This window comes from Leopardus geoffroyi, chromosome E1 (genome assembly GCF_018350155.1).
Source record: "Leopardus geoffroyi isolate Oge1 chromosome E1, O.geoffroyi_Oge1_pat1.0, whole genome shotgun sequence".
Lineage (NCBI taxonomy): Eukaryota > Metazoa > Chordata > Mammalia > Carnivora > Felidae > Leopardus > Leopardus geoffroyi.
In genome coordinates this window covers 43386667-43508562 of record NC_059330.1, presented here as the reverse complement: position 1 = coordinate 43508562, position 121896 = coordinate 43386667, and the positions used below count along the sequence as shown (strand labels likewise).

Genomic DNA, 121896 nt, shown 5'->3' with positions numbered 1-121896 from the left:
AAATGTGGTTCATAAAGTGAAGCTTAGAAAATGTTGTTTCTATAACACTGCCTCAAATTTGCACAATACTTATTAGTCTCAAATGCTACCCTGCCATATTTCTTTTAATTTTTTTAATGTTTATTTTTGAGAGAAAGAGAGAGAGAGCATGTGGGCAGAGAGAGAGGGAGACACAGAATGTGAAGCAGGCTCCAGGCTCTGAGCTGTCAGCACAGAGCCCGATGCGGGGCTCGAACCCATGAACCACGAGATTATGACCCTCTCCGCCACTCCTCCACTCGCACTCTATGTCTCTGTCTCTTTCTCTCTCCAAAATAAACATTTAAAAAAATTTTTTTAAAACAACAATAAGCATTTATTCCTCAAAAAACATCTTTTTTAATGTTTATTTTGAAGAGAGAACAAGAGAGAGAGTTCAAGCAGGGGAGGGGCAGAGAGGGAGACATAGGATCTGAAGCAGGCTCCAGGCTCTGAGCTGTCAGCACAGAGCCCAATGCGGGGCCCGAAGCCATGAATGGTGAGACCATGACCTGAGCCAAAGTCAGACGCTCAACCAACTGAGCCACCCAGGCGCCCCATTCCTCAAAAGTTTTGAGTCAAAATTTCGGGAATAGCTTGGGCACTTCTGCCCCTGGGTCTTTTGTGAGATTCTCAAGATACCACAGGGCTGCAGTCATCTGAAGGCTTGACTGAGTCGGAAGGGTCCACTTCCAAGGTGGTTCACTCACTTAACATGGCTGTCAAGGGGGTTGGAGGGAGGCCTCAGATCCTTGCCATATGAGCCTGCCCACATGCTGTTTGACTGAATGTCCTCACAGCATGATGGCTGGGTACCTCCAGAGTGAGTGATCTGAGAAAGAGAGACAGAAATGACAGAAGGTATCCTTCCTATGACCTCACCTCAGACGGCACAGAGCAGCATTTAGCAGTGACTTAGTCACTAAATCCAGTTCACATTCAAGGGGTGGGAATTTAGACCCCACCTTTTAAAGAGAGAAGAGTCGGGGTGCCTGGGTGGCTCAGTTGGTTAAGCGTCTGGCTTCAACTCAGGTCACGATCTCGCGGTCCATGAGTTCGAGCCCTGCATCAGGCTCTGGGCTGATGGCTCAGAGCCTGGAGCCTGCTTCGGATTCTGTGTCTCCCTCTCTCTCTGCCCCTCCCCCGTTCATGCTCTGTCTCTGTCTCAAAAATAAATAAACGTTAAAAATAAAAATAAAAATAAAAATAGAGGAGTCAAAGAATTTGTGAACATATTTTATTTTATTTTTTATTTTTTTCCAGCACTCATTCAGTAGATCTTTATTTTTTTCAATACATGAAATTTATTGTCAAATTGGTTTCCATACAACACCCAGTGCTCATCCCAAAAGGTGCCCTCCTCAATACCCATCACCCACCCTCCCACCCCCCATCAACCCTCAGTTTTGTGAACATATTTTAAAACTACCATAGCCAGGAAAACAAACCATTCTAGATATTTCAAACACACACACACACACACACACACACACACACACACACAAAGGTCATACAAGCAATTGGTGCTCACCACTGGTGGGGCTCGCGGTGGTGAAGGTCAGGGCCAGGGGGGAATCGCACCACTAGCTCTCAGGTTACTTTACCACCGTTGCTTTCCATAGATTCAAAGTTGCTGCTGCCACTCAGTCAGGAAACTTCGGGAAGCCACTGCTGGGGTCACTACAGCCCCATGGCCCCAAGCCTGACTGGTGGGGAGTATGGACTCCAACATTCAGCCTGCATGTCTGCTGCTACAGAGGAGAAAAGCATGGCTTCCACCTCCTTCCCGCCTTCCAAATTTCACACAGGTACGCTTTATTGGCAGAATTCTGCTGTCGAGGGAATCTGTGAACTATGGTTCGTGGGTTTCCAGGACCTGCAAAGAAGGGGCTAGAAATGGGTGTCAAGAGCCAACCAACATTATCCAGCAAACCCCTCCTGATGGGTGGGTGTTCAAAGGCTTTGTAAAAGGGGGGTGGTGTCCACATGGAGTAACCTGGTGGTCGTGTTTCTAAGTCAGAAACCCTGAAAGGTGTCATTCTAGCTGGGCAGCAGGTGAGGCGCTGGATGCTGACGACATACACTCATCCCCAGAGGTGACTGGAGAAGCGCCTGGAGTTGATTCTTAGTTTCATCTCTGGAACGTTCTCACTGGAATTAAAGCTGGATGGACTATTGGCAATGCAGTATCTGAGAAAACATAGCCCCCATTCAAAAGGGCTGCCAGAGAAAAGATCTCCACAGGGAAACATGATTTCTCAAAATATAGCCTTTGGACCTCTATACGCAAACATCCCTGGGATGCTTACTTAAAAAGCTGATCCTGAAAATAATTTAATTTCAAAGGCTGTTGGGGCACCTGGCTGGTTCAGTCAGTTGAGCGACCGACTTCGGCTCAGGTCATGATCTCACGGTTCTTGGGTTTGAGCCCCACGTCGGGCTCTGTGCTGACAGCTCGGAGCCTGGAGCCCGCTTTGGAGTCTGTGTCTTCCTCGCTCTCTGCCCCTCCCCCACCCCCCTGCTTGCACCCTGCCTCTCTCTCAAAAATAAATATTAAAAAAAAAAATTAAAAGGCTGATCCTGCACACCTCCCCTGATGAAAATAAACAAAAGCAGACACTACTTAAAGTAATCCAGACAGATTTCAGTCAGTAACATAGTATTGCAGTGCCGTAGGGGAAAGGGTTCATTGTGAGCAGGCACCCAACTGGGATTATTACAGAGGTGATGGGGTATTTCACAGGGAGAATGAGGGACCAGGGAAGGGAATGAGTGGGGGCTCTATAATCAGAAGTGAAAGATGACAAAAAGCAGGAAGGGACGCTGGCCCATATGAGACCCATCTGGCTTTGCTGACACTTCTCAAAGTTAAGCTCCCGCCCTCTCACAGAAGCTGGGAGACAGGGGCCCGATCTTCAGGCGTTGGCTGGACGAAGCAGCCAATCCTTTAGAGAGCCGGGAGTTTTGCAGGCAGGCACTTTAAGGGAGGCTAGAGTCCTACTAGGGATGCGGCCACGAGCCGCCAGCAACCATGTCCGTGTCTGTTCAAGTCTTCACAGGCCAAGCAAGGTTGAATCAAGAAGAGGGCTCGGAGGAGCCTGGCGAGCATTTGGAGAAAGAATCTGTCACCCTCCGAACCCACATGCCCACCCCTCCTGAGCCCATCCCCCAAACAGAGGGACCACTTTGACAGGCCTTTTTATGCTCACCAAACTACTGAAGTAGGACAAGGCGGACGGGGAGGTGGGGGAAGCAGAGGTTCTCCGGCTTCTTCAGGGCTGGAGGTCAGCAGGGATCTGCGGGTGGGAGACGAAGGGCAGAGCAGATTGAGGATGACCAGGAGGCTCAACTGGATTCTTAACCTGGGAGTCCCGACTGGTCATGCTGGCCGGCTCCTGCCCCCACGGAGGTCAGGGCCTCTCAGTCCTGAGGAGCACCAGGCACGACCAGCTCTGGCTCCTGTGGTCCTGGTGGGGGTATGTTGTTGAGACCTGGGGGATGGCGTGGAGCACCAGCTGGGGGGCGGGAGCACACTCGTTCAAGAAGAAGAAAAGTCCCGAGGCCCGAAGCAGAGGCAGGAATGGTGCTTAGGCTGCGTGTGTTCCAGGGCAGCGGCAGAGAGCGGTCTGGCGCCACACTGTGGAGGAAATGAAGATTTCAACAGTGCAAAGGCCTCATCTGGATGAGGGCTACACCCCAGGGTGGTAGAGCAGGAAAACAGAAGGAGCCTGGCTCCCTGACATAAGAGCCACCGAGCCAGCCCCAGATCCAGTACTTAACCGGATTATCATATGACAGATCAAGAAGCTGCTTCTTAAAAAAAATTTCTTTTCAACGTTGACTTATTTTTGAGAGACAGAGACAGAGCATGAGCAGGGGAGGGGCAGAGAGAGAGGGAGACACAGAATGGGAAGCAGGCTCCAGGCTCTGAGCCGTCCGCACACAGCCGGACACAGGGCTCGAACCCATGAACGGCAAGATCATGACCTGAGCCAAAGTCAGACACCTGACCGACTGAGCCACCCGGGTGCCCCCAAGAAGCTGTTTTTTAATTTAACCCACTGTTGGGGTGCCTGGATGGCTCAGTCGGTTAGGTGTCCGACTTCAGCTCAGGTCAGGATCTCACCGTTTGTGGGTTCAAGCCCCACATCGGACTCTGTGCTGACGGCTCAGAGCCTGGAGCCCGCTTCGGACTCTGTGTCTCCCTCTCTCTCTGCCCTTCCCCCACTCAATCTCTGTCTCTGTCTCAAAAAGAAATAAACATTTAAAACCAAAAAGAATTAAAGGGCGCCTGGGTGGCTCAGTCGGTTAAGCATCCAACTTCAGCTCGGGTCATGATCTCGCGGTTCGTGAGTTTGAGTCCCACATCGGGTTCTGTGCTGTCAGCCTGTCAGCGCAGAGCCTGCTTTGGATCCTCTGCCCCACTCTCTCTGCCCCTCCCCCGCTTGCACTCCCCCCCCCCCCGAAAAAAAGGATTAAAAAAAAAAGAATTAAAAAAAAATCACTTAACCCACTGTTGTGTTGGGTCTCTACTGCAGCAGCTGAACCTGTACGTAACCTGAAAACGGAGGGAGTCCATGTATCTGTTATCTTTTGCCACAACAGTGCTAACTAATAAACCATCCTCAAAACTCAGGAGGCTGGGAAACGGATTCTCACAGGTTGGCCGTTACCGCTGTACTTTAATGCCCTGCTGGCTGGATCGGCGCGGCTTCTCACTGCTGGTCTCGTCTCCCTGTGTTGCTGCCGGGACCCAGGCTGAAGAGGCAGCGGCTACCCAAGAGAAGCGTAAGAGAGCAAGCACTCTTGCTCTCTTCGAGCCTAGGCACGGAGCCTCTTCGAGCCTCTTCGAGCCTAAGCACGGAACCAGCCCCAAGCCCCAAGCCCCAAGCCCCAAGCCAGGGGATGGGAAAGTACACTGTGGCCACGAGGAGACACAGCAGGAGCGGGGATGCGGGGAGGGCCCATAATTCTCTCTCCCAGAATGTGACAGAGTCCTGGGTTAGAGGCTACGACACGGTGGCCCTGCTCTTCTAGGCGTCACCTACGAATGGCGCAGAGTGAAAGATAGCGTCCGTCCATGTGAAGACTCAACCGCAGTTCTCTATTAGGTCAGGAGCCCTGACAAGACAAGAATCACATCTCCTTCCTCTTCCCAACACCTAGTGCCAGACCCTGCCCTCAGGGCTGACTCAGGGATATTACTGGGTGAATCTGAGACCATTTCTTCACTCTCTGCGTAGGATTCCTTATGTAATACAGACAGACCTCCTAAAGGTCAGCACACAGTGCTATGTGTTTGCCCCCAAAGCTGCAAAGGGACCGTGCCATTGGGAACTGAGATGTGTACCTAGGTCTGTCTACACCGCATCCTGGATCCACTGCCTCCCAGAGGGACCTCCAGAAGAAAGGACTTCTACAAGTTAAATATCGCAGACTTCACACTCCAAAGGAGAACCGCTTGAAGAGAGCCATGGTTGACGCTAAGGAATGCCACCATCACCACAGAATTCCAGGCACCGGGCATGTGGGTAGAAAGTATATTTTAGGGCAGTGACTCATGGTAAGTCGTTTCCTCCAGACCCTAAAACGGACTATTCAATGTCAAGCTGTCTCAGGCTCAGGCTGAGAACAGGGCAGCCATAGGGGACCTAATGGGAGCTGCGTTGTCACGATCCAAGTCTGTACACACCGCTTGTATAACCTGCCCAAGTTCACAAAGACAATATATCAGTCGCCGCTCTTTATGCTCCAAGTGAAAGAAATCCAACTAAAATATGCTTAAACCACAAATGTCATACAGTGTATCGGCTCACATAACCGGGAAGCCTAAGATCTTAAAGCTGGCCGCATCTAGCGCTCAAACGTCATTCTCTCCCCAACTGTCCCTCAGTTGTGCTTTCCTCCACGATGGCTTCAGGCTTCAGGATGCATGCCCCAAGACTGCAAAGATAGTCGTTAGTAACTCCAACTCTCCACTGAGGTTGAGCAAGCCTCATAAAGGAAAGCCAGTCTTCAAAAAGCCTCTGATTGGTCTGCTTGGACCCTGTATCTGGTAGGAGGAGACCCTGATTGGCCAGCCATGGTCACGTGCACCTGCAAGGTGGGCCTTAAACCAGTACTTAAGTCTCTGCTAGGGCACAGGAACTGAATAGAAAGTCAAGAGAGGGGTTGTCTCACGGCAAGTTGAGGGGGTGAGGTGACAAATGGAAGACCAGACACTGAGGCTAGATTGAACTAACCCTAAGCCTAAACTTTGAACAGGCTTTCACACGTTCATAGATGCTATTGTGAGTAAAACACAAATTCACTTAAGAGCAGGAGTGCCTTCATAGTAACTTTTGGTCTTTCTGTATTTTTTGTCCCAATTGATATCGAAAGGATACCTACGATCACGAGCAGGTCCAAAGACCATTCTATTTTTTAATATGAGAAAGGGATTCTTAACTGCAGATTAAGAGAGAGAGTAAAGAAAGCAAGAAGAGAAGGGAGCCAGGAAAAGCCCAGCCCAGGAAGCAGCGAAGGAAGGTTCCAGGACAGCAGCGTATGACAGGTCAAGGAGGTAGCCGAGGGAAATGGCACTAACTGTCATGCCAGAGCACTGGAGCGGAGTGGAGGAGTGATCGTGGCGGGCAGCACAGAAAGAGAAGGAGAAGAAATTAAACCCCGGGGGGTCAGGGGACAGAAACGAGTGCCATCGGACTACATGAGTAAGCTCTGCGGTGAACAATACTTACCTAGTCACAATTCTGCAACCACTATCAATCGTGGGGCAAGAGTGACAAAAATAACCCCAAGAATGGAATGGGTGGGGGGTGTTAAAGACCTAACTCCTTGCCTGTGTTGCCAGGAAGTCCACAGACAGTGTCTAAAATGGATGAATCAGAGCACCTGGGTGGCTCAGTCGGTTGAGCGTCTGACGTCAGCTCAGGTCACGATTTCACGGTTCGTGGGTTCGAGCCCCGCATCAGGCTTTGTGTTGACAGTGCAGAGCCTGCTTGGGATTCTCTCTCTCCTTCTCTCTCTTTCAAAAAAAAAAAAAATTAAAAAAAATCTTTTAAATGGAAGAATTATGAGCTAGAAACACAAGATAGGTGGAGATAAGCACCCGAAGATCCAGCGAGAGGTAAGGAGGACCGAGGACTGGTGAGCTGGCCCAGGAGGGTGGGGATGGTCGAGGCAAGAAGCTGCTGCGGGTCATTCTGTTTCCTCACCATTTCATTTCGTACTATTTGAACTGTAAACTATGTGTGATAACATTTGGGAGGCTTAAAGAGTCCATTCTTTTGTCAACTGCACCTCAAAGCTGTATTTGTGTCCAACTTTGAGATAGAATTGACAAATCATTTTTACGAACCCTTTAAATCCATTTTTTCAAAGAGAGTGGGAAGAACCAGCTTCCTGCAACAGAAGACATGAGAACATTACCTATTCCGGTTTCAAAAGAAATGGTGGCATTAGTCCTACTTAGATGATTTCGGTCAGAGACCAAGTAAGGATACATCTGGGGTTCAAACAAGAGAGGCTCTCACTCCAGTGCTCAAAGACCAGTTAGAAAACGGAGATCTGACTGGACTGGGTAGGTACAAATTAGCCAAAACTGTAATAATAATAATAATAATAATAATAATAATAATAATAATATAGCTAGTTATCCTCAAGTGCTTACTTCAGGCCAGAAACCGTCCTGAGGATATTATCTTACTTAAACCTCATGGCAACTGATATTTTCCCCAATTTACAGATGAGGAACTGAGGCTCAGATAGTTTGGGGAACTTCCCGGAAGTCACACACTCTGGCCCCTCTGCCTGAGGCGAAGGGGCCTCAGAGTGTTGTGATTTACTTCTCTTTTCTAACCACCAATCAAACTTAGAAGTTTCTATCTCTGGTGCCACCTCGAGGGGCCTATGAAAACCACTGACTGTGGCAGTGGTCTCAGGCCCACACTTGCTGGATTGTGCTGGGCCCTGCGCTGTCTTAGGGAAGGCCTAGAAAACGGTATGGGGTAGAGCCGGTATTCAAACCTAAGCATTCCTGGCTCCAAAGCCCACTTGCTCGGCCACTGAATTATGCTAGTTCTCCAGCTAGAATCAGAGCTGGGTGAGGATCCCAGTAATTATGAGTTGTATGGCCTTGGGCCCCCAAGTTCCTTAACCTCTCTTAAGCCTGTTTTATCATCTATGCCATGGGGATAACAATGGTGCTTACCTTCAGGGTGGTTGCTAAGGATAAATCAAAATTCCTATCTGGCAAATAGGAGCCTCTATTTTCCACACCTGTTAAACCCCTTGCCCTTCAGCTCCTAGGTTAAAGAGAGATTCTCACATTTTCTCACCCTTCAGATCCACGGGTGGTAGGGCAAGAGACAGAAAAGGTTTGGGTCAAGGCTAAATTCGTGGGCCTCATCCCAGAGTGACTCTCCAGGGCAGGGGCGGGGTTCAGGCATCTACACCTTAGACCCCCGAGAAATTCAGATGCCTGCAGTTCTCCTGCCTGGCTTTGAATGACTATGCGTAGTGCTTGAAATCGGACAGACCAGTGCCTTTGTGAGCGTCTGAGCCCTTCCTGCACTGGCCTCCAGCTGTGTCTGTGCCTCCTCCCTTTCCCCATTGCCCAATGTGTCCTTATCTCCCCCTTCCATTCTAAGCCCCCTCCCCTTACTCTGGCCTTACTTCCTAGCTTCCTCTCCACCTCTCCGTGCACCCTCCCCTGAGCTCAGTCTGCATTCCTACCCACCAGCCGTTTCTCTACCAGTCTCTTGGCCGGCATCGCCCTTTCCTGTGTCCACCCGGAAGGCTCAGATAAAAGTTGCTTCCGCCAGGATAACCTTCCAGGCCTCTTCTCTGGCACCATGGCACTTTGCATGTACCTTTATTATTGCTCAAATAACAGGGTAACGGGAGATTTTTTTTTTTCCGGCCTCAGACTACCTGGTGGACTCGTGGCCCATGAATGGTGGAAACGTGCGCCAGAGTAAGATGGAGAGAGGAAGACAAGCCCGTAGACTTTGCAGAGGGGCCGAGAGGCCTGAGAAGTAAGAGAAGACCAGGAGACGGGGGCTTCTGAAAAGATAGACAAGAGATTACCATGCGGGGTTCCCACAGCTTTTGCAGACAGCGGCTGTGCAAAAATTCATTGGAAGAACTGAGGAATGTTGCTGGCTCCATCTGGGGGAGGGCATGCTTGTATCAAGACACTGATGCTCTTGATGTGCTATAATTATAACCAGAAACACTATCCTTTTGCCCAGGAAACTGGATTTCCTAGTAAATTCCTTACTTTCCAAGTTGTTTAATGCTAAGATAATGCTTTGCTTCTGTGTCCTTATTTATTTATTTTTAATGTTTATTTACTTTTGAGAGGGAGAGCACAAGCGAGGGAGGGGCAGAGAGAGAGAGAGAGAGAGAGAGAGAGAGAGAGAGAGAGAGAGAATCCCAAGCAGGCTCTGCACGGTCAGCGCAGAGCCCAATGCAGGGCTGGAACTCACAACTGTGAGATTGTGACCTGAGCCGAAGTCAGACACTTAACCGACCGAGCCACCCAGGCATCCCTCCGTGTCCTTATTTCTAACTTTCTGTTCAACTGTTAACCATACTAAATGTACTCAGATTCATCTAGTCTAAAATCGAGGAGAGGTGGTTCTCGCTCCTAGAGAGAGAATTATTGAAGAGGCAGCCCACACACACTCAGGTGCCACATCTCCAACAGCTGGTTTTATAAATGGAAACAGGCACTGGGACCCCTTCTTCTCCCCTTCCCAGAAAGGCTGATGGAGAGCCTGGCCCAGATCAGTGGAGCTTTCTTCCAAGAACTGTCCCGTTCCCAGACCAGCCCTGTAGACACCCCCAAAGTCCCCCTGGACCTGCAGGTAGCAGTAGCTCTCCACCCCAGTACTCACCCCACACTCAGGCCCTAAGATCCCATTTGACCTAAGCCTGCAGGTATGAAGCGTCCAAAGCACAAGACATCTCTCCCCACACTCTTGACACACACTCTTGACCTTTTGTTCTGAGTCCATGTGAAAGAGAAATATCAACTCTACCAAGTAAAGGAAACAAACAACTTCCTGGCTAGATGAGAATAACCAGAACCTTAAGCTTCATGCCTGGGGGCTGACGGGTACCTAAAGGTGCTCCCTTGGTGATAGCGGTGATCAAAACCTGTATGCTTTTCCTGAGAACCACCAGGCGGGAAGCACCTACTGCACTGATGCCCTCAGGGAGGCAAAACTAGGGTAGACGTTATTGGTCCGATTTTACAAGTGGGAACCTTCCGGGCAGGAGGCCAACAGACAGCCTCAAAGGTAGATAGTGCTGTGCCCAGGCAAGGTCATGAACCCAGAAGGCGGCCGGGATCTAGTGAGACGCAGACACTGCTGGGGGCGGGCAGTAGGACACGTTCCGCCCGACACTGGTGGGCTAGCCTGGTGGCCTCGCCTCTTCCTGCGCATCTCGGGTCGCAGAGTCCCCAGCCTCCCAGATCACTCACCTGCTCTGGGGCTGGTCACTTGGGTTTTCCTGAGCGCTGGCCCCGCCCCGAGGCTCCGCCGGCCCTGCGATTGGCTCCGCGGCCCGGGGGCGGGGCCGGACGCCGAACCAACGTGATGGCGTCAGGCGCCGCGAGCGCCGTTTCCTGTTGTCGCTGGCCGGGAGGCCGCAGCGCCTGGTCTGAGGCTTAGGGGCTGCAGTGGCCAGGAGTGCCCCGCGCCCCCTCCCCGCTCCCTCTGGTGAGTTAGGGGTCAGAGGGCGAGGAGGGTGAGAAGGGACGGCGGGGCCGAGACGAGAACGGGCGATGGGTCACCAGCCCTGTCCGTGATCGCAAACCCTTGGTTGCTTTGAAACTGTCCTGCTTCAGAGCCTTTTCCCTTCCCCGCCTGAGCCCCGCACCCTACCCCACTCGGACCCGAGCCTTCAGCCCAAACAGCCAGTGCTGACCCGTCCCCTTCCTCTTCTTCACCCGTGACCCGAGCCCAGCCCTTACCCTCACCCCTTCACCACTGGTCTTGCGTAAGTGCAGCCACACTCGACCCCACGGTAGCCCACTTCCAACCCCTAGGACAGCCACTTCCCTCCGCCTCCCTCTAACGCATCTCATTCTCACCCCTCAACCCCTTTGGCGATCCCAGTGCTCCACGCAAACCTCCTCGAACCCCCCCCCTCCCCGTCTTTCTGGCTTACCCCTTTTCAGGCTCAGCTTTCTTATCCCAGCCCCCCTGCTCAGCCCCCCAAGGTCTGCTCAGCCAAAACACCCACCTCCCCCCACTCATTTAATACCTACCACCGCAGTAGATGCCCTATTGCGCTTACCCCCCCCCTTCTTGATAACTCTGATCTCAGCCCTATCTCAAGTCTTGTATGTATCTTCTTGTCCTCACCCACTCAACCCCTAACTTCCAAGCCCACCACATACTTTCTTTCCATCCCCAGCCAGCCTGAGGACACTTCATTCCTGAGTCTTTGCTAAACCACCCCCCAACTCTTGCTGCCCTGGTTCCCACCACCCCTACCCAATCTTGTTAGAGTGACGTCTTCCTATCCCCATTTCAACTCTTCATCCCAACTCTGTGCCCATTCTTCCCTTGATGTGGTCCCCGTTTGATCTGAGAACCTAGTGCAGTCCCCTGCCAACCCCACCTGCTTTCTCAGAGCCAGGCACTTGCCGAACACCTCAACTGATGCAGGGCCTCAGATGGTAAGTAAGTGTGGAGGAGTAGAGATCCTTCTCCCGTGGGTCAAGTGCTTTTCCTGGATGTCAGGTCCCCTGTAGCTGTCCTTAAGGATTGTGTTCCTGGCATCCGTATTACATTACTCGCGTTGGCTGCTGGAGTGGTAGGTATCATCCAAATACCTGGAAGGTGAGGGATAGCTACTCATTCAGCTGGGGCAGTGGAAGCTTATCACTTCCTCTTGGGTGATGATCTGGAGAAACTCAAGGGGTTCCACTGTGTGGGGTTGGCTGTGGTCACAGAATCATGTCCATGTGTATTGCCCTGCCGCTTAGAAAGGACCCTCACCCAGTGCTCCTCCTGGCCAGAACGGGTTGTAGATTAGTCCCACTACCGAATGTGCCAGAGGTGACGTTACATGTTGTGAAGAGTAGAGATGAGTGGATCCTGGGGACGCCGAGGCCTCCGTGGAGGCTGTTGAATTGCTTCCTCTTTTTGCAGGTGCTGGGTCATTGAGTTTTGACCATTTTGATTACCCATGAACACAGAGAGTCAAGTTATCTCAGAGTAGCTAGACATTCTCGAGGCACCCAGGCTCCGTTGTTAACATTTATAATCTCCTGGGATTTGGGGGTGCACCTCCCCTCTAAGTTCTGGTGACCAAACTCCAAAGGATTGGCCATTTGACAGCCATTGTAAAGGACCCCAAAGAAGACCCATTGTCTTTGCTTGCATTTATAGTCTCACGCCTTTGAGAATTGGATGTCCTTTTACCTTCAATATCCCCTTCCGTTAAGGTGTGATCTCTGAAGGGTTTCAGCCTGTTGGCAGCTTGGTGTAATGGAAGGAGTTCCACAGTGACCCCACCACTGAAAAGTTGTATACCTCAACCTCTTACAGTCTGAAACGGTCTGAGCCTTTTTATTTTACTCATCTGTTCATTCAGCAAGTATTTTTTGAGCACCACTGTGTGCCGTGCACTGTTTGAAGCATTAGAAATACAATGGTGAATGAGTCAGGCAAAGGTCCTGCTTTCATTCACTCAGAGTTTGGTCCTTGCCAGAATCTTAAGGGATCTGGGACAAGAATATGGGAGAGATGGGTGTTGTTGGATGGAAGGAGGGAGGGAGGAAAGAAAGATACCCAGTGTTCCTAGACTTCACATTTCTGGCCTCACCCACTAGCCTTTGGACTGGGAATCACGAGCTAGAAGTTGCTTGCCCTCCAGCTGATATTCAGTTGCTTTGTTGCCCTACCCCCCCCCCCCCCCCACACACCCATCCCACCCCCCACAGGGCTCTTGTCTAGAAATCCAACTTTCTTCAGGTAGAAGGAGGTGCTGTTTACTCAGCACTCACATGTCTGAAGTATCAGCTGTCTTTCTGAATCAGAAGATAACTTTGTCATTTGTTTCCAACTGAAAACCCTGACTCATCACCTGATACAGCAGCTGGAGGGCTTAAACACTGGCCTGTTGTCGTGCATAGCCAGGTGCAGGATCGGAGTCAGGCCGTAGAGACGAGGCTGTCGCGGATGGCGGGGAAGTCTCTACTCTAAGAAGAAGAGGTTGCTGTTCACTGATGAACGGAGTGTTTCGAAAGTGGTGAAGCCAGGTTATCCATTTCTTCTTTTAATGTAAGTCTCATCTGAGTCCTTCTCCTCTTTTCGTTCTTCCTTAGTCTCTGGAGGAAGTGAATTTGGATGTTTATAGAAGGCCAGGCAGTATCACGAAGAGAATCAACCACAACGATTCCTTCCTGTGTGTTGGAACATTTGAGGAGGGACAGCTCGGAAACCTGGCTGCCATGGAAAGGACCTGTGGTCAGCTAGTTGGGGCCACAGATCTGATGGGCAAGATTGTTTCTTGTCAGTGTTAGGCCTTCTCTGATAAGGTGGAGCTTCTGAAGAGTCTGTGAATAATAAGTTTGCCTGAAACTCTTTGAACCAAGGACCTGGCACAGTATGAACTGGCGAAAGGCACAGAGCTTGGAATGAGAAAATGCTGTCCCTCACCTGAGGCGTGTTTCTACTGAGCCTCAGTTTTCTCTTCTGTGAATGAGGGATAATCATCCTTCTCTCACAGGATTGTTTTAAGAATTAAATGAGGATAGAGAATGAGATCCTGGGCCAGAGTGAACCGATACAGAGGGGCAGAGGTAGACGAAGGGTGGCGTAAGAGTTTCCTAAAGGCACTCACCTTTTCTGCTCAACTGTATCAGGGATGTTTGAACTCTCTACTTGCTGTCTTTATTCTGGGTCTCCTGAAGACCCACCCTCTTTCGTTTGCTTCTTGGTGTCAGTGAAGACAGTTCTGAGGATAGAAAGTGAAACCAGTCCCATAGCATGGTAGATGGGGGTCTGGCCCCCCCAGGGAGCCTGCTGGAGTGCTGACCTAGCAGTCAGGAGACCCAGAGCCCAGAGATCTCACATCGTAGATGGTCGTGGTCCTGCCTCTGAGCCATTGCCTGCCTTCCTGAGGCGTTCTAGAACCGACGGGCCTACGTAGGGAGCTTTGGCTTCCTGCAAAGAAAGATGTGCCCGGAACTTTGGCCTGACCCCCACGTCTCAGTTCTGTTTTCTGAATTGTCAAGTGGCAATTCTTCTAGGTTTCTCTGCACTGTTGTCCTTTTGTGACGTTCCTGACACTGTTTTAGGTCCCAGTTGTCTCTTGTCTGGCCCTGCTCTGACCTCAGTGTCAGTTTACTTTGTTTTTTCAGCAGACCCTGATTTGGCCAGAGCACCCACTTAATGATAAGCCTCCTCTCCCTCCAGTGAATATTATATTCAGTTAATTAGTTGATGAGGCCTCAATGGTCCTCTTCTTCAGATTGCTGAGGCCCAAGCCTTGAGGCCGGCTGAGGGAAGGGCAGTTTTAGGGCTTGAGGCTCTGTCTAGAAGGGCAGGCCCCCGGAATTGTCAAAGGGGATTGGATGCCAGGGTCTCAAAGCCAGAGAGCCTGAACTTGGCCTGCAGGGCTGCGTAGGGTAGCCTTGAAGAAACCCAACCTCTAGGATCAGGCACGGTTTCAGGACCGACTCTGTAGTACGTCCCCTTCTCCCGGTGCCCTGGTGGCCAGAGCATGGAGCTGGTCTCCAGCAAAGGGTCCTGAGGATTCCCAGTGGGTAGGAGCTGGGAAAGTGGTGGAGGGAGAGACAGTCTGATGGGCTGTGGCCAGGGGCTAGTATTCCTCCTGTCAGTCTGTTGTGCGCTGACCAGAGCTGGTTTCGTGGGGGCCGTCCTCCACACACCTATCTCCCTTTGCGTGTCCTTACTTAGGAAGGTCGGCGCTGGGTCCTGTTCACCCTCTGCCGGATCCAGAGGCCAGGGCTTGAATCAGAGCGTCTTTCATCATTTAGGGCCACCCTGCCGTTCTCCATGCCTCGCTGTTCGCCTGTAAACCTTTCCTGCCAGACTCAACCCCAGTGCTCCCTTGCATCCCACCACCTGGGCCCCCAGCCGAAGAGCCCTCCTCCCAAGACTTCCCTGCCCCCTCCCCAGCCACCCCTTAGCCCTAGCTCACACCTGCCTCTTCCAGAAGGGTGGATGTCATCCTGGCCGAAGGTGGTAGAGCCCGCCACTGATCAGCCCTGGGATCTTGGGAAGTTCCTTGACCTGGGTCAGCTTTGATTTCATATCTGTTAGATCTGGATAATAAAAGAGCTCGCCTAGGGTGGTTACAAGGAATGAATGAAGCAATGTGTGTAAACAGTACAAAATCCATTCAGCATGCCTCCATTTGATAACTTCTTTGGGCCATAGGTTTTTGAGAACAGAGACAGCGATGACCTATTTTTTGGTGTCCCTCCATGCTCGGCAGTGTGGTCACTAGAGATCTGTTTAGATGGGAATGTGCCTGCCCAATCCTGGTCCGTCCAAGTGGCTGGGGCGGTCCAGGCGAGCCAACAGCCCCCCCCAGGCTCAGGTTGAGGCCCCCCCCCCCCGCCGACCTAAGCCACCCCCGGGGGTTGGGGGGAGCCAGTGCCCTGAGGGATTTACCTGTGTACTGACTTCAGGTAGTTGAGCGGACTCATTCAGACAGTGGCCTTTGCCTATAAGGCTTGGCCACATCCAACCGGGGTAATAGATACCATTTATCCTTAGTACCGTCAGGCCCTGTGCTGGGCGTTTTCCACATTCATAACCTCCATTTGAGACGTCTGCCGTGGTGCCCCACCTAGCATGCCTAAGTGGTTAGTGGCAAATCGAGATTCGAACCCGTGTTGTTTCCCTTAGGCGTGTCCCTGTGCTGCTCCAGCTGGACCCTCGTGCCTGGAGGGGAAGCGGCTATGTAGCAAGAGGCCCTCCCTTTGGAAACTTCCTTCAGTTGTGCTTGTCCCTGCCGAGCTGGCAGACATCGGGCTGGCACAGGAGTCAGAGGCTCCGAATGTGAATCGTGAGCCCCTGCTTCCTGGTCCGTGTGGGCTCTTGGCACCTCCAGCGGCAGCATCCCCCTCGCACCCTTAGTTCTGTATCCAAATCAGCCCTTCATTCCCTGCTTTTTTGTGCCAGCGTTTGGTGTGGCATACAGAGGCCTTTCCATGCCCTGATTAGGGTGGACCCACCCATGGCACATAGGATTCCCCACCTCCTGAGATCCGAGCCCTCAGATTTCTTCTCTTCCCTTGTTTCCTTCCTTAAAATCCACTCTTGGCTTTTACTTTTGAATTCAGAGGCCTTTGCATTGCAGTTTGAGGAAGATGGGCTGACCCGCTGCCTGCTGGGGGAGGGGGAGAATTGGCTGGGGGTGGTGAGCTGGAACCTGCTCATCTGGCCGCCGCCATCTGTCTCTGCAGGTGTCATGTGATTCTCCGAGGGAGCTGCAGTGTGAGCGGAAATGCTCTCGGTGGTGGAGAATGGACTGGACCCCCGGGCTGCCATCCCGGTAGGCAGTCGGAGAGGCTCAAGGGTGGGGAAGGGGGCACGGGACAGCCATGTCATTGGTTTTCCTCACTTTGAAATGAATGAGTACTGTCTGGAAAGCGAGGCCTCGGGTTGAGAAAGAGTTATAGCAGAAGCAGGCTCTGAGGAGATCCTGCCCTTTCTAGAACATCTTATTGGTGATGGAATGGGAATTGATAAAAAACGACAGATTTTAATACGGGCTGCCTAAAGACCAAGGATTTCTCAAAGGAAGTCATACATATGGGGCGCCTGGGTGGCTCACACGGTTAAGCGTCATGATCGTAAGTGGCTCGTGGTCTTGCAGTTTGTGAGATCAAACCCTGCATTGGGCGCTCTGCTGTCAGAGCAGAGCCTGCTTTGGATCCTCGGTCCGCTCTGTCTCTGCCCCCTCCCCCACAGGCACATACACGTATGCACATTCTCTCTCTCTCTCTCTCTCTCAAAAATAAGTAAACATTAAAAGAAGGGGCAGCTGGGTGGCTCAGTCGGTTGAGCATCCGACTTCAGCTCAGGTCATGATCTCACGGCTCATGGGTTGGAGCCCCGCATCGGGCTCTGTGCTGCCAGCTCAGTGCCTGGAGGCTGCTTCATATTCTGGGTCTCCCTCTCTCTCTCTCTGCCCTCTCCGTCTCATGCTGTCTCTCTCTGTCTCTCAAAAATAAATAAACATTAAAAAAAAAGAAAAAAGAAAAGAAGGCATTAGGGTGGCCTGGGTGGCTCAGATGGTTGAGCGTCCATTTGGCTCGGGTCATGATCTCACGATTTGGGAGTTTGCTGCTGTCACTCCCTAGCCCACTTTGAATCCTCTGTCCCCCTCTCTCTTTGCCTCTCTCTCTCTCTCTCTCTCAAGTCAAATAAGCAAACAATAAAAGAAGTATATGACCCATAAGTCATATGAAAAGGTGTCTAACATCAAAAGACTGCATACTGTATGACTTCATTTACACAAAATGTCCAGAATTGGCAAATCCATAAAGACAGAAAGTAGATTAGTAGTTGCTAGGGGTTGAGGGAGAGGGGACTAGAGAGGAGTGGCTGCTCATGGGCACAGTGTTCCTTTTTGAGACAATGAAAATGTCCTAAAATTAGGTAGTGGCTGTAGTTTCACTATTCTGCGAATATACCAAAAATCACTGAACTGTATAGTTTAAATGAGTGAATTTTATGCAATGTAAATTGTGTCTCATTAAAGCTGTTATAAAGAAAAAAAGAACAGGGGCGCCTGGGTGGCGCAGTCGGTTGAGCGTCCGACTTCGGCTCAGGTCATGATCTCACGGTCCATGAGTTCGAGCCCCGCGTCAGGCTCTGTGCTGACAGCTCAGAGCCTGGAGCCTGCTTCGGGTTCTGTGTCTCCCTCTCTCTCTGACCCTCCCCCGTTCATGCTCTGTCTCTCTCTGTCTCAAAAATACATAAACATTAAAAAAAAAAATTTTTTTTTAAAGAAAAAAAGAACATTCAACTTTTCTAAGAACATTAACATGAACTGTTTGGCCTAAGATAAAAATAAAACAGTAAAATATTTATCCATAATCCTATCAGCTAACAGTTCAAACCAGGTTTTCTGTATTCCCTCCCAATCCTTTTCCAAAACACATAGGTAATTTTGACATGCTTATATTATGACAGAACTGTCTTTATCTTTCCAAAGGATTTTACATATATGTATTTTATAATTGATTTATGTAACAGACTTTAACGGAATACTTACATGTGTCAGGAACCAGGCCAAGTGTTGAGGATGCAGGAATGAAAAAAAAAAGCAAGTCCTGCCCTCAGAGTAATCCCCCCACCCCCCAACTCCTGTGCTGTAGGTCAGGAAGTATTCGTTCCGTTTAACAGATGAGGAAATTAAGCTCAGTGAGGTTAAGTGAAATGTCTGTCTGCAGTGACCCAGCTGTTGACCAACAGAGCTGAGACTAACATCTGCCTCTGACTGCCAGGTCAAGGATCTTTCCTTTTTTCTTTCTTTCTTTTTAAAGTTTATTTATTTATTTTAGGGGCGCCCGGGTGGCTCCGTCAGTTAAGCGTCCTATTTCAGCTCAGGTCATGATCTCACGGCTCGTGGGTTCGAGCCCCGCATCAGGCTCTGTGCTGACAGCTCAGAGCCTGGAGCCTGCTTCGGATTCTGTGTCTTCCTCTCTCTCTGCCCCTCCCCCTCTCATACTTTGTCTCTCTCTCTCTCTCTCTCTCTCAAAAATAAACATTAAAAAGATATTTTTAAATAAATAACGTTTATTTTATTTATTTTGAAAGGGAGAGTGAGCATGAGCAGAGGAGGGGCAGAGAGAGGGAGAGAGAGAGAGAGAGAGAGAGAGAGAGAGAGAGAATCTCAAGCAGGCTCCACACTGTCAGCACAGAGCCAGATACGGAGCTCAAACTCAAAAACCGTGAGATCATGACCTGAGCTGAAATCAAGAGTCAGATGCTTAACTGACTGAGCCACCCAGGTGCCCCTAGGATCTTTCTTAATGTGGACCATGCTCCTGTTTTCTTGGTGTTTTTATGGTTCTAAAGTGGCACCTGTTGCCTCTTCATGGAATCGTAGACCCCTAAACAAGGTGGAAAGCTTCACCCCTGCCCTAGATGGATCACCCAGGCTCCCACACCTGTAACTATGATGGAACCGGTATTTCAACACAAGATTTCTATGGCTATCAAATCACTGAAGTTCGGTTTAAAAAGCAAAACAAAAGAAAAATATACAAATATCTTTGCAAAAAAATAACTATCTCTGGGTGGTATAAGTACGTAATTTTCCTTTTCTCCTCTATGCTTTGTCTCTGTTTTCTTTCTTTCTTTTTTTAAAATTTTTTTCCAACGTTTATTTATTTTTGAGAGAGAGAGAGAGAGAGCATGCGTGTGCAAGTGGGGGAGGGGCAGAGAGAGAGGGAGACACAGAATCCAAAGCAGGCTCCAGGCTCTGAGCTGTCAGCACAGAGCCTGACGTGGGGCTCGAACCCATGAACCGTGAGATCACGACCTGAGCCGAAGTCGGACGCTCAACTAACTGAGCCACCTAGGCGCCCATCTTTGTTTTCTATGATTAGCTTGTGCTAGTTTTGCTGTATACACACCCACAGGTAGACGTGAGCACGTGTGTGGGTGTGCGTGTATTTGGTGATAAGCACTTACCTTCAAGGGGTCAACGCAGGATCTTCTAAAGGCCTGTGTTATGTCTGACACTGACTAGGTCATCAAGAAGAAGCTAGTGGGATCTGTGAAGGCGTTGCAGAAGCAGTACGTGTCCTCGGACACAGTGGTCACTAGCGAAGACGGAGATGCCAACACCATGTGCGGTGCCCTGGAGGCTGTATTTATCCACGGCCTGCATGCCAAGCACATCCGAGCCGAGGCCGGAGGGAAAAGGAAGAAGAGCGCCCACCAGAAGCCTCTGCCTCAGCCTGTCTTCTGGCCCCTCCTGAAAGCTGTCACCCACAAGTGAGATCAGCAGGGGAGGCTTTGCTTTGGGGAGGAGCTTCAGTGTGGGTGACCCTGGGCTCTCTCTCTACAGCTCTATGGGAAAGCAGCAGAGATGCTCTGTGTTCTAGAATGGAGATGGGTGAGATAGGGGTTATTGTTAGACCAAGCCTCAAGAGCCCCTCAGCGCACAGGCAATGGCCTGGGGCTGCTCAGGCCCCTGGCTGGTCGGTCGCCTTTAGCAGGAGCCGCTTTTTTGCCACACCGTGGCAAAGTTAGGTAGTTGGAACAGAGAATGTGTGGCCTGCAAAGCCTAAAATCTTTCCTAAGTGGCCCTTAACAGAAGAGGTTTGCTGACCCTGCCTTGGAATGTTTGAACATCTCTATGGTAAGTATTATATCCTAACAGGCTGTGGCATTTTTTAAAGCAGTGGAATCCTTGGGGCGCCTGGGTGGCGCAGTCGGTTAAGCGTCCGACTTCAGCCAGGTCACGATCTCGCAGTCTGTGAGTTCGAGCCCCGCGTCGGGCTCTGGGCTGATGGCTCGGAGCCTGGAGCCTGTTTCCGATTCTGTGTCCCCCTCTCTCTCTGCCCCTGCCCCGTTCATGCTCTGTCTCTGTCCCAAAAATAAATAAACGTTGAAAAAAAAAAAAATTTAAAAAAAAAAAGCAGTGGAATCCAGATCATCTGAATATCCACCCTGGGACGTTTGCCTCTGCGGCCCTGGCCCTAACTGCCTGGGCTTTGGAGCGAGCAGCTGCTGGCACGTTGCCTCTAAGGGCTATTAAATGCCACCTTCAGCCTGAAGGTGCCTTGTCGGTCTGTATCTTCCTTTTCATGCTGACTGCCACCGCCCTATCTCAGGTTCTTACCTCACTCCCAGGTGGCAGTGGCTTTCTAATTGTCCCCCTTATCTCATTCTGTCTGTCCTTAGGTCAGGCAGCTGGTCAACATTTATTGAGCTTAAGCTAACCCGAGCGCTCATTCCCTGAGCCCTGTGGAGCACGCACTCCTATGGGCGAGACATGCTCAGGGCACTGTGATGGTCAGAGGAAGGGCATTTACATCAGACCAAGGGTTCGGGAACTGAGTTTGGTACATGATCTTATCCTGAGCAGCCCACCCAGAAGTCTGCGTGACTGCGGTCGAGTCATTTCCCGGTGTAAAAACTCTCAGGCTCCCCAGTGCTAGCCTGGAGTCCCATTCACTTCGTTGGGGCCCCAGAATCTGTATCCTGACCAGGTTCCCAGGTGATTCTGACGCACAGCCAGGTGTGGGGACCCTTGCCCCACTTTGCCTCACCGGTTGGATGCTCGAGACCCTGCATCACCTGACTTTGCAACCCAATCAGCCGCTCCTCCTCCTCCCTGTGCTGTAACGGGAGTGCTCACCACTCCTGTTACACAGCTGCTGCTTCCCTACCGTTGGTGCCTTTTTTCTGTCAGTCCTTGGTGCCTAAGGTTCCCCTTCCATCTTTGCCGCTTGAAATCCCTCAAGGCCCAGCTCAATGCCTTGCCTATCCCTAATCCCTATGCCTAATCCCTCAATGCCTTGCCTAAGGCATTGTTCTTACTGCAACCTGGAAGTGATTGCCTTCCCCCCACCCCAGCTCTACTGACAACAGGGTTCACCTCCGTGTGCCCTTGAAAGGTAGTAACCTGGACTGAGGGCAGGACCATGTCTGTATCCTGTATCTTCACGGCTCCAAAGACCTGGCACTTAGGGGCTCATCAGATGTATGCCGGATGAGCAGGTGATGTCAAGGGCGCCTGGGGAGTTGTAACAAAAATGGCAATTATCCTGCATGACAGTAACCTCGAAAAAGTGGGGAGTTGTAGCTAAATATTTCTCAATTCCCTGTAGAACACTGCTATCTGAGATTTTTTCCCAAGCCTATATATACTTGCAGTCGTTATTACTGGCTCCTGCTCACCAGTGGATAAAACAATCCTCCGTGATCTGAAATCATTTCTTGAAACAAGCCTGTCCTCTCCACCCCCAGACACATCGTCTCAGAATTGGAGCACCTGATCTTTGTCAGCACGGACGTGGGCCGCTGCCGGGCCTGGCTGAGGCTGGCCCTCAATGACGGCCTGATGGAGTGCTACCTGAAGCTGCTCCTCCAGGAGCCCGCCCGCCTGTGCGAGTACTATCAGCCCACAGCCCTGCTTCGAGACGCCGAGGAGGGCGAGTTCCTCCTCAGCTTCCTGCAGGGACTGACGTCCTTATCCTTCGAGCTCTCCTACAAGTCCGCCATCTTAAACGAGTGGACGCTTACCCCACTGGCTCTCTCTGGGCTTTGCCCGCTCTCTGAGCTCGACCCCCTCACCACCTCTGGGACAGAACTACAGCGGAAAGAGTCTCTGGATTCAATTTCCCATTCCTCAGGCTCGGAGGACATCGAAGTCCAGCACTCAGGCCATAAGATCCGACGGAACCGGAAGCTCACGGCCTCCTCCCTCAGCCTGGACACCGCCAGTTCATCCCAGCTGTCTTGCAGCCTAAACTCTGATAGCTGCCTACTCCAAGAGAATGGCTCCAAGAGTCCAGACCGTTCCGAGGAGCCCATGTCCTACGACTCCGACCTGGGGACAGCAAATGCCGATGATTCAGACCCGCCTCTGCAAGAGTGAGTGTCCTTCCCCCACTCCTTCTCCTCCCCCTCCCTTCCTTCCTTCTCCTCTTCCTCTTTCTCTCCCTTCCTATAGCATGTGATTGCCTGTCCCTGAGCATCGACCTCTCTAAGGGCATAAAGGAAAAGAGGACCGTGGCTCTTCCTCAGGGACTGGAGTTGCCGGGACTTATAACTGGAGGCAACATGGGGCAGTGAGGAGAATGGATTCGGGGAGGGCTCGGAGCTGAATCAGGCTCCAGCTCTGCCCCTGGCTGATCTTCGACAAGTTACCTAATTTCTCTGAGGCTTCGTGTAAAATATTATTGCCTCTAGGGCGGAAACTAACGGTTCGGAGTTAGATATACGACTTCCAAAAGACGCAGTGAAGCCCAGCGCGTCAGGGTGCTCCGCTGCGACCTCCCAGTAGGCCTCTGAAGGACACAGACCCTGAAGGAGGCCTGGAGGAGGTGGTGCACAAAAGGGGCCAAGCAAGTGAGTGGAGGAAGAGCACAGGGAGCAATGAACTTGACTAGAGAAGGGACCCTGGGCAGAGCTATCTCTTTAAAAGAACTTTTTTCTATTTGAGTATTGTTGACACACGGTGTCATATTAGTCTCAGGTGTACAACGTAGTGAGTCACCATCTCTCCATGTTAACCATGCTCACCACAGCAGAGCCTTCTTCGTTCAGGCCCTTTTGAAACATTCATTTCTTTTTTTTTTTTTTATTTTTTTATTTTTATTTTTTTTTCAACGTTTTTATTTATTTTTGGGACAGAGAGAGACAGAGCATGAACGGGGGAGGGGCAGAGAGAGAGGGAGACACAGAATCGGAAACAGGCTCCAGGCTCCGAGCCATCAGCCCAGAGCCCGACGCGGGGCTCGAACTCACGGACCGCAAGATCGTGACCTGGCTGAAGTCGGACGCTTAACCGACTGCGCCACCCAGGCGCCCCTGAAACATTCATTTCTTAATAGATTTATTTTTATGGTAAGAAAAAAAAGTCTACCTACAGTGAAACGTCTTTTCCACCTTTGTAACCATAATTATTAATTCCTTACATCTTTCTTTTTCTTTTTTTTAAAGTTTATTTATTTTTGAGAGAGAGAATGAGCAGGGGAGGGGCAGTGAGAAAGGGGGACGGAGGATCTGAAGCAGATTCTGTGCTGACAGCAGAGAGCCCAACGTGGGGCTCGAACTCACGACCGTGAGATCATGCGCTAGGCTGAAGTCAGACATTTAACTGACCGAGCCACCCAGGCACCCCCTTTACATGTCTTTTTCTGGTGTTTCTAAATGCATCTAACAGATATGAATAGATAGACTTTTTAAATGTCTTTTATATTTCTTATCTCTGCCCCATCCCCACAAAGCTATTATAAATATACTGCTTGATACCTTGTCTTAGAAGAGATCAGAATTTTTGTTTTGGAGCTTCATATCAGTTTCTTCAGTTTTTTTTTTCCCCCTGTGGCATGTGTTTCCATTGTATGAATGTACCTTAGTTTATTTGACCAGCCCTGTATTTACTGGACACTGGAGTTCACTCTTTCTATAAATAACCGTGTGTATGTGATCTTTTAATTCTATGCAACTATCTCTGTTCAGTAAAGTCCCAGAAACAGAATTGCTGAGGCAAAGGATAAATGAGTCTACAATTTTCATAGATAATCGCCTGTTTACACTCTGTCAGGAATGTACCTGTGCCCCCTCGGCCTTGTAGGCAGAAGGTATTGTCAAACTTTTGGATATTTGCTCATCTAATAGGTAGAACATGATAAACTTTTTTTTCAAGTTTATTTATTTGTTTTGAGAGAGAGAGAGAGAGCAAGCGAGCATGAGTTGGGGAAGGGCAGAGAGAGAGAGTGGGGGGGAGAGAGAGAATCCCAAGCAGGCCCCTCGCTGTCAGTGCAGAGTGTGATGCAGAGCTTGATCCCAGGAACTGTGAGATCATGACCCGAGCCAAAATCAAGAGTCGGACGCTTAACTGACTGAGCCACCCAGGCGCCCCGAAAATGGTAAATTTTTATTAAGCGCTTCCTTCAGCCAGACCCATGTTCCCTCAGCCAGTGTCTAGGATCTTCTTTCTACTCCTGTGTGCCCCTACCTTCTTGGTTCATTCAAGTCTTTACAGGTTTCCCAGCTGCTGTGGGAAGAACACTACCAGATTGGGTGCCGGTACGGACTGGCTTGTAGCAGGATCCGGCCTCAAGCCCTGTTCTACCAGTCACAAGTCCAGTAACGGCAGGCCAAGCGTTGGCTCTGTGAGGTTGTTTCTTCATCTGTAAAGTGGAGGCTCCCTCATAGAGCTGGCTGAGAATCAGATCAGATGCCTGGGGGCGAATTACGGCTGAAGCAGCTTCTGAGCAACAGAGCACATTAGCTAGAACTTTCAAACATCAAACAAGAATTTAGGTAGAACATCCTGGAAGGGAGCAATCCCCGCTCTATCGGCTGGGCCGATGGCGTGACTTAAGTTCATTCACCTGTCTGAACCCTTCCTTGTGTCTCCTCCTTCCACAGGCCAGCCCGCCGGCCCTCTGTTTGTCATGTGCCCTGCTTTTATCTTTCGTGAGTCTTGTGATTGGAAAATTCCAGCTTAAGGCCGTTGAATCAGTGACCGTCCACCCTGTGTGGGAAGCGTCATCCTGGGCATTGTGGGAGAAGTCAAGGGAAGAGGGTCAGGATGTACAGACCAGCGCGGGGCAGTGGCGTGCGGAACCAGCAAACACAGAGCACACAGATGCACAAACACACATCCAGCACCATCACTCTGAGTGCTGGGCTTGAAGTTATCTTCGCACGTCCACACACCCCAGCTCTTAGAGGGTGTGTCTGAGGGTGAAGAGTCACATCAGCAGTTAAGAGTTCGCTTATTTTTGTCATATTACTTAAATGTTTGTTTACGTGGATTTTTTAAAGTTTATTTATTTTGAGAGAGAGAGAACAGGCGTTCTATCAAAATAAATGTTAAAAAAAGTTTTTTAAAATCATCTACAAGTTAAACATAAAGTACAAAAGATGTAACATTCCAATGAAATGTATTAACTTAATGTTTTCTGGAAACCAAACTGCAGTTTGCTTTGTGAATAGAGGATTGATGGCCTGAATAGCTTCTTTTGTGTTGGTTGGGTCTGAATTACAGTGATCGCTGAGAAGCACAGCTAGGGGCCGGTGGTTAGGAGTGTGGACTCAGGAGCCAGACTGCTGGAGTCTTCCATTAACCAGCTTTGCGACCCCGGGCAAGATACTCAACCTTTCTGACCTTGATGTCCTCATCTGCAAGATGGGGATAAGAATGCTAGGAAGTGAGTTAAGGTAATGCAAAGCGCTTAGAGCAGTGCCAATCACAGGGTGAGTGCTCCATAGGTGGTGTCATTATCATTTTACTACCGGGGGTCCCCGTGATGTCAGTTCTCGCGCTACTTGTCTGTGTATACACAGCTGCAGATCTGTGCTTGATGAGATTTGTCAGAGGTCGTTATCATGAGGCCTTCTCTTGGGGGAAATGATTCTTCGCACATGCAGCCCCCTCCTGTACTTTCATGAGCACCCCTGACCGCCAGGTGGTGCCGTGGACCCCAACACGCTAGTCCACGTGCTCAGGAAAAGCGCAGGCTCAGAATCGCTTGGCGGGGGGCACTTTATGGGGTGGTCATGCTGATTCTCCAGTCCATGCTTTTATTCCACACCTACGCCTCTGTGTACGCGCAATATACGTATGTATATAATACGTATATGTTTTCAGACTGTCTTCTAAATGAAAGCACAAACTTCTAGGATTTTTGAACAGGCAGTTTTTGAAAAACGCTGCCCTGAGCTGGACAGAAGTGGAAGGACCGGAGCGTTTCAGCCCTATGTTGCATTTTCTTCAAAAGTTTTGAAAATTCTCTTTCTTTCACTTTTCCTTCAAAATCTCATCTCTAGCACTTTTTCCCACTTGATGTGCATGTCTTTTATTCTCTCTGGGTCCTCCCGACCAGCTCTGATCCTGGTGAGACTCTTGTGAACTTGATTTCATCCTGACCGTGGTGTTGATTTGGTGGAAACTCTAATTTATCACACAAGCTTCTTGCTGTCGGGTGGTGTTTCTTTATTCCCACACCCAGTCCACTCCATCATTAAAATGTGTCTTACAGATGAGGGTTCATTTATAATTGATAACCATTTCGGTAATGCTAGTGAATATTTCCATAATTCTCTTTCCTTACATTTTTTTTTTTTAATTTTTTTTTTCAACGTTTTTATTTATTTTTTTGGGGACAGAGAGAGACAGAGCATGAACGGGGGAGGGGCAGAGAGAGAGGGAGACACAGAATCGGAAACAGGCTCCAGGCTCTGAGCCATCAGCCCAGTGCCTGACGCGGGGCTCGAACTTACGGACCGCAAGATCGTGACCTGGCTGAAGTCGGATGCTAAACCGACTGCGCCACCCAGGCGCCCCTTTCCTTACATTTTTATAGCCATGTGTGTAGAGGCTAAGCAGCCTTGCCAGTGGCGATAAGAACAACCAATGACAAATTGAGGTTAATGTTTATTGAGTACTTACTTTGTGCCAGACACTCTATAAGCATTTTACCTATATGATCTCATTCAGCCTTGAACACAGTCATAGGTGGGTGCTGTTACCGTGCCGGTTTTACGGGTAAAGGAATGAAGTCCGTGAGCTTTAGGAACCTATTGTGGGGCCACAGCAGTGTGCCAACCAAAGCCAACCAACATCACCCTTTAAGGAAACCCCTTACCCACTAGCTATGGATTTACCTATTCTGGACATTTAATACCAATGGAATCATACACTATGTGGCTTTTTGTGACCTCCTTCCTTCACTTAGTAGGTTTTCAAGGTTCATCCGTGTTGTAGCATGGGTCATGGCTGAATAATATTCCATTGTGTGAATACACCACAATTTGTTTTATCTTTTCAGTTAGTGGACGTTTGTTCTATTCCTACTTTTTGGCTACTGTGAATAATATTGCTGTGAACACTCATGTACAGGTTTTTGTGCAGACATTGTCTTTTAATTCTCTTGGGTATATACCCATGAGTTGAATTGCTGACTCATATGGTAACTCTATGTTTAACTTTTTTTTTTTTTTTTTCAACGTTTACTTATTTTTGGGACAGAGTGAGACAGAGCATGAACGGGGGAGGGGCAGAGAGAGAGGGAGACACAGAATCGGAAACAGGCTGCAGGCTCTGAGCCATCAGCCCAGAGCCCCACGCGGGGCTCGAACTCCCGGACGGCGAGATCGTGACCTGGCTGAAGTCGGACGCTTAACCGACTGCGCCACCCAGGCGCCCCTCTATGTTTAACTTTTTTTTTTTTTTTTTTTTTTTTTAATTTTTTTTTCAACGTTTATTTATTTTTTGGGACAGAGAGAGACAGAGCATGAATGGGGGAGGGTCAGAGAGAGAGGGAGACACAGAATCGGAAACAGGCTCCAGGCTCTGAGCCATCAGCCCAGAGCCCGACGCGGGGCTCGAACTCATGGACCGCGAGATCGTGACCTGGCTGAAGTCGGACGCTTAACCGACTGCGCCACCCAGGCACCCCAATATGTTTAACTTTTAAGGAACTACCAAACTGTTCTCCACAGAGGCTGCACCATTTCACATTTCCACCAGCAGCGTGTAGGAGTTCCATTTTCTCTACACCTTTGCCAACACTTGTTATTCTCTGTCTTTTTAATTTTTTAAAAATTTTTAATGTTTCTTATTTTAGAGAGAGACAGAGAGAGAGAGAGACAGAGCATGAGTTGGGGAGAGGCAGAAAGAGAGGGAGACACAGAATCTGAAGCAGTCTCCAGGCTACAAGCTGTCGGCACAGAGCCCGACACAGGGCTCGAACCCACGAACCGTGAGATCAGGACCTGAGCCGAAGTCGGATGCTTAACTGATTGAACCACCCAGGTGCCCCTCTCTCTTTTTTATTATAGGCATCTTGGTAGGCATAAAGTAGTATCTTATTACGGTTTTGATTTGTATTTCACTACCGTCTAATGATATTGAGCATCTTTTCATGTACTTTCCATTTGTATACCTTTAGAGAAATGTCTCTGTAAACCTTTGCCCATTTTTCAGTCAATTTGTTCTAATATTATTGAATTGTAAGAGCTCTCTGTATTCTGGATACTAGACCCTTATCAGATATATGATAATACTTGGATATAAGATATGCAGATTTCTTTCCTGTTCTATGGGTTATCTTTTTACTTTCTTGATAGTATCCTTTTGAAGCACAAAAGCTTTTAGTGTTGATAAAGTCCAGCGTACCTATTTTTTATTGTTTACTTATTTGTTGGCTGTCATATAAGAAACCATTGCCTGACCCAAAGATTTATACCTGTTTCCTTCTAAGAGTTTTATAGTTTTAGCTCTTACTTTTAGGTCTTTGATCCATTTTGAGTTCATTTTTTATATGGTGTGAGGTAGGGGTCCAACTTTCTTCTTTTGCATGGGACTGTTCGCTTATCCCAGCACCATTTGTTGAAAAGACTATTCTTTCCCCACTGAAATGTCTTGGGCTGCAAATCAGTTGCCCATAAATGTATGGCTTGTTCATCAATGTTTGACTAGCATGTCTTGAAATGTTGTTTGGGGTTATGATGTAGATAAGAGCACACAGCTCAGCCAGAAGACATTAAGGTAAAAACTTGAGTTCTAAAATCCTTATGGAAATGAGCCCACATTAAGGGGAGTTGGGCACGTCTTCTGACCCAGTCTAAACCATTAGGGCAGATATGTGCAATCTCTTGGGCCCCGGGTAGCTTTGTTGTTGTATGAATCTGTATTCGCCCGTGACACACTCTATTGGTTCATAAACAAAGGAGGAGACAGCAAATAGTTCTAGTTCAGAAACAGAATGTGGATTCTCAGAAGCCTCAGGAGAAGGGGAGCAACCACTAGCCAGTGCACATTTTAGAAGGCCCAGAGTAGTTTTCATGTGCGTGCGTGTGTGTGTGTACATAAAGACAGTAACACTGGCTCCCCGTAGTCCCTGAAGCACCACTGAAGGGCAGGAAGAGCCAGTACCATTGGAAGAGTGAGCAGGTGCACACCCCATGTATACTTGCGTGCACACTCCTGCACCCCGTGTACACTGATCTCCGGCAGCAGGTCCTGGGAACAGGAGGCATCTGGGACCCCACATACGGCCCAGCTCTGGTGGACCAGCGCTTGCACCGGAGATCCCGGGCCCCGCAGTTCCCTTGGCCGCCCACTCTGCCTCAGTCCCAGCTGGGGAGAAACTTTGTGAGGAGTGTCAGAGGAAGGCTTGTGTGTAAGCAGAGGAGCACGGTGGGTGGATGACGAGGATGTTTTGTTTTTGAAATCCCCAGACAGCAGTTTTGCCTTCTTACCGCCGTCCCAATAGCCTTGGGCATTCTAGCTGACAGCTTGTCACACAGGTTTCTCTGTTTAAAAACTTCCAGGGTATTGTCGGAATTCAGCAAAGCCCAGGTAAACTCTGTGCCAACCAACGGACTGAGCGGACTGAGTGGAGAAATGGAGATTCCCACGGGGCGGGCCTCACTCCCCCTCCCCGGCCTGGAGGCCAGCATCCCTTTTGATGTGCCCGCAGAGCCCCTCCCGCCCCAAGCGTCCTCTGGGACTCAAGATGGGGACCGCAAGCAGGAGCCGCCTCCCCAGGCACCTGGCACCCTGGGCTTGCTGCAGTTGGGCACTGCCAAAGCTGTCCTCTCGGTGAGCATTTTAGACCAGAGGCCTTCCAGTCCCGTGAGAGAGGCGGCGGCCAGAGCAGTCAGCCCGGGGAGTGGCCGGCAGAAGTCTCTGGAGGATGACGGAGCTGCATGGAGCCTTGGGGTGTCCTCACCCACCAGCCCGGTGAGTGATACAAGCTTTTCGGGGAGAGGTCTTGGGGAAATGTCTCAGAGCTGGTGCAGGGTCTCCCCAGCTAGCCACCCCGAGTGGTCTCTGCCTTGTCTCCATTAGCCCCTCATATCTGTCACGGCGGACGTGAGCCAGGCACGGTGCCAGTCCCTTCCCATGGGTCTCTCTTGTCCTCTCACATTGACCCCGTAGAGAAGATAATTCTCATCTGATCATAGACCCTGCGCATAACCACTGCCACCTATCAGCTCAAGGCCTTGGGCAAGGCACTTTGCCTCACTGAGCCTTGGTTTCCTCCTCAGCTCTCGTTATTAATAAATTCAGATTTTCTAAAATACCAGACTTTGAGAATACTCATCTTGCAATATGAGCCAGGTTAGAACTACACCATCCCATATGGTAACCACTAGCCACACGTGGCTGTTGAATGAGCGTTTAAAATGCGGTTAGTCCAAACTGAGATAAGCTATGTGAAATAAACACTGGATCTTGAAGGCTTAGTCTGAAAAAAAAAGAAGGTGAACTATCTCAATCATTTATCGATTATGTGTTACAATGAAAATATGTTTGATATTGGGTTAAATATAAAAGTTAATTACACGTGTTTTTTTTTACATTTTAAAAACGTGGCTAGTAGAACATTTAAAATGATACATGTGGCTGGAATTCTGTTTCTGTTGGGCAGTGCAGCTCTAGAATGGGCCGGTCTCCTTTGTTGATAACCCCGAGGGAAGCCAGCCCTGGGAATCTCCTGCACAGAGCCATGGGTCAGAGGCTTGAGAACTATCGGCCCAGTGAAGCGGTTGTCAAAGCTGTGGACCTGAGCTCTTTGCCATTGCACATTTGTCCTTGAGGATGAATAGCCAGGGTAGGAAGTTGTATGCACATGTGCACGTGGACACACAGAACCCCAGGTTTATCCCAGCTGCTGTCTGGGGTCACGTTAGGACATAGTCTTGCTTTTTCAGCTCCATCCGTGCGTATCTCTCATCCGGTAGCTTCCAGATCCTGTAACTCAGGATGGGGCCAAGGCCGTGAAATAGACTAGGACACGCGCGCACGCGCACGCGCGCGCACACACACACACACACACACACTTTTAAATAGCTTTATTGAGATATAACTCATATACCATACAATTCACCTAATTAAAGTGTATAATTCCATTTTTTTCGTATATTCACAAGGTTGTGCAGCCATCACTACAATCGAATTTGAAAATATTTTCATCCCCCATAAAAGAAATCCCTTGGGACTCCTGGGTGGCTCAGCCGTTTGAGTGTCTGACTTCAGCTCAGGTCATGATCCGTGGTTCACAAGTTCGAGCCCCATGTCGGGCTCTGTGCTGACAGCTCAGAGCCTGGAGCATGCTTCAGACTCCCTCTCTCTCTGCTCCTCCCCTGCTGATGCTCTGTCTCTATCTCTCTCTCAAAAAATAAATAAAAACATTTTAAAAAGAAAAGAAAAGAAATCCCTTACCATTAGCAGTGATGCCCCATCCTCCTCCTCCGGCCTCACTCCTCTCATCCCCTGGCAACTACTTATTTCCTTTGTCTATAGATTTGCCATTCTGCACATTTCACATAAATGGAATCCTGTAATATGCAGCCTTTGGTGACTGGCTTCTTCCAATTAACATACTGTTTTCGGGATTCATCGTTGTTGGAGCCTGATCTGTGCTTCAGGGAGTAATAATTCATTGTAGATTCCTTTGTATGAATCTGTCACATTTTATTTTGTCCTTCATCAGTTGATAGACTTTTGTTTTTTTTCCCCCATTTTTTTTGGCTAATATAAATAACACAGCAATGAACATTCATGTACAAGTTTTTGTGTGGGTATATTTTTGATTGTCTTGGATGTATACCCAGCAGCAAAATCTCTGGGTCACATGGTAACTCTATATTTAACCTTCTGAGGAACTACCAAACTGTTTTCCTAAGCAGCGGCCCCATTTTATATTCCCACCAGCAATGTATTCCATCCTCACCAACAGTTCTTACTGTCTTTTTAAAAATTGTCATTATAGCTAGCCGAGGGCACGAGCAGTATCTACTTACGGTTTTGATTTGCGTTTCTTTAATGACTGATGATGTCAAGCATCATCTTTTTTGTGTGACTTTTGGCCATTTGTAGATCTACTTTGGAGGAATGTCTTTTCAGAACCTTGGCCCATTTTTATTTTATTTTGTTTATTTTTCACTTATTTATTTTGTGGGAGTGCGTGCATGAGTAGGGGAGGGGCAGAGAGAGAAGGAGAGAGAGTCCCAAGCAGGCTCCTTGCCGCTAGCACAGAGCCCGATGCAGGGCTTGAACTCACGAAACGTGAGGTCACAACCTGAGCCAAAACCAAGAGTCAGATGCTTAACCCACTGAGCTACCCAGGCACCCCTTGGCCCATTTTAAAATGGGATTATTTGTCTTTTTATTATTGAATTATAATAGTTCTTTATATATTCTGGATTGTATACCCTTATTAAATACATAATTAGCAACTATTTCCTCCCATCCTGTGAGTTGTCGTTTCACTTTCTTGGTGGTAACATTTACAGCATAAATGTTTTCAATGTTGATAGAGTCCAGTCTACCTATTTTTTTCTTTCGCCATTTGTGCTTTTGGTGTCCCGTGTATACCCATTTCCTAGCCCAAGGTCACAAAGATTGATGTGTTCTTCTAAAAATTTTATAGTTTTAGCTCTTACATTGAGATCTATGATCCATTTTGAGTTGACTTTTGTATATGGTATAAGGACGAGGTCCAGCTCGATTCTTTTGCATATTGATGTACAGTGGTACCAGCACCATTTGTTCAAAAGACTATTATTTCCGGGCGCCTGGGTGGCTCAATCGGTTAAGCGTCCAACTTCAGCTCAGGTCATGATCTGTGGTTCGTGAGTTCGAGCCCCGCGTCGGGCTCTGTGCTGACGGCTCAGAGCCTGGAGCCTGCTTCCGATTCTTGTGTCTCCCTTTCTGTCTGCCCCTCCCCTGTGCGCGTGCTCTCTCTCTCTCTCTCAAAAATAAAGATTTTTTAAAATTTACCAGAAAAAAAAGACTATTATTTCCCCCTTTAGAACGTTTTCGAGGAATGCTGTAAAGTGATCTTTGGTACACATCTCAGTGAGTAATTATATACGGTGTACCCTCTATGGCCACCCTCCAGATGGAAACATAGAACATTTCCAGCCCACCAGAAGGCTCTCTCATGCCTTGTCCCATTGTTCCCCTCTAAAGGAAGCCTCTATTCTGACATCTAGCACCGTAGATTAATTTTTCCTATTGTTCGACTTCATTCGTATGGAAGGAACTGTACAATGTATACTCTTTTGCTTCTTTCACTGAGCATTATGTCTGTGTGGTTCACCTGTGCATATAGCATGAGGCTATAGTTTGTTCTTTTCCATTGTTCTGTAGCATTCCATTGTAACAGTATATTACAGTGCATCTATCCATTCTCCTGCTAACAGACATTTGGGTTGTTTCCAGGTTTGGGCTATTATGATGAAAGCTGATGTGAACATTCTTACATTTGTATTTCGGTGAACCCCTCTGCACTCTTTTCTGGGGGTATATATCTAGGAGCGGAATTGCCCAGTCATTGGGAAGGCATATGTTTACCTTTAGTGCATACTGCCAGGCAGTTTTCTAACAGTGTTTGCACTGACTTGTACTCACATTAGCAATATGTGAGCATTTTCATTGCTCTTTATCCTAGCCAGTGGGTCATCAGTCTTTTTCGTTTCAGCCACTCTAATAGGTGTGCAGTGGGACCTCACTGTGGTTTTAATTTGCATTTCCCTGATGACTAACGATCTTGATACCTTTTCGTTTGCTTATTGGCTTTTGGAAGTCTCTGAGTCATTGCTTCATTCTTAAATTGAGTTGTGTGTATTTCCTGATTCATTGGTAGAGGCTCTTTACATATTATGGATATGTCTTTTATTAGAGAAAAAAATATGTCGCATATACATATAGCAAACGTTTCTTCAAGTCTATAGCTTGCCTGTTTTTTTAATGTTTATTTATTTATTTTGAGAGAGAGTGTGTACGCTCATGCGCGTGCAGAAAAAGAGGGAGAGAGGAATGCCTGAGTGGCTCAGTCGGCTAAGCTCAGGTCATGATCTCGCGGTTCACGAGTTCAAGCCGTGCGTCGGGCTCTGTGCTGACAGCTTGGAGCCTGGAGCCTGCTTTGGATTCTGTGTCTCCATCTCTCTCTCTCTGCTCCTTGCCCACTTGCACTCTGTCTCTCTCTCTCTCTCTCAAAAATAAATAAACATTAAAAAACAAAAGAAAAAGAGAGGGAAAGAGAGAGAACCCCAAGCAGTCTCCACACTGTCAGTGCAAAGCCTGACTTCGGGCTTGAACTCACAAACTGTGAGATCATGACCTGAGCCGAAATCAAGAGTTGGATGCTTAACTGATTGAGCCACCCAGGTGCCCCTATGGCTTGTGTTTTAAATCTCTTAATGGTATTTTTCGTGGAGCAGAAATTCTTGGTTTTAATGCTCTTCAATTTATTGGCCTCTCTGTTTGTGGTTTACGTATTTTGTGTCTATTTTTAAGATCTCTACCCAAAGCTGTGAAGACCCCTGTATTTTCATCTAGAAGCTTTGTTGTTTTACCTTTTGCAGTTAGATTTATGATCCACTTGGGATTGAGTTTTGTGTATGGTGTGAGGTAAGAGTCCAAAGTCACGTTTTGTCCGTACAGATATCGGACTGACTAGCACCACTGACTGAATGTGACTGTATAAGCCATGTAGCTGTATAAGTGAGGGTCACAGTCTCCGTTTTTTACTATCCTGAAGAGTCTTCAGGGCCCAGAATGTCAGAGGACTCTGAAGGTTTTGAGCCGACAACTGTCAACACCCTGAAGGGTAAAGAAGAACGACTCCACAGCCCCCGGCTTGAGCTGGAAGCAGGGGGCTACCCCTAGGGTCTGGGGCTGCGCGCCCTAGCAGGATGCCACAGAGTGGCGTTGACCAAGCTGAGTTCACTCCCGTCCAAGACCTGACTCGTGTTGTGTCTCAGCTCCGACATCCTGTCTTGCCAGGGTCCCAGAGCTGATGGGACAGGGCAGCTTAACTTGTCACCCAAGCTCTTCGGCTCACCGGGCGTTGCTCCTCTGGCCTCTGGCAGCTTCTGCCACGGCAGGCTCCTTTCAGCCCCAGGCTTTTCCATTTGCCATTCCATCTGCCCGGACCCTTTCCCAGCTCGCCCCTTTTCCTCACCCTTGTCTCCACCTTCCCCCAGCACCCTGTCCCAAAAGCACCGTCCCCAGTGACTCCCTTTCCCATTTGCCTGCTTCGCTTGATTTCCTGCCTCTGGACTTGAATATCGGCTCCGTGATATGGAAGAGCATGTCTGTTTCCTTCTGTAAGGTCAGCTCTGCACACCGTACCTGGGTGAGTGCAGGCGTAATTAATGGTTCTCGAACTCTCAGAGACTCTCGAGATGCCAGCTTGGGAGTTTACGCTGAGAAGTAGGCCGCCAAGTGCATGGGCTGGGCTGGTGGGTCTGTCCAGGGCGGGCTCCGCCTCCCCGCAGGCCTCAGGGGACTCAGGTTGCTGAGAGTCCACAGGACCCACTCATCCCTCCACTAAGTAGATAGTCGCTGGGCACTCCCATGCAGCCCACCTGGTGGACCCCCGGCTCCACCCCCATGTGTCACCCCTGTGAGTCTCATTTTCCTGTGCTTCTGTCACTTAGTCACTGCCATTTATTTGACACTTTGGTGGCGTGGGGTGGGGGGGGTGGTGAGTAGAGGGTTCTGACTGTCAAGTCGTATAACCATGAGAGCCATTCAGTCTTTCTTTAAAAAAGAAACAAAAAACATTATTTTAAATTCATTCACCACAGAGGCCCTGCTCTGGGCCAAGCACCATACTTGGTACGGTGATGGAACAGGACGGACAAGGGCCCTGCTCCTTGGGGACAGACACTGGATCAGGCAAGTCATTACCCACATCATAATTACACTGGTGACAAGTGCCAGGAAGGAAAGGGGCCGGGAGTGGGAGAGCTAAGGGGACTTCTATTTGTGGACTCCAGGGGGCTGTGAACGGATTTCTCAGTTGCACTCCAGAGGACAGTCTGGATTCTAAGACTTCATCCAGTGAAAGTGGCATTCTTCTGTCTCGGGACCCTCGTGGCAGGTGCTGCCATGGCTTAGACCCGTGGTCTGTGGCGGTTTCCTCCACTGTTAAAGCGGCAGTGTGGGGGCTTGAGTGAGCAGAAGGTAGGAAGGTAGGTGGTAGGAAGAGGGAGGGGGAACAGTGGGGTTCCCCCCCCCACACCCCGCTTCGTGACCGGGGGCCCTGGCTGGGGCACAGCTACAGAGCTCTGTCCAGGCCTGTGTGTAGAAGCTCCAAGGACCCAGTGTTCCCACTGGTTTTGTCTGTTGTCTAAGAGAACAAAAGATTTTTCCTGGAGTATCATTTCCTGGGGGCTGACCTGTGGCCGCTGGACCGTGTCTGAACATTTCCCGGTCGTCTCCCTCGCCTCCTCGGAGAGAGAAGCCATCACCAGTGAACTTATATCACCTCACAATTCACATTTGTCTCCTTCCTTCCAGTCCCCTTGCCCCAGCCTTGTTATTTTATGCCAAAGACGTTTGATACTCAAGAATTATTCCTTCATCTGTGATAACTCTGTACCAGGCATAAAGAAGAGTGGCCATTGCATACAGCTTGGTAGGTGCTGGGTGGGGTGGGCAAAGAATGCCATGGGAACCCCGAGGAGTCCCTGACCCAGCTAGACAGCAGGAGGAGTGTAGGCTGGGGAATAGTCAGGAAAGCTTCCCAGAGCAGGTGATGGACGGCCCCTGAGCTGAGTCTTAAGGAATAGTGAGCTGGGAGGCCACAGGACTTCCCAGGTGTGTGCGCCAGGCTCTGTGGGGCTCCTGCCCATTTTCCTCGGGGAGCTCCCCTGGGTCTCTATGGCCCAGGCAGGCTTTGTTCAGAATCTTGTGTTGCAAATGCTTCCCAAGTAGCCACCCTGATTGACACATTATCCTGTCACTGACTGAAGGAAGCACCTGCTAATTCCGAGGGTTTTCAGAGGGAGCCCTGGAGCCCAGCTCTGAGGCCCCGATACTCCTGACTAAGAGTTCTCCACTCTTGGCTTAAGGTGCCATAAAGCATCTGAATGGATTAAACTGTCCAAACCAATCCCTCTAGGGCAGCCTCAGCCTTACTCCCCTTCCGCGTCTACGGGAGCAGAGAGGGCAGTCTCATTTAGGGGGTGGAAATAGCAACTTCAGGGTGAGGTTGGTGACACTTAACAAAATAGCTGGGCTGGACCCACCTCTCGTGTGAGTCACTTCCTCTGTGTAGACAGCCACTTAGGGCAGTCCAGCCAGCTTTCTTCTTGCCTCTGCTCATCCATGCTTAGGCACAGAAAGGCAGGGAGTGCTTGAAATGGGGGAGGGGAGAAGCTAAAATCCCTTCCCACAATTCTGTGACCCCAGACCCACCCCACTTCTCCCACTGGTGAGCAGCTTCAGTCTCAGCAACAGAAGGGGTCCTGGGTCCTGCTCACCCATGCGTCCCTCATCTCAAAGCCTATAAGCAGGGCTGACAAACTGTAGTCCTTCAATAACTGGTGCTGGGATGATGGGATGTCCACCTGCGACAAAATAAAGGTAGACCCCTTCCTCACACCATACACAAGAATTAACTCAAAATCAGTTGGAGACTTAGGGGAGCCTGGGTGGGGTGGCTCAGTCGGTGAAGCCTCCGACTTCGGTTCAGATCATGGTTCGTGAATTCGAGCCCCACGTCGGGCTCTGTGCTGACGGCTCAGAGCCCGGAGCCTGCTTCCGATTCTGTGTCTCCCTCTCTCTCTCTGCCCCCCCCCCCCCACTGTCTCGCTGTCTCTCTCAAAAATAAATAAACATTAAAAAAAAATTTTTTTAATAGGCAAAGAATTCGAATAGACATTTCTCCAAAGAAGATCTACTGGTGTCCACTGAGCACGTGAAAAGATGCTCGGTGTCATTGTCCTTAGACACTGGTGAAATTGCAAACCCAAACCACAAGACGGTACTTCACACACGTGAGGATGGCTATAATCAAACAGATAATAAAAACGTTGGAAAGGATGATGTGGAGAAATTGGAATCCCCATATGTGGTGGGAATGTAAAATGGTGTAGTCACTTAGGGAAAGAGTTTGGAAATTCCTCAGAAAGTTAGACATAGTTACCGAATGGCCCATCAGTTGCACTCATAGACATGTACCCAACGGAACGGAAAACATAGGTCCACACAGAAATGGTTACGTGAATGTTCGTGGCAGCATTATTCATAATTGCCCCGAAGCAGAACAACCCAGATGCCCATCAGCTGATGAACGGACAGACCAAATGTGCTACATCCATACCTTGGAATACTAGTTAGTAATAAAGAAATACTGATGCCTGCCACAACATGGATGGACCTAGGAAACCTGATGTTCAGAGAGAAGGCAGACACAAAGACCACATTTATAAGATTCCTTTTATATTGGGGCACCTTGGTGGCTCAGTTTAGCGTTCAACTCTTGATTTTGGCTCCGGTCGTGATCCCAGGTTCGTGAGATTGAGCCCCACGTCAGGCTCCACACTAAGTGTAGAGCCTGCTTAGGATTCTGTCTCTCTCTTTCTCTGCCTGTCTGTCCCCCTCCCCTGCTCATGCTGTCTCCCCCACACACACCCCGAAATAAATAAATATAGATACAAATGAATAAAAAAACAAACCATAAATGAAGATTCGGTTTATGTAAACAGAATGGACAGATCTCTAGAAACAGAAAGTAGATTAGTGGTGGCCTAGAACTGGAGCGGTTGAGGGGAAATGGGAACTGACCGCTCCCGAGCACGGGGTTTCTTTCTGGAGGAATGAAAATGTTCTGAACTTCGTGGTGCTGGTTGCACAACTCCGCGAATACACTGAAACTATTCAGTCGTGCGCTCTAAATGGGTTCCTTTGGTGATCGGTGAATTGTGTCTCCATCAAGATGTCTGTAAAACAAAACAAACACACAAAAACCTTCAAACACCACCTATGTCTTCCCTCCCTTCCCACTAGAAGAGCAGGAGCTGGATTTCAGAGGATGACTTCTACCGGCCTCCCCAGGAGCCGCCCGCAGAGAGCCCTTCAGAACACTCCGTGGCTTCTTCCGGAGGGACTGCGGAGTCCAGGCCTGGGCTCCTCCGGCATTTTTCTCAAGGGCCAAGGAAAAGCCACTCCACGGGGGCCTTAGACCAAGCCTGCGTGCCTTCCCCAGGAGGCCGGCCAAGCAGGGCAGCGGCGGCCCAGGAGCACCAGAACTTCAGGGTGGTGCACCGCAGGCAGATGGGTAGGTGACCGCAGGGTTCCAGTGACCTTGCCGCGGGGACAGTGCCTTTCGGAGAGCAGTGCCAGAGCCCTCTTTTCCATTACCGGTTGGGTAGTGTATTCTCACGAGCAAAACCTCTTCCCAAAATGTAATCAGGAACACCCTTGCTGAGTAATTCAGGGAAGCATTTCAGGAAAAGTGCTATATTTTCTCATGAGAGCTCCACAGTATCATGCCCCCAAACCTGTTTCATATATTGAAATACTGAAACTTTCCCCCCGAGGTCGTGTGACTATGCACGACTCTGGGTTCTGCCTGTAGCTCCGAGCAAACCCTGCCTCCGGAAGGCATTTCAGTGCCCCTTCCCGAGACCTCTGTCTTCGATGGTTTGTTTAACAGCTCTGCTGGGGGTGTATCAGCTCTGCCATCTGTTAGCTGTCCTCTGTGCGCTGTTTACAATGAGGCCAGCTCGAGTTCCGCACCCTGTGCAATTCTAAAAAGCATTCAGTGACCATAACCGAATTTCTCCACAACCCCCACAAACAGAAAAGTCTGCCTTGGAGCCGGTCTCTTTCTCACTTCATTTTCTGTTTGCCGTGACCCAGCAGACGATTCCGGCCAGGTTCCTAGCTCAGGAGAGCCCTGGTCTCCACACTGGCTTCTTTTAGGTTTTTCTTGTAGTCCGTGTAACCATGCCAGAGAAAGTGTGCCTCATGCCTAGGCCGTCAGGTTCCCTGAAGGGTAGGAAGACCCTATACAATTATTTGAAATCTCCAAGGCTAGTTCAGGCTGCGGGAGAGAGAACTGTGCGTTCTTTGGACCACCCAGTTGCTGGCAGAGCCCTAGGAAACAGGGAGCATAGAGGGGTGTGTGGTGTCCAGGCACACGCTCATTCAGCGGGTATTTATTAAGTATCTGTGCTGTGCCAGGCTGTTCTGGGTGCTGGGGACGCAGCAGGAAGCAAAGCAACGTCCCTGTCTTCACAGACTTCTTATATCCTAGTGCAAGAGGCAGGGAAGAAGGGAATGAACAAGTAAATGTATAGTATGGACTGGTGATAATAATTGCTATGGAGAACTTGGGGAGTGCCATGGGGGGGACCGTACTATTTCATATGGGTGGCCAAGGAAGCCCTCACAGATAAGGTGACATTTGAGGAGATGTGCAGGGAGAGAGGCAGGAAGGCAAGGGCCGGCCTGTGTGGCTCAAGCAGGGGAACAGATGCAAAGATCCTGCCATGGGCACGTGCCCAGAAAACCAAGGAGATGGGAAGGGGGTGGTTAGAGATGAGGGCGGAGTGACGGAGGGCCTCGCGGGCCACAGAAGGGACGTTAGCTTTCCCTCCGAGGGAGATGGCAGTCATTGCAGGGTTTGGGGCAAAGGGACGTGATCTGACTTCCTTTAAATGGGGAGTCATCCTGGCTCGTATGTTGAAGGACCTCAGGGGAGAGAGACCAGTCAGGAGGCTCTCGCCACAAGCCAGGCCAGGGGTGACAGCCGTCGGAGCCCGTGTGGTAGCGGTCGAGGTGGTGAGAAGCAGAAGGTTCTGGATGTGCCAGCAGGATTCGCTGATGGGCTGCGTGTGTATGTGTGTGACAGAAAGGAAAGGTTTTTAGCCCAAGCAGCTCGAAGGATGCAGTTTGCCATTTATGAGATGAGGGACGTTGGGAGAAAAGCTGGTTTGCAGTGGGAGGGGCAGGAATTGATTTTCGGGCATGTCAATTTTGAGATGCCTATTAGATATCAGCCGTACACGGCACAGGCGGAGATCTGAACCTGAAGTTCAAGGGCGAGGTTCAGGCTGGAGATAAACGCTGGGGAGTTGTTGGCATAAAGCCCTGAGCGTAGGCACGATCAGGTAGGAGGTGGGTGTCAATGGAGAAGGGGACCCAGGACTGAGCTCTGGGGTGCTCCAATGTTGACATGTCAGGGAGAGGCGGAGGAGTGAGCCCGGGGGACAGAAGAGTGGCCCGTTGTGGCAGAGGAGTACCCAGAGTGGCCCCTCAGCAGCCGTGTGAGGGAAGTGTCTCATGAGGGAAGGAGGGTCTCAGCTGTGTCCTGATACTGATGGGTCAGGCCAGATTGGCACCAAGGATTAGCCTTGGGATTTGGTGACAAGGAGGGCATGGGGCTTCCCAAGTGCCGTTTCAGTGGAAGGAGGGGACAAAAACCTGACTGGAGCAGATTCAAGATGGAACGGGAGCAGGGGAACCAGAGACAGTTGTGACACCTCCTCGAGGTTTTCTGTAAAGGGGACAGAGGAACAGGGTGGTAATTAGAGATGTGAGTGCCATCAAGAAAGCTATTTTTAAAGATGGCAGAAATAACAGCGTGTTTGTGTGCTGATGGGAACGAGCCAGGAGGGAAGGGAGAAAGCAGTGACACAGTGGGGGACGGGAGCGGGGTGGGGGTGGGGGGGCTGCTGGAGAGATGTCCCTGTCCTTGAGTGGGCGGTGGGGAGGGGTCCCCTGTGCAGACGGAGGAGTTGGCCTCAGACTGAGCCGGAAGTTCATCCCCGGTGACAAGGGGGAAGTCTGAGTGTGGGTACAGATGCCATAGTGAGGGCTCTGTGGAGGTAATTTTTTTAGTCCTTTTTTTTTTTTGTCCTCAGTAAAATTCAGGAACAAGGTCAACAGCTGAGGGTGCGGATGGGATGAAGGCACTCCTAAAGCGTTCTCGAGGCAGCCCCTGTCCCCACCCGCTGCAGGGCCTCGGGAGGTAGAGGCTTGGCCCGCCGTCTAAAGTGCCTCTTTCTGCCCCCAGGGCTGTCCAACCCATTCCGGGGTCTCATGAAGCTGGGCACCGTGGAGCGGCGGGGGGCGATGGGCATCTGGAAGGAACTCTTCTGCGAGCTCTCCCCTCTGGAGTTCCGCCTCTACCTGAACACCGAGGAACGCACCTGCGTGGAGAACTGCTCCCTGCTGCGCTGCGAGGCCGTGGGGCCAGCCCACGGCGACGGCCGCTTCGAGCTGGTCTTCTCTGGCAGGAAACTGGCCCTGCGGGCCTCCTCCCAGGACGAAGCCGAGGACTGGCTGGACCGGGTGCGGGAGGCCCTACAGAAGTGCCGGCCCCAGCAGGAGGATGAGTGGGTGAACATCCAGTACCCGGAGCAGCCCGAGGACCCCCCAGACGCCCCCCAGGGTGGCCTCCCCTCCCACCCGGACCCACCCACTGAGCCCGAGACTCTCCAGGGCACGCAGTTCTGTTGGTCCTCTGCCCAAGTTCCCGAGCCAGACGCTATTAAAGAATCCCTTCTGTACCTGTACACGGACAGGACCTGGATGCCCTATATTTTTTCCCTATCCTTGGAGTCTCTGAAATGCTTCCGAGTGAGAAACAACGAGAAAATGTTAAGTGACAGCCACGGAGTTGAGACCATCCGAGATATCCTGCCAGACACGAGCCTCGGGGGCCCATCCTTCTTCAAAATCATCACGGCCAAGGCCGTCCTGAAGCTGCAGGCCGGGAATGCTGAGGAGGCCGCCCTGTGGAGGGAGCTGGTGCGCAAGGTCCTGGCGTCCTACTTGGAGACGGCCGAGGAGGCGGTGACACTGGGCGGGAGTCTGGACGAAAACTGTCAGGAGGTGCTGAAGTTTGCCACGCGGGAGAACGGCTTCCTGCTGCGGTACCTCGTGGCCATCCCCACGGAGAAAGGCCTTGACTCCCAGGGCTGCTTCTGTGCAGGTGCCCCCTTGCTGTCCCGCCACCCCCAGCCTGCCCGCCTCACTCTGCCTTGGGTGGGGCTCCCGACTTAGGCTCTCTGCCCTTTCCTGGCTCTCCACGAGCGCCCCCATGCCACCCCTGGGATGTTGCAGCAGACGTAGCCTCTGCTCCTCCCCAGCACCCACCGAGGCCAGCAGCCCTGCCGAGGGTTGGGACCTGTGGGTGCACAGCTCTGCCGGGTGCTGCTCTCTCTGCTCAGGGAGCTCCATCCAGGGAGCTGTGCTCTCCGCCCCCTTCATTATTATATCACCCTATCATTGGATTCTTTTGGAGCAGGGGCACGGCACCCTTCCAGATACTTCTGCATGCTTTTGCAAGTGCACACAGTCTTTTTCGCTTAACAAAAATGGGCTCATCCTACTGAATGCTGTGCAATAGAACATTCTCCGATGGTGAAAATATCCTAGATCTGTGCTGTCTAATACGGTAACTACAAGCCACCTGTGGCCCCTGAGGACTTCAAATGTGGCTAGTGTGACTAAGGAACCAAATTTTCAGTTTAACTTAAAGGTATTTAAATTGAAGTGGGCGCCTGTGGCTTGTGGCCACCGTACGGGCCAGCACAGCTGTATATATTGTTCTGCAACTTGGTTTTGTTCTACTGAGGAATGTATTATGGATATTATTCTACGTCAGTACATCTGTCGTATCATTACTGTCCTCAAGTCTGATTCTTCTGTGTGGGACCACCGGGCCAGCTGCTTTATTTGGATTATTTAATTTAGTCCTAACAATAACCTGTCCTGTGGTGAAGCCAGATGAGGACCTTGACGGTCCTAGAGCCTCGCTCTGGCCGTGTCCCCGCAGGGCCTCTCCACCCCATTGCTTTTCAAGGCTGTGAGATATTCCATGGCTCACGTTCCATTTTTAGCTCTTCTCCCCGACCCAGACCCCTGTTTCCATCACCTTCGGTTTTCCAGGGGGACTGTGAGGATTTTGCCCTGCCGCAGGGTGCCCTAGCAGGAGACACGGCTGCAGGTGGTTTGAGGACCATCCTGTTGGCTGGAGCCTGTGGGACCGGAGGGAAAGTCTGCTTCGGGCATCCGGAAGGAAGTGGTCTGCGGTTTTCTTCCTGCAGAAGACATTTTCAAGTCCCTGCTCACTCCCTCCTCACACCCGCCAACCCCTAACACTCACGCTCTGCACTTTCCGCCTGTGGGTGTTGGGCTCGGGGAGGAGGCCAGGCCCCCCAGGGCTGGTGAGGAGGGTCCCCCAGTGGGTGTGAATGCTGGCAGGGGGCGGCTCTCACTGTGCCTCTCACCTGCCAGCCCTCAGGCCGAGACTGAATCTGCGGGCTTGGGCTTCCTTCCTGCTGCAGGCATGGCTTTGTGGCCGGGTGGATGCCCACCGCCGGCATCTGGCTGTATTTCATGGTTCACAGGGCACTTTCAAAGCCTCATCTCATTTAAACTTGGTCATCACCCCCACAGGAGAGCAAGGAGCAGCTGAATTTTATAGATACTGAAATGGAACCTTGTAAAACCTCGGCGAAGGTTAGGATGAGGCAGCTATTAGGCAGAAGAGCCAGCCCTTCTAGTCCCAAGGCCAGAGGGCCTCTTTCCCCTGGCCCTGTGGGAGGCAGGCATGTGCTCAGGATCTGAGCCCCATTCTGACTCTCACCGCCCGCCACTGTGGGGGGACCTCCAGCAGAGGAGCTGAAGCCGGACCCTGCACCACTGTCCTGAGATGTCCGGCCTCTCTGACTCCAAGCTGGCACCAGGCAGTGTCCAGACGGTCCTGCCTCCCGTTGGCCTCCCCACCTACTCCCTGCCTGTCGGCCGGCCCCATGTCCCCAGCTCCTACCCTGCTTGCCGAGGCGCTGACTCGGTTGCTTCCGTTTCTGGGCCCCAGTGGAGGGGTGGGCCTACAGGAGGTTGGCATTGGTGAGCAAGCAGTGGGAACACTGAACACAGGCAGCTAGGTAGAAGAGGATGTGGGCTCTAACACCAACCCAACCCAAATCCGATTACCGGCTCTGCCACTTAATCGTCCTGTGACTGGGCAGGTCTCCTGACCTCTCTGTGCACCGACTGCTTCGGCTGCAAAATGACAGCAATAATTGTTAACGGTGTTTTGTCGTAAAGACTAAGCAATGGGGTTGTTTCTCAGCAGTGGGCATGTGAGTGACGGTTGTTTGATCTTTGTGTCCTCCTTTTATGTCTGCCCCTTCCTTAAATAGCAGGTCCTTCTGCCTAGGAGCTTCTGCGTTGTCCCCAGACTCTGGCCCCGCCACTGCTCACTCTCCTGCCGTCCCTCTCCCCAGGCTGCTCCCGGCAGATTGGCTTCTCGTTTGTACGACCCAAGCTTTGTGCCTTCTCTGGCCTCTATTACTGCGACATCTGCCACCAAGATGATGCCTCGGTGATTCCGGCCAGGATCATCCACAACTGGGACCTCACCAAGCGCCCGGTAAGCCTTGGGCCCAACCAATCGTGGCCACACAGGGCTGAGGAGTGACAAAGGAATGGTCGCTCCCCTTTGTTGCTGCTCTTTGTGTGGAGGAGTTTGGCTCTAGGGAATTTAGGGTCACTGGTTCAGGCCCCGTGATGGTGGGAGGGCCAACCAAGAAAAAACTGTGCTGCTGGTCTGTAGCCCCTGGGCAGAACTCTGTCAGTGCCTGCCTCGTTCCTCAGGTGGAGGTCTGAGGGTGGTTCTCTGCAGCTCCCATGGCCACGGACAAAACTGTTTAAGGCACCAGCAACTAGAGAGAGAGAAAGAGAGGGAGAGGAAGAATAGATAAGGAAAGATAGTTAGGATAGATTATATTTCTAGATGGATGGGGGATGGGTGGGTAGATCGTTGTGAATAGATAGATGGGTGGATGGGTTGGTGGGTGGATGTAGACAGATGGTTGGGTGAATGGATGTGGATGGAGGGATGGGTAGATGGATGTGGACCGATGGATGGGTGGATGGATGGGTGGGCTGGCCAACTGGCTGTACTTCCCCTTGGAGCAGTCAGCCTTTTCTGTATATTTGTTTACATACATTTGTAAAGTTGGGATCATTCTGGACTCATACTGGTTTATAACAGGCTCTGTCCACTTGGTACCATTTCGTGTGATTTAGTCTTGAGTACTTTTTTATGTTCACCAAATGCTTTTGAATAAGATGTATTCTAAGATCTCTCTTTTCTTCTTCTCCACCTGAGCTTACCCACTTACCTAGCTATGTTACCATTAGCAAATTATTTAACTTCAGTTTCCTCATCTATAAAGAAGGATTAATAAGTATCTGCCTCAGAGGACATTACAGGAGATGGCAGCCGCCAGTCTCTTAGAGCCTTACATCAGTGCCCTTTCTTTCTCCTGAGGCCTGCCACACCTTCAGCCCCTCATTCACTTGGTCAGAGCCTGCCTGGAGGAGCACAAACTTGGCTTTCTCCCAAAGGCACAGATTTCTGCTTAAGACAGACACAGAAGCACAAAGAAGAAGCTATTTGTTTCTCAAGACCCAGGCCTATTGGCCATGCAGTCTTGACGTGTGGATGTGTCGTCAGAGCACAGGGAACATGACTCTTAGATTCCGTGCCACCCCAGCCTCCACCTTGCTGGGGACCGGAACCCCAAGGACATTAGCTTCACTTTGGCTTTTTGTTGGTTACCTTGTCCTCACTCCTGCCCTCAGTGGTAAGTATTTAACTAACTGCATATAGAATATTAAACCTCAGAACCGCCACAGATGCAAATAATTCTTTGGCCATAAAACACACTCGCTATTTACAACATCCGGACAACTTTTTTTTTTTTTTTTTTTTTTTTTGCATTTATTTATTTTTGAGAGAAAGAGAGAGAGAGAAAGCACGAGTGGGGGAGAAGCAGAGAGAGGGGAAGACTCAGAATCCAAAGCAGGCTCTAGGCTCTGAGCTGTCAGCACAGAGCCCGACATGGGGCTCAAACCCGTGAACCGTAAGATCATGACCCGAGCCGAAGTCAGACGCTTAACCGACTGAGCCACCCAGGCGCCCCAACATCCGGACACTTGTTAAGCCATCTTCCCATTCATTGCTGTAATCCTTGTGCCACTTCCTTTTTCCAGCTAGAAAATTACGGTACTTTTCTCGGCATAGCTGAGATCAGGAAATACCCAGCGCTCATTCTTGCTCTCTCAAAGATCCCTGGCCTACGCAAGAACGGGAAAATTCGAAATACAAAGCGGCTGGCTCACGGGTTGAGGGCCTTAATGTTCGCTGTTACCACCGGCTGACCCACTTGTGCGAGGACTGGCTGGCACTTGGCAGGACGTCAGCCCGGGACTGGGGCTGCTCTCTCGACTGTCTCTGGCAAGCCCACAGGACAAGAGCAGTCCCTGGGGAGCAGGAAGCTCCTGCCCGTCCGTCCGCAGCACTTGGCAGCTTTCAGCACACATTCCTGTGTATTATTTCATCTGAGCCTCGCCCAAGGCCTAAAGCTGTCGTGGGAAGGGCTGGGCCAGGACGGAGAAGAGCAGTCTGAGCAGTCACCAGGGCTTTGCTGCTGGGCTGCTTGTTGGCTCGGGGGCTGTCACCTCAGGGCACTAGGAAGTGGGAAGAGGAGTTGTCTGTTGCTGCGGGAGGCAAGAGATAGCAGTGGGGCTGGGTGACGGGCCAGAGGCTCCCAAGCCCCCAGTGTGACAGTCTCCTGAGGGCCCTGGTACATTCCTAACGCTTCGGGGGACAGCTGGGCTGCGCAGGCACTCAGGGTCTGAAGGCAGCTCCCATTACTGAGGATATGCTAGGTGCCAGGAGCTTACATTATTATTGTTTTAATTTTTTAACATTTTTTAAGTTTATCTCTTTATTTTTGAAAGAGAGAGAGAGAGAACACACACAAAGGGGGGAGGGACTGGGAGAGAGGGAGACACAGAATCTGAAACAGACTCCAGGCTCTGAGCTGTCAGCACAAAGCCCAACGCAGGGCTCGAACTCACGAACCTGGAGATCATGACCTGAGCCGAAGTCGGACGCTTAACCGACTGAGCCACTCAGGCGCCCCTGCATTATTATTATTATTATTATTTTAACCTAAACTCAAAATAATTCCGTAAGAGATGCTTTTCTTTTCCCCACTTTATAGACAAGGAAACTGAGTCACAGAGGTTAAATAAGTGTCACAGGGTCCTACTGGTAGGCAGTGGTAGAGCCAGGATTCGAATTCAATTCTGACTTGAAAGCCCGACTCCTAACCACTGCATGGTAGTTGATGGTGGAGACCATCTCAGATCCTCCGGCCTTCTTATTACACCAAGGAGGAGACTGAAGGGGAGAGAAGCTTCTTGTTAGTTAATGAAGCAGCCAAGTGTGCAGAGACAACACCTCAGTTTAGACCCGGGCTCTGCTTTCTGCAGGTAGATTGGATAAGCCACTTTAGCTTCTCTGAGCCTCCATTTACTCATCTGTAAAATGGGGGTGGTGACACCTCCCCCATTGAATTGTCATCAGCCCGAAGAAAGGATATGGTTGAGATCCGCAGCCCATGGTCGGGCAAATAGTAGGCGCTCAGTAACCGGCTTTGGCATTAGGGTCAGGGCCGAGGGTAGAACCTGTAACACCCTGTCCGTGGGAGAGGCTGGGATTGATCGCTCCCCTCCACACGGGGACTTGGGGGAGCCCTGGTTGGTGCTGCTGGCCAGAGCTTGGGGCGGGGGTGCTCGGGAAACCTTGTTAAGCTGTGTCTGATCTGTAGTTTCCTGTGGCTGGAGCCTGACTCAGACAGTCACCTGGTTCCTGAGTCGGCGCTGGGGCAGTGCCTGTTTCTGTTAGGCAGGAAAATGGGGGCTGGGAAGACAGGAAATCGTGGGAAGGATCTGTAGGCCCAGGGGGAGAGGGGCATTGACCCAACGTGGCCCGGGAGGGACCGCAGCTAGTGCCTGGGAGGGAGAGTAGGTTTGGGAGTTAGGGCAACTGGGTTCAGATCTTGACTTTTATGAGCTGTGGACCTGGCCCGGTCACTTCATCTCTGGTCCTCCGTTTCCTCATCTGTATAAGGAAGATGGCACCGCTTCCCTTGGACGGTGGTGGCAGGGCGGGTGAGTGGGTGGGTGATACTGTGCCTGTCGCAGAGATGCTCACCAAACGGCCATTCTGTCCCCCCCCCCCCCCCCAACCGCCACCGTCTGCCGTCTGGTGGTGTCCCAGATCTGCCGGCAGGCTCTGAAGTTCCTGACGCAGATCCGGGCCCAGCCCCTCATCAACCTGCAGCTGGTGAATGCCTCGCTGTACGAGCATGTGGAGCAGATGCGCCTCGTCCGGAGGAGACGGGAGCAGCTGAAGCTTCTGGGGGATTACCTGGGCCTATGCCGAAGTGGGGCCCTGAAGGAGCTGAGCAAGAGGTGAGCGTCCCGGACACACACACACACACACACACACACACACACACACGCACACGCATGCAGCTAGTGCCCGCCCAAGATGCCCCCTTAGGAAAAATGCCAGGGCCGAGCAGAAATCACCTTCCCATTAGGTCGGGGAAATTACCGCAAGCTTTGGGAGTGGTTTTTATTTGTTCATGTATTCATTCATTTACTCGTTCATCTAACAGTTATTTACTGAGAACATACCAAGTGCTCAGCACTGAGCCAGCTTTGTGAGCTCCACACTGAGCAAGGTAGACCCGGTCCTACCCTCTCACAGGGAAGGCAGATGAGTAAGCCTAGAGCTACAACAGCCTGTAGAGCTGCTACAACAGCCTAGAGGGAGCTAGAAGGGAGGCAGGATGCCTGGAAGTACAGAGGTGAGCCCTCTAATCCGGAGTGGAGGAGGGCAGAGCCGGGAAGACTTCCTGGAGGAATGTACATATAAGATGAGCCTTGGAGAATGAGTCAGAGTTAGAAAGGGGAAGACTCAGGAAAGAGTGTTACAGATGGAAGGAACAGTGCGCTCAGGCCCTGAATGAAGGCCCCTTACGAGGGAAGAACAGAGAGAGCTCCGGGGCGTGCAAGGAGGGAAGGGGGGCATGTTGTGAGAAGGCTGGGCAGTGTTGTCCTGACCCCCCCCCCACCCAGTCCCCCATTTGTGGCTGCTCTGCTGCTGTCCGGCATGGCATCCCTCCCAGAATCCTCAGAAGAGGGCAAGGTTAGGGTGGGACCCTCAGGATGCCCTTGAAGAAGCTTCTGGGCCCCTAGTGCTCGGGGGCCTGCTTAGGATTGAGAGGTGATGCTGTGCTTGAGTATGAGCTTAGGGCCTTCCTGTGCCCATCGTGAACGCCTCCTAGCCCAGGCTGCGGCCTTCTTGGGGCTGTGCTGGTGGGGGAGCTGGTGCCTACTGTCCAGTTGGGCTTTGTTGCTGGGTTTCTGGGGACTTGGAGCAGCTCACAGTCCCCCTCCTCCCCTCCCCCAACCACAGTTCCGCACTGGGCTGGCCCAGAGACCACCTCTCTGATAGGTTGCAACTCCTTGGTCCTGGCTACTGATCTCCCAGGGCCAATCCTGCCTGGCTGCTTGGGGCCCGGGCAGTGCTGGGGATCTCAAGGAGCGAGCTGCTGCAGGGGAGAGGCTGGCTCCTCATAGGCTCCCAGAGCAGCCAGCTGAGCCCTGGTCTCCACAGGACCAGAAAGCCCCCTGGGTGCCACCATGAGGGACCCTAGCAGGCTGCCTCCCGGGGAGGCCTTGCCTGTCTCAATCATCAGCTGGGTGCCTGGGTCTTCACTCACTGCCCTCCTTTCTGAGATTCTAGGCCTCAGGCCTCCAGAGAATCTGCCCTCCAGACCCCCTGACCAGGGTGGTGAAATCTCCCTGTCGTCACCCTCCCCAGTCAAGGGGATCTTCCACAGACCTGAGCAGACCAGGTGCCTGCAGGGTGCGTCCCAGTCACTGGCCTCGCCTGTCCGCACCCTGCTCAGATTGTTTGGTCATCGGCCTTACTGACCTGTCGGGGCTGACCTGCTGGGTGGCCCTGCCTCTTTCTCTCTGGCCTTGTTGTTCCCATCCTTGGGTAGCAGCACCGCATACCTACTGTGCAGCCTACCTGCCTTCAAAAGAACAAGGCCACGCCAATAGAAGCAACGTGGGACAGGGGAAAGAGCTCAGGAGCAGACTCTGCCCGGCCTCAGACTTGCTGTATGACTCAGAGAGGTTGCTTCACTTCTCTGAGCCTCATCCTTCTTGTTTATAAAATGGGCCAGTAATCCCTGTGCTCATGCGACCTTCTGGAATTGTGGTGAGGGCCCTGTGAGGGGCTCAGAGTCTGGGGAAGGGCACAGGCAGACAGACGGCCCGGGGTCAGCATGGCTTGTGCTGTGAGGGAAAGCGCCTGGACCCAGCCTTGTGACAGCCAAAGGGCCAAGAAAGTTCCCAGAGAGGGGATGGCATCTGAGCTGAGGATTTGTAGCATTCCGCTCTTTAAAAAAAAAAAAAAAAATTTATATATATATATATATATTTCTTTACAAAGTTGGTCAGTACTCAAACAGTATAAAAGAATTAAGCAAGAAGTTGGGATCACTCCTCCAATCCCACTGCAGTCAGTACTGTTAGGCTCTGCTTCCAGAGCTCTGTCCTTACACGCAGGAAAAGAGTTGCCTCAACGCAAACAGCATGTACATAGTGAACTGGGATTTTGCAAAAGAACCAAGGAGAAGAAAGAGGGAGGGATGGCCTAGGGAGGGGTGGCCTAGGTTTCCTGGCTTAAGGGGGCCTGTGATGTGGAGAAGGGTGGGAGTGTGGCTCACTGGGACCTGTGAGGGGCTCCGTGCAGCTGGATTGCAGGTGCAGGGGCCAGACCTCGAAGGTCCTGGGCACCACACCAGATTTGGATTTATCTGCTCTGGGGTTTAGAAAAAGCCAGCTTGGCAGCAGTGGGGCGCAGGGGCTGGCGCAGTAATTAGCCCAGGGAGGTGTGGAGGCCTGGCCTGGGTCCACCAGAGTGGAGGCTGAGGACCCGAATGGTTGAGAAGGAAGGGCAGGTCTTGAGTGTGAGTAAAGTCAGGGAAGAGTTCCCCTTCGCTAGCGGCAGCCCTCCGGCCGGGCTGGGCGCTCTGAGAGAAAGGCATCCTCCGATGGGGGATGGGGGATGGGCCTGGACCCATCTTCAGGGGCCAGAGAAGCCCCAGGGCACCTTCCCCGCCCTTGGGAAGGAGCCATCACAGAAACGCCCTGGAGGGGTGGGGAGAGGAGGTTCCTGAGTTCAGAGGAGACCCCAGCCCGGGCCTGGAACCCAGCTGTGCCAGCCTTGCCCGTGCCCTTTCCTACCCCATCACTGCTTGCAGAAGTGAAGGGGCAACCTTGCCTCTGTCTTCCAGTGTCCTCCGGAGAGCCCTGTGGATCTCTCTGACCCCTTCCCAGGCAGTCCTCCTCACACCGGAAGAGGACAGAGAGGGGTCTCCTGATTGTGGCGTGGAGAACAGAGGCCCAGAGTGGCCCTGGGGTGTGGATTTCTCTCCTGACGGCCAGGATGAGCAGTGGCGTCTCTCCCCTGGGCCAGCGCTTTGTCCCCTCTGGCTCGGGACTGAGCGTTGTGGAGAAATCACTTGCAAGCCTCACGGAGAGTGTGACGGGCCCAGGGCACAGTGGCTTGCAAGGAAGGCCTTGAGCCTGGCTGGTCCCTGGGGCTTCCATGATGGTGGACAGAGGGCAGATAACAGAGATGACTCTCCATCCAGATCAGCCCCACCCTTCCTGCCAGCTCAGGGACAGTCTGCACGCCCCCCGCCCCCGCCCCCTGCATTTTCCTGGTGATGAATGGCAGCTTGCTGTTCCCAGAAAACTGGAAGTTTACTGGAGAAACCAGCTTGGTGAACGGAGCAGGTGGCCGGCAGTGTCCCCACCCTTGTGGCACAGTATGGCCTGCCTGGCTGCTTGATGGGACTTGTCATCTCTGCCCCACATGGGGTTCCCCCAGACCACACCTGAGGCCATAGTGTGGAGCATGGCCAAGCCCCCACTCCAGATGCCCCGGGGCCTGGCACCCTCCCGCCCCCAGATGTCCTGGGCATCCTGGGGCAAGTTTGCAAGCTTTCCTTAGGCTTGGAGCATTTTCCCCAACCCCAGTTACCCACGCAGGCGCACACGGCAAAGCCAGGCGGGGGTTGTCCAGGGGGGTTTCTGCAGGTGTTTCCTATCCTTCCCTCAGGATGTAACCCCTAGGATCTCTGCCATTGGTAGGTGGAAAGTAGAGCTGTCCTTGTCTTCTGTCTCCCCCGCACCCCACCCCACCGTGAAATGGGACCCTGCTGTACTTAGGCCATGTCTCAGTGCCTCTCACGTAGCACTGAAACCGGATGCTTGACTGTCTGTCCCTCAGCTAGACCAGGGGCCACAGGAGGGCACGGACCACGTCCTATGCATTTCTGTCCTCAGCACTGTCCCTGGTATGTAATGGTGGCAATCATGACCACAGCTGACACCCACAGGCCTTCGCCGGGTGGGTAAGGATGTGAGCTCGGGAGCCAGGCTGCTGCGTTCAAACTCCAGCTTTGCCACACACAAGCTGCGTGACCACAGGCATGTTGTTTAACCTCTCTGTGCCTCCATTTCGTCGTCTTCTCAAAGTGGGGATTCGGGTAGTACCAACCTCACAGGATTACTGTGAGGATAAAACAGGTTAATGGATATAAGATGTGGTAGCTTTCCCCCTCCTCGTCGTCATTAGTGTTGCTTATAGACATTTTTTAATCCCTCAAATTGTTTTGAAAAACATTTCTGCTTTATTGAAGTGTGACAAAATTATAAGATGTTTATTTTTTTTAATTTTTTTTTTCATGTTTATTTATTTTTGAGACAGAGAGAGACAGAGCATGAACGGGGGAGGGTCAGAGAGAGGGAGACACAGAATCCGAAACAGGCTCCAGGCTCTGAGCTGTCAGCACAGAGCCCGACGCGGGGCTCGAACTCACGGACCTCGAGATCATGACCTGAGCCGAAGTCGGCCGCTGAACCGACTGAGCCACCCAGGCGCCCCTATAAGATGTTTAAAGCATACGTCACGATGCTGTGATACATGTATACATTGCGACAGGACTCCTCCCCTCCGGGGAGGGATCCATCAGCTCATCCATCAGCTCGCTACATGTATACACGTGTATGTTTGGCGAGAGCATTTAAGTTGTACCGTCTTGGCAAATTTCAGTTATACAACACAGTGTTATCAACTGTGGCTGAGAATTACTCAGCGTTCACTGTGCCAAATGCTTTACATAAAGGAATCCTCAGAACAGCTCCATTGCTCAGGTGAGGAAACTTGAGGCTCGGCGAGGTTAAGTGATCTGCCCAAGGTCACCTGGAAGACCAAGTCCCCAACCCAGGCGGCTGACTGTGCTCTTAGGCACCGCCCTGGCCAGGTGTTCACACCCGGTGAGCAGCTGAAGGAATGAAAACAAACACGGGTTGGCCCGGATCATGGAAACCCTTATAAGGAACCTCTTATGTTTTCTTTGAAGGCTCAACCACAGGAATTACCTCTTGGAGTCTCCCCACAAGTACAGTGTCGCTGACCTCCAGCAGGTGAGAACACCCTTCCCGGCCCCCAGACCCCTCTAGAGAGCCCTCATTCATGGGAAATCAGCAAGGAGGACTGGGGAGGGAGGCTGCAGCTTTTCGGTACCTCAGGCTCCGCGTCTTGCTTGTCCCACGCTCCCAGGGCGATGACTGAGTGCCAGCCTCCTGCTGTAAGCAGGCACTCCAGCAAAGCCCAGGTCACAGGAGTGACAGCTGGGGACATTCCTTTCCTCGAGGGAGGGTACTGCGAATTGGGGTCTCGTCTGTCAAGCCCGTGATCCCCAGTGACCTCTGCGTATGGGACTGCTGGACACCTGCGTTGCTCGGCCTGATTTAGGGAGGCTCTTTGGCCCAAGCGTGAAGAAACCTCTCTTGGGGTCGGAAATCTTCAGGCAGGGGACCAGGAGCAGCAGCGGGCCACCTTTTACAGATGGCCTCAGTCTCAGCACAGCTGCCCGAAAGGCCTGGCGGCCTGACCTTGCCCTCCACAGATCGCGGACGGGGCGTACGAAGGGTTCCTCGATGCCCTGATCGGATTCGCCTCCCAGCACGTCTACCACTGCGACCTGTGCACCCAGCGTGGCTTCATCTGCCAGATCTGCCACCACCACGACATCATCTTCCCCTTCGAGTTTGACACCACCGTCAGGTATGCAGGACACCCAGCCCCCCCCCCCCCCCCCAGCGGACCCCAGCGTGCCAGGGAGGCAGGCCCGGCACCATTGTGCAGCAGCACATTGAACGCCCCGCTGTGCCAGTGCCACGGGGCAGTGAGGTTGTCTAGAACAGCCGACGCCCTGGGCAGTCACGGCCAGCCCCAGTCCAGCTCCGGGGACAAGAGAGCCCTCACGGGGCCCTACCCTAGACCAGGGAAGCTGTCTTCCTAGAAAAGAGGTGACTTGCTGCCTCTTTGAGTGAGGGTCTCGGTGTTGTCATATATAGACGGACCGAGGAGGGACTGAATGAGTTACTGCCCTGGAGTGGTGGCACAGGCCGGGCACAAAGTGGGCGCCTGGCGGCTGGTGCCTGCCTGGCTCTCTGCTGCGGTAATCATCGTTCCTATCCCGTTACCGCTCCTGATCAGAAGCCTCTGAGTGGAAAGAGTCACCCACCAAACCTCCATTCCGGCCCACACGGGAGTGGAAAACTGAACGGGTGGGAGCATCCATTTTCAGTAGGCGTCTCCTGGCCCAGATTCAACCCCTGGGCTCAGCTTTTTAAACCGCAGAGTGTTTTCGACGTGGGCAAGAAATCATCCCCTAAGTCTCTAGCGGTCTCTCTAGAACGTGAATTAGAATTGAGAGCGTCCACGCCTGTGGTGTGACGCGGGGGTGAGCACTGTCTCCAGGCAGCGATCTGGCCGGGGGGACGCGACGCGGCGCGTCTTGGGGTCCCGAGCGGAACCGCACCCCGCCACGGGCGCTGGTCGGGATGCCGGCCGCCCCCGGCCCCCTGGCACCAGCGGCGCTCGCGGCTCTCCCCCAGGTGCGGTGAGTGCAAGACCGTCTTCCACCAGAGCTGCCAGTCCGTGGTGAAGGGGGGCTGTCCCCGCTGTGCCCGCCGGCGCAAGTACCAAGAACGGAGCGCTCTCCTCTAAGCCGCTGTGCCGTCCCCAGCCCGACACTGCGGGGCAGCGGCTCACGGCCAGCCCGGCCGCCTGTGGCATCAGCCTGCATACTCTTGAGGTGTCCCAGCCGTGTCCCCTGTCGGGAGGACCCAGATGCGACCGGAGCATGAGCCTACCAGACGAAGCCCTCGAGGATGTCCCCCAGTCCCTCTACCACCTGTCTGCTCCACAAGGTGGGGACGCCATCAGATGCCCCGCCCCGTCCCAGGGGAAGCCGGGAGGGGAGCTTTGCACTAACCAGGCCCCAGCTCACCTCACAGACACGGCACCTCCATCAGGGCTCTTCAAACACTGTGGAAACCACACTTGGGCACGTGCTCAGTTCCACATTCCGGATTCAAAAAAGGTCTAGTTTTTTAAGGCGGGTTTTTTCCCTTCATATTTCAATAGAAAATATTTTTTTATTCTTGACCCTACACAAGTCACCCGAGAAATCCAGACATTCTCATGCGGAGCAAACATGTGGGAGCATTTGGCCTGCGGGCCAAAGGCGGGTGGCTGGGCGGGCAGGCTGCCGCTGGGCCAGAGCCTGTCAGCTCTACGGGTGCCTTTCCTTCACCCGCGCCCGACACTGCTGCCCACGGCTCAAATACGACGTGCCAAACCGCCCAGGGGCTGTCAGGGTCGGTCCCGATGAGCACCCTCTTCCTCTCCCTCGCCTCTTTTCGCCCTGCCCTGCCCTCCTCACCTGAAAAGCCCGTCATCTCTCTCCACGTCACCTCTCTCCGCGTCAGAGCCCCCTGGCTCCGCCGTAGCCCAGGCTCTCGGTCCCTGCGGGAGAAGAGAGGGACTCGGAACCAGCACTGTGAGCACTTTGAGCCCTCGCTTGGTCCAGGGCCGGGTCATCATCTTGCCCACCCCTCAGCCCCGTGCCCTCCTCACCTGCTGCAGACCCAAAGCCAGACGGGCGGGGCTGCTGCAGACACACTCTCAGGGGGACACCCCCCACCCCCCACCGCCTGACTGACCCGTGCTGGGACAGAGGAAGGCGGGGCCCACAGAGAGGGCAGTGAGCCCAGGCCAGCCTTGGGCACCGTGGAGCAGTGACCCCCGTCCTCCCAGGAAGAGTGCCAGCCGTGCTGCGGCGATGTGTGGGGATGGCCGCCTCGTGGGAGGGATGCCTAGCCTCAGTTTACAAAGCCATGAATTCACAAAGCTTTGCTAGACTGGCCCAGAGGGGGTGCCGCCAGAGACTAGAGAATTTCCCCGGAGCACGATTGCCTTTTGAAGGGGTGTGGGGTAGAGTGCGAGCCTGGAATGGTTTGCAAAGTGATGTTTAGACCCTGTGGTTTGGGAGCGATTCCCCTGCTGCCTTCCCCCATCTCTCCTGGACCCATCGCCCCCCTGACCCCCAGCCCTGGGCCGTCTGGCCGTCCTGTCAGCTCTCGGCTTGGATTGGGGCCTCAGGTGGAGACTGCCTTTCACTGTCAAGAGATGAATCTACTCCCACCTCTCCCCTGGGGTGATTTGGCTGCTGAGTCACCTGCCCAGCCCTGTGGAGCTGGATAAGTTGTGCAATAGAAGAGAGGAGGTGGTAGGCAGGTGGGGGAGGGGGCTGCCACACAGCCTGTCTGTCCCCTGTCACGGAAACAGTATGCACCTATGCCCGGCACACCAAAGCCTCCTAAACGGGGAAGCGGATCCCTATCCTCAGCCTGCACCCCCACAGCCAGCATTAATGCCCCACCGCAGACCCAGTGCGGCCGGCCAGAGCCACAGATGCCCCAGATCCCCCAGTGGCCCAGAGCCGGCCTGGGACAGTGGGTGGTGCCGCCCAGGCCGGGCCTCATCTCAGGCCCTTGAGAACAATGTGCGCACCAGAAGGTGCCCTAGGAGGCAACAGGAGTGAGGCCCCAGAGGAGCTCGCTTAGGCTGTGTGGGGCCTGCGCCCCCCCCTCCTCCTCCCCCTCCACCCCCACCGGGGACTAGCAGCATTAACTACAACTCACCCTCTCCCCAGTACCAGAAAGCTGCTGATGCTTCCTGATGAGTTGACTCTTACCCTCTCACCTCCAATGGAAAGCTGATGTGAACCTCAGTGGTGCCCACACTATTTTTAAAACGCCATTTTATGCAATAAACTGTTTTCTAGTGAGGCACGCTGGCCCCGAAAGGCGCTTTGCAATGTACTGAAGGAACTGCTGCTGTGTGATTTTTGAATGATTTTGCAGTAAAGACCTGATCTTTCTCACCTCTGGTCTCGCTTCTGAATCCCGACGCTGCCAGTGGTTGGGAGGAAACCACCAGCCATCCTGTCGTCTGATGCCCCTGCCCCCACCAACTCTCATTAGTCCCTGGGCACACAGGAGGCCTGGAGAGGGGTGGCCGGCGGTAAACATTGTGCACCAGAAGTGGGCATGCAGGGGAGGAGAGGTGACCGTGTTCAGTCTGTCCCCCTCCCACTAGGAGTCAGAGTCTGTGGCAGGGAGAGGGGGGGTAGCATCTCTGGGCCTTTGGGTAGATTTACCCACATACACTGATGCCTGAAATGCCACCACAGCGGCTTCTTCCCTGTGCCTGTCCACCGATCCCCGACACTGGAACGTGAGAAATCTCGGGACCGTGTCCCACTGGGTTATCCAAAGCCAGAGAAGGGGCTCAGGGAGGGAAGGCTGAGGAGGGCCAGAATCAGGGCTCATGGCTTTTAGGGCTCCAAGGGGACTTTACTTGGCTGCTCCCTTCCTCTGAAGTTCCAGGAGAAGCCCACCACTGCCCATCGTAAGGACAGAAGAAGGAAACACGCGTTCCAGGGAAATCAGGTTGCAGGAAAGTGGGATTGAAACACATTTGGCCCTAAGGTTTCTGGTCCTTGAAGACACCTTTCAGTCCACGAGAGAGCGTCTTCTGTGTATCTTCTGAGCCCCAGCTTCCCTCCAGGGCCTCAAGTCCCTCCAGGGTTGTAGGGGGTGGGCTCTGAAAACACAAAAGGAACTGGGTTCGAGCGCTGGGGACCAAGGCCAGGGTCACGTGGCCTGGGTGCTACCCTGCCTTTGGTCTCAGTGCCTCCACCCTCAGCAAGGTGCCTCTGAGGACGTTCGTGTCTCTCTTCCCCCTCCTGCCTAAAGAAGAATGGGGGCTTTGGAGACCTCAATCACACCCCGAGGAGGAGGACAGCTCATCTGATAATAAAAATAACGTTAATAGCTCTGTGCATCCTTCCGATACTAATGTGATACTACTACTGAATTGTATGTACTTCGTACATCTCATTCAATCTTCCTAAAGATCCTGTGAAGTAGGTGTTGTTGTCCCATGTTCATGGGAAAGAAAAGATGCTGAGGTGAGCGAGTCCACTTCCAGGACACCCTAATGGACAGCTTGGAGGGTGGCCCTCTTCCAGTGGAGGATCCAGGAGGCAGGGGGATGGAACAACGCAGCGGGAGGGAAATCTGGCCCCTCCAGAAAGTTGAGGAGGCTCCCTCCCCACCCCCCACCCCCCCACCCCCCCGTCATGCCACCCTCCTGGCCCTGCCGCTTCCACGTCGCTGGAGATAGCCAGGTGTGGCCCGGGATCCCAGGGGGTGCAGGGGGGAGGGTGGCGTCTGAGCTCCTAGGGCGCTGGCCCGGCCCAGAGGGGACAGGAAGCCGGGACACCGGGGATTGTCTCTAGCAGCCGCAGCCCAGCCTCAGCCCGGGAGGAAGTTCTGCCGGGCGCTCTCGGCTGGTGCCTCCCTCGCTGTATTGTTGAACAGGAAACCGGCTGCGCGGGAGCTGGGCGGTGGAGGAGGGAGCGCCGACCGCCGAAAGCACGCGTGCCTGCCGGGACAAGTGGAGGCGAAGCCGGTGATCGGACGCCCCAAGGTGCCAGGGCCGGGCCGGGCCGGGCGGGGGTTGCTGAGCCGGGGTTGGGGGAGCGCGGTGCGGCAGGTGGCGGGTCCTCACCCGGGAGCGCCGCGCGCGCCTGCTCCCCTTCACCGGGCGCTGGGGAGGGAGCCGCGCGGGCCCGGGAGCAGGGCCGCGCGGGGCGGATGTCCCCCGCGCGGAGAGGAGATCCGAAGGGCTGCCCTCCATCCGGGGACAGGTGGGGCCCGAGTCCAGGCCCCGGCGCCGCTGTGGCTCGCGTCGCCCGGGCAGTGCACGAAAAGCACCTCCTGGCGACGGGTCAGTCCTGAAGTTCCAGGGATCCTACCCGCTCCTCTGGCTCCCCCAGAGTTGGGGAAGGAGACGAGACCCGGGTCCCCTCCCCACCCAGCCCGCGCCCCTGCGCTCCGGTGGGGATCTCTGCCATGGGAACTCCAGGCCAGGCCGAGCTGCGCCCGGAAAGGGCCCGGGGAGGGCAGAGGTGGGTCCGAAGCGAGTGGTGCTTGCAGTCGGGCTGGAGAGGGCTTGTAGTGATGATTCGGGGTGCACACGGCTTCGGTTGTAACCCTGGGCGAGACAAGGAACCGGGGTCGAGCTGTCCCAGAGCAGTGCGCCCGCGGGACGCAGAGGCTCGAGGACAACAAATCCCACGGCGGGAGGCTCAGGGGTGGGACCCTACCCACCTTGGGCTCCGCTGACGACCCCGCAGGGCCCCTTCAGTCGCAGCCCCTACAGCGCCCTCCCTCCCTTCACCTTCTCTTGCTGTGAGTCCCACTCCCGGTGTCCCTCACCCGCCCAGACACACTCATTCAGGCTCCTCCTGGCCCCTCCGAGATACGGCTGCGTTGGGGATTGGGGGCAGCCCTCCTGAGCATCCCTCTCCTTCTTTGCTCCCCTTGCCAGCTCCTGATCCCGGAGGTCTCTCCTGCTTAGCTCTTGGAAGCCCCGCCCTTGGAAAGAGATGGCAGGGGCCTGATCTGCATCTATCCGCAGAATACGCCTGTCCTGCCCATGGGCCCGCAGAGACCTGCCCTGCCAACGTGAGTGAGAGGCGGGGGTCCAGGGGAAGGTGACGGGAAGGGGTGTCCTCCCTGGGGGTTGTTGGCTTAGCTACAGGCAGTTCACTGTAACTTCAGGGCCCAAGAGTGCAACCCTTTCCCCAACAAGGGAAGCTGGAGAAAGTAGTGAAGAACGCTCTGTGCCCCTGGCCAGACCCTGCACCCCCACCCCACCCCCCAGTCAGACCCTGTTCCTTGGGTTCCTCAGCCTCAGCAAGCCACCGAGCTCCCCAGCTGCTGGTCCTAGGACACCTCTATGGGGCAGGAGATGGGATCAGTGCAAAGGCTTGGAGGGACCAGCCACTTATGGAAGAGAGTACCGACTCATCTCTTTGATGGAGAGACAGGCGGATTTACAGTTAGGCTCTGACTCCCAACACCACATCAAGCGCCAAGCTAAGCTGGCGTGGAGGGCGGTGGGTTGTGGCGATCACTCCGGGAGAGCTTTGGGGAGGACGCCGCAGGGGCAGTCACTGTCACAAAGTGCATTCTCTAGGGGCCACTCTCCTGGGGCAATGTGGAGATCACAGGGCTAGTGGGTAGGCCGCGAGGGCCGAGCCTCACTCGGGAGGTGGAGGTGGGAGCTGGAGAACAGGGGGCGGTGCAGGACGGTCTGGGCGAGCCAGGCGCCGGGTTCACGTCCGCAGCCAAGCCGCTGGGGAAGGAAAGAGAAACCGAGAGAACCGGTTCTCCGGCCTTGGCAGTCCGGTCCCTTAGCCAAGGCCCTTGGACTACGCGAGGCAGGGGCATTCCCCGGGATAGAGCGGTGCCGGGGTGGTTCCCAGAGCCCCGCGCCTCAACCCTGATTCCGCAGGCCGGGGGCGCGGGAGCCTGGAGGCTCCGGGCACGCGGATATCCTGAAGGCTGGAGACGTCTGGGGCGGGACAGGCAGGGCAGGGGGCGGGGCGAGGGGAGTGGCGGCGGGGGTGGGTGGGTAGAGAATGGGCTGTTCTTCCCACTTCACAGACCTGTAAACCGAGGCCCAGTCAACTTTTAGGCAAATGTGGTGACTTTATCGCGGTCAATCACCCCAACTCTTTGGGTCAAGGCTTCCTTGGCTGTAAAGTTGGACCAATATTACCCACAATTTCTCCACCAAGGGATCGAACCGGGACTCAAATCTCGTAATCAATGCCACGGGATGAAGGCATTGTCAGAATGAAGGTATTGTCATAATTCCATGAGTGAGTGTAAGAATGAGAACCTTGGAGATTATTTTATCCAAGCCCCCCCATTTTTGAGCTAGGAAATTAACGCACATAAGGAATGCAGCACTGGGACTCGAACCCAGGTCTTCTGTCCCTCTGCGCTTCCCGGCTCGGTGGCCCTGACCTCCGCGCCCCTCCTCCTTGTCACTCACAGGGAAACGCCAGGGCCGCGATGGCGGCGGACGTCGAGGGGGACGTGTACGTGCTGGTGGAGCATCCCTTCGAGTACACGGGCAAGGACGGGCGCCGCGTGGCCATCCAGCCCAACGAGCGCTACAGGCTGCTGCGCCGAAGCACGGAGCACTGGTGGCACGTGCGGCGCGAGCCCGGCGGCCGCCCCTTCTACCTGCCCGCGCAGTACGTGCGCGAGCTGCCGGCGCTCGGGGACCCGGCCACCACCTCCACGCCACCCGCGCTCCGCCCGGGGCCCGTGGCCCCGGAACCGCTCGCCTACGACTACCGCTTCGTGAGCGCGCCGGTGTCCGCGGGCCCCGACTGCACGCCCGCCGAGCCCCGGGGCCGCGTGGGCTCCCTGTGCGGCCCCGCGCGGCGCGGCGCCGCCACCCAGCGCAGCAGCCTGGCGCCGGGCCTGCCCACCTGCTTGTACACGCGGCCCGCGGCGCCGGTGCGGCCCGCCCAGTCCCTGGACGACCTGGCGCGCGCCGCCGTCGCGCCCCCTGCCGGCCTCCTCGGGAGCGCGGGCAGCTTCAAGGCCTGCAGCGTGGCGGGCTCCTGGGTGTGCCCGCGACCCCTGGCGCGCAGCGACTCTGAGAACGTCTACGAGGTCGTCCAGGATGTGCGCGGCCCGCCACGGGAGGAGCGCCCGCAGCAGGTACGGGGAGCGGGGTGGCGGGCCGGGGTGCTGCGCCGCTCCGGGCCTGGACTCGAGGAGACCCCCCTCGGCTTAGCGTCCGGCTCGACGGGGCGGCAGTCACCGCCGAGCCTCACTTTTCAAAACCACGGAAAGAGAAGAGTGCAGGCTCCCGGTCACTTATGGGCAATTCCGAAATGCCAAAGCTCCCTGGAGTCCAAAGGTTTCCCGTAACTCAGTTGGTGGTAAAAATTTGATTTGAACCGATGTCAAGCTGTGGGTGGTCTTTATTTATTACATTTAGTTTTACTACGCAAGTGCAGATGAACCGGATTACAGTGTACTGCTCCAAGCCTTGCTGGCAGGTGTGTGTGCCGTATTACCTTTCTAAAATCCACAACATTCCGAAACGCGCCCGGATATGGAGTTGTGGACCTGCGGGCCAGTCCACCTGCCTCTTCTTCCTCAGAGGAGCTTAGGGGTCAGATGAGATAGTGGATGTGGAAGTCAGGGATCTGCTTCCTTTTTTGGCTTCTTCCGATATTTCAGTTCCCCCTTTAAAAAAAAAAAAAGACAATTTTTGATTTGTTTGTTTCAGGAAGTGGTCCAGTGATAGTGTGTTTTTTTCGTTTCAGAACCCAGTTGTTAATTTAGGAAATCGAAAATAGAGCACGTTTTAAAAACACTTTTACATCCTCAGAATCCTTCGGATGACCCTGACATCTTCAACTTTAGGAACTTTTTGGGTCGGTGGTTGGGGAGATGTGGAGGGAGGATGCACAGACCCCCTTTTTGACATCTGCCTTTTGACAGCTGGGTAATTATGGGCAATTCATTTCCTCTCAGAGGGTCTCGATTTGTCCTTTGGCCCAAAGAGGGGTGGAAAGTGTGGATGGATGATCCCTAAACCTTGTAAGTCTCTGATTTCTTTGTATTTGATGTAATGTGTTTGTTGTCAACATGGATGCCTGGCCCATGCCAGGACTGAGTGTGGGATGCCCAGAGGAAGGAAGCACCTTCCCGGGCTGGGAGCTCCTGGGTCTCCCCTCCGCCCATCTGATTACAGTGCAAAGAGCTCAGGATTTGAAGCTTAGAGAGACTGGAATTTGACCCTGCTGGGTCACCTGCCAGCTGCAGAGGAGTCACTTAACTCCCCAGCCCCAGTGTCCTCGTGTGTAAACGCAGGACAAAACCTAAGGATTAGTGTTGTGAGCCTTCAACGAGGTGAGGCATGGAAACGCTTGGCACGTAGTAGGCGCTCCACCGAGGCTGGCCGGGGTCGCATTCGGTATCCTGGTCTGCGCCAGCTTTGCTCCCGTTCTGCAAGGAGCAGCCCGCCCCCTTGTGGTCATGACGGGGAATAACAACCGGCGCGTGGGGACGAGGATGGGGACTCCGCCCAGAAGGAACCAGAGGGGTAGGGGGGTGGGAAATAATGTGCCCGGCCGCCTCTGCTGGCCAGTTGGCCCCCTTCTCTGGGACAGATGGCTGGATACCAGTGCTCTTTACCCCGGCGTCCCTCCGTTTCCCGGACAGGGTCTTGGAGGTGCATTCCAGGACCTTTCCACATCCCCTGTCCAGCTTGCCCCTCTTTCTTTCCGCACAGTATAGTGGTGTGTCCGCGGCGGGGGACACAGATGATGGAGAGAGGGGTGGTGCTCGCACAGGGAAGAACTGGGGCGTCTGCCAGAGACCCGGGTATTGGTGGAAATGCTCTGCCCGGTCCCACTTCTGGCCCTAATGAATGCACTGTATGGCCTCAACAAGAGGCTTAGTACCTCTGGTCTGGTTTCCTCCCCGTGTAATGGGTATGATCTCACACTTCCTGTGACCCTGCTTTATTCCGGTGTCAGCTGTGGGCCTCCCTGACACCCCAGCCCCTACACACTCCTGGCGTGAGGAGTTGCCTGTCTCCTGGGAAGGAAACCCCATTCTCCTTTTAGTTACTCAAGGCAGCATTTAGAGGAGGAATTTCCTGAATGGTGAGCCTGCCTGTTTCTTCTTGGAGGAGGCAGGAGAGGCAGCTGCTACCTTTCCCCTTCATTCACTCATTAACTAAGCATGAGGTGACCTTGCACTTGCCGAGCATCTGGTGAGGCAGAGTCCCAGGCCTGGAGGGCCACCATCTGGGTCAGGAGCCTGGCAAGAGGGGACAGATGCCTCAGGCCGGCATGGCCCAGGCCATCTGAGATAAAAAGGACACCCAGTGTGCTGCGGTGCACAGGCATGGGTGCAGGTGTGAGATGGGGCACCCCTGGGGCCTTACAGCCCCCACCCTGCGCTGCTGGGGCTCTGGTAGGGAGTGGGTGGCACCTGGGGGGCGGGGCCTCATGGCCCTCGCCAGGAATTCAGAGGTCACCGTGCAGCTACCGGGAGACTCTCAGCAGAGAAGGGAGTGGGGTTCAGAAAGGACCCCCTTGGCTGGAACTTTAAGAGTGGCAGAGGACTTTCATGGTCTCCCAGGCATGTGGTGATGACAGGAGAGGTTCAGGAAGTGGATTTCGAGGGAGCTGGTGGCTGATGGGCTGAGGAGGGCGGGAGAGAAGTCAGGATGAGTCCCAGCCTCCCAGTGTGCGCAGACAGTGGTCTGTTTATGGCGGGGACACTGGGAAGGCGTGGGAGGAGTCCTGGAGCTGCCCAGCATGTGGTGTGGAGATGTGGGGGGCGAGGGAGCATGTGGACCGGGGGACCACAGCCCTGGGCCCACCACATTTGGGTGACCAGGGGAGGGAAGAGGAGGAAGTGGAAAACACAGTCAGGGAACAAGGAGGAGAAGCAGGAGAGTGCTGGTCCTGACACCGAGAGGTGTCCAGAAGGAAGGGGAAGTTAGATAAAGGCCATCGAACATTTATCGGAAGTGGTGACCTCAAGGTCAGCAGCCACTTTATCAGGAGCTGGCCAAGGGGTTACCAAAAGCAGAAGGCAGAGGTCAGAGGGTGAAAATGAGGGTGCAGGGCCGAGTGGAGACTGCTCAGAGGCATGGCAGGGAAGGGAGAGGTGCCGTGTGGCCAGAGGCATGTGGAGGTCGAGAGGGGGGGCTCCCCAAATCTGAGTGAGTGGGCAGCAGCCAGAGGAGCAGGTTGACGAGATGGGATCCCAGGACACAGGAGTGAGGGTGATGCCCAGGGCAGACGGGGAGGGACCCACTCCCTCTGAGGCAAGGGCCAAGGATGTGAGGATGGATGGGACACAGGGTCAGGCTCATCGGGGACCGGGGAGCCTTGGACAAGGGGAGAGGGTGGCATGGGTGTAGGACAATTGGCAGAGGCGGGGACCCTCAGAAGAGAGAAGCCTCTACGCCCACCGTGTGGCGTTTCACGGCCTTGTCATCCACCATGCGCCGGTGGATGGTCAAAGTGCGCTGGTCAAAGCGCTGGACACTGGGGACACAAAGCATGGTGGCGCATGACGTGATCCTGCACCACAGGGGCTAGTGGTCCCATGGGCTCTCACTCAAAGGCTCCCACTCCCAGCAGCTCTGAAGGCAGGCCTGCATGGAAGGGCGCCCCCCTGTGCCAGAGTGCAGAGGTTCAGAGCAGTGGAGTGGCTGGCTGAAAGTCACCCAGGCGGGAGTTGGCTGAGCCGGAGTCAGTTCCCGTACCTCCTGACCCTGAACCCCACCCTAGTTACCAGGCTCAGTCTCAGGCAGGTGGCCTGCAGGCCGTAGCCAGCCTGTTCCCCTCTACTCTACTCCCTCCCTCGCTGAGGAGGGGCTTTGGAGCCTGGGGAAGCCAGGTGAGGAGGGGCCTCTGAGACTCCTCCCCTGCTGAGTCCATTTCTGGGTGCAGTCACCATCCCCGGTCACCATCCCCGCCCCGGGGCCTCAGGCCAGCCCTCTGGACTGGAGCCCGCCCCTGCTGCCCAGGCATTGGCCACTGGGAGGAAAGAGTTACAGCCGGGGCCTCTGCAAGCGGCCGGCCGGTGCCCCACCTGAGCAGGCGGCCTGGACCGGAAGGAGCCCCGGGGCCCTGGCTCCCTGTCCTCTTCAGAGAACTGTGAGTGACCCTTCATCGTTGCACAGGGGGCGGGGGTGGGCCGTGGCAGTTGCCCACTCTCTCCCCTTCTTCCCTGACCTCCCCCCTCCTTGGTCTTCTCCTGTACCCCTGCTGAAACTCACCTGCCCGGTGACTCGCCCGGAGGCGCCCCTGCCTCCTCTCCGGATCCCAGGCCTGGTGCCCACTCCGTGGGACAGACTCTGAGGGCAGCCCGGGGCAGCTGTGATTGAGGCCTCGGACAAACCCACCTGGGTCCCCTTTGGGTGGGGACCAGCCATGGGCCCTCTGGAAAGGGGGGTGCTGGTAAGAGCAGGGGAGCTGAGGCCAAGGGGAGGGTCTCTGGAGTCCTTCCTCCTCCCAGCCACTGTCTTTCTCACCTCCCCAGGCAGCCCAGCTGGTTTCTTCATCCCTGGGCTGACCTTTCCTCCCCATGACTCACCTTCAGCCCCAGGCGGACCCTGGAACCCCACTGCCCAGCTTCTGACCTGACCCATGAAAGAGCAGCTCCGTGGGCAGCCCCCCTCCCATCCTCACCCCACATTCCTGGCCACCAGGACTCCTCCCCAGCCACCCACCGCTCCCAAGGCAACCTCCCACCCTGCAGGCCCCGTGTCAGCCCCCGGGGCCCCGTGGGGGGCCCCTGGGTGATCTCCCTTGAGCCTGGGCCCCATTCCTCACCTCTCAGTCTCTGGTTCCCCTCAGCACCCCTGGTCTCCTGAGACAGGCCCACCTGCCTCCCCACTTCCTTCCTGAGCCCCAGCAGCCGGCCTCTTTCTCCGTCTATTTTCTCCACCCTTCCTGGAGCTGTGTTCAGTAGTGGGAAGGACGAGGTGGTTGGTTATGAATGCCAACCCCGATGGCTGCTCGGTGCCCCGTTCCTGGCATGGGAGAGCCCATCAGGCCCGGGCTCAGCTGATCAGAATGTGGTCGGGGTTCCAGACTAGAGTGTCAGGGGACAGTTGATGTTGGTTGGCGTTGAGGGAATTAGGGCTGCCAGGACAGGGTCTGAGGGACATAGGGGTTCTTGCAAGGATTGTCCCTCGCTCTTGCCAAATTGAGGAAGGTCTGTGGTGTGCGGGGATTTCCAGAGCACCTGCTTAGGCACAGTGAGGCCTGCAGGGCCCTTGTGTCCAGGCTCTGGACTCCTGTAGGTGCCGCCCTGCTTCCTCTCCTTCCCCTGGGTGGAGATCCACCATGAGGCATCAGGTGAGCAGGGCAGGGGTCTCCGTCCAGGCTTCCGTTGTCTGTCCTGGGGGCTGGGCCAGTTTGGCCTGAGAGAGGAAGCCGGAAGAACCAAGAAAGGTGCCAGAAGGGGGCCTGCCTCCAGATCCCCCCCAGCCTCCTTCCTGCCTCATCTCCACAACTGGAGCGCTCCTGGAATTGTCTGAATTTATAAATTACTATCCCCCCCACCGCCATAGAAATAGTTTAATATCCCTACAAATATTTGGCTAATGGAGGGGGGAGTGGAATTTCAATCTAATGACTATTAGCATTTTGGTTTCTTTCCATCCATTCTGCTTTGCTCTGTGTCTGAGAGTTTTACAGACCCAGGGCATCACGGTGCGCTGACAGTGAGACGGTAACTTTTCACTCGCCGTGTCATTGATTCAGTAAATGGCAGGTGCTGGACTGGGCAGTGAGAGGCAAAGAAAAACAAGGTGTGGTCCCTGCCCTCAGGTAGTTTACTGTCTGGGAGGAGACCTTGGCAAGCCAACTGACAGTTACGATGTGGTGTGGATGCTGTGTGGAGCCCTCCTCCCCAGAACCTCGCTAGCCAGAGAGAAATTTCTCTAGGATTGCCTCCTGGCCAAGGAAGGGAGACGGCAGGTGAATCGTAAAGGTTTCCACAAGTCAGCCTCTCCCGTGAAACCCCTCTGCACCTGGCGCTTTGTCAGTGGCAGACTTTTTTCTCATCAACCGTGATTTGGTCTTTTCAAGTGTTCCACCAGTTCTCGCTAATTTGGGCCATTTCATACTTTACTGGGAAAGCATTCGTTTTTTTACTGGATTTGTAAAATCCCCACTTTTAATTTTATTTATGGGTTTCTTTGTGACCAAGTCAATGACTTTTCTAAGAGTTTCATAGACCTGGAAAAATCGTATATTTTTTATTTAAGGGACATAAGATCCCCTATGTATCAAACCAAGCTGATTGATTATATTAGTCAAACTTGCATTTCCTTTGTCTACTTCTTTCTGTTTATTCTTTTACTCCAGTTCCATTAGAGATTTATTAAATCTCCCACTCAAATTTTCTCTATAAAGTTCTTCTTGTATTTTTAGTAGGCTTTGTTTTTTATATTTAACTACAACACTGTTGGGAGCGCCCAGATTTTGACTGTTCTGTCATCACAGATTGTCCCTTTGTGTTGTTACCTGGTGCCCCTCTTTATCCCGCTTAGTGCTTTCAACCTGAAACTCCACCTTTCTTTTATGAATATGGCCACTCTTTCTATTGTATTCTATTTTCTTTTTTGCCCGTGTGATATCTCTCGGTATCCCTTTATTTTCAACATCACCCTTTCTTTTTTTTTAAGGTTTTATTTTTAAGTAATCTCTACACCCAACGTGGGGCTCGAACTCACAATCCTGAGATCAAGAGTCACGTGCTCTGGTGACTGAGCCAGCCAGGTGCCCCTCAACACTATCACGTTTTTAAGTGGATTTTTATATATATCCTGTCACTGTATTTTGAAACCCAAGCTGACTCTGTCTTTTGATGGGATAATGCAACCTTTCCACATTTTGTTTGACAATGGGTACAAAGTACTTGATGGTTTATTTTAGGGAGAGGGGCAGAGAGAGGAGACACAGAATCCGAAGCAGCGGGCTCCAGGCTGCGAGCTGTCAGCACAGAGCCCGAAGCGGGGCTTGAACTCACAAGCCGTGAGATCATGACCTGAGCGGAATTCGTAACAGACTGAGCCACCCAGGCCCCCTTCCCTGGGGTTCCTAACCAAACACTCCTTGGGTGTGCAGAGTGGGGATTCTTTTTCTCAGCACTCCCTTCTGGAACCCTGTCCATTTCCAGATAGCCTCGGGTCTGTTTTCAGCTTAGAGAAATCTATTTGTTGTAGGATTATCGTTTCCTTGACTTTTTCTTTTATTTGCAAGTTAGCTGTCTTGACTGGAACCTCTGGTTTTGTAGCTTTGCCTCCTTCATTTCTGTCTCTGTGTACGTTTGCCACGAGCAATTTCTCCTGCTTTATCTTCCAGGCCACTACTTTGAGTCTGGAGGGTGACTATCCTCGCCTCCAATGAATAGTCCAGGGATATATTTTAAGTTTTAAAGTAGTCTTTTTTTCCTTTTGGGCTTTACTTGAATCTTCTTAAGAGTTCTATTTTGTTGTTGTTTAAGTTGTCACTGTGTTTTCCAGCCCCTCTATCTTGCCGATAGCCTTGTTTTTTTTTTTTTTTTTTTAATCCGATAATATACTTTCATGGTTTTTAAAAATCGAAACAATGTTAAAAAGTATATAGTAAGGGGCGCCTGGGTGGCTCAATCTGTTAGGCATCCAACTCTTGATTTCGGCTCAGGTCATATCTCACAGTTGGTGAGTTCGAGCCCCACCTCGGGCTCTGTGCTGACAGCACTGAACCTGTTTGGGGTTCTCTCTCTCCTCTCTCTGCCCCTCCTCTGCTCTCTCCCTCTCTCTCTCTCACCCCTGCTTCCATACCCTGTTCACCATCAGCTCAGAAGTCACCACGCTCATTAATCCTTTCTCTATTCTTTCACTGGTTCTTCAGACAAATACAAACTTGTAAGAATATGCATTTGATTACTTGATTTTCCGCCTCTCTCACATAAAGGTTGCATGCAATACACACAATCCTGTAACTTGCTTATCTTTTGCCTTTTTGATTTGACAGTGTATCTTGGAGATTGTGCACAGAGAGGGTCAGTCTCCTTCCTTCCAGCGGGGCAGGTTTTCCACCTTAGGGATGTATCATAATATATTTAACCAGTATACTGTTGACAGGCAGTTGCATGGTTTCCCATCTTTTGCAACTGTGAACGACGCTAGAAGAAATAATCTTTCACACACGTGCTGGTAAATCGAGGCTAAATCCCAGAAGTAGGTTTGCTGGGTCGAAGGGTAAACAGGGGGTAGTTGTTATATTTTGCCAAGTTGCTGTCCCCGCCCGTAGGGCTCATACATTCCCACCAGCACAAATGCGAGGGTCTGATTCCCCACGGCCTTGCCAACCAAGTCGCATCAAAATTTTGTTTTCTGCCAGTCTGATAGCAAAATGTAGGATCTTAAGATAGCTTAAATTTGCATTTCTCTTTGCAGTGAGGGTGAGCATCTTTACATAGATTTAAGGACTGTTTGTTTTTCTTTCTCTGTGAACCGTCTGTTCGTATCCTGTGCTCCTTTTTCTACTGAGTTGTTGGTCTTTTCCTTATTGGTTTCTAGGAGGTTTTGCTACACTAGGGAACACAGCTCTTTATCTCTTACCTGAGTTGTAATCTCCCTAAGATTGTCTTTTGACTTTGCTAATGTTGTTTTTTGGCCACACAAATTACTTAAAGTACATTTATTTATTTCTTTAATTTTTTTAATGTTTATTTATTTTTGAGAGAGACAGAGACAGAATGCGAGTGGGTTGGGGCAGAGAGAGAGAGCGAGGCACAGAATCCGAAGCAGGCTCCAGGCTCCGAGCTGTCAGCACAGAGCCTGACGCGGGGCTCGAACCCACGAACCGTGAGATCGTGACCTGGGCCAAAGTCGGACGCTCAACCGACTGAGCCACCCAGGTGCCCCACTTAAAGTACATATATGTGGTCAAATGTATAAATCATGTGCTTTATGGCTTTTAGATTTGGAGTCTCTGTTACAAAGGTCTTTTAAAAAAAAAAAAAAAAAAAAAAAGAGAGAGGACCGGCGGGGGGAGGGCGGGGGGTGGGGGGCAGAGAAAGAATCCCAAGCAGGCTCCGCGCTGTCAGCACAGAGCCTGATGCAAGGCTCAAACCCACTAACCGTGAGATCATGACCTGAGCTGAAACCAAGAGTCAGATGCTTAAGCGACCGAGCCAACCAGACGCCTTTACAAAAGTCTTTTTTAAATATAGAATGTTGCTCGTGTTTTCCTGTTTGAGTATTTTTATGGTTTCACTTTTAAAAAAAATAATTTTTTAATGTTTTATTTTATTTTTGAGAGACAGAGAGAGACAGCATGAGTGGGGGAGGAGCAGAGAGAGAGGGAGCCACAGAACCCGAAGCAGGCTCCAGGCTCCGAGATGTCCGCACAGAGCCCGTCGCACGGTTTGAACCCACAAACTGTGAGATCATGACCTGAGCCGAAGTCCGAATCCTAACCCACTGAGCCACCCAGGCGCCCCAATGGTTTCACTTGTTACATCTAAATCTTGGATCCTCTGGGGGTATATTTGAGCGGACAGAGTAAGATGTAGACCCACCTTTAATTATCTTCTTCTGGGTGGCCATCCAGCTGTCCTGTCACTTCTGACTGACAAGTTCCTCTTCCCACCATGACTTGTGATCGGTCTCTAGCACGTCCCGTCCCGTCCGGACCCGCTATATTAAGGCGGTGGGTTGGGTTGTGTTTGCTCTGCCTCTCTCCAGCCTCTGGCTTGTCAGAGGAGTGGGGTTTATGGGTCTTTGCTTGCAGTGCTGGGGTGGAGCCCTTGGAGCTTGGAGCAGAGGAGTGATGGTCTCTGGGGGCTGGGCAGACCCCTGCTAAGACACCATCAGGAGCTCTCCCTGCTCCCTTCCTGCCTTCCCGGTCTCCCCAACCTTGTGGGCAGAGAGTGCCTAGCTTACCTGTTTGGCTCCCTGTCAGCTCCTGGGGGTCACCTTGCCTTCCCTCTGGGGGCCCATGGTGGGCCTGGTCTGCCCCGGGGTCTCCCGGGTTCCCGGGCCAGCCAGCCCTGCCCACCAACTGGCACAGCCCCTTCATAGAGCGTAGCAGTCGGGGGAGAAAGGGGAGAAGCAGGACATGTTTAAGCTGCCGTATTTCCAGAATTCCTGGCACCGGAGCTGCATCATAAAGGGAGAGAAATTACGACCGAGGGTAGGGGGAGAGTTGGAAGGGCCAGTCCTTCTGGGTAAGAAACAGGGAACACCTCATAAAGTCATAACACTGAGAACGCACAATAGCAAAAAAGGTTGAGGGAGATGCTTTTCCCCTTTTCTTATGAAGATTTTCAAATAGGCAAAGAAGCAAAAAGAATATTAAAACGAATGTAATTATACCCATTACTAGATTTGACGATTGCTCCTTGCCAAGTTTGTTCTTTTGTGTGTGTGTGTGTGCCAAGAAATAATAAATTCCAGACTTTATCGCATCTCACCCCTAAAAAATTTAGCATCTATTTCTTAAAAATGTTTTTCTCCACAATCACAATACCATTACCATTGTTATATCTGACAAAATTAACATTAGTTCCTTACATATCATCTAAGACCCAGGCCATACTCACAGCTCCTTCATTGTCCTAAAACAAATCTCTCACAGACAGTTTTTTTTTTTTTAATTTTTTTGTTAATGTTTATTTCTGAGACAGAGAGAGACAGAGCATGAGTGGGGGAGGGGCAGAGAGAGGGAGACACAGAATCCGAAGCAGGCTCCAGGCTCCGAGCTGTCAGCACAGAGCCCGACGCGGGGCTCGAACTCACAGACTGCGAGATCATGACCTGAGCCGAAGCCGGACGCTCAACCGACTGGGCCACCCAGGCGCCCCACAGCCAGTTTGTTTGAACCAGGATTGGCTCAAGGGCCATGCGTTCCATTTGACTGTCCCGTCCCTCTCTTCCTGCCCTGACACAGAGACCAGACCAATTCCCTGCAGGACATCTACTCTAGATCTGAATGTTTGCTTCCTCGAGGTGGTGTTCCTCTAATCCCTGTGCTACCTGGGGACTGGTAGGTGTGAAAGGCTTAGGCGGGTCAGGTCACCCGGCTCAGTGACTCCAGGTCTCTGCTTGAGCAATCAAGATGACGCCAAGATGGGAAGAAGGAGGAGGAAGAAGGTGAACTTGGTTTGGGACGTGCGGCTTTTGAGGCATACCGAGGACACCCAGGGGGGCAGTTGGGTCTGCGCTCCTGGAGGCGGGGTTGCGGGTTGTTAAGTTAACCGAGATGGTTGGGCTTCCCCGGGGACAGTAGAGTGAGAAGGAAAGGTGAGAGCAGGCATCAGGGAAATGGGCGGAGGAAGAGGAGCCTGGGCCCCAGGCTGAGGAGGCAGACGAGGAGGGAGAGGGTTGTAAGGACTAAGTCCCGGAGGGGAGTCAGGCCCAAGGAGGACCACCTTTGTCATTGGGGAGGTAGTAGGAGACCTGAGCAGTGGGCTGGACGTCGGAGTGCGTGGACAGCGGGATGGCAGGTGCACACACGCGGGCAAGAAGGGGGTTCTGGAAACGAGGCAGGGAGAGCTGGGTCCAGGGGCGCGCTGTTTCTTTTTAAGATGGAGAGGCCTTGAGTTTGTTGAAAGGCCAAAGGGCCAAAGGCAGTCAGGTGGGAGGAGTTGGAGATCTGAGGAGAGGCAGCTTCTGAGCAAGTGAGAGACAATGGGGTCCCTGGGCCTAGGTTGGGGAGGTCGGCGTGGACGGGGGACCCTGGTCCCTCCACTGGGGAAGTGAGGAGGAATGGTGGGTGCAGGTGCAGATCCGTCTGAGGGGACGGGGCCCTGGCACATTTTCCTCCCGTGGCTCACGATGACAGCTTTTGCTGGCCGGCAAGTTCCTCGACGGACCGTTTCTGACTCCTCCTGGCCCAGCAGCAGGAGACCTTCTGGGTGTCTGGAGGCCTCACCCAGAGCACAGGGCGTGTGAGCGGCAAAGGGGCTCCACCCCAGGCCCCACCTGCCCTGGAGGAGCGAGCCAAACGCACGGCCCCATGAGGTCGCTAAGAGGCTGCGGGCAGAGTCCAGAGCTCAGGGCACTCAGTCGAAACCCAGAGCCAGAAAAGCAGGGGTTCAGCCCCGCTTTCTCCCCCACGTCCCCACTGGGTGTAGAAACCTCAGGGGACCTGCCTGGCCCTTTCACAGAACCCAACCCTGTGAGCAGGGAAGGGGGAGCTGGGGGGGAGGTGGAGAATGACAGCCCATTCTATGGGTAAAGAAACAGAGGCCCAGAGTTTCAGGGGGCTGCCCAGAGAGAAGCTAGGGCACAACCTATACAAGAAGCCATGTCTCTGGAATCCTGCTCTTTTTTCCTTTGAATCAAATGATGCTTCCGGCCCAAACCCCAGAGAAAACCCTCACCTCAGCCTGTTGTGTTTGGACTGTCAGGCTACAGGGCAAGCAATAAGATTACACTGAGCCTCACGTGGGCCTTAGCCCGTGTCCAGGCCCCAGCCCAAACCAGTTACACCAGACCCTGGGGTGGGGGGTGGGGGGCAGCTCTAGGCATGGTTCCCCACTATTCTGAGGCTTGAGGAGCCTGCGGGGTGACCCTCAGCTTTCCCACTGCACACGGCTGGGTGAGTCACTCAGGGCTAGGGCTGGGTACGGTGAGGCCTGGACTCTGTCCTGGAGAGGGTGTGCTCGGGGGAGGGACACCAGGACAGTTCTGTGCACTTGGCTAAGCTCACCGCCTCACTAAGGCAAAGATCACAGTTTATTCCCAACTCTCCCTCCACCCGGGTGGCATGGAGTCGGCAAAGGAGATCCTGTCCCCTCCGCAGCCACCTGAGCCAGACCCCGGGCTCCAGTCACTGGTTTGCAGGCATTTCTTTTGCCTCTGGCCCCAGAGAACGGATAGGATTTTCTGGTTGCACCTGCTTGTGCCCCAACACTGATGAGGGTTTTGCAGAGAAGGCGGGGGCGAGGACAGAGGGCCGGAGAGACGGGGCGAGGTGAAGCTGGCTTGTTCTGTCCCCTCCTCCACTGTGTGCCTCTGGAGGCCAGGTGAGGTGTGAGGGTGTGGGTGAGGGAGGAGGACCCCACTGGGGAGCTGCTGTGGTCGCATCTCACCTGGGGAAGCCCATACCCGAGGCCTGAGGCGCCAACCTCCCTGACCGAGAAGAACAGGCCAGAGCTGTGTGGGTTTTGCTCAGTCCCTATGGTGTGAGGCCAGAGCCCTCTGGGAGACGCCAGACATGGCGGCCAGGGTTCTTTCCGGGGAAGGTCAGCTGGTGGGCAGCCTTTTCTATGGTCCCAGTCTCCCACGCTGTCACTCTTGGTTCCTGCCCCAGGGAGACCCTGCCTGCTAACCCTACAGCAGGGCAGCACTGAGGGCCCAGGTTCCCACACCTGCCTCCTCTCTCCCCGTTCCTGCCCCAGCTCCTCCCTGCTGCCGGCTCAGAGTTTCTGGCCACTCTGGAATGTACACAGGCTGTTCCCATCTCCTGGGCCTGGCTCCGTCCCTCTTGGTGACTTGTCCTGTGTGTGTGTGTGGCCCATGTCCCTCAGGGTGGGGTCAGTGGGATGGGTCATGTATGTGACAAGTGGGAGGACTCCAGGCCTCTCTGCCTCTGGTGCTCCAGGCTTCTGAGCCCCACAAGGGACGGTAGGGGAGTGATACTAGAGCTTTGAGGGCAGAGTAGGGCCTAGGTCCCTGGCTTGCTGTGGATGTGGTCTGTCCAAATGTCCCACACCCCAAGCCTACACCACACCTAGCTCCACTTGGACGTCCCTGTCCTGAGCCTGCGGTAGGTGCAGGGAAGGAGTGGCCTGGGGGACATGGGCAGGGGAGAAAAGAGGGCCAGGGCTGGGAGCAGGAGGGTTACTGAAATGGGAGAGCAGAAGATGAGGGGTCTGGCATCCGGGATAGAAGATGGGGGTCAGAGCCTGATCTGGGAGCTGGGCGGCCAGGGGGGAGACCCTCGGGTGTCAGAGCCGCTCTGAGAGTGTCAGGAAGACAAGGAGGTCCTTGGCCTGGAGGGGGTCGGCAGCTTCTCACCAGGGACAGGCTGCGCCCATGGTGCCAGACTGCGGTTTGGACACCCGATGGGAGGGTGAAGAGAGGAGAGACCCGGGGAAGCTGTTGGTGTAAGGTTGTGGGGAGGCTACATGCGTCTCGGTGGCCCAGGCTGGAGGAGACGGTCAAGGCGAGTAGACTGTGGTGTGGTCAACATCCCTCCCATTCCCTGTGTGGCTGGAAGACTCCAGACACTGGCTCTCGCTCTGATACCACATCTGCCCAGACCCCTTCCTCTTTGAGACGTCCCCCGCTCACCCCGCGACACACACACAAGCTTCCTCTTCCCCATCACATCCTCCCCGGGCCTGCGGGGAGCTGATGGCCACTCCGCGTCCTGTCCATGCCAGCCCAGGCGCCAGCACCCAACCGCCCCCTCTGCCTGCTCCCAGGTGCACAGCCTGCCCCTCCCCCACCTGTGGTCCCGGTGCCACCCTGCCCCACGGCTGTATCTGGCCTGGGACTCAGAACTTGCCAGTCATCAGAGCATAGCACAGGAAGGCCCGTTTGTCCCTGGACGCATAAAAATACCCCAGACCTGAGTGAGACACCACCCCCTTTCCCCCACCCCACCCTTTCTCAGGCAGTCTCTGTCTCAGGCTAGCACTTCCGCAGCCCTGACAGGAAATGGGCTGGAGGCTCAGCCTCCCGCCATCTCAAAGCAACTTCTTGTTTCCCCCTTGCCCCGTGCCAGCCCTGGGGTTGTGCCCCTTGGCTCCACCCCTGAAGCCTTCCCAGGGCTCTGTCCCAGCAGCTCAGTGGGGACAGGATGGTGGACATGATTGCCAAGCTGACCAGGAGGCAGAGTCGGGCCCTGCGGGGACAGGTAGGGGACCCTGGCGTTTGGGGGCAAGCTTGGCCTCTGATGGGGAGGGCTGAGGGCGTCTGGCCTGTTAGGAGCTGGATGAGCTGGGTTTGGGGGCAGGACATCTCCCAGATTTGGGGGGACTCCTCCCTTCTTGCCTCTTTCCTCTTCCAAGGCCTTGCCGGTCTGAGAGGGGCTGTGGAGGGGCGCTGAGACCCGGTGATCGGTGATCGGGGTGGAAGAGGGGAAGAGGGGCAGGCCTGCCACCTGTTTGCGGGGAGGGGAGGGAACTGGAAACGGGGTGCTGGGGGGCCAGGCAGCTGGGTGTGGTGAGAGCCAGGGCGCCTCTTAGCTCTGTCCTTGGGCCTGAGGTGGGAGATCACTTCCCCTTTCCTACTTGGAAAACGTACGTGTCTCTGTCATGATTGGGGTCTGGGCCTCAAGAGCTGTTGGTGCCCTAGTCAGGGTCTGTTGATGGGCTGCGACGGGGTGTCGTCTGGGCCTCCAGGAGCTGTGGGCAGGGGGGTGCCGGGCCCTGCTCTAACCTGGGCGAGCCTCCCCTTGAAGGCCAGAGGGCACGGAGGGACTGGCCCCACCTGGCTTCCAGTCTGATCCTGGCTGTGGCTCTGCCAGGAGAGGAAAACGCCTCTATCTTAGCACTGTGAGGGTTCTGCAGAGAGTTCTAGAGTTTGAAGGGGCCTCAGGGCTGCAGTACCCCTAACTGCTCACCTCCAGTGAAGGCCCCTTACTACCCCCTGAAGCAGCCCCAATCCTTAGAATGTGCTTCCTTCCAAGGAACCCTGCCCTCTGCTCCCACTAGGCCTCTGATTTGCGGTCCGGAGCCCCACAAGGTGATTCTGTATCTTCCCTTCCTTGTGACAGCCCTATCGTGCTGGGGGCCTACACATCTACCCCTGTATCTCCTCTACCTGCTAGGGCTGTTCCTTGTGCAAGATCCCCATCAACCTGACCAGCCTGGGACTCCCCGAGGACACACAGCCAAGTCTAGCAGCCTGCCAGTGGAAATCCCCAGTCCAAAGAGCCTGGCTCCTTCCTTAGCTCACCCACCCCCCATATGACCCTCCAGCCTCAGTGGATCCAGCTGGGGTGGGTAGGAGGTGCGTCTAGTCCTCCCAAGGAGTCTCCTGGCTCCTGTGCCGAACCCTCATTCCCAGAAAGTCCCTGCTCAAAGCTAACTCCCGTCTCTCCTGTAGTGTCGGATATGTGTGTTTGTTGTCTGCTGTGAAATGTAGCATGGAATTGACCCGGGTACTCTAGCAGTAAGTATCCTTGGTGGATCGGCTGTGTGCTTCAGGGCAGCGGGCTGCCTGCTAGAGGGTGACTGAGGAGGGTTACATCATCCTGGGTCCTGCTCTCAAAAACCTCCTGCCTTTTGGGGTCAGAGGAGGTAGGCAGACGGGTGGACGATGAACTGGCCAGCAGAGTAGAACGCCACCAGGCCGTAAATGGAGCCCGGCTCTCCAGGATGTTTGGAGCTGGGGACCAGCAGAGGAGCAGGATTTGGGTAGGCAGAGAATGTTCTAGGCTGGGGAACCGACTGGAGTGAAAGTACAGTGATAGGAAGATGCCTTTTGTGTGTGGGGGGAGGGTCAGTGGGCGCGTGTGGGTGGAATCCAGGTTGCCCAGGAGGGCTGCAGTGGGCACAGCGAAAGGAGAAGTGGGGTGGAGGGTCCTGTCTCAGCCACACAAGGGCTTCTGGGGTGAGGGAGAGGAGTGAGGAACTGATGTATCCAACTCTTCCTCCTCCCTCCGAGCCTGGGACCTGCCACCGGGTGCTCTCAGACGGCAACACTATCTCCTCGTTAGCAGTAATCATCCCTGACGTGCTGTGCATTTCACTCAGAACCCTGCTCGGCTCCCTCCCCACTCCCCGGCCATTTACCCGAGCTGCTCAATAGGGATTTGGGTCCATTTGTTCACTGCTGCATTCCCAGTGCCTAGGACAGGGCCTGCACGGAACAGGTGAACCTTCGTGGGACAAATGAATGGATTTTTAGGCACCTACCTAAGGCCTGGGGAGAGGCCGCCTTGACAGGACTTGCTTCCCCTCTTGGGGAGTTTACAGTTCAGTGAAGGCATCACAGCAACAGAGGAACTTCTGTGATTAGAAAAGGAGCGGAGGGGGGGGGTGGTGGTGGTTATTATATAAAATTTTGAGAAAAGCTTAAAGAAGAAAAAAGTTTAAAGAAACAAATAAAAACAAACCCAATCCCTATAATTACACTGCCCAGAGATAACCTCTGTTAGCATTTTGGAGGGTTTCTGAAAATACATAACTAGAACTATCTGCTGTTTACCGTGTCGAAATCTGCATTTCCCTCATAGCATTATATGTTCTTAGAAAACAGTATTAATCTTGTGCTACTCTGCGGCCTGGGGTTTGATAATGTGGCTATCTATCTCTCCGGTGGGCTGAGGGTGCTAGGCTGTGGTGGGCACACGAGAGGAAGCTCAGGAAGGGCCTTGAACCTGACACCTGAGCTGAGTCCTGAGTCCACCAGGTGAGAAAGGGGCAGGGATGGGCCTAGGCAAGCTGTGATAAAAGACACAGGAGAGAGGGTGGGACCTCCAGCAACTGCATGCTAGGGCTACTGGAGCGTAAAGTTCAAGGCAAAGGGCCAGGAATGGCAGGAAATAAGACGGGAGGTAGGCAGGTGGGACAGACTTTGCCCCGCAGGTGGCAGAGAGCGGTAAGGGTGTTAAGCATGCCCTGACTTACATTCTGTGTGAAGGGAGCTTCCAGCCCACCTCACTTTTCTTTGGAGGGGGAAGAGGGCCTCACCTTTCTTTGCTCCTCCTTCCTCCCTCCCATCTGGCTCTCCCCTCTCTTTCCCTTCTCTGCAATTGGTTCCGAGGACTGCAAAACCCACATTCAGGAAGTTCCAGTCTCAGATCCAGAGGCAGTACTGATTCCAGTCCCGGATCTTTCTGGGCCAGGAAGGAAGAAGGGGTGGGGGCTGTAGAATGCAGCAGGGCCCTGCCCCTGTGTGACCTGAATGGGAGAGGAAGAGGAATGGGTCTGAGGCCATGTCTCTATTCATGCCCAACCGGTTGATTCGCGCTCCCCTCCCCGCCCGGGTCTAGTGCACACTGAGCGCACACCCGGGAGAACTCAGTTATTGATATTTTATTATTGTTAATAAATAATGTAACTGCCCTAGGCCTTTGGGACACCTCATACTTTACAATGCATATTTTACAATGCACTTTCAAGAATATTTCCTCATTCTTGGGGCGCCTGGGTGGCTCAGTCGGTTAAGCGTCTGACTTCGCTCAGGTCATGATCTCAGATTAGTGAGTTCGAGCCCCGCGTCGGACTCCGTGCTGACAGCTCGGAGCCTGCTTCGGATTCTGTGTCTCCCCCTCTCTCTGTTCCTCCCCCGCTCATGCTCTCTCTCCTTCAAAAATAAATAAAAACATTAAAAAAAAAAAAAAAGAATATTTCCTCATTCTCTCTTCACTACAATTTCCGGACCGGCAGCCGGCGGAACAGACGCGGCGGGGTGGGGAGGGGGTGTGCTCTGACTTGCCAAAGGTCAACCAGATGGCAAGTGGCCGAATCGGGACTGTCTGACTCCGGAGATGCCCTGAAGGTCACGTCCCCTCCCTCCTCCCACAGGTGGACGACCCCTCGGAGCCCGTGTACGCGAACGTAGAGCGGCAGCCTCCGGCCACTTCGCCCGGCGCCACCGCGGTGCCCCGCCCCCAGGCGTGGGAGACGCACACGGACGCGGGCACCGGGCGCCCCTACTACTACAACCCGGACACGGGCGTGACCACCTGGGAGTCGCCCTTCGAGGCTGCTGAGGGCGCCTCCAGCCCGGCCACCTCCCCGACCTCGGTGGGCAGCCGCGAGAGCCTCGAGACAGACTGGGGCCAGTACTGGGATGAGGAGAGCCGCAGGGTGTTCTTCTACAACCCGCTGACGGGCGAGGCCGTCTGGGAAGACGAGCCCGACGACGAGCCCGAGGACGACCTGGAGATGCAGCCGGGACTGAGTCCGCTCAGCCCCAGGGACCAGAGGGTGAGGGGGCGGAGCCTGGCCCGGGTGGGCGGGGTCTCTTTGGGCCTCTGCCCCCGCCTCTTGCTGCCCACAGCCCCCAAGAACGAGGGAGGGGGCGGGGCCTGGCCGGGGTGGGCGGGGTCTCTTTGGGCCTCTGCCCCCCGCCCCTTGCTGCCCACGACCCCTGAGAATGAGGGAGGGGGCGGGGCCTGGCCGGGGTGGGCGGGTGGCTTTAAGGGACCCCTGGATAAGGGAGGGGGCGGGGCCAAGGCGGAGCAGCTCTGAGGGTCTCAGACCCCACCTCCTGCTCCCCGCAGCCCCCAGACCGCTGGTGAGGGGACGTGGCCTGGCGTCTGTACTGGCTCTGAGACCCTCTGACTCCGTTTTCTGTACCCTGCAGCCCCCTACCCCTGAGACGGACTACCCCGAGTCGCTGACCAGTTACCCCGAGGAGGACTATTCCCCCGTGGGCTCTTTCAGTGAGCCACGGTCCGCCTCTCCCTTGGCCACGCCCCCCGGCTGGTCTTGCCACGTGAGCCCCGAGGGGCAGACGCTCTACACCAACCACTTCACCCAGGAGCAGGTAGGGGCAGCGGGCAGATGGGCGCAGACAGCCCCTGGGTCACTTCTTCAGCTCTTCCTCACCAGGAGCTCCCCTTAACACCATGAACTGCAGCTCCTGAGCAAGCTCCAAGACCCCCCCACCCCGCCCCGTCTTCTGCACCTGACCCTCCGGACTCCTGGGGGCTATACTGGGAAACTTTTCCTCCCCTCCCATGAGCCGGGCTTGGAGCCCTGACCATCCCTCTCCCCACAGTGGATGAGGCTGGAGGACGAACGCGGGAAGCCCTACTTCTACAACCCAGATGAGGACTCGGTTCAGTGGGAGCTGCCCCAGGTAACTAACTGGGAAAGCGAGAGTCCTGGGGAGAAGGGAGGGCATTATACCTGACACTGTCTTTCTCCCCAGGTTCCTGTCCCTGCCCCTCGAAGCATCTGCAAATCCAGCCAGAACAGTGAGACCCCAGCCCAGGACAGCCCCCCTGAGGAGAAGGTAAAGGAAAGAGCATGTAGGCCCTAGCAGAAGAAATCGGGGCTTCCTGGAGGTCGAGGGGCCTGGGGCGGGGACGGGCATGTCACCTCCATAGGCCCCAGCACTAGCCTGAGCTGAATGAACCTGGATCTGGGTCATCCTGGGCCCAGGTTTGGGTGAGGTTGGGAGCCGGGAGGAAATCTCTCCTGCTGGGGTGGGAGCAGGCACCCCACCAGCAGCAGCAGCAGAAAGGGGTCAGTGATGACTCAGGCCCCGCCTGGAAGGAGTTGCCGGCTGTTGGGGAGACTAGCCCCTGCCTGCCCTGTGGCTCAGCCCCTTAACCCCCTCCTCTTTCCCCTTGTCTTTCTAAGATCAAGACCCTGGACAAGGCCGGTGTGCTGCATCGCACCAAGACAGTGGACAAAGGAAAGCGGCTCCGGTGAGAGCCTGTCTGCGTTCAGACTAGGGCAGGGCGGGCCTTAATTAAGATGACATTTACTGAGCACATCCCATATCGAGGCTTTTATTTATTTTTTTTTAAGTTTATTTATATAAGCAATCTCTACAGCAAATGTGGGGCTCGAACTCACAGCCCCGAGATGAAGAGTCAGTTCCATATGCCAGGCTCTTGTTAATCTTCATAGCAACTTTCTAAGAGGTCCCGTGAGGACACACTGAGGCACTGAGAGATAGTGACTTCTCCAGGGTCCCTTGGCCACCACGTGTTAGAACTGGGAGTCCAGCCCTCACAGTTGGGTGCCCCAAGCTGAGCTGTGTTCTTAAGCTCTGTGCCCCGCTCCTGTGGGTGGAAGGGGGCCTCAGCCCAGGGCCCAGTGCAAGCTTGGCCACCCCCCACTTCCCTACCCCCACCTAGGAAGAAGCACTGGAGCGCCTCCTGGACGGTGCTGGAGGGTGGCATCCTGACTTTCTTCAAGGACTCCAAGGCCTCAGCTGCAGGCGGCCTGGTAAGGCCCAGGCCCCGGCACAGGGACCATCCCATCTGCTTCTGATTCCTGCGGCTCTTTACCTGATCTGGCTTGTCTAAGGCTAGGTCTGAGACAGTGGAATATGAGTGCCAACGGAGCTGGGCCTTGGCAGGGGGTGACGACAGCAGATTCAGCCCACGACAAGTGCTTCCAGCCACCCTGGGCATGGGGAGCAGTCCTTGAGGGTGGCCTCCCCAGCCTGGTGGGCAGGCAGACTGGGGACTGGGCACACCTGCTCCTGGGGATGAGAGCTGTGCTCCTTTCTCCTCTCCTCCTGGGTGAGCAGGCAGCAAAGGACCAGCCCGTCCAGGATCTCTAGGTTCTAGGAACCCCTGGGCCCGCTTTCCCCATCCTGTCCCTGGAGCCAGGAGCCCTGGCAGGCCTGTCTGAGCTGAGGGCTCCTGGTAACTGTGCTCCCCCCAATCCTTCTCCCCTCTCCCACAGAGGCAGCCTCCCAAGCTCTCCACCCCTGAGTACACAGTGGATCTGAGGGGGGCCTCTCTCTCCTGGGCCCCCAAAGACAAATCTAGCAGGAAGAATGTGCTGGAGGTGAGTGATAGGGGTTGGGAGAAGGAGAAGGGGCTTACTGATGGCTTGAGACCCTCATTAGGCAAGCCTCAAGAAGGGGGACCTGGGGAGAGTGGGACTGGAATTCTCAGGGCTCAAAGCCAAAGTTGCCCCCACCCCGGGCATCTGCCCACAGCGTTTCTGGCATCACGGATTCTGCGGTTCCCTCTCCAGGAACTGGGTTCAAGTTCCTGGCTCTAGAGGGTGTTGAGAAGCAGGGGTCTCTGCGGAATGAAACTCATGCCTAGAAAGGCGGCCCTCATCCCAGACAGGAGACTCTCTGTCCCCCACTACTCACTTAGACAGGCCGGAAACCTGCTCTGGCTGATCAGAGACCAGCTTCCAGCTGAACTGGGTCCTCAGTGAATAAGCTGGGTCCCCGGTTTCCCAGGCTCCCCTAGCAGGAAGACAGAGGCCACGTGGGGCCCAGGCAAGGACCCTTATGGTACCACACATTCCACTGCCCACATGTGGTCTTGCTTTGAAATTACCTTTACCCTCACCTCCGTCCCCAAAAGTTCTGAGGCAGCTCACAACAAGAACACGTGTGGTGAGCTGGTAAAATCCACTGAAAAGCCAGCACCAGCCACAACAAGTCAGAGGAAGGGGTCAGTGTGGAGAGGCATCAGGAGGCAGCTGATGTACAGGTGCTAGGTTGTTGCTAAAAAAAAAAAAAAAAAAAAAAAAAAAAAAAAAAAAAAAATTACATAGTTCTTATTGATGAGGGAGGGGGGCTTTCCCCAATTTTGAGGGAAATCAAAGCTCTTTCCTAACCCTTAGCTCTTTTTTTTTTTAATATTTTATTTAATTTTCAAGAGAGAGAGTGGGGGAGAGGCAGGGGGCAGGGGCGCGGACAGAGGATCTGAAGTGGGCCCTGAGCTGACAGGGTGATAGCAGCAAGCCCAATGCAGGGCTCGAATCATGAACCGCGAGATCATGACCTGAGCTGAAGTTGGGCATGCAACTGACTGAGCCACCCAGGCGCCCCAGCTCTTTTTTTTTTTTTTTATTTAATTTATTTATTTGGAGAGAGAGAGAGAGAGCGTGCACATGTGTGTGAGTGGGGAAGAGGCAGAGGGAAAGGGAGAGGGAGAGAGAGAATCACAGGCTCCGAGCTGTCAGCACAGAGCTCCGACGTGGGGCTCGAACTCACAAACTGTGAGATCGTGACCTGAGCAGAGATCAAGAGTCAGACACTTAACCAACTGAGCCACCCAGGCGCTCCCCCTAACCTTTAACTCCCGAAGCAATTTTTAGTGTGGAGCTCCATTCTAGTTTAGCTGCTTCAGGTAACATGAGAAAAGCCATGAGCATAACCTCACCATTCAGCTCAGAAAATGCAGTTCTGCAAGGCACTTGAGTATGTAGTCTTCACCAAGCTTCGTGCAGTTCTAGAACCAGTGTTATCCACAGAGCAGGCTTGGAAAACCAGTTTGATCTCATGAGCTACTCTGTTCAGTCCGTCTGGAGCCTTCTCCAGGCTTAGCAGCGTCAAGTGCTGTGACCAATTAGCAATGTCTGTCACGGGTGCCAGACCGGAGAACGTCACTTTGCTGTGCATGTCCCTTCCCTGACCTAAAGGGACGTCCTTCAACCAGTGCTCTATAAATGTCATCCCTCTGACTTGGCTTTTGATGAAAGCTTCTGAATAAATGCTTCTGAGCTGTCTTTTCTGGCAAGAACTGGAAGGCAGATGGTACTTGTGGAAGTTATTCAAGCTGTTGGAAAGGCTGACAGTCTTGAACGGAAGCGGAGGAGCCCCCTGCTTCTGCTTCTTGGCCGCAGGTGGCCATCCTCCCTCCATTCAGGGGTGGCCTGCAGGCTCCTCTAGGATTTTTCTCAAGAGACAGCCCCAGATTCTATATCATGGCCAAGGTAGTTGGGCCGGGCAAATTTTCACAGCCAGTCTTCCTTGTCACTCCAGAGCCACAGGAAACTTCAGTAATAGTCCTCCAAAAACAGCTAGTTTGGGGCAGCTCAGCTTGCCTGTGCATTTAACAGGATGAACGTTTTGTGAAATCTGTTGCTACGTATACGTACAATATAGCCTTTCCTTCCGTATGAAACTTTCAGATATGAACGGATGTTGTTTTGAGAGGCCCCTGGTCTGCCCATCTGTAACAGATATGCTGTCACTTACTGCATAAGGCATTCCAAAGTGGAATGCCTCGGCCCCGGGGGTGAGGCCCTTGCTCTATTATGCCTTCAGTTCCTGGGGACAAGGACAGATCATCTCCACCATTTCTCTGCCCCGCCCCCGCCCCCCCCTCCCCCCCCCCCAAGGCCTTGCTCCGGGGTAGACCCAGGGAACCAGAGATGACTGAGTGACTTGTGTCTCTCCAGCTACGGAGCCGAGATGGCTCAGAGTACCTGATCCAGCACGACTCAGAGGCCATTATCAGCACCTGGCACAAGGCCATCGGTGAGGGCATCCAGGAGCTGGTAAGCAGAGCCCGGGGGCCTCTGGGGCTGGTGGGTCGGCCATTACACAGAGCAGCTGGGCCCACTGTGGGTCGGGCATCTGAGGATAAATGTCCCTCCCTGCAGATGGGCCGCCGAAGAAATAGTCTCTCATAAGTAGGCAAATCCAGCCTGTGGGGTTGCAGGGGTTGGCCCCGCAGGAGGGTTCTCCTAGGGGTGGAGACACAGCCTAGAGGAATGTCCTGTTTCAAGGGAGGCTGGAAGAAAAGTAAGTATCCAAGAAAGAGCCTCTGTACTAGAACGACAGGCTAAAACCACAAGTTAAAATTTTAAGCTATTAAAATTTTAAAGTTAAAGAAGAGTCGACTATTTTTTTAGGTTCAAAAAATTAATTACATAGAGTTAGGACAGACCTCCTCTGACAGCCATTCACCTGGGAACAACCTGGGGCCTTTTGACCCTCGTTTCCCTAGGAGCCAGCAGGGGGTACAGAATTTGGCTGTATTCCTAGAGGTAGGAATCCAGATCTAGGGCGGTGATGCTGGTGCAGTTGTGGGCAGTGCGGAGGCCTCAGCTGGAACTGCTAGTTCAGAACCAGGAGCCACATAGTGAGGAATGCTAACCTAGTGGAGTGTGCACAGAGGAGCTAGGATAATACGGGAAAGGGGGGCCAGGATAAGAAAGAGTGGGAGAGAACAGGATAACTGTCTCCAGCAGCTGAAGGGCTTCCAAGCAGCCAAGGGAGGTGAAGTTTCTGAGATTCCCCTGGTGGAAGGAGGTCAGGGGAGGTTAACTGGAGAAGGGAACAGTGCACTCTGCCTGGGAGTCACCAGGGCCGCTGGGAGGGGCGTCGGGGTCCCCGCCCCAGCCCAGATGGACCTCCAGCTGGCACCGGGCTCTGCCACTCTGAGGCCCCGTGATTCCAGTCCTCAGACCTGCCCCCGGAGGAGGAAAGCGAGAGCAGCAACGCGGACTTCGGGTCCAGGGAGCGCCTGGGAAGCTGGCTGGAGGGTGAGGCGCGGCCCACTGCAGGTGCGCGGGGAGGGGGAGGGGGGCGGAGGGCGTCTCCTGGGGGCGGGGGTTGGGGGGTGGAACAGGGGACGACCCGCCCGGCCAGTCCCGGCGCCACCGAGCGACTCGGCCCCCGCATGCCCGTGCCCAGGCGCAGCCACCGCGGAGAGCGACCTGAGCAAGGTCCGGCACAAGCTCCGCAAGTTCCTGCTGAGGCGACCCACGCTGCAGTCGCTGCGGGAGAAGGGCTACATCAAAGGTACGGGAGGGAGCCGGCGAGCGCGGCGCGGGCGGCTGGGGGGCCGGGCAGCGCTGACGGGCCTCTCCCCCAGACCAGGTGTTCGGCTGCGCGCTGGCCGCGCTGTGTGAACGCGAGAGGAGCTCGGTGCCGCGCTTCGTACAGCAGTGCATCCGCACCGTCGAGGCCCGGGGTACGCGCGGCGCCCTGAGGCCTCCCTCCGGGGCCGCTTGGCGGAGAACCCTGGGCGGGCGCAGGGCGGCGGAGGGAGAACGGGAGCCCCTGGGTAGGAGCCATAGCGGGAGCTTTAGACCCATCCCACCAAACCCGAGGTCAGCGCCTCCGTCTGCCCCAGGGCTGGACATCGACGGCCTGTACCGCATCAGTGGAAATCTGGCCACCATCCAGAAGCTGCGCTATAAGGTGGACCACGGTGAGGCCCGTCCTCCGTCCCCGACCCCAGGGCCTGAAGGCGCAAAGGGGTGCTAACCGCCTCTTCCTCTCCCCGCCCCCAACCTTCCTTCCCCCATCGCCGTGTGGCAGATGAGCGCCTGGACCTGGAGGATGGGCGCTGGGAGGACGTCCACGTGATCACCGGCGCCCTGAAGCTCTTCTTTCGAGAGCTGCCGGAGCCCCTCTTTCCCTTCTCGCACTTCCGCCAGTTCATCGAGGCCATCAGTGAGCGCTAGGGGAGGTGGGGGGGGGGGGGGGCGGGGGGGTGGGGCCGGCCTGCCTCGGACACCCCCTTGGCTGGACCCCGCCCCCACTCTCCCCACTGGGACTCAGCCCCTCCGTTCCCCTGGCCGAGCCGACCCTCCCTTCCCTAGAGCTGCCGGACCAGGCCCAGCGCGGCCGCCGTGTGCGGGACCTGGTGCGCTCGCTGCCCGCCCCCAACCACGACACGCTGCGGCTGCTCTTCCAGCACCTGTGCAGGTGAGCCGGCCAGCCGCGCGGGAATGGGGAGGCAGGTGCTGGCGGACGCCCCCCCCACGCCCCCCCCTCCAGCTCTGGGCCCTGATGGCCTCCCTCCCCACCCCACCCCCCGCCCCCCTGCAGGGTGATCGAGCACGGCGATCAGAACCGCATGTCCGTGCAGAGCGTGGCCATAGTGTTCGGGCCTACGCTGCTGCGGCCCGAGACTGAGGAAACCAGCATGCCCATGACCATGGTGTTCCAGAGTCAGGTGGTGGAGCTCATCCTGCAGCGGTGTTCAGACATCTTCCGGCCGCACTGACAGCCGACCCCACCCTCACCCCCGACGCTGGCGCTGCGGACGTGGGACTGGGGACCGCGACAGTGGTCCCACCATAGAAGCTGGACGGTTGGAGGCCGCTTGGCCAAACTCTTATCTGTGAGACCCGCCGCCTCCCATCGGTCCGCAGGCGGATGTGAAATCTGCACCGCTGGGTGCAGTATGGTGACCCCTGGTGGGCAGTTTGCAAAATGTGATTCCCCCTGCACCCCCACCACCCCCCCCCCCGCCCCCCACCGCCCTGGCCTGTCTTGTTTGGGGCTTCTTTGGGTTCGATTCTTTATTACATAGACACCTACTGTGTGTGTGTGTGTGTGTGTGTGTGTGTGTGTGTGTGTGAGAGAGAGAGAGACAGAGACAGAGACAGAGAATTGTGGGGGTGAGTTTGATTTCCCAGATGGGCCATGCCCCGGGGGAGGACTTGGGGTGAGGGGCTTCTCAGCTTTTTCAGGCCTGCACCTGGTCAGGCCTTCAAGGACGCCCTCCCTGTGGGGCCCCGGCCCTGTGTGGGTCATGAAGCAGCAACATACACCTTCCTTCCTTCCCCACTGCCCTGCCTTGCCTCAGGCGCAGCTCCTGCCTGACTCTCAGTGGCTGACTGTGGGCCATTTTCATCTGCTTCCCTGATCCAGGCCTCTGCCCTCCCTGATCCACTCATGTTCTGAGCAAGGGTTCTCCATATTCACTAAGCGCATACCCCGCGCTGGCCACCTGCCATGCACCGTTTCCACACACAGTCAGTCCCGTTGTACAAATGAAGAAACCGAGGCAGAGGCAAAGTGACTTGTTCAGGGTCCCGTGGGGGTGATGGGTCGGACTGCCCAGCTCAGGCTCCTCTCGCAGCACAGCACAGCCTCCCAGGAGGCCCTTTCCTCCAAGCTATCCCTCTCCTCCAAACCCCATCGTGGGCTTACGGGGAAAGCAAAAGAAATGAAGGTAGGTTCTGTCTGGGCCTTGGGAGACCCTCAGGGCAGAGGGGAAACCCGCCCCAGCTGGGGGAGGGGGAATTAGCACTGGCAAGGGGTCCCCAGCCCCTCTCAGCGCCCTGGCCGCTCGGCACGCCTGCCTGGCGCCCACCTGGTCATAAAGAGCTGGGAGAGGCCTGCAGGGTTGGGGGAAGGGGGGTACAGCCTCTGGAAAGGGAGCGTGAGCCCCAGGGGCAGCAATGCCCTCTCCCTCCTCATACACAAACCACCTCAGTTTGTGGGTCTCGCCCCACCCTCCACCCCCCTCCCCAGCTACCGTTCATTTCTTCGACAAACAATAGGAACTGATATTTATTGACATTTGCGCCACGCCAAGCATTTCACCCGGATCGTCTCAGTTTCTCACAGCCAATATTTATTGTCTGCTCCTCCACGCCGGGCACTGTGTGCTGGGGCGGGGGGTGCCATCCACGCCACCGCTCTGGTGGAGCACCTGGCCCGGTGGCCGACCCAAGCCCACCTCACATGCCAGCAGGGCCGGGACAAAAGTACAAACGGAGGCCCCCCCCAATGCATCGAAATATTGTAAAGTTACAAATCAAGATATAACTGTTAAATAAAAATATGTTCTATTCTCCTACTTTGGTAAATACACGTTCATAATGACCTAATGACCAGGTTCCAATGTAAACTTCTGTGACTCTTCTGAGTTCTGTGCCCGGGTGTGTTGGCACGAGAAGAGCTGGCTCCTGCTGTCCTGTGGCCACCCGCATGGTCCACCCTTAAGGGAATGGGCCTGGGGCCACTTGGGCAGGGAATTCTGGGGTCTTGCATATCGGGAGCAGGGTCCAAAGGGAAGGGCCTGGGCTCCAAGGGGTCTCACAGATTCCTCATCCTGTGGGGAGAGAGAAAGGGGGTTAAGAGTAGAACCTTCTAAAGAGGAAGATCCACAGCAGGGCAAGGATTCCTCTCACCCAGGCCTAAGGACAGAACTAAACAGAGGTTAAACAACTGATTACGTGGTTACATTATTGTGTACAAAAGCTAAGAAAAAACGCAGGGTGCCCTAAAGGCGTGTCACTCGGGAGTGGCTTTCCCTCAGGAGCCTGAGATGCTTCTGCAGAAGCCCCATTTGAGCTAAGCACTAAAGAATCAAGAGACGTCAACAAGATGAGGACTTGAGGGAAGGGTGTCCAGCCAGAGGAACAGCATGTGCAAAGGCTCTGAGGCAAGAAGGCTTGTGGAGAGAACAAAATCTGAAAAGACGGGGTGCCTGGGTGGCTCAATCAGTTAAGCGTCTTGACTTCAGCTCAGGTCAGAATCTCCCGGTTGGTGGGTTTGAGCCCCACGTCAGGCTCTGTGCTGACAGCACGGATCCTACTTGGGATTCTCTCTCTCTCCCTTTCTCTCTGCCCCCCCAAATAAACTTTTAAAAAATCTGAAAAGACCATTGTGACTAGAGCCCATACAACCAGTGAGCATGTGTGAGAGGTGACGCAGGAAAGGCAGGCAGGGGACAGGGTGTGCCTGTGAACGGGGCAGGGGCGGGGGGGGGGAGGGGCTGTGGCAGGAGGACCCTTGGGCAGGGAGGTCTTGGGAAGCATCCGCTCCCCTGACCATCCTCACCCCACCCCAGGCTCCTGACCCTGTCGACGCCTTGGTGAGCAGACAAGGTAGCAGCAGGCAGAGAATTTCCAGAATCAGTCACCGGGAGGAGCTTCAGAAATCACCCACTGTCAATGAGGAACCTCCTAGAGAGACGATGTCCTAACTCACCTGAGGTCACATGGCAGCTTGGTGACAGAGCCTTGCCCGGAGCTTCAAGTGTGGGCTCCGCCATAAATCCTCAACACCCCGCACAGGGCACGGGAGCACGGCAGGTGCTCCCTGAATATATTTGGAATGAATCGGATTGTGTCTGGAGACACAAAGAAAGATACATAAAAATAGTAGCTGCCCTCTTGAAGCACCAGCTGGTTGGGAGACAGACCTAAAAATAAGGGACAGTAGCACCGCTGATAAGGGCTGTCACTGAGGGCTCTCTCCCCAGCCTGCCCCCACTGAGCAGATGCTCCAGATCCTGCTATAGCCGGGCATCTGCCCCCGAAGCTGCCCCAGAAAAAACCAGTGCCCGCCTGGTTGCCAAGCCCAGTGGACAATGCCCAGTCCTCATGCAAGTGGACACGTGAAGTGCTTATTGTCCCCCCACGAAGCACGCCGCTCCTCCGCCTGCCGCCTCGTGGGTCTCTGCCCGCTCTGGAGACAGCGATGCCCCCTTGGAGGGGGGGTGCCGTCAGCCCATTGCTCTCTCCCCTCCACCCTCCCTAAGGGCCCTCATCCATTCCTTTCTGGGGACTCAGTCACCAGGCCCGCACGTGGGTCACCCAAAAATCTCTCACCAGCCTGGACCCCTCTCCCCTGAGTTCCAAGTGCAAACGGCCGCCTGCGCGGATGGCTCCCAGACACCCTGAGAGCCACCTGCCTGCAGCAAAACTCTGAAAGCAGCCCTTCTCCCTGCTTCTGGGCCTCGCCCTCCACTTACCAGTCCCCTTCCCCTCCCCGCTGGCCCTTGTCTTCTACCTCCTGACTGCCTCCTGTCCCCCTCCCCCTCAGTCTCTCATCCGGGTGACCCAGCCAATTGCCCTGCCTTCCTCCCCTTCACCTGCCTCTTCCTCCTCCTCCTCTCAGCTCCCCCGTCCCCCCAGCTCTCAGCACATGGGCTCCGGGCATTTGCATTTGTGCTTCCCCACTAGGCTGCTGGCCAGCATGTCTTTACCCGTCCCCTCACGGCCACATAAATACCATTGGATGGACATTCCTTTTTTTTTTTTTTTTTTAATATTTTATTTATTTTTGAGAGAGAGAGCTAGAGAGCATGCGAGCGGGGGAAGGGCAGAGAGAGAGGCCAACAGAGGCTCCGAGGCAGGCTCTGCGCTGACAGCTGAGAGCCTGATTTGGGGCTTGAACTGGAACGGTGAGATCATGACCTGAGCCGAAGTCTGGCGCTTAACCGACTGCGCCGCCCCGGGCGCCCCTACATTTCTTTATGCGTTCACTAATCGGTGAACATTTGGGTGGTTTCCACTTCGGGGCTATTGTGGATGATGCTGCTGTGAGCCCTCGTGTCCAAGGTTTTATGTGGACACGCCGTCTCAGCGTGGGCTGCCGTAACAAAATGCCACAGATTGGGTGGCCCGGACAACAGAAACTGTTTCTCACAGCTCTGTGGCTGGAAGTCTCCGATCAGGCTGCCTTCCTGGCTTGCAAGACAGCTGCCTTCTTGCCGTGTGCTCATGGGGCAGAGAAAGAGAGAGAGAGATCACCTCTTCCTTATCTTACAGGGACACGGATCCCATCGCGGGGGCCCCCTGTCCTCCTGGGCCCTACCTCCAAGTATCACCACATTGGGAGTTAGGGCTTTGGCCTACGAATTGCAGGGGTGGGGGGTGGGGGCGGTGAACACAATCATTCAGACCAACCACGGATGTCTTAATTCCCTGGGGTACCCACCCAGGCGTGGACTTGCTGGGTCAGATGGTCACTCTACGTTTCACTTTTGGAGGAACCAAAACTACGGTTTTCTACGGTGGCTGAATCATTTTACACTCTCCCCAGCAACGTGTGAGGGTTTCTGTTCTCTCCCACCTTCCGCAACCACTGCCCCACAGACTCTTTCTCCTCAAACCTCTGGCCCTCCCCGCCTCCTCTCACTCTCGCTCTCCCTCTGGCTCTCTCGCTCTCGCTCTCTCTCCCTCTCCAGATGGCCTCACCTCTACTTCACAGAAATGATGGAAACCCTCAACATCCCACCAGCAAAACTTACAGCTGGCTCACCGCATCCTCCCTCCCTCGCCTCCTGGCCCCCAGGTACCTCAGAGCAGACGTCACTCCAGGGCTCAGCTAATCTCCTCCCTTTTCCAGAAGGTAGCCACTATCACTGGCCAACTCTCTCTCCTCCTCATTGAACTGCTGTCTCAGGTGGGTCTCCCCAGGAAATGGAAAGAAGGAAGCTCACTGGGGAGCGGTCTCGGGAGCCACACCTGGTGGGGGTGGGGGATGAAGGCCGCAGGATCAGGCTGAGGGGAAACTGAGCTGGGATACAGGCCCCTCCCAGCCTCCGCCGACCCCGCGGGCAGCTCTGGAGCTGGGACAGCCTCAGTGTTGTCCCACGTTGTGGCAAGGGGGCCAGACCTTTATTAACCACCTCATCATCCAGTCGCTGGATGAGGCCCGTCTTGGGAGGGGGGATGGGGGAAGGCCCATGAATTTAGGCCAAGAGACTCTTCAGCCCAAGGCATGTCCTAGAGAGCGGCTCAGACGGGACCTGTCAGCAGTCAACCCCGCCACCCCCTGGGGAACTAGGCACCCGGGACACCCACTGCAACATCCAGCCAGCTCTTTCCTCCCTCCATTTGCTGACTTTGTTCATGCTTTGACCCCCACACACCATCAGACTCCCGAATTTCCCCCCTAAACTTCCCAACGATCCCACCTCGATAACTGCTGGACGCTGGGGGGTCCTCGTATCAGTCGTTCCCTTGGGAGCACCGATCTCTGCTGACCACCCCCTCCTTGGAAACATTCTCTTGCTCTTGGCTTGCACACCGCCACCTCCCCCTGGGCCTGCCCACTCCGGCCACAGCATCTCATTCCCTTTCGCCCAGCTGGAAAGGTCAGTGTCCTCGGACCCAGCGCCTCCTCTCCCTCTGTACTCGCTCCCTGAGTGACGCGACCCACACCCACGGCATCGGGGCCTCGCTCATCCATAGCCCCAGGCCTGACTGCTCCCAGAAGCTCCAGACCCCTGTGTCTCCCTGACAACCTGACATCTGCCTGCGCCCGTCCTCAGACTAGATTCATGACCTTCCCCAAACCCAGCCCTCGCCCAGTGAAATGGCTGCATGACCCTCCAAGCTGGGCAAGTCAGAAACCTGGGGGTATGGCCTTCTCGCTCTTTCTCCCCCTCTCTCCACCCTCCACACCTGATCTATGTCCCCGTTTTGTCAGTTCTACCTCTCACATCCACCCACTTCTCTCCAACGAGAGTCCCACTTAGTCTCAGGGGCTCACATCTCCTGCCTGGACCACTGCAGTAGCCTCCCAGCAACGCCCCCCCTTCCCACATCCTCTTTCCCCCACCCCACCCACGCTCATTTAAAATGACAAACCTGAGGGGCGCCTGGGTGGCTCAGTCAGTTAAGCGTCCGACTTCAGCTCAGGTCATGATCTCAAGGTTCATGGGTTCGAGCCCCGTGTTGGGCTCTGTGCTGACAGCTCGGAGCCTGGAGCCCGCTTCAGATTCTGTGTCTCCCTCTCTCTCTGCCCCTCCCCTGCTCACACTGTGCGTCTCTCTCTCTCAAATATAAGTGAACATTAAAAAAAATTAAAATTAGGGGCGCCTGGGTGACTCAGTTGCTTAAGCGTCCGACTTCAACTCAGGTCACGATCTCGCAGTCCGTGAGTTCGAGCCCCGCGTTGGGCTCTGGGCTGATGGCTCGGAGCCTGGAGCCTGCTTCCGATTCTGTGTCTCCCTCTTTCTCTGCCCCTCCCCTGTTCATGCTCTGTCTCTCTCTGTCTGAAAAATAAATAAACGTCAAAAAAAAAATTAAAATTACAAACCTAATAGGGGCGCCTGGATGGCTCAGTTGGTTAAGCGCCCGCTCTTGACCGCGGCTCAGGTCATGATCTCATGATTCATGGGATCGAGCCCTGCGTGGGGCCTCTGCACCGAAAGTGCGGAGCCTGCTTGGGATACTCACTCTCCCTCTCTCTCTCTCTGCCCCTTCCCTGCTTGCTCTCTCTCAAAATAAATAAATAAACTTAAAAAAATAACAACCTGATTAACCTGATGATATCATCATCCTGCTTAAAAACGTTTCTGCTCATTTTAGGAAAAGACCACAAACTTTAACGTGGCCTCCAGGGCTCTGCCTGGTTTGTCCCCTGCGGGCTCCTTAGCTTCTCCTCGTGGGGCAGTATATAGCTCAATGGTTCAGAGCACGGGCTCTGGATTTGTCTGGATTCAAACCTAAGCTCCACAATACCCCTGCTAGATGCTTCTGAGTAATTGACTCATCCCTCTGTGTCTTCTCATCTGGAAAATGGGGATGCTGATAGCAGTACCAATCTCCTAGGGTAATTGTGAAGATTACGTGAGATACTACTTTTGAGGTTCTGAGAACAGAGTCTGGCCGGAGTAAACACTCAGTAAAAAACTTGCTGGGCCTGTGCCTTACTTGCTTTCCTGGTTTCTGCACTACAACTACACCTTTCCCAAAGGTTTCATGATCTTCCCTGCCCCAGGGCCTTTGCATGTGCTATACCCTCTCTTCAGTTCTCTTTTCCCCTTTGCCTTCGTCATCTTTTTGCATTCTGCTCAGGTAACCTTTCCTTAGGCATCTCCTCCTAATACCCAGCTAGGCCAGTTTTCTTTGTTATACGCCGAGACCCACGTGTTTCTCTTATCTCAGCTTGTCATTTTATGATACATACCATGATTATTTATTGCTGTCTGCCCTCTGTGGTCCTATAAACCTCAGTATCATCTTTGTATGCTCACCTTTGTAAGCCTAGCCCCAGCAGAGTGCCTGGGACATGACAGGTATTCAATAAATACTTGTTGATGAGGCAATACATGAAAAAGCAGACAGCCAGAGTTCAAATCCCAGCTCTGTCACTTCCTATCAAGTGATCTGAGGCCAGCGGTTCACTTCAGTGTGCTTATCTGTAAGGTTAGGACATTCATGCTCACCTCGGAGACTTCTTATGATTATAAAGTGAGATGGGTGCAATGTACATGGCCCAGAAGCTGGTACAGGAACATTTGGGGGGCCTCGCTATCTTCTTCATTCCTCAGGCCTGAGAATAGTCCTGGGTCCTGGGGTAAGAGAGCCTCAGCAGCAGGCCCAGGGGCAGCCAGAGGCAGAAGTGTCCTGAGGTCCCTCCATGTGCAGCCAGAATACCAGGCGGGCAGGATGGCACAAGGGACTGTGACCCTTTTGTTTCCCAGAGCTCCAGAGCAGTGTTTTTTCATGACTTGAGCCTGAGTCCCAGCAGTGCTACGGGAAGGCTCCATCTGGGGGCCAGAGCATCAGAAGAAGAGCGCCCCCTTCAGGCCGGTACAGGAGGGGACCCATTGACAGAATCCGGTAGAATCAGGGCTGGGAGGTCCCGTCCCCTGCACCTTCCGAGAGGGGATATTCTTTTGCTGTCGCCAGCCTCCGAGGAGGGGTTGATTTATTCAAAGAGTTGAAAGACTTCCCTTCATGGACTCCATCCCCCACAGGCCACTGGGTTGCGCCCTGAGTAAATAGGCAGGTGGATGATAAGGCCAGGTGGGCTTTTTCTTCTTCTCATAAACTTTTTCGTTTCAAAGAATGATGACTCACAAGAAGTTACACAAATAGTACAGAGAGGTCTTGTGTGCCCATCACTTTGCTTCCCCCCACCCCCCACCCCCCCCGGTGGTGGCAACTTTGGTAACTGCAATGTACTCTGGAAACCAGGAACGTGATCAGCACCATGGGACGAACTAGACTCACTCCATTTCCTCCTTTCTTATGTGCACTCCTTTTTCGTCTGTCTTTGTGTATAATCCCATGACGTTTCTTATCACATGTATAGATTCGTATAACCGCCACCACAGTCAAAAAGCCAAATTGTTCCAGGGCGCCTGGGTAGCTCAGTCGGTTAAGCGTCCGACTTCGGTTCAGGTCATGATCTCACCGTTTGTGGGTTCAAGCCCTGCATCAGGGTCTGCGTTGACGGTGTGGAGCCTGCTTGGGATTCTCTCTCTGACCTTCCCCTGCTTGCACTCTCTCTCTTTCTCAAAAATAAATAAATTAATTAAAAAAAAAAAAGGTATCAGGGGCCCCTGAGTGGCTCAGTCGATTCGGTGTCTGACTTCGGCTCAGGTCATGATCTCAGGGTTTGTGGGTTCGAGCCCCATGTCAGGCTCTGTGCTGACAGCTCAGAGCCTGGAGCCTGCTTTGGACTCTGTGTCTCCCTCTCTCTGCCCCTTCCCCACTCACACTGTCTCTCTCTCTCTCTCTCTCTCCCTCTCTCAAAAATAAACATTAAATAAATAAATTAATTAATTAATTAAAAGATACCGAATTGTTCCATCACCTTAAAAGAAATCCCTCATGCTGCCTCTTTACAGCCACACCCTGCCTCCCCTTCCCTCATGCCTGGCAACCTTGTCAGCTGTCCATCTCTCTAATTATGTCATTTCGAGAAAGTTCTATAGATGGAATCATAAATTATGCACCTTTCGAGATTGGCTTTTTGTGCTCCGTGTAATGCCTTTAAGAGCCATTCAAGTCCTCCTGAGTATCAGTTCACTGCTTGTACTCCACAAATACACTTCTAAAGAGGTTCTCCCAGCTGTGGGCGGATGATGGAGGGAAGAAAACCAGTTAGGAAGCTGCTGGGGTCCAGGTAAATATCGCAAGTCACACTTCCATCCCTGCAAGGCCTCTGGAACCAGCCCTAGATGGCTCCAGGCCCCCTGCCTCAGGGTCGGCCACAGGGACGACGTGATGCGGCTTGTGGGAGCGCGGCTGACAATAGGGGGCGCCCGAGGTCTTCTGTCCAAAGGGTGATTCTCCACACTGAGCGCTAGGCAGGGATCCAGGGCACTTTGGGCGTCTGTACGCGCTAACCAAGAGAACTTTAGGGTCTTATCCCCCTCCAGACCCCAGCCCCAAGTTTCAGGGCAGCCTTGAGCCCTAAGACCGGGGAATGAGGCTGATAAAGTATGCGGAGGAGCTGCTGAGGAGAGGCCTGAACCCGAGGAAGTAGGCAGGTGTGGTGCAGGGGGAAGCGGTTCTGGCCCTCCACCTGCCCAGGGGTCCCTCTCAGAGGGGGGCTCTGAGCTCAGACCACCGGGCTGGGCCTTGGCACCTCTGTCACATCCACCCTGTCCCACCCAGGACAATTGCTCTCTTGTCCCAGGGAACTCTCCCAGGACCCTGGAACATGTGTAAGCCCTCCCTCCCCATACTCTGTCCCCGTCTTGCACGCCTCCCTGCAAGCCGCCTTTCGCCTTTCGCTGGCCCCCAAAGCCCCGGGCTGATTAAGCGCGATGGGCTGTATAGAGCCTGCCTTTGTGAAACGCAAAGCGGGCACTTACTGTGTGAGGCACCTGCTAAACCTGAGGGCCAGGAAGAGAAGCAGCATTCCCAGGGATCTGGCCCCTGTCTGATGGTGGAACAGCGCTGAGTCGCTGGATGATCCTCAAAACCTACGCTGACCCATCACCTTCTGAATTCAAGCCACTTTTCATGATCTTAACCCAGTCCCAGGCTCCCCGTCCTCTGGCTTGCTCCAGCCCTCTCCACACCCCTGCCTAAGCCATTCCCTCTCTGTCATCAGCCCTGCGCCCATTCTCTAGCTCCACGCCCCCTCCTCCAGGAAGTCTTTCCCAGTGCCTAGTGCAGAGTAGGTTCCAAAAGTTATTTCTTTTCTAATTCTTTCCCGCCTTGGTGTCTTTTTCACTTGCTAGTTACTTAACAGGGATCAGGACTCTAGCCTTGCTGCCAGCAGATTTTTAGCTAGAATGTAATGACATTGTCTTATTTTTATTTTACGTATTTTCCAGTCACCTACTACCTATGACATAGGATATGGATTTTTTAGTTATTAGCATAACTGAAAATATTCATATTCATTTATTGCAAGTCATATATCCATCAAAGGACTAATATCCAGAATATATAAAGAACTCTTATCAAAAAGAAAAATCAGGGGCACCTGAGTGGCTCAGTGGGTTAAGCACCCGACTTCAGCTCAGGTCATGATCTCACGGTCCATGAGTTCGAGCCCCACATCAGGCTCTATGCTGACAGCTCAGAGCCTGGAGCCTGCTTTGGATTCCGTGTCTCCCTCTCTCTCTCTCTCTCTCTGTTCCTCTCTTGCTTACACGCTGTCTCTTTCTCTCTGTCTCTCAAAAATAAATAAGGATTAAAAATTTTTTTAAAAAAAGAAAAGAAAAGAAAAGAAAAATCAATAAGGCGCCTGGGTGGCTCAGCTGGTTGAGCATCCAGCTCTTGATTTCAGCTGGGGTCATGATCCAGGGTTGTGGGATCGAGCCCTGAGTCGTCGGACTCCACACAGAGCATGAAGCCTGCTTGGGATTCTCTGTCTCTCTCTCTCTCTCTACCCCCCCCCCCTTCCCTCTGCCTGTCCCCTGCTTATGCACACTCTTGCTCTCTCTCTCTCTCTCAATAAAAATGTATATATAATAAAGTAAAAAAACAATTTTAAGGAAAAAAAGAAAAATGAATAGAAATTAAAAATCAAACAGAAAAATGAGCAAAAGACTTAAATACTTCGTAAAAAGAGGCTATATGTGGCCAATCAACATTTGGAAACACTCAAGCGCCTTAATCATGAGAGAAATGTGAATGAAAAGTCCACTTTGAAATCCCCATACGGCCACTAGGACCAAAATGAAAAAGACTTCCAGTATCAAATGTCGGTGAGGATGTGGAAAGATTGGAACTCTGATTCACTGGTACTAGGCTGTAAACTGTGATAGCTGCTTAGGGACATTGGCCATATCTACTGAAGCAGGATGTACCCAAAGTACTCTCTGACCCAGGAGCTCAGCCACCGGGTATAACTCCAACAGAAACAAGTGCATGAGTGCACCGGGAGTCGTGCACAAGAATGTTCACAGCAGCTCTATTCATAATGGCCCCAAATTAATACATTCTGGTTAATACATTCTGGCTCATGCATATAATGTAATACTGTATAAAAGCGAGAATGAATACATTGAACTATACAAACGTTGAGCCAAACACACAAGAAGTCTTTTTTTTTTTAATTTAAAAATAGTTTTTAAACATTTTTATTTATTTTTGAGGGACAGAGTGTGAGCGGAGGAGGGGCAGACACACACACACACACACACACACGCACACACACACAATCCAAAGCAGGCTCCAGGTTCTGAGCTGTCAGCACACAGCCTGATGCAGGGCTCGAACCCATCAACTGTGAGATCATGACCTGAGCCAAAGTCGTACGCTTAACCGACTGAGCCACCCAGGCACCCTGAAAAGAATGGTCTTTACGGTTCCACTTATATGGAGCTCAAAAGCAAACAAAACTAATCTGCTGTTACAACTGGAAGAGTGGTTGCCTGGCGGCAGGGGGGTGGGGGGGTGGGGGGGAGGTGGGGGTGGGAGGGGGGGGTCCGGGGAGCGGTGGGTCGTGCCTGGGTGGAGGCCTGAGGCTGGCTACTGAGAGGCTCGTAACATTCTGGTTTTGACCTAGATGAAAAATTGTCATTTTTCACGAGTGAAAATTGATCTGTGTCCTTTTCATAGGTACGTTATACACCGAGAAAAAGTACTCAAAATTTTTTTAAGTAGAACATTTAAAGACAGCATTAAGGAAATGAAAGTCTGAGATGTGACAGTTCTCTTGAAGGTGGAGTGCAAGTGGCAGGCGTTCAGGGGACTCGGCCTTCTAGAATCAAGTCCAAATGGCCATCTCTGGCTCCTCGGGTCCTGCGTCCTGTTATGGGGCAATTCAGCATGGCGGATGGAAGCACAGATTTGGGAATCTGATGAACCTGAATTCGAACCTGAGCTCTGCCACTGGCTGTGGGACTTGAGACCAGTTACCTAATGTCTCTGAGCACCAGTTCCTTCGTCTACAAAAATCACTTTGGAGGGTGACGGGTTTGATCAGTGGAATGAAGTGGTCCAGCACGGGGCACACACAGTGGACAGGAGCCACATCCAGCTGCCTGCGGCTCCCCGTGCAAGCCCTGCTGTCTCACGCCAAGTGTCTGTGCCTGCTGTTCCCTCCCCTGGAATGCCCTTCCGCCTGGAGATCACGCTGCCCATCCTTCAATGCCCAGCTCAGACACCTCCTCCTGTGTGATGCTACCCCCCACATGAGATTAACCCTGCCCCCTCTGTGCCATCCCAGCCACAAGCATGTAGAGCTTATACAGTTTGCTGCATGGAAAAATGAACAGCTCTTGGAATGATTCTGGTTTCTCTGCTGGTTCCTTCTGCGTGCGCAGAAGAGTATTAGCCACACAGCCCTGCGTTGGGGACCTCATCTACCTCTCTGGCACCACGAGATGTGTTGTGGGTGAGTGGTTATCAGAATGACGTCAGCCTCAAAGGTTAGGGATGTCCCCAAGTCATCCCAGTTCCCGTTACCACCCTATATGGATAGGTCACCCATGACAGTGCCTCCAGCTCCCACTTAACCTCTTGGTGGCCTAACAGGTTCCCCAAGCCAGGCACTCGCTGTGTGAGGCAGTGACACTTAGTTTCAAACTATTAGGAGTTTTCAGCAGGGCACTGGGGAGAGTGGGACAACTTGGTCAGACGTGACTGCACGTGTGACCACGTCCGTGGCTTCCTTGGTGGTTTAGTAAATCGGGACATATCTCTCGGCAAGACAAGCGCTACAGAACCCCATTTGAAACCCGCACAGCCGTCCAAGATGCGGCTCACGTGCGGCTTCACCCCACCGCCCTGCACCCCACGCTCTTCCCAAACCTGGGAGCACTCATGCGGTGACGCGGCTCTGCCCATTACGGCCCTTAGCCGGGAACGCTGCGCCTCACCTTTCCAGCCCGTGGAGTGCGACCCAAAGGTACAGTTACCACCAAGACCCATGCCGGTCAGGATAAAAGATGGAAAAGACGAGAATCCAGGTTCCCCTGGCTTCGAAGTGGAGACAGATCCCCACGGAAATTCACAGTACATGGTGGGGAGTGCCGTGGGGGCGGGGCGCAGGGACCCGAGGGTGGTCAGAGGCACCAGTTCGGGGAGGAGAAACTGGGGAAGGCTTCTTGGAGGGAGGTTAATGTTTCGATTGCTGATCAGTCCACAGAATGTAAGTGCCACGAAGGCAGGGACCTCAGGCTCGTTCTCAGCTCTTCCCAATGCCTGAGTGTCTGTGAAAGAATCCGGCAAGGGCGGAACAATGTTGTGGGGGATCAAGCACGTCGGCCCCTCTGGAGGCATCCTGGGAGGGAGGTACTTTGTGACCCGAGGGCTAGAGGCAGGAACGGCAGGGCCTGGGAGGGAATGTGATACAGCTGGGGTTGGGCCCGGTGAGGGGTGAAGGGTGAGGCGGGCAGGGTGATTTCACACCCAGTATCCCCCCTCTTCTTCACAGCAGCCTTAGAGGAAGGACCCCCTCCGTCCACGCTCGGATGCATCCACCCTCCCCCCCCCCCCCATTGCTTCCTTCCTTCCGTCACTGATACGTTTAACACGTACCTATTGAGCGCCTGGCGTGTATCCGGTGCCAGGGACGTAAGGCAAGCTGGACCGGCCAGGCGCCTCTCGCCAGCGGGTGTGAAAGAATGAACTCCAACACACGCACGAGGTGGCCTTGGATTAGGACAAATTCTGAAAGAGATGATAAACACGGTGGCGCGACAGGGGGTGACGCGGCGTGACTGGGGGGGCTGGGCCGGACGTGTGCTCAAGGAAGGGCCCTCCGAGAAGGGGGCTTCTGGGAAGTCACCAGCCACGGAAAGGTGCCGGCGGAGGGGACGATGCCTGGGGCATCAGAGAAGCGGAGGAAGGCGCTCAGAACCGGAATGTTCCGTGGGGGTAAAACGGAGGCGTGGAAGGGATGAGGTAGAAGAGGCAGCCAGCAGCCAGATCGTGTACATACCTGGATTCATTCTACAGTGAGAGGTGGATGCATTAAAGGGGTTCAAGGAGGGGCGCCTCGGTGGCTCAGTTGTTAAGCATCTGACTTTGGCTCAGGTCATGATCTCACGGTTCGTGAGCCCAATTCCCACATCAGGTGAGCCCAAGCCCTGCTTCGGGTGAGCCCTGCTTCTCTCTCTCTCTCTCTCTCTCTCTTTGCTCCCCCCTCAAAAAATAAACAAATAAAAATAAAAAGGTTTAAGGAGGAGATATTCTCATTGATGTATTTTAACAAGACCACAGGCCCAAGCTGGAGGCGGCAAAGGTGGGAGACTTTCATTGGCTTAAGATCCACATGGGAGGCAAAACTGTCAGAACCAAGGGCTAGGAGCCTCGGTTTCTCTTCCCAACCTGTTTCTCCCCACCTTTCCCGTCTGAGAAAACGGGCACCACCACACACCCTACTGCTCCAGCCAGAAATGTCTAAGTCCTCTCTGTATCCTTTCTCTCCCTCCGCCTACACCCAGCCAGTTCTGTCCATGTCCACACCAGGGAAAGGGAGCAGTTTCCAGGCAGGGCCGAGGTTAAGGCGCGCCCAGGGAAGCGGGCCTGTGGGATGGCCTCAGCAACTTCCCGCTTCTTTGGTGCAGGTGGGGAGAAAGCGGAGAGCTGGCTTCAGCCACCGTGAGGCTCCGCCACGCACACGTGACAAAGGGGGCAGGGAACAAGAGTCCGGATTGTTGCAAAAGAATAACCAAAATGGTAGACCGTGGACTCCAAGGTGGCAAGGAGAGGGGTGACAGCCAGTGAGGGAGCGGGAGGGCTCCTGGGGGTGGGGGCGGGGGGAGTGGTTATAGAAGGGGCCTGGAAGGATAAGAGGTGTGGCCGGGGTGGAAATCCAGGAATGGTACTGTTAGCAACGAGGCAAGGTGTAGGGTATGACCTTGGGAGTGGGCAGCTGGGCAGAGCGGAGAAAGTGATATCTGGGGGCTAGGAGGTCAGGGTGTGGACAGGGAGTCGTGTGAGTGCTGGAGTCATTGAGAAGGAGGCTGGGGTGGAAGGCCGGCGGTGAGCACCCCCAGCATGCAGGGGAGTGGCCGGGAGGTGGCGGACCTGGTGCTGGCAGGCGGGGGCAGGGGAGATCTAGCCGGTTGGGGTGTATTCAAATGAGCCCAGGGGTTGAAGGAGGAAGGGGGAGAAGGAATGGTTTGTAAGAGGCACAGGGGAAACCAGAAGGATGCCCTTCCCTGCCTCCCAGCCCCAGGGTGCCTCCTCTTGGAGGCTGCTGGGAAGTCTCCACCAGGGCCAGGAGGTGAGGGGACACCCTAGAACCCCAAGGTCCCCAGAAAGGGCTGCAAAGGGGTTACAGAGAGGCCTGAAGAGGGAGGTGAGCCTTGCCGACCTGTGGCAGGCTTGCCCGCTGGCAGAGGTAGAAGACGAGCCAGCTGGGCAGCGAGGAGAGGGGAAGAAGAGGATGTGGAGACCGTGGGTTGTCATAGCAGAGGGCACTGTGGAGGGAGGAACGGTCCCAAGGAGGGTCAGAAGTTAACTAGCTGTTAGCAGCGGTTAAAACTAGCTTTTCGGGAACTGCAGAACAATCTCTCCCTGCCCCGTCTCTCCTTCCGTCCCCTCCCAGCCAAGCCCGAGACTGCACGGACCCAGGTGCGGGTACCTGAAGGCCCGAGGGAGGGCAGGCCCCCTGTCTCCTCACCCCTGCTGCTTTGCAGATAATCTCTGTGGGCACCAGAGAGGGCCTGCCTAACGGACCTCTTCAACCACGAGGAGGGCGGTGGGGAGCTTGGGGAACCAGATTAGCCACCAAGCCCCTCCGCGGTCTCCCTGCTGTGTTTGCTGTGCAGAAAGCAGGTGCCTCCCGGAGGGCCATGCCACCTTATCCGTGTGTGCAGGGGCGACCTGGTTAACACTGCTTCCGCCTTCCTCTCGACAGGCTCCCATGGCACTCCCGCCCGGGGAGGAAACCGAGAAGAAACTGGCCCTGTGTGATCCACCTTCTTGGTTGTAATCCTTACAGTGTCATGGAGGGAAGCTCTGGGGTTTCGGGTCAGAATCTGACGAACGGGAAGGTATCGGGCAATCTCAGAGGAAACTCTGACCAACTCATTCTCCTCGCTGTCCTTTCCCCAGCACTCACCGGGCAGGAGTGGGGCTAGGCCCTAGGATACAGGGGGTGAGGCCCGATCCCCAGCCCCTGGGATTTCACAGACCAACAGGTGATCTGTGTGCCAGAGCTGGGGTTGGGGAACACAGGGTGTGGGGGCCTACGGGAGCCCCAAGGAGGTACCTCATCTGCTTGGAGGGTCAGAAGCCCCAGTATGTTCATGGGTTGGGCATCTCCATGAAGCCTGGGCCGAGGGCCTTTAAAAACCCCAGATTTGTCTTTCTGGTCACAAGGAGACTCAACCTGTGACGACCAGTAATGCTAACGATCCCCATAATCCCCTCCTGAACTTTAGCAATGCTCTAGGCAGGGGCACCGGCCCATTCTCTCAAGTCACCACCAACACTCCTGATGGAGAGGTCCCATCATGGCACCCATTTCACAGAGGAGCGAGTGGTGCAGCTGGTCTGGCCTCACAGTAATAGACACACCATCCATCCATCCATCCATCCATTTACTTACTCAGTGAATGTTCACTGAGCACCTACTGTCACTGTTGTAAGTACTGGAGATGTAGCAGACTACAACATAGATAAACTCCGGTGAGCTCCTGTCTTTGTGGAGTTCGTACTCTACTGGGTAGAGAGTATAAAGGAAACACAGATTAGAGAGTGAGCGTGTTTCAACAGGCCAGATCGTTGGTCCCTTCTAACCCAGTGACCATGGGAGCACTCTGCCCAGAGGAAGGGTGGGAGCAGCCTCCAGAGCCAAGCTCTCACTATTGTGAGCTCAGATGTGGGGGTGCTCTGACCCTCTGAGCCCGTGGGGCCCTGATGGAGAAGCTCCCAGCACCCTGGCAGGTCCCCCTGGCTCATCCATTCCTAAGTGCAGCGCCCCTCGCTGTCTGCAGTTGACATTGGCTGGCCACACGGACCTTGGCTGGGACTGCTGGCCAGACACCTCCACAAATATGGCGGTGTTTGTATCGTTTACATGGCAGCTCCTAGCGCCAAAGGTCACTGTCCCTGGAGAACTCGAAGGAAGCTGAAGTGTCCTTAAGACCTAGCCTTGGAAGTCCTATCACAATACTTCTGCCATCCCCTATTGTCACCGGCCTCTCTAAGGTTGGCTCAGCTTCAAGGAGAGAAGACATGGGCCCCATTTCTTGACGGGCACGGTGCCAAAGAATTTGTGGGTACGTTTTCAAACTGCCACACAAAGCCGGGAGTAGTGGCCCCAGATGCACTTGGGAGGTCTGAAGGCAGAGTCTACACATTAGGCCATAGGACTTCACGGGATGCCAGGCTGCCAAGAAAGAGAGGGCAGGGTCTTCACCAAGGCAGTGGATCTGGGCATGGAGAGGGGACAGAGAAGACACTCATAAGGGGAAAGTTCTATCCTGTCCCTCACGGGCATCCCAGCCTGGATCCACACAGAGGATCGGGGACTGCTGGGCTGGATGGGTGGTTCTGAGAGGTGGGGGTGTGCATGCTCAGGGAACCCCTTCTGGATGTGTGTGGGGGGGTGCTGAATCAGGACGTAGCACTGGGGACCAGGGAGGAGGAGCCCTCAGTGGGTAGGTCACAAGTCAAACTCTTCAGGGTTTTCAAAAGGAGCCGGTGAGGGAGCATGAGGGATGTCAGATCCCACTGCCCGGAGTGTAGCCACCACAGTGAAATCTGGGAAGTGAAACTTTTTCAGATTTCTCATTTGTTGTTTGAGGTCGGCTTTCAGCGGCTCCCCCCGCCCCACCACCAACCCCCACTCGGAGCTGCAGACCGAGGCCAGGGGCCCAAACCGCCCAGAAACTTGCCTGGGGGCTGTGGGAGAGGGAGGGCTGCTGGCTCCCAGGTGACCCCTCCTTGGGGATTCCCAGTGAGAAGGTGGTGATCTCATGCGGCCTTCTCCTTTAACACCATGGGGGCTGCGGCCTGGAGGGGGCAGGGCAGGGACTCTGGCCCGGGAGTCAGTCTGGGTTTTGGTGGCAGCTCCTCCGGGAGAGATCTGTGTGACCTTCAGAAGTCACTTCCCTCTCGAGTGCTCCGTTTCCTCATCCATCAAATGTCAAGTCAGTTGATCTTTAAAGGCGCTCCCCTCCACTGACATCACCAGCTGACCGCCCTCTCGAGAGAAATCATTCACCCCAAACCCCTTCTCTTAGCGCCCACCCAGAGCCCGCCGGCTAGACAAACACACAAAGTGTTCCTAAAGATGAAGGCTCCGATTCGGCCCAGATCCACCTTGGTCTCAGGTGGAGCCTTTCCGCGGCCGCACCTGATCCTTCCCACCTCACCCCATTCCCAGGGAGGCTGGGGACAGTGTGGATGGCTCGGGGGTGTCAGCCTCACCGTGGGAACCACCATGTACAACGACCCTCCTTCCCAGGGATCAAGAGCATCTCTCCGAGCCCTTGTCCCCCAACACCCCATCCAGGCACCCACCAGGGGGGACACTGAGGGCGAGAGTGAGAGGGAGGAGATGGAAAAGTCTGAGGCTCGGGTGCCCACCCAGCCTGTCCTTGGCCAGGACGTCTGCTTGGGGCTTGTCGCAATGCTTATTCATCGTCTGGGGTCATTCACGCTTAATATTCGTCTTCTTGGCCAGACTGGAAGCTCCATGAGGGTAGGGGCTAGTTCTGGTTCACTGCTTTATCCTCAAGGCTTGGAACCGTGACTCGCATACAAAAGATGTCCAATAAATAATTGTTAAGTGAATGAATGCATGAATGAATGCATGAATGCTTTTAAAGTGCCTTTAGGGGTGCCTGGGTGGCTCAGTCAGTTGAGCGTCGACTTCGGCTCGGGTCATGATCTCCTGGTTTGTGAGTTCAAGCCCCACGACGGGTTCTGTGCCGACAGCTCGGAGCCTGGAGCCCGCTTCGGATTCTGTGACTCCCTCTCTCTCTGTCCCTGCCCCGCTGACACTCTGTCTCTCTCTCTCTCTCTCAAAAAGTAAATAAACATTTAAAAAAATTTTTTAAGTGCCTTCAAACTACTGGGGAAAGATCAGGCACATACAAATACTGTGATAAAAAGCTTTTCACGTCACTCAACATTTATTATTAATACACCAGCTAATGTACACCGGGAGCTATCTCTGTGCCAGGATAGAGCTTACAGATTAGCAAGTAAAGATACAAGATACCCCGTTAAATTGCAGGTAAACAACGAATAGTTTTTCTAGTATAAGTATGTCCCACGCAATATGGGTGTTTTGCATTTTATTCTCTAATTGTCACGCCAACGCTCTGGGAGGAGTATTATTATTCTGCCCTTTTACAGATGAGGGAACTGAGGCACAAGAGAGCTAGGTAACCTGTCCGACGTCATACCACTGCAGTGTGGCCAATCAAGGCTAGATCCTGAGGGGTTGGAGCCTCCGGTCAGCCCACTTGCTCACCACCATGGTCTCCAGTCTCCCAGCAAGTATCCATAAGTGGTAGGCCCTGGCCTGGGCTCTGGGACCCAACGGGGAAAGAAAGGTCCGCTTTGGCTGGGGTGGACAAGAAAAGCTTCCCAGAGGAGGGACAGGCGAGGAGGTGGGACACAGGGGAGGCAGAGTCTTGTGGGAGGCAGGTCAGGGAGAGAGAGCAACTCAGACGTGGACCCACCAGCCATTCGCAGCTGTGACCCCCCCCCCCCCCCCACTCTGAGCCTTGACTCTGCTGGGAAAAAGAGGCACAACACAGACCCACAGTCTCTTACCTAGACTCCTGGGAGCCAGATGGGTTTTCAAATTCAGAATTTTTCAGATTTTAGAAAGGAGATTCTAAAATATGCATCAATTGTATATGATACAGCACCTCCCGGGGAACCTAGGACAGACTCTCTTGTACTCAAGACGGGTACATTTCTGCAGCAAAATGTATAAGCGTCCACATTTCAGCAGGATAAAGACTGCAATTCCCTCTCTTTGCAGTTCAAGCCAGGTTTTGCCGTCCTGTAAATGTGGCTGCCGGGCATTTGGAGATTCTTGAATTGGGGACAAGGAAGCATACACCCATCCTCTCTAAGGCCGGTCGTGGGTCCCCCTCCGCAGAAAAGGCGCTTGTCCCCAGGCTTCCCTGCCCTCCTTCCCAGCCGCCTACGGGGGACCTGGGAGGAGACCGGGTGGCTGGCGCGGAGGCGGCTAAGGAGTTTCCAAATAGGAAAACCAGCGGCTGCGGGCCCAGGACGAGGCCGGGCGTTCCCGGGCTGCCTGGGCCGTGAGTCACCGGGTCGGCAGCAGGCAGCGCGCAGGAATGCGGCGGGGCGATCGCCGGGCCGGGGGTGGGCGGCGGCGGGCAGGCGAGGCGAGGGCACCGCTGTGCGCCAGAGTCGCGGGTGACTAAGCAAGACCCACCCCGCCGACCCCCAGCATCTGGCGCTGCCCTGCGCGCCCCCTTGTCCCGGCCCCGCGCCTCCGCGGCCAACGCTCCCCCTGGGAGCCCCCCCCCGCCCCGCCCCTGCTCAGGGGCCTCCGAAGAGGATGTGGGAAGAAACAGTCCTTCCATGTCTATTTGTAGACCATCCTTTTCGTTTTGAATTATTTTTTTCAAATGTCTAGTGTCTTCATACACCTCAAAAAGGTAGACACAAGGGTCTCGAAGAGGTATTTGTACACCCGTCTTCACAGTATCCAAAAGGTGAAGGCACAGGTGTCCACGCAGGGCTGAATGGACAAACCAAATGTGGTATATGCACGCGATGGAATATCATTCAGCCTTAAAAAGGAAGCGAATTCTGACACGGGCTGCAGGATGGATGGACCTTAGGACGTTATGCTACGTGAAAGCAGTCAGCGACAAAGAGGCAAGCCCTGTGTGATTCCACTTGTAGAAAGTGGCAAGAGCGGGGGCACCTGGGTGGCTGCGCTGGTGGAGCATCTGACTCGGGCCCAGGTCATGATCTCGCGGTTCATGGGTTTGAGCCCCGCATGGGGCTTTCTGCTGTCAGCACAGAGCCGGCTTCGGATCCCCCGTCCCCCTCTCACTGCCTCTCTCTCTCTCTCTCTGTCTCTCTCTTTCTCAAAACTAAATAAAACCTTAAAAAAGAATTTAGAAAAAAAGAAGTGGCAAGAAGGGATGGGGAATGGAGAGTGGGTGTTTAACGGGCACAGAGTTTCTATTTGGAAAGACGGACAGTGGGGATGGCCGTACAGCCGTGGGAATGGACCGAATGCCTCTGAGCTGGGCGCTTCCGAATTGGTAAGGTGGTAAAGCCCAGGTTACGTGCATTTTGCCACAGTGTGTTCAGAAAAGAAGAAAAATGCAGAGGTACAAAAGTCAGTCTTCCACTCTTGTCCAACAGCCCTGGGGCTCCGTCACCCAACACTCCAATGTCACCGCCAGCTCTTCCGTCTCCTCCCAGACGGAGGCTATGAGACGCGGGCAATTCCATGCGGCGTGTCTGTGTGGAAATGTAGAAATACAAATGTGAACACAACCCATCTATGCACCCCTTTTCTTTTTCAAAAGGCGTCGACAGCGGCATACTCGCACCTGGCTTTTTCCACTTACCGACCGACACATCTTGGAGACCTTTCTCTACGGATGCTTAAAGAGCTTCCTCGTTTTGTGCTTTTAAAAATAGCTTCACTGCGCTCGCTTTGGGAGCGCACATATGAAAAACAGCTTTCCTGATAGATTTTGCACGAAATTCATCCGTTGTTAGGGCACGGTGCAATGATTTTCAGAAAATTTACAGGCTTGTGCAGCCTTGAGCACAATGGGTTTTAGAACACTTCCATCATCCGTAAAGCTCCTGGGGTCTTTTGGAGTTTAATCCCCACCCCCACCCCCACCCCACCCCGCTAACCACCGAGTTGCTTCCTGTCTCGAGGGCTGGCCTTCCCTGGAAATTTCTCCTGAACGGATCATACAGCATGTGGTCGTTTGTGTCTGGTTTCTTTCACTGGGCCTCGGGTCTTTGAGGTTTGTCCGTGTTGCAGTGGGTTTCATGCGTTTGCTCCTGAGCAGTATTCCTTTGCATGGGCATTTCACATCGTGTTTGTCCATTCACCAATTGATGCCTCGTCGGACGTTCACAGGGGTGTGTAGTGTGCATAATGCTGCTATGAGCATTCGCGGACAGGCCTTTGGGGTGCCCACGTTTTTAATCCTCTCGGGCAGACCCCTGGGAGAATGGTTGGCTCATGTGGTTGGGATGGGTTTAGCTTTTTAAGAAACTGTGAAGCTTTTTTTCCAAAGCAGGGGCGCTATTTTACATTCTCCCCAGCAATGTGTGAGCATGCCTGAACACTTGTTACGATCTTTTTTCATTCCAGCCCTGCCAGCGGGTGTGAACGGGTATCTTGTGTGGTTTTAATTTGCATTTCCCTAATGGTAAACGATGTGGAGCATTTCCATGTGCTTATGGACCATTCATATACCTTCTCTGATAAAATGTCTATTCAAAATTGTATCCGTGTTTAAATTTAGTTCTCTTCTTATCATGGGCTTACAAGACTTCATTCCTTTTTGCAGCTCTGTAGCGATCTGTTGTGTGGGTGGGCCATGATGTGTTTGGGTCTTATTGAAATCTCTTTAAAATTTTTCATTTTGGGGCTCCTGGGTGGCTCAGTCAGTTAAGCGTCCAACTTCAGCTCAGGTCATGATCTCACAGTTCGCGGGTTCGAGCCCCACTTCGGGCTCTGTGCTGACAGCTCCGAGCCTGGAGCCTGCTTCCGATTCTGCGTCTCCCTCTCTCTCTGCCCCTCCCCTGCTTGTGCTCTGTTGCTCTCTGTCTCTCAAAAATAAATAAACATTAAAATTAAAAAAAAATTTCTATTTATATATAATTTTATAGTGGGCATAATATATTAGTGTAATAGTATGTGTTCCTCAGTAAATAAACACATGTGGGGGGAAATTTTCTCAAATTATTTTCCTGAGAGGGGATCAGAAAAGCTTGGTGACCACTGGTTTGAGCCTTTATCCTCCTCCTGGCCAGCCTCACCCCATCCTTCCGGCCTGTTCCAGCCTTCCTGAGCTTTGTAGAAACCCTGTTGAAAGCCTGATCTTCTGGCAGCTGGGGGGGGGGGGGCCCAAAGAACCTGATCATTGTCCCCTAATTGATGGGGGAATCTGAGGCTCAGAGGCATTTTCCCCCCCACCCCCGCCCCCCGAGGCATTTTGGCACAGTGTGACTTTCCAGGGCCCTATGGCAGGACACCTCCCTTAATTTGGGGAGCTCCAGGCTGGATGATTTGATGTTCCCTTGGGCATTCCCTGAGCCCAGCAGGGCCAGAAGAGCTCAAAGTCCAGGAGCTTGGTTTGGGGTTCATGCTGCCCTCGGCCCCCGCACTCTGTCCATGGCGTCATGCTAAGCTCAGAGCTCCAAGGGACTCTGCTGGTCCTTCCTCTCTCCTTGGTTGGTTCTTTCCTCTTCCTCGTCTCCACTATCGTCATTGTCACCATTTACTGTAGATGTACCGTGTGCCTGGATAAAACACGCAGGGCCCCATTTAATCCTCCCATCATACTTGTGAGGCCGAGCTTAGTCGTTCCATTTTGCCCAAGAGGAAGCAGAAGCTTGGGAAGGTTATGCATCTGGTCCTTAAGGGATAGAGGCAAAATTCAAACACAGGTTGACTAACTCCAAAGCTCACGCCTTTGACTGGTCCTTGGCCCTACTGGAGGGGCTTCGGCTAATCTTCCTCTGGTTCTTGGCAGACATCTTGGAGATATCTCTGAGTGATAAAATGGGGGCAGTGTCAGGGGAGGAAATGGGGGGTGAGAGTTGAAGGTAACCCCCTTGCCCTGAGCCAGGACAACTGCAGAACAAGTGCTATTCTTGTACTTGTACCCCGGGCAGGACAGGGGTAAGGCAGGAAATGGACGCTGGAGAGCCGGAGAGACCCAGAGAGTGGACACCTCTGCCCTTTACCTACCCCACCTAGGGCTCAGCCCCCAGGGTGGGAGAGAGGAAATTAAGCCCAGAGTAAGGGAAGATGTCAAAGGTACTCAAGGCTTTCGGTACTTCGGAAGGACAAAGCTAAGCTCTGTCATCGCATTTGGTACTTTCACTCTCCCTGTTTCTCAGGGAGCATGTCTTTTTTTAAATGTTTATTTATTTTTGAGGGAGAGAGTGAGAGCGAGCAGGGTAGGGGCAGAGAGAAAAGGAGACAGAGGATCCAAAGCGGGCTCTGCACTGACAGTGGAGAGCCTGATGCGGGGCTTGAACTCATGAACCGTGAGATCGTGACCTGAGCTGAAGTCAGACACTTAACTGACTGAGTTATCCAGGCACCCCTCTCAGTGAACATTTCTTTTTTTTTTCTTTTTAAGTTTATTTATTTATTTATTTTGAGAGAGAGAGAGAGATAGACTATGAGCAGGGGAGGGGTAGACAGAGAAGGAGAGAGAGAATCCCAAGCAGATTCTGCACTGTCAACACAGAGCCCGGTGTGGGGCTTGAACCCTCAAACCGTGAGATCATGACCTGAGCCGAAACTAAGAGTTGGATGCTTAACCAACCAAGCCACCCAGGTGCCCCGTGAACATTTCTATTGGAAAGCTCCAGCCTTGTCTGAACTGAACCAGTGGAAGAGGGAACTGTGGGCACCCAGGGGGATGGGGAGGAACAGAGGGTCCAGACCCTCTGGCAGACAGTACCAGTTCTCAGGAGCTCAGATCTGATGACTCCCCCCATCCTTGGCTCCAGAACCATGCATGAATGCCTCCCATATTCAATCCATACCCCTTGATCCGGCATTCAAGGCCTTTCCTCATACGGTTTCAGACTTTGCTACTCTCTGTGCTTATCTCTAGGTTTTTGCCCACATTGTTCCCTCTGCCCAGAATATTCTTTCCTCCCCATCTCCCCAGATCTACCATTCAAACTGCAGTCATCCTTCAAGGCCCAGCCCAGATGCTTCCTCCTCCATGAAGCCTTCCTTGGTCCCCTTAACTGGAAATGACATCTCCCTCCTCTGAACTCCCACAGTCTTTGGTTCATACCTTTCTGAGGGCGCGTTTCATTGTCCCACCAGCAGTAGGCACTGACCCTTACTCCACCCAGCTTTCATCGCCCTTCTGATCGTAATAGCCCAATCTTCCCCCACCTTCGGTCATGTGATCCAGAAGAAGCTGACTGCACCCCAGGATCCAGAGAGGGATCCGGTCACATCTTCTCTTCGGCTACTCCCACCCCCACCCCCACCCCCATCTCCAACCACTACAGAGATTCATTCAGGGTTGGGCCTGTGACCCAGAGTCAGTTAAATCAGGGCTTTCCTAGTATGACCAGGAGATGGGCCCGTTCTTCAGGGTGAGCCTGATAAGCGCAGAATATATAGTCCCAGGAGTACGAGCTTCAAGAGCGAAGCTAAAACAAAGAAAAGCAGAGCCAGGCAGATGGCATACAAGGATTGGGATTCAGCCAGGCCTGAAGCTGGAATTTTTTCAGACGTGGGGACGAAATATTCCTTTTTTGAGATTGGTTCACTGTGGATAAGTCAAGCATCGACTTAAAGTAGCAGTTAACTTCGGGGACCAACAAAAGGAGAAAAGAAAAGCTCTCAGCCTTGATAAACGTCCTTAGAATTTTGCAGTCAGAAAGTCTAAAGAGTCACTGTTAATTCTGGCATACACACATCGACACATCGTTTCAGAGAATAACGTTTTGAATCTGAGTTACTTTCGGAGGTGAGACACAGCCTTTTCTCTCTAGACGTCCAGCTGCTTGTAAATGAGAATCCCTGACGGATATACTCCCCTGTGTTGTGTTTTTCTGTAGCTAATGTCCTACTTGAGCCTACAGAATGGAAGCTCTTAGAAAGCAGGGACCACAACCTCTTGCCTTTGTGCTCCCCCACCACCACGCACAGGGCCAGCCTGTGTGTCTGGATCCGAGAACTGTGAACGCTCTCGCTGTCCTGGTCCAGGCAGGGGCCAGCCCAGGGTCCTGAGACTCTCACCTTCTTCCCAGGCCTGACCTGGCAATATATAGCCCTACCCTGGGCTTCCTGCTGGCCACACCCAGCCAGTGGCTCCAGAATCAGCAGAGGCCAGAAAGCTCTGATTTGCCCAGATTGCAAAAGCTCTGTGTCCACATGGCTACATCTAAGACACAACGTGAGGCTCAGAGAGACTTCCAGGCACCCTGACCAGCATCTGGACAGCAGCCAGTGGCATCTGGACCTCAGCTTCTGGAAGCCGTGTTGGGGGTGGAGACTGAGGGGCCGTGCCAAAAAACAAACGGCTTGGGAAACCAGCAACAGGGGGGTGCCTGATCTCGGGAGAAGGAGGCACCAGAACAAGAGGACGGGCTCAGGGGGTCCCTACTGCCCAGAGGCTCAGGGAGACCTTCAGTATCCTCCCATCTGTTTCTGGCAGCTTGGCTCAGGACAGTCGCCACAGTCCCATTCTTAGTCTGGGATTCTTGAAACAAAGTGTCCGAGGGACTCTATGTTGTCCATAGCCAACTGGGTGCAACAGGGATGCATTTGGTGTCCTGTTCTCCTGTTATCAGTCAAGAGAGGCCCTAGTAAGCTGCAGAAACAAATCAGCCTCCAAATCTCAGGGCTGTAACACAACAGAGGTGTGGGTCTCATTCACACAAAGCTCCTGCAGGTTGGACAGCTCCCCAGGTCAGCTGTCCTCTGCACAGTGGCCGGCTGATCCAGACGGCTTCCTTCTGGTGGCTCCTCCCTTTCCAGCCATGGCCTCTGTAGTCACCACTAATGGGAAAGAGCAAACCGGAAGGTCGGGTACCAGCACTTAAATGCTTTGGTCCAGAAATGACATGTGTCCCTTCCATTCACAGCCCACCGATCAGAGTTAGTCACTCGGCCCCAACCTGACTGCAAGGAAGGCTGGGAAGTGTGGAGAAGCACATGGCTATCCAGTGAGTGTCGAGTGCCTCTGTCGCACCGGGTGTCCCAGGGAATAGGGACACAGAGGCACAGAGGGATTAGCAGACTTTGAAGTTGGCTATCCCGGTTCGAACACAACCTCCTCCAATCATTGCCTAGGTGACCTTGGGAATGTTCATTTCTCTGAGCCCTGCTTTTCTCATCTGCAAAACAGGGATAAAATGAAAGTCCCTACCTCATTAGGTGGTTGAGAAGATTAATCGGATAGTGCTCATAAAAAGTACTTAGCAATGCCTGACACATGGTAAGTGCTAACACTTACTTAATGAGTCTCACTTGGCTTAGGAAAAGTTGAAGAGGCCAAACCTATGATCGAAAAATCTAGCCAAGACAGCAAGAACGCAAGAGACACCAGGCCTGCGGCCATGCCCTCTCAGCTAAGGCCAGAGTGCCCTGGTCTCCTTCCCTCCCCTCTAGAAGGGTCTGTAAGGACCCGCAGTGTGTGAGAATGCTGCCTGTCTCCCAAGGCGTGTGTATCCGACACCTTGGTGTTAGTTGTGGGGAGAAAGCCTTGGTCCTCAGTTGAGAGAGTTCCAAACATTGTGAGCAGATGGGAAAGGGGGGATCTGCCCCCCAAACATTGCTCCTGCTCCTGTCTATGGCAAACAGGACACCCAGACAATGGAAGACCTCAGTGTGGGTATTAAGATCCCCGAAAAGCTTCTTGGAAGAGGCCAGATTTAAGCAAGTGTCTAGAAGGAGGGGGAACTGGGGAGGGAGCGGTGGCTGAGTGAGGTGGAAAGCAACTTCAGAGACAGAGGAAAACCAGGAGACGCCCAGGCTGGGGATGGGGTCTGTCACCTCCAAACAGCCCTCTACAGTTTACAGGGCAAGCTCACAGGACTGGTTAAAATTCAGCAAGGCTCAGTGGCAGGGACGGCGAAATCCAAACCCTTCTTTCTAGTTAGTGTCGCTTGTCCTTGGGAACCAGCTGCTGAGCCAGGGGGCACATTTTCCAGGCTCCCTGGCATCTAACTGTGGCCCCCTGACGGGTCCTTGCCAATGGAACACGAGCAAAGGTAAAGCACGTCGCCTCTGTACCAAGGCCTTTGCCGAGAGGTTATGCTTCCCACGGGGTTTCTTTCCCCTCCCACTGGATGGGCGCGAGGATGATAGACCAACGAATCCTCAAAATGCAAAAGGCCTGATCTCTAAATCACTGCATTGGACGGGAAAGCCGCCTGCAATCCAGGATCAGCTGCCGTGAACCGGTATGCGAGTGAGAAAGAAGCACAACGTATCTGTGGGATTTATTGTCATAACAACTACCGTCGTCTTTTTTTTTTTTAAGAACTTTTTTGGGGCGCCTGGGTGGCGCAGTCGGTTAAGCGTCCGACTTCAGCCAGGTCACGATCTCGGTTAAGCGTCCGACTTCAGCCAGGTCACGATCTCGTGGTCCGTGAGTTCGAGCCCCGCGTCAGGCTCTGGGCTGATGGCTCAGAGCCTGGAGCCTGTTTCCGATTCTGTGTCTCCCTCTCTCTCTGCCCCTCCCCCGTTCATGCTCTGTCTCTCTCTGTCCCAAAAATAAATAAACGTTGAAAAAAAGAAAAAAAAATAAGAACTTTTTGAAGTTTGTTTATTTTGAGAGAGAGAGAAAGCATGCGTGGGGGGCAGGGCAGGGAGAGAGGGAGAGAGAGAATCCCAAGCAGGCTCCTCACTGTCAGCCCAGAGCCTGACTCGAGGCTCGAACTCACAAAACTGTGAGATCATGACCCGAGCTGAAGTCACAAGCTTAACCAAGTGAGCCACTCAAGGTGCCTGTAGTTAGCATTGTCTTCAAGCACGGTAGGTAGGTACACCTTTCCTTGAAGGGGCGTGGGGGGCATCGTGGGGAGTACAGAGGGGTGACGGCCCCCCTTTGCACGCCCACTGCCCCCCACATTCCTTCTGCCTAGCAACGGGGCAGCCCCTGTGCCTTCCCCCCTCCCTCCCCTCGCACACCCTTCCTGATGGAATATGGACAGAATCCAGGATGGGTGGAGTCTTGGTTTGTCCTTTCCTGCTTCTTGAGAATCTTTCCTTAGAGCATGATGTGGAGGTTTTGGCCCTTGCAAGAGGCGTGGGCAGTTGGTTCCCTGGGTGGGGTGATGTGAAGGAATGGGGCCAGGGAACCCCCGGGGGGGGGTGACAGTAGGTGGGGGGCGAGCTGAAGGCCAGCCCAGGAGCATGGCTGTGATCTTCTGAACCGAGTAATCCCAGGTGTTTCTGCCTCCCTCTCCTCCCTGCAGGCTGGGTAAGGACCAGAGGCCATGGTGGCTTCTCATAGAGAGGGCAGAATGTGCTACTGAGGCTGGCTTATCTGTCCACAGGGGGCCGCGCTCCTCCCAGGCCAGGGTGATAGCCCCCCCCCCCCCTTCGGAGCTGGGTGGATAAGGCAGCTTAGCAGCTCGGAAGGTTGGGGAGGGAGGCACAGGAGCCCTTTCCTGAGGCCGCAGTTTTGGCACTGGCCTGCCCTTCCTCTCCTAGAAGGGCTGTTGAGGAAGGACTTCCCTTCTTAGGAACAGGACAGAGAAAGGAAGCCAGTCTTCCGCGCCGTGTTGTGTATCCGACCCACTCCCACACGCGCCTCGAGTTTCCCACCCTCTCAGATCCTCCGCAGTTGCCTGCAAACAAGTGACACCTCCCCCGGTCACTTCCCCACACCTAGGGCCTCCTGAAAGTCTGTCCCTCCCGTCGCTGTTCTGGCTTTCGGCTCCGTTGTCGACGCGAGAAAATGAAATTTGAAAAACTTTCCTTTACAACAGCATTAAACACACACACACACACACGCACACACACGAAATACTTTGGAGTAAGTTCCACAAAAGATGCCTAAGGCCTGTGCGCCGAGGACTACAAAATATTGCTGAAAGAAATTCGAAATTCAAGAAGACCTAGAGAAATGGAGACATCCGTTCATGGTTCATGGATTGGCAAGGGCTCAATGTTGAGTATCAATATTGGGATGTCTGTTCTCTTCAAAATGATCTTTAGAGGCAACCCAATTTCAAGCACAATTCCAGCAGATTCTTTTGTAGAGGTTGACATGTTGACCCGAAAACTTTTTCAAAAATTTTTTAAATTTTTTAATTTTTTTTTTTTTTTTTTTTTTTGAAAGAGAGACAGAGCACAAGCAGAGGAGGGACAGAGAGACACAGAATCCGAAGCAGGCTCCAGACTCTGAGCTGTCAGCACAGAACCCAATGCGGGGCCTGAACCCATGAACTGTGAAATCATGACCTGAGCCAAAGTCAGGCACTCAACTGACTGAGCCACCCAGGTGCCCCAGACCTGAAATTTTTTATGGAAACGCAAAGGACCTGTAATATTCAAAGCTTCTTGAAAACTAACGAAATGAAAGAGTTTACCTTACCTGACTTCCTGATTTAGTGTAAGACTAGAGAAACTGAGGCATTGCGGCACGATCACGGTGACAAACAAATAGATTCATGGAATAGAAGCTAGAACCTGGAAACAGGCCAACACTTAAACAGTCATTTGATTTCGTTATACAATCACCAAAGCATTTCAATGGAAAGGAGAAGGTTTTTCTTTTCTCTCTCTCTTTTTTTAATTTTTTAATGTTTGTTCATTTTTTAGAGAGACAGAGTGTGAATGGAAGAGGGGCAGAGAGAGGGAGACACAGAATCCGAGGCAGGGTCCAGGCTCTGAGCTGTCAGCACGGAGCCCAACGCAGAGCTGGAACTCATGAACTGCAAGATTATGACCTGAGCTGAAGTCGGCCACTTAACCAACTGAGCCACCCGGGCGCCCCGAAAGTTTTTTCAACAAACGATGCTAGAACCGGCTATCCACATGGAAAAAAAAAGAAACTTCAACTCGTCCTTCACACCATTCACAAAAACTGATTTTAAATGAATGATCGACCTCAATCAGAAGCAGCTAAAATCATAAAACTTCTAGAAGAAAATGTAGGAGAATATCTTTGAGACTTAGCAGTAGACAAAGGCATCTTAAAATGGAACACAGAAAACAACTGTTTTTAAAAGATTGAGAAATCAGGGGCGCCTGGGTGGCGCAGTCGGTTAAGCATCCGACTTCAGCCAGGTCACGATCTCGCGGTCCGTGAGTTCGAGCCCCGCGTCGGGCTCTGGGCTGATGGCTCGGAGCCTGGAGCCTGTTTCCGATTCTGTGTCTCCCTCTCTCTCTGCCCCTCCCCCGTTCATGCTCTGTCTCTCTCTGTCCCAAAAAAAATAAATAAACGTTGAAAAAAAAAATTAAAAAAAAAAAAAGATTGAGAAATCATACTTCATCAAAATAAAAAATACACCATTAAGAAAGTGATAGCAAGCCTCAGACTGGAAGAACATATTTGCAAAATATATCTGACAGAGGACATGTACACAGAATATATAAAGAACCCCTGCCACTCCCTAATAAAAAGACAGAGAACACAATTTTTAAAATAGACAAAAGATTTGAATAAAAACTTCACAAAGGGAAATATTCAGATGGCCAAGAAGCATAGGAAAAAATGCTTAACATCATTAGTCATTAGGAATATGCAGAATAAAACCACAATGGGACGCCAGCTATACACCTACCAGAATAACTAAAATTAAAGACTGATAGCATCAAACGCTGGCAAGGATGTGGAACAATCAGAACTCTCGCACATCGCTAGAAGGAATGTAAAATCGCATAACTTCAGCACTTGGGATAAAAATCTGGTAGTTTCTTAAAACAAAACCTATCCCAGCAATTCTATGTCTAGGTATTCA

The 121896-nt window shown here is 53.6% G+C and overlaps 2 protein-coding genes and 4 long non-coding RNA genes across 25 annotated transcripts; 2 read left to right on the top strand and 4 right to left on the bottom strand.

Annotated features, from left to right (window-relative positions):
- Positions 1–483: 483 nt before the first annotated feature.
- On the bottom strand, positions 484–10600 carry LOC123603864. 4 transcript variants are annotated; one of them, XR_006715077.1, is made up of 4 exons: positions 10508–10600; positions 3228–3314; positions 1550–1894; positions 484–850 (listed from the first exon to the last, which is right to left on the bottom strand). It is a non-coding gene; the product is annotated as an uncharacterized LOC123603864 (long non-coding RNA). The 4 variants fall into 4 exon arrangements; XR_006715079.1 differs by lacking the exon at positions 10508–10600 and adding an exon at positions 6910–6965; XR_006715078.1 differs by lacking the exon at positions 10508–10600 and adding an exon at positions 3510–3880.
- An 18-nt stretch (positions 10601–10618) lies between these two features.
- On the top strand, positions 10619–58730 carry PLEKHM1 (pleckstrin homology and RUN domain containing M1). Of its 12 annotated transcripts, none has more exons than XM_045489269.1 (13): positions 10619–10745; positions 13132–13319; positions 16478–16566; positions 19777–20024; positions 22005–22631; positions 30051–30462; positions 39535–39802; positions 42545–43465; positions 45768–45913; positions 49619–49812; positions 54855–54918; positions 55404–55561; positions 56398–58730. In XM_045489269.1, exons 3-13 carry the CDS (start codon positions 16519–16521, stop codon positions 56507–56509), a joined length of 3198 nt encoding a protein of 1065 aa, XP_045345225.1. In that variant the 5' UTR covers positions 10619–10745; positions 13132–13319; positions 16478–16518; the 3' UTR covers positions 56510–58730. The 12 variants fall into 12 exon arrangements, with proteins under 12 accessions (XP_045345225.1, XP_045345223.1, XP_045345221.1 ...); XM_045489267.1 differs by having other exon boundaries at positions 39532–39802; XM_045489270.1 differs by lacking the exon at positions 13132–13319 and having other exon boundaries at positions 10631–10745.
- LOC123603865 lies at positions 38365–45431 on the bottom strand. The gene is made up of 3 exons (XR_006715080.1): positions 45308–45431; positions 44411–44576; positions 38365–39464 (listed from the first exon to the last, which is right to left on the bottom strand). It is a non-coding gene; the product is annotated as an uncharacterized LOC123603865 (long non-coding RNA).
- Positions 58731–60009: 1279 nt separating the features above from the next.
- Positions 60010–91202, top strand: ARHGAP27 (Rho GTPase activating protein 27). 5 transcript variants are annotated; one of them, XM_045489275.1, is made up of 18 exons: positions 60022–60340; positions 61244–61380; positions 62761–63438; positions 81745–82149; positions 82529–82711; positions 82946–83026; positions 83099–83182; positions 83533–83600; positions 84036–84126; positions 84592–84696; positions 87058–87156; positions 88062–88146; positions 88298–88405; positions 88479–88577; positions 88740–88817; positions 88928–89062; positions 89212–89317; positions 89441–91202. In XM_045489275.1, the coding sequence occupies exons 3-18, from the start codon at positions 62779–62781 to the stop codon at positions 89616–89618; spliced, it is 2565 nt and encodes an 854-aa protein (XP_045345231.1). In that variant the 5' UTR covers positions 60022–60340; positions 61244–61380; positions 62761–62778; the 3' UTR covers positions 89619–91202. The 5 variants fall into 5 exon arrangements, with proteins under 5 accessions (XP_045345229.1, XP_045345231.1, XP_045345230.1 ...); XM_045489274.1 differs by having other exon boundaries at positions 60023–60340; positions 88062–88167; XM_045489273.1 differs by having other exon boundaries at positions 60010–60340; positions 88479–88817.
- LOC123603866 lies at positions 63687–67770 on the bottom strand. Of its 2 annotated transcripts, none has more exons than XR_006715081.1 (2): positions 67661–67770; positions 63687–63972 (listed from the first exon to the last, which is right to left on the bottom strand). It is a non-coding gene; the product is annotated as an uncharacterized LOC123603866 (long non-coding RNA). The 2 variants fall into 2 exon arrangements; XR_006715082.1 differs by lacking the exon at positions 67661–67770 and adding an exon at positions 67535–67647.
- A 15616-nt stretch (positions 91203–106818) lies between the features above and the next one.
- Positions 106819–110689, bottom strand: LOC123603861. Its single transcript, XR_006715075.1, has 2 exons — positions 110026–110689; positions 106819–107669 (listed from the first exon to the last, which is right to left on the bottom strand). It is a non-coding gene; the product is annotated as an uncharacterized LOC123603861 (long non-coding RNA).
- Positions 110690–121896: the final 11207 nt, after the last annotated feature.

What these genes read in the sequence shown, in the direction of transcription:
- PLEKHM1 (XM_045489263.1), top strand. Translation starts at nt 16,519, where the DNA reads ATGCTCTCGGTGGTGGAGAATGGACTGGACCCCCGGGCTGCCATCCCG. An exon ending in TGTCCTCACCCACCAGCCCG is followed by an intron (nt 30,463 to 39,531) that starts GTGAGTGATACA and finishes CCTTCCCACTAG; the next exon opens with AAGAGCAGGAGCTGGATTTC. An exon ending in GGTGCACCGCAGGCAGATGG is followed by an intron (nt 39,803 to 42,544) that starts GTAGGTGACCGC and finishes TTCTGCCCCCAG; the next exon opens with GGCTGTCCAACCCATTCCGG.
- ARHGAP27 (XM_045489273.1), top strand. Translation starts at nt 62,779, where the DNA reads ATGGCGGCGGACGTCGAGGGGGACGTGTACGTGCTGGTGGAGCATCCC. An exon ending in CCTCAGCTGCAGGCGGCCTG is followed by an intron (nt 84,127 to 84,591) that starts GTAAGGCCCAGG and finishes CCTCTCCCACAG; the next exon opens with AGGCAGCCTCCCAAGCTCTC. An exon ending in CTCTTCCAGCACCTGTGCAG is followed by an intron (nt 89,318 to 89,440) that starts GTGAGCCGGCCA and finishes GCCCCCCTGCAG; the next exon opens with GGTGATCGAGCACGGCGATC.